The sequence below is a fragment of the Triturus cristatus genome, chromosome 9 (genome assembly GCF_964204655.1).
Source record: "Triturus cristatus chromosome 9, aTriCri1.1, whole genome shotgun sequence".
NCBI lineage: Eukaryota > Metazoa > Chordata > Amphibia > Caudata > Salamandridae > Triturus > Triturus cristatus.
This window is the reverse complement of record NC_140592.1, coordinates 85,678,633-85,789,949: the sequence shown is the minus strand read 5'-3', so window position 1 is coordinate 85,789,949 and position 111,317 is coordinate 85,678,633. Positions and strand designations below refer to the sequence as shown.

At 45.1% G+C, this 111,317-nt stretch overlaps 1 protein-coding gene across 1 annotated transcript; it reads left to right on the top strand.

The window, feature by feature from the left end:
* The first annotated feature begins 48,422 nt into the window (after window positions 1-48,422).
* Window positions 48,423-107,913, top strand: VHL (von Hippel-Lindau tumor suppressor). The gene is made up of 3 exons (XM_085624479.1): window positions 48,423-48,703; window positions 76,557-76,682; window positions 100,696-107,913. The coding sequence occupies exons 1-3, from the start codon at window positions 48,511-48,513 to the stop codon at window positions 100,878-100,880; spliced, it is 504 nt and encodes a 167-aa protein (XP_085480605.1). The 5' UTR covers window positions 48,423-48,510; the 3' UTR covers window positions 100,881-107,913.
* The last annotated feature ends 3,404 nt before the right edge of the window (window positions 107,914-111,317 follow it).

Below are 111,317 nucleotides of genomic sequence, written 5' to 3'. Positions count from 1 at the left end.
GCTGCCCGACAGAGGGTCACGATAATGTACACAAAGGCCGAGTACCCTCCAGGCGCCTCTGTTCCCGCAGCCCTGCTTCCCGCGGCCCTGTTTCCGTGTGTACAGCACCAGGGCACAAGCGCAGAGTCACAACAGACGCACATGCGGGGTGCACAAAAGGCATTTGTGTTCTCTAAGCGGTGAGTGTCCCACTTGGGCTCATTGCATCCTTGCTGTGCAAGATCTAAGATGACGCTGCACTCCCTGTGTGACGAGAGCCCACGTTTCTTCCAAGGCCTGGCTAACTACCCCGAAGACCACTGGGTTCATGTCCGCAAACCAGAACATGTATTACAAATATACATTGTATCCTTAACTAGGACCATTCAAACATACCTCTGTAGTCCAACCCCACCTCACACAAAATATACTCGCCAGCTCATCATAATGCGCAAATGAATGCATGAATAGATTGCTTTAAAAAGCTAAACACCAGAGAGATAACATGCGTTGATGATGCAGCAGAATTCCACATTTTGCTAGGGTGGGGGGCTGAAGCAGGAGAGGCTGTCAGCGGCCATTACAAGAGTGTGGACGGCGCTGCAAATGAGAAAAAAAGTGCTTCGAGTTCTTTAACCCCTTGCATGCCCGCCCCTTTCCCCGCCCAGTGCCGCGCTTAACATTAGCGGGCGGAGTTCATGACGAGCTGGACTCGTCATGGGCACAGCGCCACCGCAGCCCATGACGAGTCCAGCTCGTCATGGGCACTGAAGGGGTTAAAGGAAAGAGTGTAAATTCGCCCGTAAACGATCCAATCCCGGTGGGCGTGGATAAAAGGAGACAGGGTGGCAACAAGCAGCGATTGACATGCCTTGCATGCAATCATTGCACTGCCTTCGGCATAATTTGTGACGCCAAACGACGCGCACAAATCAAAACTGAAGGCGGAGCTGGGACGAAGCTTCTGGAATCGTATCGATTCCAAGAAGCTTCGTAAGACGAGAGCAGCGCATGCGCTGTTTACGTCACGAGATCTAAAAACCTTCAAGAGGTCCCATTCTGCCTAAAGGCCAATAAATAAACAAGACATATTAGTGACTCGGGCCCCATTTATTACACTCTGCATCATTTTGCTTCATGCACTGTCTGCATCAGTGGCGGCCCTGCGGCCCTAAACAGGTGCAGCTCAGAGGCCGGGAAGGCGCAGCGAATGACGCGTGGGCATTCAAAGCATTTCTTAAGAGGTTGACACCTGTGTGTGTGTGTGCATGTCAATGACATGTTACTTAGGCTGTGCCTGGGATGCTCTTCATAACAAGGACCGCCTGTGGAAAAGCCCTTTTTCAATACTTGGAAAACAAAAGAATGAACACAAACTCCATTAACTTCTAAATTTCCCCAAACTTTCATTTTCCACCAGTTTCCAAAATATCCATGTTTCATCTTGCACTCATCACTGCATTGATTTAAGTCTACAATCCCACATGAGGCGTCCTCTTCAGACCTCATTAGGGCCTCTAGGTAGATGCTGCCGAACTGTGAAACAGTTTTATTTTGATCCCCATAATTTTCAACAAGTATTGGCACAGCCAATAGGTCTCGCCTTTGTTACCTTATAAGTGTCAGCTGCTGATCACGCGCTTCCTCTAAAAAGCAATTATGTAACACAAACACTCGGGTGCACTGCAGCGGCGCAAGCACTAGTGACTCGTAGCTGCCAAGGTTTCCGATTGCCATGTGTCACATTTTCATAATTTCAGTGTAAATATGTGTGATATTCCAATGACTATGAGTAAAACATTTGCCTAAAGAATGCTCCTAGTGCAGTGAAGAGGCAGTTCATACACTTCCAAAAGCAGTGCATTGTTCTAGGGAGCAGTAGCTGTGGTGAGAGCTGAGGGGCACTGCAGCTGCAGTTTCCTGTTCTGCACCCTGTGGTTCCAGTCGGCTGTCTGCTGACAGGAATGGTGGTTTGGGTGTCACTGTGGCAGTGGAGGGCGCAGTATGGGCTGTGAATCATCTTTGAGACTGTGAACAGTGCTGGGTAATATCCATTAGATTTCTTGTATGCACTCACCTTGGGCTCGTAAGTTGTGTGAGGGCTAGAGGAGTGAACGCTTTAAAGAAAAGTGTGCTCAGGAAAGACAAAAGCCTGGCTGCCATCTAACGCTTGACTCCAACCTCCATCCCTGTTCCCCAATTGCAATTGTGAACAGCTGGTGTTTTATAAGGTGTAATGTGCTCTTTTTTGGTTCCTTCATTGTATTCGTAAAGGGAGAGCCTTAAGTGACATTGTATTGAATTTAAAGGGCTGGCAATTTTAAACTAGACTTAAAAACAAAGGCTAGGAGGGTTGGGGATGAAGCCACTTGTATGGTAATGATATTGTTTTTTAAAAACAGTGCCTCTGATTGGTAGTCAGGCCTGTGGATGAAGAAAGCACTTGACATAGAAGAAACCACTGCTTCTCAAAGGCCAGTAGGGCTGGGGAAGGGAGAAATGCAGCGTCTCGCAAGGGCTGGTAAAGCGAGTCAAAGTCAGTGAATTGTAGGCGGAATACTGCTTCTGGCAGTCGCGTATAAGAACACACTGCTTCTGAACGGCTGGTAGGGCTGGAAATGTGAGACATGCCGTGCCTCGCAAGGGCCGGTAAAGCGTGTGAAATGCAATCAATGGTAAGCTGAATGCTTCTTCTGATGGCCCAATAAGGCGGGTCAGACTGTGCAAAGAAACAATCAAGCACATAAATTATAGAAAGCCCATTTAAATGCGATGCTTATAACATTGAGGCATAACACAAGAGCCAGCAATTCTATCTTTTTTTTTACTAAAAGCTTAAAAAGTATCCCAGACAAATCTCAAACCCAAACAAGAAGCGCGAGCAACAAGCCCGGGAGATGTGTGCGTGCGCACGCGCAAAATAAAACAAGCAAGAGGAAAGACAGATGGCGCTGAAGGCTGGCGGATCCTCGTGCACGCTCGCGTGAACGCAAGCACTAGGCCAGCCAGCAGCATTTTGAAAACTCACCTACTAAATGTCTCTCCGAGCAGCGCATGCGCGCTGACTCAGCGAGACCTAAAAATGAATAGTCAACATTGGAACTGGTGATAGGGAACATACAAAGACAGCCCTCCTCCAGGGTAGAATTTGTGTGAGGGAGAGAGCTAAAAAGTAAAAGTGTTTATGAGAAACAGGAGAAGGAAAAAATGACATGAGCATAAAAATGTTGTGTAAGGGAGGTTACGTTTTTGAGAAGGGCAAGTACGTGGGTTTTGCAGGGAAAAGGAGGATTTGAAAGGAAAGAAGGGATGGCATATGCGCATGCGTTTGTGACAGGAACATTCCATTGTGAAGTGAGGGTTCGAGTGCATGTGAATTAAAATGGGATTGTAAGAGGACTGTGTGGAACAGAAAGGAGGGGCATTGAGAGAAGGGTGTGAGAGTGTGTGAGGAGAATAAATTAGATTATTTATGGAAGTAAGATTTTAGAAAGGAGTGTATGAGAAAAGACAGTGAGATGATGTAAGGAAAGGTTGTGTGGTGAGCTTGAGTGGAGTGAGAGTATAGAAAGAGCAGGGGGTCAGTGGAGAAATGTGTATGCAATGAAAAGAGTGAGAGAGGACGCAATGTGAGAGGTGGAGGGCTGAGAAGAGTAAGTGTGTTGGGCCCATGCACTTAAAAAAAGAAGATAAAACATAAATGGTTCAAGAGAGCAGCTGTAAGCAGAGAGGACAGTCTGAGACAAATGAGAGCGGGGCAATTTTAGAGAAAACGAATACTAGGTGGATGCCTCGGCGCCACTTTTAGGGGGTGTCATATTTCCAGTACAAGCAGCAAATGTGGCACTATTGCTGAAATGGGTGGCGTAAAAAAATGTACCTTGAACTAGGGATCATGCAGATCCGTCTCCTGGCCCTAGGTGGAGCACATTGAGCTAGAAGTAGTAGAGGCACGTAAGAAAAAGATGTTTTGTGGGAGACAGGGGCTGAGGCTGCCAGTCTGTCTTCAGATCATGCTGCTGCACAGAGACTGCTACCTTACACATTGTGCAGAGTGCCTTCCGGGCCAAAAATGAAGCTGATCACCGCCTCTTGATGTTGTTGGTCCTCTCAGCTGCCTTCAACACTGTCAATCATCCCACCCTCATACACAACCAGGCCTCTCAAATGAGATTTAAAAAATATAGATATATCTTATTTTGTAGAGTTTTATATAGCGGGAACTAGACCCGAGAAATCGGGTATCAGAGCGCTTTACATGAGCACCAGTTTCAATACAGATGGACACATTCATTTTTGTTAGGCACGGGGAGACTAAGTGATTTGCCCAGAATCACAGGATGTTGAGCGTCGTTGCCGAGACTCGAACCCGGTTCTCCAGCTTCGAGGTCGACTGCTCTAGCCATAAGGCTACATCCTCTCCCCTAATTCACAGGCAATGTCCTTCACTGGTTTTCCTCCTACCTTTAAACCAACACCACTTTGTTCACATGGCCCCCTCTAGGTCCCAAAATTTCTCTATCTCATGCGGAGACCCCCAAGGTTTCATACAGCCCTGTCATTTCACCCTCACCATGGAGCCGCTTGGTACTCAACTCACAGGTAACAGCATCAAGGTTCACCAATATGCTGAGGATGCACAGCTCCTCTGCTTCATACCTCCAAGGCTTCACACACTGCCTGCACATCATCCAGACATGGATGTTCAGAGCCTACCTGAAGCTCAACCCAATGAAGACAGAATTCCTGTTATTTGCCAAGAACAAACAACAAGAAACAATACTAAGCAGGCTCAATGACACAAACCCTCATGGCTTCGAAACCCAGCATTCACTGAATGCCAAGCCACTTGGACACACCCTAGAAACCAACCTCACCCCCAAGAATTATTCTGCCAATAAAACTAAGATGGCCTGCTCTCTCTTCCAAAGAAAATGAAACTGCTTCTGCTGGAGCAGAGTTTTCAGTTTGAAAATTCAGTGGCTTTTGAAGCTCTGGCATGTCTATTTGTTGTACTAATTTATTAATAATTAATAATTAATTATTTGTCTTGTGCAAGTGCGTTTATATTAATCAATCCGTTTGTCCTAACAAGAGAGAGTTACACGTGGGTGTGCATAAATGTGCTGTTTTAAAAAAGAACGTGCGTGTTTTCATGTTTAAACGTTGCTATGTGCTGTTTATTTTTGAGCACAAAATGCTTTCCGAATTAATGCTTTTCTATGTTGCAAGTGCTAGATAGATGCATACACATAAGGGTATTAGTGGGGTTAACACTGTTTAATCACTATGCTGTGGTAACGTTGTTTTTGTTTCTTTTAATTAAGATGGTCTATTGAGGCCTATGATGGCCTAGAAAAGATGGCCGATTTGTAAGCCTGGCTGTGATTTATAATATGAAAACTGTGACGAGGGAGACCCCTGCTGGAAATGGTCCTGAAGCTAACTGACCATGGTCCTTGCTTGCTTGTTTGAAAACTTTCCATGGGGACAGCAGCAGTTTTGGGAGATCTCCAAGTGAAATGAAAATGTCCTTGGCAGCCTTGGGAAACAAAGGAGCCTTAGAGAAAAACTCTGAACTGTGGCTCGATTGCCGAGGAGAAGTAGAACTAATATGATACATGTTTTATTTCTTGGTTCCTGTTCTGTAGTCTTTATTATGTGAACTTTTCCTGAGCGGAGATTTTCAAATGTAGCGATGTTACATCCTTTCCTTCTCGCTCTGCTCAGCAGGTCCGGCGGACATTACAGTTTTTTCTATGTTTCCAATGTATCTTTCCATTGTTTTAGAAACTATAAGAAATGTTAGCCTAGAGAGGGTTTTTCGCCACTTGCCATTTTGCCTTTGCCGCATACCGAATCTGCGTTGCTGAGGATTGATGCTGAAGGGACTTCGTCTTGAGAGACATTTACCGAGAGACTTGTCCTGACCCGTTCTGACATTTAGCTAGAATAGGTAACTATGAGAAATGATTTACTCTAATTGATTTTCTTTGACTAATTTTAGATAAAGCAATATAATTTTAAACATGGTGTTGGATATTCTTTCTTGTCAATTATTGGGTTTACATTTTTGATTATTGCTGTATATGTTGTATAGATTATGTTTAAGGACAGTCACAAAAACCAGGTCTTATCGACCTCGATATAGATGCAGGGTGATTAGGAGTTTTTTCTTTCCACAGGTTTATTGCTGGTAGAATATTTGAGCGTATGTTAGTGTAGTGAAATGGGCCCTAGCGTATGATGTATGCATGTGCGTGTAACTGTGAGATTACTCTATCCGTGGTAGTGGGAATATTATACACACCCTGATCTCTATCAATTTCCTGGTAGCAGAGTTTGATGGTTTTTGATGATTGTCTTGATCTGATAAGATTGCTTGTACATTAGTTTATTGATTATTGATTATTGGTTCATGTTGGTATATGTACTAATACTATATGTTGGAGTCGTAATGTTGAGTTATATGTAGTGCTTCTGGAACTTGGAAGCTGTAGCAGTTCCGTAGTAGGGCAGAGGGAAGTATATGCTGCTCTCGGGAAAGACGGAATTGTGAGGAATAACGTGTGACAATTGAAGTTGCGCGTCACATTGTCTGGGTTCGGAATCAGTGACATCGTCGTATGTTACTATTAGATATTTCTGGTATATAAGGAGTGTGTATGATAGTGAAGGTTATCTGTGAAACTCTGGTCTTAAGTCCCAGGGATCCGTAAGGATTTCCGTTAAAGCTTATCGCGGGAGGAGTAATAGGTATTCTCTAAGCTTGTTTGAAGAACTGGGCAAAGAAAGCTTGCTTAGTTGGTGTATGTTATAATTCTGTAGTGGAGCAGATTGTCTGTTCTCGGGAAGCAGGATTCTGTGCGTATGTACTATATTTCCTTGTATGAATGTGCGTGAATGTTTGTACATTTAGTTGATTGTAAGACTCTTTGGACAAGTCCTAGAGGAAACAGTTAATGAATGTATGTTAGTAGGGCAGAGTAGAGGAAGTGCTACTGTGTCAATGAAAAGTCTCTTATGAAATAGACTCTCTTTTACTATTCTGTGGTTAGCGAAGCAGACAATGGAGATGTTTTTATGTTGTAACTAATAGATTTTGTAGAAATTTTGACACGAAGTCTACTGAAAAGATTTTGTAAAGGAGGGGTAGACGAGTGACAGAAAACAGGAGACAAGCGACTGCAGCGACTGTTGACGTCAGAAAGACCGCGCTCTGATTGGATGGTAGATCAGAATAGTGCTCGCGCTAGGATTGGTGCGTTAGTGTGAGCCGCGCAAGGATTGGAAGGGCTATTTAGTGACGTAGACGTTCCAGGATTGGTGCGTTAGTGTGAATCGCGCTGCAATTGGTTGAAAAATTCGTATTGTATATTTATAATACGAGAAAGAGTAGAAAGTTTTGGTAAACGCTAAAATGTATTACCAAGAAGAGAAAAAGAAGAAAACATTTTTTGGTAAAATTAAAAAGTGGTTTAGCAAGGATAAAGATGTTAAAACAAGAGAGGGCGAGTTGTTACCTCCACCGAAAACACCTGCATCCTTCATGGCTGCAAGACATGGGTTTCATACCTGTATATGGTTGGAGAATTGGGTTAGGTATACTAAAGAAGATGGTGTTCTAGCATTTCCAGAACATGGTTCATTTAATCTAGCCGTGTTGAGAAATTTACGGGAAAAGATGCTATGTCTAGACCCGAAACCGAGACCTACACAGTTCGAGGCTTTAGTGGAATGGGAAGAGGAAGTACATGAGAGAGAAAAACAGAGATCTGGAGGGTACTATAGGTATATGTTTGGGAGGAGACATGATCGTGAGACTCATCATGATCGAATGAAAAGGTGGCGAGATGTTAGTATGTCAGAGGGATTATATCCGATGAGAACAGTTGAAGGAGAAGCAGAAAGGGTTCCTGAGTCAGAAATGAGAAAATATGGAGTTAATGAGTATGAGGATGAGGTCTTGAATGACATGATTTACAAGAGACCACCTCCATATAGACCAGAACCGGATAAAAGTACACCAGTTGTTTCTCCGATAAGAGATACAGTTTGTGTTAGTGAGACGGAAAATGAGACACCTGAGGTAAGAAGTGATCATTACCTTGATGAGAATGCCAGACAATTAGCCAGAACTACAACAGAGTTGACAGAGAAGATTAGGGAGTTAACGAAGAATCTAGAAGCTGTTACGGTGCCTGTAACAATAGGTCCGGTTATGCCTGTGTTTGACAAACAGAGGACAGGTGAGAATGGACTGGTGATTCCATATGTTGGGAATAATCTGACAAATTCAGTTGGTCCTTCAGGAGATTCAGGCAAAAGAGCAGAAAGAAGTGACCTGAGACAATCAAGACATGACACATGTAGTGAAATATTGGATGCTAGTGAAGCTAGTTGTTCAGGGATGCCAATTTTAGAACCGCAAAAGAGAGTGGTTCCAGTGAGAAAAACTGCTGAAATAACAGTTGATGATTTGAATGATTGGATGAAGGTTCTACAGAAAAAGGATAAAGATTCGCAAGTAATTGATGTAGCTAGGTTACGTGTAGAACTAGAAGAGCTGGTTACAGGAACAGTTCCAACAGAAATTTTGAAGAGTCATCATGATGGTGAACTAATGTTTATGTGCAAGAATATTACCTGGAGAGCAAGGAATACACATGACAGGCTAAGAGCAATAGCGAATGAGCAGGGAGTTGACATTGATAAAGTGAAAGCTTTACAAAGAACTTACAGGATGGATTTTACAGAGAAGGATATTGAGAATTTGAATGCTACTGGTAGAACAGGACAGATTAAGGAAATGGTAGCATTATTGCGAAGATAGGGTGATGTAGAAAAGTGGAAGGATAGGTGGTACAAGAAAAGAGATGAGGCTGAAGATAGAACAACTTATTCAGCATTTCCAGTGAGAGAAAAGGAGAAACCAGTGGATAATTATCCTATGAGAGAAATACCTGGAGGAGGATATGTACATGTTCCATGGACCAGACAGGATATTTTATCATTCACGAATGATTTCCCTCGATTGAGAGAAAAGCCCGTCGAGTGGTATAGGCAGGTAGATAGGTTTGTGAAATTGTCAAAAGTGCTGTGGGTTGACCTGAATAGTCTGTTTGATATAATTGTTCCAGCAGACTTGTGGACTGAGTGTAAAATAGTTGTGAGTTGGCCTACTGAGGAATATCCAAGAGACCCAAGAACAGGGGCACCAGATCCAGAGGTAATGAGAAAGTATGATCAGGTGATGGTATACCTGAAGAGTAAAGTTCCTGCAAAAGAGACAGACTGGGTAAAGATAGATCGAACACAACAGGAAGCGAAAGAATCAGTTCATGCTTTTTACGAAAGGTTGATACTGGCATTTAAACAATTCAGTGGAGATGAACACCTGGGTGACAAAGATTTGAGTCATTTTGTATACAGATTTGTATATGGCCTTAGACCTGAAATTGGTGAGAGAATTCGTGAGCACACAGTGGATTGGCAGAGTAAGAAAGTAGATGAGATCCTGAGACATGCAAAATACTTCAGTGATGAAATTGAAGCAAAACAAAGAAAGCTGAAAGAGAAAGCAATGTGGGCACAAGTGAAAGTTGCGGAAAGACAGGAAGCACAGTTAGTGGAACAAGCGAATAATCCAGGAAACAATGCAGGGAATAGACCTAGATATGCAGGGAAAGGAAAAGGAAGTCTTGAGGAAGCGAAGAAAAAGTTTCCTTGTCACAACTGTGGCCAATTGGGGCATTGGAGATCGGAGTGTCCTAATCCACCATTAGTAAGTAATGAGAATAAATCCTTAAATCAACAGGTGCAGAACGAAGGAAATAATCAACAGCAGCAACAACAGAAAGTTGTGAGACAGCAGAGTCAAGAGCCAAAACCGCCCTTGCCGCAGAATAGAGGGTTACAAAAGTATAATCAGGATTCAGGATTCTACAATGATGAGCAGGTAAACAAACCAAGACGTTCTAACAAAGTACAACAGTACTTGTTAAAGAGTGAAGGGAGTGAGTCTGAGGGTGATTATTGACGGTGCCGAGGAGAGGAAGAAGAGTGCATACTTGGTGCAACTCTAGAAATAGACCAGGCAGGACCATTTGTGGATGGGAAAATAAATGAGGAGAGTGTTACTTTTTTGGTAGACACAGGTGCGACAAGATCAACTGTCAGGTCAACAGATATTAGAAATCTTCCTCTCTCGGATGAAGCAATCCAAGTAGTTGGTGTAGCCAATACGCAAATCAGAACACGTCTTACTGAACCTGTAAGAGTACAGATAGGGAAATTTTCAGACATGCACAGATTCATTGTCTGTGACACGAGTCCAGTGAACCTATTGGGTAGGGACTTGTTGTGCAAAATGAACTGTACAATTTTTTGTACACCGGATGGAATAGCCTTTGAGACACCAGATGAAGATGTTTTGTACCGAGTGACTCTAGAGAATAGAGAAAGTGAGTTAATTGGTGCATTTGCTGTGTTTAATCCGGAGGATTTGCCTCGAGAGCTGAGAGACACAGTGAAAAGGACAGTTTGGGATTTTACTGGAGAGGATGTGGGATTGATGAATAATGTAGATCCAGTGAAAATTGCAGTAAAAGAGGGAATCACATATCCTAACATTCCTCAATACAAAATGACACCAGAAATAATTGAAGGGATAACTCCTATGATTGAGAAAATGATTCAGCAAGGAGTCCTGAGAGAACTACTGAGTAGTCCGTGTAATTCACCGATAATGGGACTAAAAAAGCCCAATGGGAAATTTAGGATCGTACAGGATTTGAGAAAAGTTAATCAAATTGTGGTGGCATGTTGTCCTATTGTGCCAAATCCATCAGTGATCCTGTATCAAATTCCACATGATGCTGAGTGGTATACAGTGATTGATTTGTGTCATGCGTTCTTTTCAATTCCATTGCATCATGATAGCCAGCCGATTTTTGCATTTAGGTTTGGCCAGCGTATCTTAGCATGGTGTCGAATCCCACAGGGGTATACGGAGAGTCCTTCGATATTCAATCAGTTATTGAAGAAATCGTTGGAAAGTTTGATCATGCCCGAGAGTTCAGTGCTAGTGCAGTATATTGATGACCTACTGGTGGCATCAAAGACACGTGAAGCTTGTGAAGTAGATACCATAGCTTTACTGAATCATCTGGCAGATGGAGGGTTAAAGGTATCTCCAGCCAAATTACAATTTTGCAAGAAAGAGGTGCATTATCTTGGACACAATATTGAAAAGGGTCTAAGAAAAGTGACTGTTGACAGGATCAGAATAATCAGAGAAATGAAAGCTCCAAAAACCCAGAGAGAAGTGGGAATGTTCCTGGGTATGGTGGGTTATTGTCGTCAGTGGATAATTAATTTTTCCTTGATAGCAAAGCCACTGATTAAACTGACAAAAAGTGAGATGACAGATCCATTGGATCTAGATGCAGAACAAATGGCAGCATTTGAAGAGCTCAAAAGTAAAATGTGTGAGGCTCCAGCTTTGGGTATGCCTGACTACGAAAAGGAATTTGAGCTGTACTGCAGTGAGAGAAATGGATGTGCACTTTCAGTGTTAATTCAGAAGCATGGATTACTGAGAAGGCCTATTGCGTACTTCTCATCGACACTTGACCCTGTAGCTGTGGGTTTACCAGGTTGTCTGAAATCTGTGGCAGCAACATGCAGAAGCCTGGAACAGAGTGAGGGAATCATAATGGGATATCCTGTAAGGGTATTCGTACCTCACAATGTGGCAATTCTTTTGACAAGAAGCAGAACTCAGTACATGTCACATAGTCGGTTGACTAAATATGAAAAAGTGATTCTGGGAGCATCAAATGTGACTCTCGAGAGATGTGTAAATGTGAATCCAGCGACACTTTTGCCAGATATTGAAAATGTGGGCGTGAAGATGGAAGATGATCATGATTGTTTGGATGTGCTTGAATACTGTACAAAACCGAGACCAGACATAAGGGATCTACCCTTGAATGAGAGTGATCATGTGTTGTTTGTGGATGGATCATGCCTGAGAAATGATGATGGTGTGCTATGTGCAGCATATGCGGTATGCAAAGTTTCAGAGGTCATGGAAGCATCACCATTGAAAGGAGTGAAATCTGCGCAAGTTGCTGAATTGGTGGCATTGACAAAAGCTTGCGAAATTGGGAAAGATTTGAGGACAACTGTAATGACTGATAGTCAGTATGGATTTGGAGTGGTGCATGATTTTGGCCAGCTTTGGCTACAAAGAGGTTTCTTGACATCGAGTGGAACTCCGATAAAGAATGCTGAAATGATTGGTAAATTGCTTGAGGCGATACAGCTGCCTAAGGAGTTAGCAGTTGTAAAATGTGCTACCCATGGACTAGGGGAGGATTTTATAACGGTCGGAAACCGTTATGCCAACGATGTTGCGCAAAACTGTGCCAAAACAAATCAGTCCATTAATCGGGACAGAGAGGGGGAAATGTCTTTTCTCACTGTGATGTTTACTAATGTCTTAGAAACCTGGGATGAAGTGAAACAGTTGCAAGATGAGGCAGGAGAGGAAGAGAAAAAAGATTGGATTAAGGCAGGATGTGCTCCAAGAGAAACAGACCATGTTTGGGTCTACAGAGATGGCAGACCAGTAATGCCCAACTCCATCTTGTCGTCAATGGCAAGGATGTATCATGGCCAGGGACATTTGGGGAGGGATGCGATGGTTAGGTCGTTCAAGCAGACCTGGTACAATGCAAAGTTCAGGACAATTGCAGAAAGCATCTGTCAGAGGTGTTTAGTTTGTCAGCAATTTAACACTGGGAAAAAGACAGTGGTGAGTCTGGGGACAATAGGCAGAGAAGGAGGTCATTTTACAAGAATGCAGATTGATTTCATTGAAATGCCCCAAGTAAACAGACTGAGGTATGTTTTAGTGGTAGTCTGTTTGTTTTCAAGGTGGGTGGAAGCTTACCCGACTAGAAGAAATGATGGATTAACAGTGGCAAAGTTACTGTTAAGGGAGTTGATTCCTAGGTACGGGTTTCCAGTAACAGTTGAGTCTGATAGAGGTGGACACTTTCAAAATGAGCTTATGGGTTTGATTTGTGAAGCATTGAAAATACAGCAGAAGCTACATTGTGCATACCGACCAGAGGCTTCTGGTGTGGTTGAGCAGATTAATGGCACAATCAAGAATAGGATTGGAAAAATGTGCTTAGCCACTGGCATGAAATGGCCAGACGTTTTGCCTCTAGTTCTGATGACTATGAGATCTACTCCAGATAGAACTACTGGTTTGAGTCCGCACGAAATAATCATGGGACGTGCAATGCGCCATGCATTCGTGCCTGTCAATAAGTAGGTGACAATAACTGATGACATGATTTTGGATTACTGTAAAGGCCTGGCTGACGCAGTTCATTCTGTGTTTCACCAGGTTGGAGAAGAAGCTACCACACTTGAGAAGAAGCAAGCCCATGATCTGAGTCCAGGAGACTGGGTGAGGATAAAAGTTCACAGAAGAAGAAATTGCTTGATTCCAAGGTGGGGAAGGCCAAGACAAGTTATTCTGACTACGACGACTGCAGTAAAGTGTGCTGGAGTGAAGCACTGGGTACATGCAAGTCATACTCTGAGTTCCAAACCCAAAAGAAGGGACTGGTAAAGAGTATTTTGAAGAGTCAGATTCCAGTGATGATGAAGATACAGAATCAGTGGGGAAAGAAGTAGGAAAAGCTTTGAATGAACCACTGCGAGTATCAGAGAAGAGATCAGATTCTGTAAGAGAGCCTGAAGTTTCAAACAGCAGTGAAGGAAAAAGAAAAGAAAAGAGAAATCACACAGAGACTACTCCTGAATCAGAAGAGGAGGAGATTGAAGAACCACTTGAGATTATACTTGAAGAAGTAGGGTCAGAAGAAGATAGAGAGGGACAGATTGCGGAAGACCCCCGAGGAGGTGTAGGGAACATTCTTGATGAGCCAGGTGAAGGGACAAGTAGACAGCAAGAAGATTGCGTGTCGGAGACCCGAGGAGGGACAGGAGTAGGGAAGTCTCAAACAGTGGTGAAAAAATCTGTGGAAAAGAAGAAAGCTACTGGAAAACGGAAACAAGAGGCACTTGAAACAGATGATGAGAATGAACAAACAGAGGGCCGAGTTCTGAGAAAGAGAACTTGGATTGGAGAAAGAAGTAATAAAGAAATAAAGCCGAAAAAGGTGTTAAGAGGAGATCGTTGGCCTAACAACAGAGTTCAGAGGCTGAGATACAAAATAATAAGAGCAAGTACATCGAAAGCTGAACAAGTGAATGAAGTTTCGAGTCAAAGTTCAAAAGCTGAAGGAGAAGAATCAAAGGAGTCAAACGAACCAGTAGAAATAAAAAGAGTAAGAAGACCCAACCAAAAGTACAGATCACCGGAATGGTCTTATGTGGCACTGTCTGAAGGAGGAAAAGAAGAAACAGTGACTCGAGATAATCCGGAAGAGATCTTGAGAGAAGTGGTTGAGGAAGATACTGGTGAAATTCTGAAAGTACTCTTGACTGACATTGGAGAAGAGTCGAGTACTGAGGATTTTGATGTCGGAGATCTAATACAATTTGATGTTGAAGAAATTGAAGTGAAGAATGACAAGTATCCAAACTGAATAAAGGAAGGATTCACTTGGATTAAGTGAACGAAAAGATCATTTGGAAAAACTGAAAGCTGAAGAATTGCTGAAGAATTGAAGAAGTTCCAACAGTAGTGGAGTAGTAGAGGCTAAACTAAAGTAGTAAAATGGCTAACATAGAGGATAATAGAAATAGATGTGCCTTCTTTAAAAGGTGGTGTAGGATGTGCTGCTGCTGTACTGGATTATTAATGCTTCTATGGGGTGTTTTAGTTTTATTAGTTACTTTTAAAGTAGAGTTTGAGACGCATACAGAGAATGTGACAAATGTAGAAAAGAATTCGCAAAAAGTAGTTCCAATTAGAATTAGTAATACTTACATACACAAAGATAGGTCAATTAATAACTTTTCTAGTAATGTTTTTTCAAAACTGTTATATGAATATGTGAAAACAATGGAAGTAAGGGATTGCTACGTCTGTATGCAATTACCTGCATCCGTTTCAGAGGGTGTTACTTATCATCATTTACCAGCTACATATGGTATTTCCTGTAGTATTTTAAGTAGTGTTTTTTATTTGTTAGGGAAAGTAGATTATAAGATGTCTAACAGAGATAGGATTTTTGGACATTTGCCAATGAACAAAGAGCTGAATCCAGCTAAAGAAGCTAACACTTTTGGTGAGATTTTTATTGAAGAAAAAGGATTAACATTAGATTACATTTTTAAGAATAATTTAACTTGCAGTTTGAAAGGAGAGGAGAAAGCTTTCCTGGATATGGTAGAAGAAAGGAGATTGAACATGCATGAGAAAGCAGGAAAATATAAAGTGAGTGAGACAATTTGGGACATTGAGATGGGAAAAGAGTTGAAGAATGGGGCTAGTCCAACTTTAGCTTTAGATGCACCACAGAAGGGTAAACTTTGTATTACAAGAAGAAAATCCCAATATGATACATATTTTGTTGGGACTAGTGAGTGCCATGATACATACTTCATTGCAACAGGTTGGGGTTTCAGAGGTGGAGAAGATACAATTTTTCCAGGAGTATATTATGTTTGTGGGAATAAGGCTTATTACAAGTTGCCTGGCCATTGGTATGGCACGTGTTATGTGGGTCTGGTTTTTCCAAAGATTTTCCATATAGATAAAATAACAGATGTAGAACATATTAATTTACTAATGCGTTTTAAGAGAGAAACTTGGTCTGAAATAGTGGGTGATATTTTTGGGGTTTTGACTCCAGCAGTGGGAATTTCTTTGAATGCTTATGGAATTCGGAAACTGTCCACAGTGGTTGATCGCTTATCGACAAATACCGCTGGAGGGTTTCTTTTGGTGAATACGGAATTAAGTGCCGTACGTGCCATGTCTATGCAAAATCGACTTGCCCTTGATATTCTATTGGCCAAGGAGGGTGGAGTCTGTGGAATGCTGAAAGTTCAACATTGTTGCATTTACATTCCAGACGAAAGCAAAGACCTGAAGGTCTATATCAAAAATATTACTGATTTGCATGAAAAATTAGTACCACTTGAAGCTGAGAATTTATGGACTAAAATAGCTAATAAAATGATAGCTGTTAAGGATTTTATTGCAAAAATAGGTAGTACTATTATAGGTAGAATATTGTTTCCCTTAACTTGTATAATTGCTGCTTTATTGATAATAAGATTGGTGTGTGTGTGTTGTAAAAACAGGGGAGGGTGGAAGAAATTGAATAAAGAAAAGAGAAACAAGAGGTTGAAAAGAGAACTTCAAGAAATTGAATTAGAAGAATTGAGGGAGAGTGTTTACTTAGAGACAAAAAGGGATGATGAAAGAGTGACTGGTGTGTAATGTTGTGTAAGGGGGAAAAGACATTTCCGATTTCTCCTAAAATGGGACTAAATTTTCACGAATTTTTTTTTTTGGGTTTATTTGGTGATAAAATCACCAAAGGGGGGATTGCTGGAGCAGAGTTTTCAGTTTGAAAATTCAGTGGCTTTTGAAGCTCTGGCATGCCTATTCGTTGTACTAATTTATTAATAATTAATTATTTGTCTTGTGCAAGTGCGTTTATATTAATCAATCCGTTTGTCCTAACAAGAGAGAGTTACACGTGGGTGTGCATAAATGTGCTGTTTTAAAAAATAACGTGCGTGTTTTCATGTTTAAACGTTGCTATGTGCTGTTTATTTTTGAGCACAAAATGCTTTCCGAATTAATGCTTTTCTATGTTGCAAGTGCTAGATAGATGCATACACATAAGGGTATTAGTGGGGTTAACACTGTTTAATCACTATGCTGTGGTAACGTTGTTTTTGTTTCTTTTAATTAAGATGGTCTATTGAGGCCTATGATGGCCTAGAAAAGATGGCCGATTTGTAAGCCTGGCTGTGATTTATAATATGAAAACTGTGACGAGGGAGACCCCTGTTGGAAATGGTCCTGAAGCTAACTGACCATGGTCCTTGCTTGCTTGTTTGAAAACTTTCCATGGGGACAGCAGCAGTTTTGGGAGATCTCCAAGTGAAATGAAAATGTCCTTGGCAGCCTTGGGAAACAAAGGAGCCTTAGAGAAAAACTCTGAACTGTGGCTCGATTGCCGAGGAGAAGTAGAACTAATATGATACATGTTTTATTTCTTGGTTCCTGTTCCGTAGTCTTTATTATGTGAACTTTTCCTGAGCGGAGATTTTCAAATGTAGCGATGTTACATCCTTTCCTTCTCGCTCTGCTCAGCAGGTCCGGCGGACATTACAGTTTTTTCTATGTTTCCAATGTATCTTTCCATTGTTTTAGAAACTATAAGAAATGTTAGCCTAGAGAGGGTTTTTCGCCACTTGCCATTTTGCCTTTGCCGCGTACCGAATCTGCGTTGCTGAGGATTGATGCTGAAGGGACTTCGTCTTGAGAGACATTTACTGAGAGACTTGTCCTGACCCGTTCTGACATTTAGCTAGAATAGGTAACTATGAGAAATGATTTACTCTAATTGATTTTCTTTGACTAATTTTAGATAAAGCAATATAATTTTAAACATGGTGTTGGATATTCTTTCTTGTCAATTATTGGGTTTACATTTTTGATTATTGCTGTATATGTTGTATAGATTATGTTTAAGGACAGTCACAAAAACCAGGTCTTATCGACCTCGATATAGATGCAGGGTGATTAGGAGTTTTTTCTTTCCACAGGTTTATTGCTGGTAGAATATTTGAGCGTATGTTAGTGTAGTGAAATGGGCCCTAGCGTATGATGTATGCATGTGCGTGTAACTGTGAGATTACTCTATCCGTGGTAGTGGGAATATTATACACACCCTGATCTCTATCACTTCTTCCAGAAAGTGACTTCAAAACTGATGTTCAAGCTCTGACACTCTTGAATCTGGATGGTGGTAACATCCTCCTTCATGGCCTCACAGACTCTACACGGGCGCAGCTTAAAAGCATCCTACACACTGCAGCTCATCTCATCCAAGGCTTGAAGAAACATGATCATATCACCTGCATCCTGCTAGAGCTCCACTGGCTCCCCTGGCCGGCTAGTACTGTCTTCAAAATCAGCTTAATCAGTTACAAAGCCATCACAGCCAGCAACACACACAGCTTTCAGCCATGCTCACTATCTCTGGTGCTTCTCGGCACACTGAGCTATACCCAACTGATGCGCTCTAATAAGGGTGAAATCGGTCCTGGGTTGCTTGTGCTCAGGTTCAGAAAGGACCTGGCCCAGCAGTTTGGTTTGCATTGTTCCCATTGGAGCAGAGTCAAGACTGATTTGCATATGGCTTAGTCCAAATAGGGGTGGCATGGTCTGCAAAATAACGATGGACAGGGATGCGGCCCAAGTAATTACTAGTGGCTGAGATTAATTTAAGCATTCCATCCATCACTTTTTTTTGTATATTTCATTGTGTCACCCTAGGTGGAACCCATCCACACTGTGCCACTGGAACCAAGCTATAACCCGACTGATGAGCTCGAAAAACGGCAAAACCAGCCCTGGGTTGTTTTTGGTCATTTCAGAGAGGAGTTGCGCCAGCATTTTGGGCTGGTCTGTTCTCATCGGAGTGGATTTGCACATGGCTGGGTCCAGACTGTGGTTACCTGCCATGACGTCATCAAACCCACACTTTAGCAGCTTGAGCAGGGGGGAGGCTGTGGAGCTCACTTTACTTTGACCAGGGACTGCTAATCTCGGAACTGAAGCCCATAAATACCACTGTAGGGGAGTAGTATGAAGGCGGTGTGGGCTAGAGGAACAAATGGCACAGGAGAGCCTGGAGGAGGAGGAAGAGTAGGAACAATGAGAGAAGGATGGATGGATGGAAGTATGGATGCAGAAATGAGTGGAGAGGTGGATGTGTGGGGAAAAGGAAGGCTGATCGATGGGGGATAAATGGACAGAAGCAGAGAAAAGTGGATGGAAGTAGAAGATGATAAATGGATGAAAAGATAGGTGGAAGGATTCAAAGAAGGACGGAGGGATGGATGGAGAGAAGCAAGGGCAGAAGCATGAATGTATTTATAGATAGGTAGAGCAAGGAAAAAAACACGAATGGAAAGAATGAAGGGTGGATAGTTGAATGAAGGAAAGCAACAACAGAGGAAGGATGGAAAAATGACAAGGAATATGGTAAAAAGAGGATGGAAAAAGACAGCATTGAGGACTAAGAGACAGAGAGCAGGAAAGGAGTCAAAAGGCTGAAGAATGATGGGGGAGGAAAGGAAATTCCAGAATTCCCTGGGGGAAGGACGGTACTCTCCATGAAAGTCTATTGGGCTTGGTGACGTCATTCGCTTATTGCCAATTTGGATTCAGCTCAAGTTGAGGGTATTTTGTTGTTCTAGCTACTCTCTTGGTGGCATGATGCGCAAAATAGCAATGGCCTGGGATGCGGCCCGAGTAAATACCAGTGGCTGAGATTAATTCAAGCATTCCACCCATCACTTTTTATATACTACAGTATTTTGAAAGTGATGCTCACTTCACTGCCTCCAATGGCTGCTACGTTGAATACTTTGGTGTACAATGCAATAATTCAGGATATTGTGCAGGAATCGCTAGCTTGGAAGAGGTGCTGCAAGCAGGGAAGTCTTGCATAAACTAGATCAGCCAGAACAATAAAGCAGAGAGAGAAGGTATACTTTAGGGGTTAAATGCAGTTATCACAAGTAAATGGAAGTGCTTCAGGGCATCAGTTGCATCACTGTGACCTTGTAGGTGATGAATGCGGAAGCTGCTAAGGTCAGGCTAATGGGGAGCTCAGATCTAGGCAGCTTGCACAAAACTATATACTAATGGTAAGCCTCAGTACTTGTGTTCTCTCTGGTGGCACAATCACAGGGCATCCAGTGATCAGAAAATCCCAAGGTTCACTGTCAAAGACACTACCTAAACGGCGCACAATTCAGTGACCGATGCTCCGCTCCAGTCAGTTCCTCTCTCTCTCCCCCTTCCCAGTCACCTTTGTCACATACCACAACTCCTATATGTGCCAAGACACCTCTGCTGACCTCTTTTACCTACAGGCCATGCCATAACTGCTAACAAACCCTAGCTCACCTCTGTGATGTACAGCCAACCCATACCTTCAAACAATCCCTAGCCCACCTCTTTTTTGCACAACCAACTCATACCGGCCTATAGACCCTAGCTCACACTACCAGGTCCGGCTTTGGGGCAGTGCGACTGTTACGGCAGCACTGGGCGCCGACCTGTGGAGGGGGCGCCATCCTGGGGGGGGGGGGGGCGCTGTGTTTAGCATTACGCGATATAGGGCCCTTTTACATGGTGGTAGTGAGAGAATCCGAGGAGGCGGTCAAAGGATGCCGGGGCACCAAAAAGGATTGTTGCACCGGGCGCCTCCAATACTAAAGCCGGCCCTGCACACTACCACCATCACAGAACTGCTAATAGTCCAGAGCGAACCAGTGAAATGTATCATCAGCCAACGCTTTAAATGGGCAAATATTTTTAATGTTCTCTCTCATTAGAAATGTCCATCTGTTTAAAGTACTGCTGCCAGCCCAGTGTCTACCAGAAGACCCCACCTCACCACTATGATGCACCAAGAGCCATACACCTGCCAATTGAACAAGCTAACCCATGTGAAATACACAATCCCCTTACCTGCCAACCATCTGGGCTGTATCATGATGGGATTTTCTCAGTCGCGCAGACCTGAGCGCTTGTTTTTTGTGCTTGCAGGGAGTAAAGTTTATTCATTTAACCAAATAGTTCTCTGAGTTAGCGCTTTATTTTCAGCTAGTACAGCTCGGAAACAGTGAGTAAGGGTTTCCTCTTTCTATTTCTGAGTTGTGCTGTCTGAATATAAAGCATTAGCTCTGAGAACTATGGGGTAAAATACATATGCTTTATGCACTGCAGTCGCATAAAACAAGTGCTTGGGTCTGCGTTGCCTCTGAAAAGTCCATTACGATATGACACCAGGTCACTCCTGTGATATGGGCTAGTCGTTTACCTGCCAACAAACCCCATCTCTACTATGCGATGTATTTGCCGCCATGCCTATCAACAAACCGCAGAACACCTCTGGCCAGCTCCAGATGCAGAAAAAGTTGTACATTCAGCTATTGATACAAAGGACTGATTGACTTCACATAACAAATGTAAATAATGCAGTGTTTTTAAAATGTCATTTAAACTAAGTTTTATATAAGTGAAGTATAAAGAGTTGTTCATCATAGTATAATACATGAGTACTCATACTTATTTTCCTAGGGGTGAAAAACTATGGTCTCTGGTGTAAACAAAGGCCGACTAATGCCAGAAGGGTGATGAGGTGTGAGGGGTGTTGGGTGGACACAGGGGAAGCAAGGCATGTACAAAGTGCGGGCAGTGAGCTGTGGGGTTATTTTGAGGGTTTCATTCTATACTGTCCTCTTAATTAGGCCCCTTGTCTCTAGAAGACTCATAGATTTAAGAATACTGTGTTATGCTATATCTGAACCGATATCCCTCTACCACTCCCTGGTTTAAGCCTTCTTTGCTTGCTTTTTTTTACCCTTGGCAAGTCAAGTGTACAAAGAAAGTAACTTAATTATTTAACTGGAATGTAAAAGAATCCTAGGGCTCACAATTCCCATATGCCTTTATGGTCTTATCTGTAAACATCAGGGGTGCTTAGAAACAACCTCTGTTAAGATACAGAGTTCTAAAAACAATCCTTGACAAAACCCCCACAGCAAAGTGTGCAATTCACTGAGGTGGGCAGACACAACAAACATCCAACCTCCACCGCTAGACGTCTGACAGTGGGAACGCTTTAGCCATGGAACTATTAAACTAGACGTTTAAATCTGGCTTTACCACTCTGCAAAGATATGCTGGTTGTGAACACTGCATTCAAACTATGGGCAATTTCCACCGCACAGTGTCATTCCGTTGGTGAGAGCACCCCTCGATCATCACCATTGAAAACTCTCACACCCCAGGTGTTGTGTAATGAACAAGATGGAGATGATGGAACTAGAAGGCCTATTTTTCATTAATCTTGACCTCCCGTTGACACGTTTTGTGGTCTTGGTCAATGCCTTCTGGCAATAGTTCTCTGCTCCTTTTCTTTTAACAGAGATGTTTAAAATTAAATAAAACGAAATACTGGTGGAAGGATGTGATAAGAAAACAGGACTGTAATTCCACAATCATTTGATTTTACCCCTGGTGGAGAATACACCCAGTCTCATAGTCCACTCACTAACCAATGGTACAGTGAGAAAGTTATGAGTCTTGAAATCATAAGACCTTAACTTTGCTGCTAGCACTCCTACTTCACCAAATAGTTTGTTGATAATCCTATGCCTTTGTCCCCTTAACTGCCATTATGTGATAGAGGTTGGTGAGCCACGGTGGCTCGAGCCATGGCTGGCTCTGGCTCGGCTCGAGGTTCTCTTAGATCTTCGAACCGAAAACTAGCAGATTGTTCGTGTAGCCACTGTCTGTGACCAATAGCCTGACCTCGTGCACCAAGAATTAAAGACAAAGCATTAACTTTTGATGTAAAACAAGAGAGGGAAAGAGATACCTTTGTAGTGCCTGAATTGCCCAATGTTAATCCAGAACACCAGGGATCAATCCCGGCTACCCCACTTGACCAAAGTTTGTGATTCTAGACAAAAGTCTTATTTGTCTTTGCCACCTCCTTCTTCATTATCATGGATGAAAGCAGCTTGAAATTCATAAGTTCTAGATATGTGCAGTACAAAACCTTCTCTTGTGCGTGATGTAATAAACTATGTTATTCCATCTATAACAATAACTTAGGCCATCCAGAGGGTACACATGATAGCTGATTTCTCTCTTGGTTCACTAATGGCACTGTTGTCAGGGCACGGAGAGGCATGAAACGTTTCTAACTTTATGTTTGAAAACTTTCGCTTCTAATAAATGCCTCTCATTGCAGTGATAGAATCTTTTAGGCCCAGGTGAAATGCTTCTTCATGTTAATGAAATACACTTTTATGGAATTATGAAGAGACTTTATAATACTTTTACATGTTTACTGCACAATGTCTTTAAAAGTGAAGGTGTTCCTAAAGCTAAAGCATGGGACACCTTTGCATCAGGGACCGAAGATAAGGCCTCCGATAAAGTACAGATTGATGAGGAATCGGTGCACAAGGTAGTGGAATCAATACAGTTGCGGGGCAAGAAAAATGATGTTTATGTAAGTCTGTCAGGACAGGAAGAGCAGGCTACCAGCTCAGAGTTAACTTTCCTGGTGGCCCGCAGCGTGACCACCTGCCTCAAAGTCTTTGAGGGTTTGGAGCAGAGCCTGGTATAGCTGTAATTCCTCTGGCACCAAGGCAATAAGATTTGTAAATATTCTCCCCAATGCCACATGATTTCTCACTCCAATGTCAGTTCTAAATATATTACGGAAATTCAGCTGTTTTTTATTAATTTAAATACCAGCTTATAAATTCTGAACCCAAACACATTTTCGTCTCTAATGTTCACAGTCAGTTTTGAAATACCGATATTAATTCACTCAAGCACAAGCTTCTAATGTAGTAGGCTGGGCTGCACACAGGAGAGCTACTCCTATGTATCTGGAGGGCTACCAGTAACTCACAAGCTACTGTTGGAGAAGTCTGAGAGGAACACTTTTTTAGGCAAGGTGCAAGTCACATTTTGATCTGAAGCCGTAATTTCATGTCATTTCTTGGAATTTGCAAAATTTTGAGAAAATAATTAAACTTCGCACTCTCTTAACAAAAGAACCTGCATTGGGTTTGTCAACTCCGCTCGCCTGGTGCAAATGGAGTTTGCCTTGTCCATCACACATGTCAATGTTTACCGACTACCACAGGTCAGGTGGCAGGAGGCAACTAATGACCCAAACTGAGGCATGACATCGAGAATGGGGAACAACACCAGCAATTTCTTTATACCTGTTTATCGCTACTACTGCATTTCATTTTTTCTATTCCACGCCCTGTGTTTTGTCATAATGCTGGTGTTAACTGCGAGGGCAACATTTGAGAGACATCTGTCCTTAGGTCAAAACTGACGTTGTTGCAAAAAAGCATGCAGGTGGCGAACCTAACCGAGGCCAACACGCACTCGGCACAGTAGGGACTCTTGCAAGTCACCGGCAGTTTTTTCGAGATCAGACAATGGCACCTGCATATATAGGTGCACAAACTTATCAAACTCTTGATTACAGCACGACCTGTCAAGGCAGTATCCCGTTGGTAAACGTGTCGGCTCTGACTCCTTGCAGAGTTGCAGACCTTCATAAGAACTAGTTTTAAATACTGTTGCACCGCCTACTGGTGTATTTGAGAATTCTCGGCGTTCGTACAGTACCATCATCATCACAGCAAGGCCGCAAAAGACAGCATTTCCGCATTTCTCCGGGAGCCCTCCTGAGGCATAGCTTCTGAGTGGAGAAATCACGTATCTCCAATGGAATACGAGGATCTATGGGACGCAGATCACTTTTCTTATATTTGCGGTGGGTTCTATCACCAAAGCAAAGTGCCTACAGACGGAAAATGAGACACGAGGCAACATGACAGTAATTCATATTCGAAAAGGAACAATAGGCCAGTAATTGTATTTGCAGCATTTTTGTTGCGCTTCATGCCCCATTGCAAGGTGTCGCAGCACATTGTCGGACAGGTAGCGCGCTGCACCATTGAGGAATGGTGTTGTACTTGCGAGGAGGCACGGGGGCGAGGTTGTGATGGAGTGCATGAGTGATTCTCATATCTTAACTTGCGTCCCAGCACATGACAGTGTTGTAAAGTAGGAGTAGGCCTTTGAGAAAAGAGCCAATGACTGGCTGTCATTTGACCCCATTAAGATGGTGAGCACTTCCGGCGAGGAGGTAGGGTAAGCAGGGGCAGCAGAAAGGAAAGGGAAACTCACAGAGGCAGCTCAGAGCTGGGGATGCATTGGCGGGGGTTAGCCTAGTTGGCTGCTATTGTTACTCTGTAGTCGATCCAATATGGACCTTTGTTTACTGAATAATCTTCAACCTATGATGGCTGCAGCAATTAAGGCAGCCATTCTGTAACTCTTGTAGGGTCTGTGGAGGAGAGAAAGGACAGAAACCCCACTGAATGGTCTGCATTAGAGTTATCACTTGGGCAAGTGGTTGTTGTACAGAATATGTAATAATGATTCTTCAGAGCTGGCTTCTCCAACGAGCAGCTTGTGAGCGTCTGGTATCTCCCCACTTCCTGTGAGTAGCTCTCCTGTGTGCAGCTCAGCCTACTAAACGAGAAACCTTTTCTTGGGTGAATTAATAAATGTATACCAAACTTCAGAGTGTGTAATTGAGAGGAAAATGTGTGTATGTTCAGAACTTATTACTGCCGTCAACCCTGTTTGATGTACTGAGGTGATCACTGCTGGTAATCTTGCATATGGTGGCCATTAATGTAATCTTGTCTGGTGTGGTCACCATTACATCACTTGGAATGTTAGTAGCTCAAGATGATTTCCATTGAACATATGTAGTTTTTGTTACAGAAAATATTGGAAACCCATGCATTCGATTGTTCAACCTAGAAACCGGTGAGGAACAAGAATGGAGTATGTTACTGTAATTCACGGTACAGCTGTCATATAGCAGATCTGTTTCCTCATTCAGTGTGTCCCCTCATTCGTATTACAAGGTTTCGTTTAGGACTGTCTTATAGGTTTTCTATTGCAGACTGCCTGATATGGTTGTCGTCCACTTTGTTCGGGCTAGAGGCAGCATGGAGAGAATGTTTTTTCAGGATTATTGATAGGTGTATGAGTGGTCTATGTGGCCAGTACTGATCACGCCCATCCATGGTAGTGACCTATTGTGGCTATTCCTGTGACTTTTTGTAGCAGATATGGACAAAGTGTTATTTTCTTTCCTCAAATATTGGTTTTGCATCTTTAGTTCACTAAAAGCCAGGGCGTTATTTCTTCTTTAACTTCTGATGGTCTTACAAACTGTGGGCCTCTCTCTGGAAATCCTTTGTGGGGGAGTTAAAGTGCCTTAAAGGCTGAACATTTGGCTATCTGTAAGCAGTGTGACACATGAAGTACTGGAGTCATGTGTTCACAGTAATCTACGCACCATATCATGAGAGTGATAATGACCCCTACTTTCTGAGGGTACACCAGGTGAGGGGAGCTGAGGGGAGGCATGTTGCTGTCTCCGCATTTTGCAGAATGCCTTTCTTGTGTCTTCATCAATAAGTGGCATCAGAAATAATAGGGTACATGGTCACTCTGAGATTTCTTACTTTTTACTTCACTTGATGTTGCTGGTGGAGTCTCCAAGGTAACCTACCAGAATGTCAAGTTTGAAATATCTTTCTGCTAAATATTTTAAACTGAATACTGAAGATAAGATAACTATATATTGGTAAGTACAGGTCCACTTATGTGCATATATATATATATATATATATATATATATATATATATATATATATATATATATATATATATATATATATATATACATAGATAGATAGATAGATAGAAAGATAAATATATAGATATATACATACATATAACCTACTGGCGGTCGCCAGTAGGTAGTTATAGTTAGAACCTAGTTTCCATAGGAAAAGCATTTTTTGATTTGCTAATCACTTTGGCGTCATCTGACGAATGTTTGCGAAATTCTCCCCAAAAAAGGTCTATCCAGGTCAGCTCCTATCCTGAAAGTTTGGGGGTGATTCGTCAAGCGGGGGCTGAAAAAAAAGGGGGTCCAAAAAAGTGTTTTCTCCATGTTACTTTCCATAGGAAATTTTATTACAGGCTACAGCCCGAACTGCTGAATGGAATTACACCAAATTTGGCAAAAAGGTAGAGCTTGGTTTCGAAAGAGACCTTTTTTTAAATGGTGTAAATCTGTTGAGTAGTTGCTGAGAAATTCAAAAAATAAAAGTCAAAAATCTATTTCCCATAGGAAACTTTAGCCAAGGCTACAGCCTGAACTGCTGAACGGAATTACACCAAATTTGGCAAAAATGTAGTGCTTGATTCAGAAAGTGACTTTTTTTAAAAAATGGTGTAAATACGTTCAGTAGTTGCTGAGAGATTAAAAAAATAAAAGTTTCGATATCTGGGGCAGCGGTGGGTTCGCACACACTCCCGACCACGCGCTTCACTGTAATTGGCTGCCACGACCACAAGCTTCACTGTGATTGTCTGCCAACACTCCAAACGAGGAAGTGTTGGCAGCCAACTTGTGACTCGGTAGAACCGAGTCACAAGAAAACAGTCGAAAAAAGATTAAGAAAGAAGAAAAGGGGACAGGGTAGAAATACCCTGACCCCCTAGGCCTGCTCAGGGGGTCCCACAAGGAGCCCCAGGCACAATGTTTGTATTTTTTTTTAAACTTCAGAATGCGTGCTGGGTGTGTGAATCCAGATGATTTTTTGATTTTTTTTAAATGAGGCGGAGGCTCCCCCACTTCATTTAGATGAGCCCCTGGGTGGGCTAGGTTCCGGGGGCAATCCTATAATTATATTGTGGGATTGCTTTTGGGCAAGGGGAGCTGTATGTTAGCAGCTCCTCGTGCCCAAAAGCAATGCCGGCTCCAGCAGGAGGCGGGGAGCCGGCTGGGACCATGGGGGCATTGGGGTTCACCCCACGTTCCCCAACGAAGAGGCCAGGCCCCGAGGGATGGGGTCCCCGAGGCCAGAAGTGGACAAGGTAAGGGGGACCATGCGGTCTAATGATGAATTAGTGCCCCTGCATCTCCACTCTGCCTATGACTGGAAGAATTAGCCCCCCCCCGACATTTTTATCAGCCTCCCCCGAAATTTGGCTCTAGTTGCGCCCCTGCCTGGCGTACGCCGGCTCTGCCCACCCCGCTTGCGCTTACAGAATTCCGTAGATTCTATCTGCCGTATGTCAATGATCCAGCTGTGGGGCTCGGAATATCTTGCAGACAGGATTCTGGGCCTTTCCTGAAGCTTGGTTTGCAATCCTGACGCTCTGCCGGGGTTGCCACTGGTTGGCAGCCAATTAGAGCCAAGCTCGTGCTCGGGGGTTAGGCTCTGCCAACATATGTCCTTGTCCAATCACTCCGCCAATCCCCAAGCACTTATAAATTCACTATACACTCTCCTTGCAGTACTCTAATCATCCAGTCTCTACCCATGTACTCATAGAATGACCCAGACAAAGTTACATAACCAAGGTCTTCCCCACTGCCAGAAGTAACATGGTTGCGTGCGCAGTCAACAGCACAATGTAATGTGGTAGGGACCAGAGCCATCATGCATACATAATGAACACACGGACACAGTTAGCTAGATAGTGGAACTGGCTACGGGCACATGTGCTCGGCCCCTTTTTATTACCAGGGTCACATGTCCAGTGAAGTCTGTGCTGGATGCGTGTGGGGTGAGTGTAAGCCAGCCCTCAGGGAATGGTTGGTGCTGGCAACAACTACAACAGTGATAATCGGATCACACACAGAGATTCAATCATAAAGGGTCCATGACTTGTGATGCACTAAGGTAGGGGTACCAGATCTTAAATCACACAGAAAAGATTGTATCTTAAAGGGTCCATGACTTGTGGTGCACTGAGGTAGGGGCACCAGAGATGAGCGTGCTGATGTGAAGAAATTGTTAATGTACCTTTGGGATATTCCTGCTGCATGAGGTGACATTGTTGCGTCTGGTGTCTACAGCACGAAAGTCAATCATAAAGGGTCCATGAGTTGTGATGCACAGAGTTAGTGGCACCTGAAGAGCTCAGCGTGTGCACAGCCAGCGATGATGGCGTGTCCTTGCAGGACAGGATTGGATTGGATATGTGTGAGACCTGCTGACCGTAGTGTAGGCCGGAGGCAGCATTCAGCAAGGGCCTACAACCACATGGTGTTGACTTGTGGGGCACTGATTTAGTGACAACAGTGGCGGTCAGCGTGTGCGCAGCCAGCGATGATACTTAGTTCAGGCGGGCCGCACTGGGAGCAATGTCTTTTGCCTAATGAATTCTGCGTCAATAAGGCCACGTGGCGGTGACTTGTGGTGCACTGAGTTAGTGGCATCAGAAGCATTCAGCGTGTGCGCAGCCAGCAATGATGCGTGGTGCGGGCGGGCCGCACTGGGAGCAATGTCTGTTGCCTACTGGACTGCGTCATCTGCAATCGCAACTCGATCTGAATTGTGAGCCCTGCTGTCCGCTGTGTAGATGGAAGGTAGTAGTCAGCACAGACATCGAGGAATGCTTTTTGTCACTTCCTCTTGACAAAATCCGAGGACATTGAGTACAATTTTCTCTGCAATTAATAAATCAAGACTCAATTCAAATTGTGAGCTCTGCTGACCGCAGTGTAGGAGTATGGAACAAAAGATGAAATTTGTATGGAATACATTGTCGAAATGTGTAGGTTTCAGGGACGTTATAGTTAGTTGCCAACTGGACTCTGAAATTAATTAATCAAGACTGAATTTGAATTGTGAGCCCTGCTGACTGCAGTGTAGGCCGGAGGCAGTAGTCAGCAAGGGCCCACAGGCACGTGGCATAGAGTTGAGCTGCACAGTTAGTGGCACATAAAGCACTCAATGTGTGCACAGCCAGAGATGATGCGTGGTCCGGCCGGGCCGCATTGTGAGCAATGTCTGTTACCTACTGGTCTCTGCAATTAATGAATCAAGACTCAATTTTAATTGTGAGCCCTGCTGACCACAGTGTAGGTCAGAGGCAGCGATCAGCAAGGGCCCACAGCCACGTGACGTTGACATGAGCTGCACAGATTGGGAGCATTTGGTTTTCTTAACCATTTATACTCTCTTACACAGTTTTCATTGCCACTAATCTTGAATTGTGAGCCCGCTGAGCGCTGTGTAGGCCAGAGGCAGCGATCAGTAAGGGCCCACAGCCATGTGACGTTGACTTGAGCTACACAGAGTTAGTGGTACCTGAAGCACTCAGCGTGTGCGCAGCCAGCGATGATGCGTGGTCCAGGCGTGCCGCACTGGATGCAATGTCTGTTGCCTACTGGACTGTGTCATCCGCAATCGCGACTCTATCTGAATTGTCAGCCCTGCTAACAGCAGGGTAGGCCGGAGGCAGCGGTCAGCAAGGGCCAACAGCCACGTGGCGTTCACTTGAGCTGCACAGAGCTAGTGGTACCTGAAGCGCTCAGCGTGTGCGCAGCCAGCGATGATACGTGGTCCGGGCTGGCCGCACTGGTAGCAATGTCTTTTGCCTAATGAATTCTGACTTAATAAGGCAACGTGGCGATGACTTATGGTGTAGTGAGATAGTGGCACCTGAAGCACTCTGCCTGTGCGCAGCCAGCGATGATGCGTGGTCCGGGCGGGCCGCACTGGTAGCAATGTCTTCTGTCTAATGAATTCTGCCTTGATAAGGCTACGTGGCAATGACTTGTGGTGCACTGAGTTAGTGGCACCTGAAGCACTCAGCGTATGTGCAGCCTGCGATGATGCGTGGTCCGGGCGGGCCACACTGGGAGCAATGTCTTTTGCCTAATGAATTCTGCCTTAATAAGGCTACATGGCGATGACTTGTGGTGCACTGAGTTAGTGGCACCTGAAGCACTCAGCATGTGCGCAGCCTGCGATGATGCGTGGTCCAGGCGGGCCGCACTGGGAGCAATGTCTCTTGCCTACTGGACTGTGTCATCTGCAATCGCGACTCGATCTGAATTGTGAGCCCTGCTGTCCGCAGTGTACATCGAAGGCAGTAGTCAGTACAGACAATAACTCTGCGGTGCTGTGCTGCTGGGTTCGCAGGGGGCCTGTGTCGAGGAGGCCGGCGGTCACGGCGGTGGCCTCGTGGCAGGGTGAGGGCGGCCTCTCTAGCAGACGCGTTAGCCTTCCCAGAAGTGAACCACGCCCAGAGCCCCGGCCTATTTAGTCACACTTCTACGCTGGAGTGGCGTACGTTGGACCAGCCCACTCCGCTTCCGGTTCCGCTTACAGGGGAGATGACACAGCTACATGACCGGGATCTTCCCCACTGCCTTAGGTAACATGGTTGCGTCCACTGTCCACAACAGTACAAGCACCAGCAGTATATGTACACATGGAGAGGTCTGTGCTCTGCATAGTGAGTTCTGTTCAGCACGTTACCGCTACACTTGGCATTGTGTGCATTGTTATTGATGGGTGACTTGCCTCCTTCACACATACTTGGTTCCCACGTTTCCCAACATTCAGCTGTTGTGTGGCTGAGGGGCCATGCCGTTTTGGGAAGGTCCACTGTTCTGTTCTGCGCTGCCTCAGTGGCAGTAGGAGGGGGGGTGGTCCAAGGGGGAGGTCCTGGGTGGGGTGGAAGTGGGTGTTGTGGCCTTCTTGGGTGTCCCCAGTCTCTCAGACCTGCCGCTCCCATAAATGTTTCCTGAGGCAAGCATGTATCCCGGAATGAGACAGCATGACCCAGTGTGTAGTAATTGTATAGCTCTTCCATCCCTGGTGGCACAGCACCCAGGATAATCTGCTGCATGGCTAAACACTTATAAGGTCCCAAAGGAGAGACCTATTGGCTATGCCAATGCTTGTTACCTCTTCCCGCTCAGCGCCATTGTTGCAATAAAAGGTAAAGACCCTCAGCAAGTAGTAAAGGTATAGGTTTGTTAAGAAAGTACCAGGAGAAGAGTGGTGCTCCCTCCGCCTCCACTTACACCCACCAACTGTTCACCAACTGTCATTCCCCTGAACTCCCTTTCCCTACCATTACAATTCGATGCTGGCACATGCCAGTTCCCCAAAGTTCCACATTCTTGCATAGCGATGACACAACAAGTCCCAGAATTCAAAGACAAGCATTTACAATGCAATGGTCTCGGCATTGTTAAAGTTAGAGCTATTGGCATTGCTCATGACATTATTTTTGTTTATGTTTTTGTTTTTAAAACATTTAAAGAAACGACATTGTTATTTACAATGCCAATAGCTTAATCTCTCTCAAATTCGAGACCTATTGCATTTGCACCCACACACAGAGCCACACACACAAAGCCACCCACACACACAGAGCCACCCACACAGAGCCACCTACACAGAGCTATTCACATAGAGCAACTGCTGCAGATCAGGGCATACAAATTCTCCCTACTTCCACGGATAGAGTAATTTCACAGATACACGCACATGCACTCATCACACGCTTGGGCCCATTCCACTAACATACGCTCGATTACTCTATCAGTGCTAAACATGGAGAGAGAAAACTCCTAAACACCCTGTATCTACAGTGAGGTCAATGCGATCAGATTGATATTGTCCTGAGTCATGATATAAACAACAGTAATCACATTAGAGTATTCAATAAACGACAAGAAATAACCACCAACACCGTAATTCATAAATGATGTTTTATCTAAAATTAGTTCAAATGAAAGTCAATCAATAGTAAAATTATTATTCTCATAGTTACCTAGTCTAGCTAAATGTCATAAATGGGTCAGGACAGGTCTCTCAGTAAAGTCTCCTGAGTCGCCGTCCTCACAGCATCGATCCTCACCAACGCAGGTTTGGGAAGAAGTGGCCTTAGACCCTCTTTAGTCTAACAATATTTATAATAGAACTTACAAAATAAAGCAACATAAAAAATTCTAAATGTTCATTGAGTCACCAAGCGAAATGAGCAGGAAAGGATGTTGCGTTGCAACATTTGTAAGAACCTCCGCTCAGAAAAAATCACAAAAATAAAAAGACGGAAGAAGGAAACTCGAGTTTTGCAAAAGATACTTTCATGAACGCATTTCCTCGGAACCATAGCGAAGCCACCGCTGTAATCACAAAGTTCATTGTGGCTTTCTTTTCCTCCAAGGTTATTTGGACGCATGCCTGGAGTCACTGTCATCACGGAAACTTTCAAAACTCCAGCAGAAGCCATGGTCAGGTGACTGTTCAACAAGGCCTCTCGTCATATCATATTCACTCGAGCACAGGCTGTAAACGGCAGCCATCTTGTTTTAGGCCAAAACGAACCATCTTAATTGAAAGAAACACAAACAACGTTACTACATCATTGCAATGATTAAACAGTGTTAATTCCCACTAATACCCTTATGTGTATGTAATTAACTAGCCATCTGCGACATAAATAAGCATTAGCACACGTTATTATTTAAAAGCATCAACACAAAACAAATAGCACACTTATATTAAATAACCGCACATATTATTAAGCAACATATATGCATTCCCACGTGTAGTTTCTCTTGTTAATATTATTGATTAGTCAAAGTCTCTCACAAAACCAATAATTATCGATTATAGATTAGTGATTTTAGTTATGACTTATAGACAAAACCGGAGCTTAAAACCCGATAAATTTTCAACAGAAAACCCTGCTCCAGCAATCCCCCCTTTGGTGATATCATCACCAAATAAAACAACCCAAAAAAATAAAACATTTTAGTCCCATTTTAGGAGAAATTGAAAATGTCTTTTTCTTTTTCACAACACTACACACCAGACTCCCTTTCATCATCCCTCTTCGTCTCTAAGTAAACACTCTCCCTCAATTCTTCTAATTCTGTTTCTTGTGGATCTCTTTTTGAACTCTTATGTTTCTTTTCAATATTTCTTTTGATTAATTTCTTTTTCCCTCCCCTGTTTTTACAACATAAACACACCAATCTTAGTATCAATAAAGCAACAATCACACATGTCAAAGGAAACAATATCTTACCTATAATAGTACTACCTATCTTAGCAATAAAACTCTTAACAGCAACTATCTTATTAGCTATTTTGGTCCAGATACTTTCAGCTTCCAGTGGTACTAATTCTTCATGCAAATCAGTAATATTTTTGATATAGACCTTCAGATCTTTGCTTTCGTCAGGAATGTAAGTGCAACAATGTTGAACTTTCAGCATCCCACAAACTCCACCCTCCTTGGCCAATAGAATATCAAGGGCAAGTCGATTTTGCATAGACATGGCACGCACGGCAATCATCTCCGTATTTACCAAAAGAAACCCTCCAGCGGTACTTGTCGATAAGCGATCCACCACTGTTGACAGTTTCCGAATCCCATATGCATTCAAAGAAATTCCCACTGCTGGAATTAAAGCTCCAAAGATATCACCAACTATTTCTGACCAAGTTTCTCTCCTAAATCGTGTTAGTAAATTAATATGTTCTACATCTTCTATTCTATCTATATGAAAAATCTTTGGAAAAACCAGGCCCACATAACATGTGCCATACCAATGGTCAGGCAACCTGTAATAAGCCTTGTTCCCACAAACATAGTACACTCCTGGGAAAACTGGATCTTCTCCTCCCTTGAAACCCCATCCTGTTGCAATGAAGTATGTATCATGACACTCACTAGTCCCAACAAAATATGTATCATATTGGGATTTCTTCCTAGTAATGCATAGTTTACCCTTCTGTGGTGCATCTAGAGCTAGAGTTGGACTAGCCCCACTCCTCAACTCTTTCCCCATCTCAATGTCCCAAATTGTCTCACTCACTTTATATTTCCCTGCCTTTTCATGCATGCTCATTCTCCTTTCCTCTACCATGTTTAGGAAAGCTTTCTCCTCTTCTTTCAAACTGCAAGTTAAATTGTTCTTAAAAATGTAATCTAATGTTAATTCTTCTTTCTCAATAAAAATCTCACCAAAAATGTTAGCTTCTTTAGCTGGATTCAGCCTTTTGTTCATAGGTAATTGCCCAAAAATGTTATCTTTGTTAGACATAACATAATCTATTTTCCCTAACAAATAAAAAACACTACTCAACACACTACATGAAATTCCATACGTGGCTGGTAAATGATGATAAGTAACACCCTCTGAAACGGATGCAGGTAATTGCATACATACGTAGCAATCCCTAACTTCCATTGTCTTCACGTATTCATATAACAATTTTGAAAAAACATTGCTAGAAAAATCATTAATTGACCTATCTTTATGTATGTAAGTGTTACTAATTCTAATCGGAATTACTTTCTGCAAATTCTTCTCTACATTAGTCACATTCTCAGTGTGTATTTCAAATGTACCTATTGTAACTCTAAAAGTAACTAATAAAGCTAGTACACCCCATAATAGCATTAATAATCCAGTACAGCAGCAGCACATTCTACACCATCTTTTCAAAAAGGCACATCTACTTTGATTATTTTCTATGTTAGCCATTTTACTACTTTGACCGTGTCCTTTGACTCAGCCTCTACTACTCCACTACTGTAATTTCTAGAACTCTGGATTACTTCAAACAGCTAAATTTCAGACTTTTTTCTTTTCACTTTTCTCCAAGTGATTTCTTCAGTTCACTCAATTTGGATATTCATCACTCTTCACTTCAACTTCTTCAACATCAAATTGTATTAGATCTCCAACAACATCCTCAGTATCCGACTTTTCTCCAATGTCAGTCAAGATTACTTTCAGGATTTCACCTGTATCTTCCTCAACCACTTCACGTAAGGTCTCCTCTGGATTTCCCTGACTTTCTGCCTCTTCACCTTCAGACAGTGCCACGTACGTCCATTCCGGTGACCTATACTTCTGGTTAGGTTTTCTTATTCTTTTGATCTCCTCTGGTTCTTTCGACTCTTTTCGCTTTTCACCTTTTGCTGGATTTTGACTCGACACTTCGTTCACTTGTTCAGCTTTCGATGTATTTGCTCGTGTCAGTCTATATCTCAGTCTCTTTATCCTATTGTTAGGCCAAAGATCTCCTTTTACAACCTTTTTCGGTCTTACTTCTTTATTATTTCTTTCTCCAATCCAAGTCCTCTTTCTCAGAACTCGACCTTCTGATTTCTCATTCTCACTTTCATCTGATTCTGTCTCATTTGCCTCTTGTTCTTCAGCAGTTTTCTTTTGCTCCACAGTCTTTACCACCACTGATTGAGATTTCCCTAATTCTGTCCCTCCTCGAATCTCCGACACGCAATCTTCTTGCTGTCTACTTGTCCCTTCACCTAGCTTATCAGGAATGTTCCCTACACCTCCTCGGGGGTCTTCCGCAATCTGTCCCTCTCTAACTTCTTCTGACCCTGCTTCTTCAGGTGTAATCTCAAGTTGATTCTCAACTTCTTCATCTGATTCAGATGTAGTCACTGTGGAATTGCTCTTTTCTTTTCTGTTTTCTCCACTGCTCGTTGGAACTACAGGCACTCTTACAGAATCTGATCTCACTTCTGAGACTCTCAATGTTTCTCTTGAAGCCTCCTCTGGAAAGAAAGAATCACCTGACTCTCTTTCTCCTTCACCTCTTCCAGAATTCCAATTACTTCTCACTGGTTCAGCTTCTTCATCATCACTGGAATATGACTCTTCAAAATACTCCTTACCAGTCCCTTCCTTTGGATTTGGAACTCTCAGAGTATGACTTGCATGCACCCAGTTTTTCACACCAGCACACTTTACTGCAGTCGTTGTAGTCAGAATAACTTGTCTTGGCCTTCCCCACCTTGGAACCAAGCAATTTCTTCTTCTGTGCACTTTAATCCTCACCCAGTCCCCTGGACTCAGATCATGGGCTTGCTTCTTCTCAAGTGTGGTAGCGTCTCCTCCAACCTGGTGAAACACAGAATGAACTGCGTCAGCCAGGCCTTTACAGTAATCCAAAATCATGTCATCAGTAATTGTCATCAACTTATTGACAGGCACAAATGCATGATGCATTGCACGTCCCATCAAAATCTCATGTGGACTCAAACCAGTAGTTCTATCTGGAGTAGATCTTATAGTCATTAGCACTAGAGGCAAGACATCAGGCCATTTCATTCCAGTGGCTAAACACATCTTACCAATTCGGTTTTTGATTGTGCCATTCATCTGCTCTACAACACCAGAAGCCTCTGGTCTGTAAGCACAATGTAGCTTCTGCTGTATGCTCAATGCTTCACAAATTAAACTCATGAGCTCATTATAGAAGTGTCCACCTCTATCAGACTCAATCGTTACTGGAAACCCGTACCTAGGAATCAATAATCTTAACAGCAACTTTGCCACTGTTATTCCATCATTCCTCCTAGTCGGATAGGCCTCCACCCATCTCGAGAACAAACAGACCACCACTAGAACATAGCTCAATCTGTTCACTTGAGGCATTTCAATGAAGTCAATCTGCATTCTCGTAAAAGGACCACCTTCTCTGCCTATCGTTCCCAGACTCACCACTGTCTTTTTCCCAGTGTTAAATTGCTGGCAAATCAAACATCTTTGACAAATGCTTTCTGCAATCAGCCTGAACTTTGCATTATACCAAGTCTGCTTAAAAGACCTGATCATCGCATCCCTTCCCAAATGTCCCTGGCCATGATACATTCTTGCCATTGTCGACAGCATCGAGTTGGGCATGACTGGTCTACCATCTCTATAGATCCAGACATGATCTGTCTCTCTTGGGGCACAACCTGCCTTGATCCAATCTTTCTTTTCTTCATTTCCTGCCTCATCCTGCAACTGTTTCACTTCATCCCACGTTTCTAGGACATTAGTAAACATCACAGAACAAAAAGACATTTCCTTTTCTCGTTCCCTATTAATCGAGTGATTATTTTTAGCACAATATTGTGCAATGTCGTTTGCAAAACGATTACCAAGGGTAACAAAATCATCTCCTTGTCCATGAGCAGCACATTTTACAACTGCTAATTCTTTAGGCAGCTGTATCGCCTTAAGCAATTTCCCAATCACTTCAGCATTCTTTATTGGAGTCCCACTCGACGTCAAGAAACCTCTCTGTAGCCAAAGCTGGCCAAAATCATGCACGACTCCAAATCCGTACTGACTATCAGTCATTACAGTCACTCTTAGATTCTTCCCAATCTTGCAAGCTTTTGTCAATGCCACCAATTCAGCAACTTGAGCAGACTTCACTCCTTTCAATGGTGAAGCTTCCATAACTTCTGAAACTTTGCACACTGCATATGCTGCACTCAGTACACCATCATCATTTCTCAGACATGATCCATCCACAAACAGCACATGGTCACTTTCAGGCAATGGAAGATCTCTTATGTCTGGTCTCGGCTTGGTACAGTAATCAAGCACATCCAAACAATTATGATCAAATTCATCCTTCACACCCACATTTTCAGTATCAGGCAATAATGTTGCTGGATTCACATTCACACATCTCTCAAGAGTCACATTTGATGCTCCCAGAATGATTTTCTCATATTTAGTCAGCCGACTATGTGACATATATTGAGTCCTGCTTCTTGTCAAAAGAATTGCCACATTATGAGGTACGAATACCCTTACAGGATATCCCATTATTATACCCTCACTCTGTTCCAAGCTTCTGCATGTAGCAGCTACTGATTTCAGACAACCTGGTAAACCCACAGCTACAGGGTCAAGTGTCGATGAGAAGTACGCAATAGGCCTTCTCAGTTGTCCATGCTTCTGGATTAACACTGAAAGTGCACATCCATTTCTCTCACTGCAGTACAACTCAAACTCTTTTTCATAGTCTGGCATTCCCAAAGCAGGGGCTTCACACATTCTGTTCTTTAACTCTTCAAATGCTGCCATTTGTTCTCCATCTAGTTCCAATGGGTCTTTCACCTCACTTTTTGTCAGCTTAATCAGTGGCCTTGCTATCAGAGAGAAATTACTAATCCACTGACGACAATAACCCCCCATCCCCAGAAACATCCTCACTTCTCTCTGGGTCCTTGGGGCTCTCATTCCCCTGATAATTTTGATCCTGTCATCAGTCACCTTTCTCAGACCCTTTTCAATATTGTGTCCAAGATAATGCACCTCTTTCTTGCAAAATTGCAATTTGGCTGGAGATACCTTTAACCCTCCATCTGCCAGATGATTCAGTAAAGCTATGGTATCTACTTCACAAGCTTCACGTGTCTTTGATGCCACAAGTAGGTCATCAATATATTGCACTAGTACTGAGCTTTCAGGCATGATCAGACTCTCCAATGATTTTTTCAATAACTGATTGAATATTGAAGGACTCTCTGTGTACCCCTGTGGGATTCGACACCATGCTAAAATACGCTGGCCAAACCGAAATGCAAAAATCGGCTGGCTGTCATGATGCAATGGTATCGAGAAGAAAGCATGACACAAATCAATCACTGTGTACCACTCAGCATCATGAGGAATCTGATACAAAATCACTGACGGATTTGGCACAATAGGACAACATGCCACCACAATTTTGTTAACCTTTCTCAAATCTTGTACAATTCTGAACTTCCCATTAGGCTTCTTTAGCCCCATTATCGGTGAATTACACGGGCTACTCAGTAGTTCTCTCAAATCTCCTTGCTGAATCATTTTCTCAATAATAGGAGTTATTCCTTCAATTATTTCTGGTGTCATCTTGTACTGAGGAATATTAGGATAAGTAATTCCCTCTTTCACTGAGATTTTAACAGGATCTACATTATTCATCAATCCCACATCTTCTCCAGTAAAATCCCAAACTGTCGTTTTCACTGTGTCTCTCAGCTCTTGAGGCAAATCCTCTGGATTAAACACAGCATATGTACCAACCATCTCACTCTCTCTATTATCTAGAGTCATTCTGTACAAAACATCCTCATCTGGTGTTTCAAAAGCTATTCCATCCGGAGTACAGAAAATTGTACAATTCATCTTGCACAACAGATCCCTACCTAACAAATTCACTGGACTAGTGTCACAGACCACAAATCTGTGCATGTCTGAAAATGTCCCTATTCTTACCCTTACTGGTTCAGTAAGACGTGTCTTGATTTGTGTATTAGCTACACCAACTACTTGGATTGCTTCATCCGAGAGAGGAAGATTTCTAATATCTGCTGACCTGACAGTTGATCTTGTCGCTCCTGTGTCTACCAAAAAAGTAACACTTTCTTCATTTATTTTCCCATCTACAAATGGTCCTGCCTGGTCTATTTCTAGAGTTGCACCAAGTATGCACACTTCCTCCTCTCTTCGGCACCGTCAATAATCACCTTCGGACTCACTCACTTCATTCTTTAACCAATACTGTTGTACCGGGTTTGAACGTCTCGGTTTGTTTACCTGCTCATCATTGTAGAATCCCGAATCCTGATTGTACTTTTGGGACCCTCTATTCTGCGGTAAGGGCGGTTTGGGCTCTTGGCTCTGCTGTCTCACAACCTTCTGTTGTTGCTGCTGTTGATTACTCCCCTCGTTCTGCACCTGTTGATTCAATGATTTATTCTCATTACTCACTAATGGTGGATTGGTACACTCGGATCTCCAATGTCCCAGTTGACCACAGTTGTGGCACGGGAATTTTTTCTTCGCCTCCTCTAAATTCCCCTTTCCTTTCCCCACATATCTGGGCCTATTCCCTGGATTATTTGCCTGTTCCACCAACTGTGCTTCTTGTCTCTCCGCAACTTTCACTTGTGCCCACATTGCCTTTTCTTTCAGCTTTCTCTGTTTTGCTTCAATTTCATCACTGAAGTACTTTGCATGTCTCAGGATCTCATCTATTTTCTTACTCTGCCAGTCCACTGTATGCTCACGAATTCTCTCACTAATCTCAGGTCTCAGGCCATGTACAAATCTGTATACAAAATGACTCAAATCCTTGTCACCCAGGTGTTCATCCCCACTGAATTGTTTAAAAGCCAGTATCAACCTCTCATAAAAAGCATGAACAGATTATTTTGCTTCCTGATGTGTTCGATCTATCTTAACCCAGTCTGTCTCTTTTGGAGGTACCTTATTTTTCAGGAATACAATCACCTGATCGTATTTTTTCATTACCTCTGGATCTGGTGCTCCTGTTTTCTGATCTCCTGGATATTCCTCAGTAGGCCAACTTACAACTATTTTACACTCAGCCCATAAGTCTGCTGGAACAATTATATCAAACAGACTATTCAGATCAATCCACAGCACTTTCGACAATTTCACAAATCTGTCTACCTGCCTATACCACTCGACGGGCTTTTCTCTCAGTCGAGGGAAATCATTCGTAAATGATAAAATATCCTGTCTGGTCCATGGAACATGTACATATCCTCCTCCAGGTATCTCTCTCATAGGATAATTATCCACTGTTTTTTCTTTTTCTCTCACAGGAAAAGCTGAATAAGTCCTGTCCACTGATTCTTCCCTTTTCTTGTACCACCTATCCTTCCACTTTTCTACATCTTCCCATTTTCGCAATAAGGCAATCATTTCCTTAATCTGTCCTGTTCTACCAGCACCATTCAGATTCTCAATATCTTTGTCCGTAAAATCCATCCTGTAAGACTTCTGCAAAGCTTTCACCTTATCAATGTCAACTCCTTGTTCACTCGCTATTGCTCTTAACCTGTCATGTGTACGTTTAGCCCTCCAGGTAATGCTTTTGCACATAAATAATAATTCTCCATCATGATGGTTTTTGAGTATGTCTGTAGGAATTGTCCCTGCAATAAGCTCCTCTAATTCTATGCGCAACCTGGCTACATCAATTGCCTGTGAATCTTTATCCTTCTTTTGAAGAACTTTCAACCAATCATTCAAATCTTCAGCTGTTATTTCAGTAGATTTTTTCACTGCAACCACTTTCTCTGGCATCCTTTGTGGTTCTAAAATCGGCATCCCTGAACAACTAGTATCACTAGTATCCAATGATGATAAATGATGTTTTATCTAAAATTAGTTCAAATGAAAATCAATCAATAGTAAAATCATTATTCTCATAGTTACCTATTCTAGCTAAATGTCATAAATGGGTCAGGACAGGTCTCTCAGTAAAGTCTCCTGAGTCGCCGTCCTCACAGCATCGATCCTCACCAACGCAGGTTTGGGAAGAAGTGGCCTTAGACCCTCTCTAGTCTAACAATATTTATAATAGAACTTACAAAATAAAGCAACATAAAAAATTCTAAATGTTCATTGAGTCACCAAGCGAAATGAGCAGGAAAGGATGTTGCGTTGCAACATTTGTAAGAACCTCCGCTCAGAAAAAATCGCAAAAATAAAAAGACGGAAGAAGGAAACTCGAGTTTTGCAAAAGATACTTTCATGAACGCATTTCCTCGGAACCATAGCGAAGCCACCGCTGTAATCACAAAGTTCATTGTGGCTTTCTTTTCCTCCAAGGTTATTTGGACGCATGCCTGGAGTCACTGTCATCACGGAAACTTTCAAAACTCCAGCAGAAGCCATGGTCAGGTGACTGTTCAACAAGGCCTCTCGTCATATCATATTCACTCGAGCACAGGCTGTAAACGGCAGCCATCTTGTTTTAGGCCAAAACGAACCATCTTAATTGAAAGAAACACAAACAACGTTACTACATCATTGCAATGATTAAACAGTGTTAATTCCCACTAATACCCTTATGTGTATGTAATTAACTAGCCATCTGCAACATAAATAAGCATTAGCACACCTTAATTTTTTAAAAGCATCAACACAAAACAAATAGCACACTTATATTAAATAACCGCACATATTATTAAGCAACATATATGCATTCCCACGTGTAGTTTCTCTTGTTAATATTATTGATTAGTCAAAGTCTCTCACAAAACCAATAATTATCGATTATAGATTAGTGATTTTAGTTATGACTTATAGACAAAACCGGAGCTTAAAACCCGATAAATTTTCAACAGAAAACCCTGCTCCAGTACAACCCACACACAAATAGAGCTACCCACACAGAGCCACCTACACACACAGAGAGAACTGCAGTTACACGCAAATAACGTTTTCATTTTTTTTAGCCAATGGATTAATTCCTTAGAAATTATACTGTGACCAGATATCTGAGATCTGCCGGGGGTGTTCCAGTTTTTCAATTTCTAACCTGCAAATTTTAGTAAAAGTGCCTAAAGTCCTGGTTTTTAAAGAGAATTTACGAAGCACAACCCGAAACTAGTTTTCATAGGCACCTGTGCAGGATTAGCTAGCTGCACTGACCAAGAAGCAATTTAAGTCACGCGAAGACTGACTGGCAAAATTGCATTTCATACTCCATGTTATTACCACAAATGACCAGTCATGGCAACTTAGTACCTTTCAGTCGTGAGTGTTCTGTGCAGAACAAATCTCTTTAGCTCAGGTGGAATCAGTGGCATACATTACTTATACAGTAGTCCTACTTCTATATCAGTGGTGTGTGTCGGTTTTTGGCTTTCAAAATCTGGTAACGCGTACGGGGACAGAAAGCTTACCCATGCAGGTTATAAAATATTTGATAAGCAGGAGCATCAACCACATAATTTACGTTACAGGATTGAAATCCGTAGCCCGCAGATATTCACAAATCTTTGGAACAAGTGCATTGAGCACAAGAACAACTGAGCTGTTCTACTTTGACTGATACCAGTGACACAGAGATCTCTACAGAAGATGATAGAAACGCACACATGCCAACCCTCCCAATTCAGGAGGGAGACTACCGATTTCAAGGCTAGTCTCAAATTGTATGATCCTAGGCAAATATTTTATTGTATAGAACCACCTTTTTCTTCATTATTGCATATGTAAGCCCCTTCAAATAGACAAGTTCTAATGCTGTCATCATGGTATCATTCCACTTTGACACTTGTAACATGGCTACAGTAATAGAGGGACCTCGTGACACCAGTTTTCCAGTTCTTTATTTAACGTACAAATCGACAAAAGGGAATACCATGACTGGAAAACTGGTGTCCCGTTGCCACGGTGTCATCTCGACACCCAGCGGGGTGACCCAGTCCAGACATTTCAGTTTGTTGCTGTAACTGACGCGTTGGTCCACCTGCGCCTTCAGCATTCCATAGTATAAGCGTTCCTCGCATACCCAGCATGTCCAAGACTTACCTGTTCTGCAGCCCAGAGCGCGCGGGGAGCGAAAACCTTTTGCCCTGTCTGGATCGAAGACCTTAGAGCCGAGGATTGCACCAAGTGTGTCACATGGGATTTTACAAAATGCAGCCTCAGCAGAAGGGGCAATGACAATTGAAATGGTGATACCAAGACTCAGAACCGGGCCAATAATGACGACATTCACAGGGGGATCTTGCAATGCACAGCAAGCTCAACTACCCTACCTCTCTGCAAGCAGCTGTCTTCAGGCTAGAGCGGCGTCACGTGCAGTACTCCAGGCATCGACGAGAAGAAAAGCCCAACCGCCGTTAGAAATACGCCCGAGAGAACCCGAGATTATCAATGAACGTGGATAGAACTCCGAGTGATATTTCCCAAGAAATAGGTACCGCGGGCGTTCATATGTGCAGGGTATGTATTGAGAGTGGTGCAAAGCGGGGAAAATACTAAACACTGAAAATCCTAAAATGTAAAACACTGGTTACATTTAATACTTATAGAATGCTTATCGTTTAACGTCATCAATGTGAGAATCAAACACATGAATCTGTTTGAGTTAATGTGTGTATGTTTGCTGCAGAGCAGGAAAGTGTTTTACCACAATTACAAGTGACTTAATTGTATTCATGACTTGCTCGCCAACCAGTTAATGGGTAGTAACTCCATTCAAAGATGGCCCCCGCTTACTGCAGGAGAGTGGCGGCCTCATCCTAATGATTTACAAACGTTCTCTCGCAGAAATGCTAGGCGGTGGTTTTCAGGGAATGATGCAGCCGCCCGTAGGGCTGTGGGTGGTCTAGTAAGACGCAATATAACACCCGAAAATTAGGACTTCAGTGCCTACTTGCTTTTCTGTTGGTCGGCCGGTTTGATGGAATGCTTAAACAAACGTTGGCAAAGGAAACAGGTCTCGCATAGAGTGGGTGACCCGTCTTTCTCCGAGTTCAAGCAGAAATGCCTCGGAGAAACGCAGTGGCATTTTCAGATTCGGGGGCGTGTTTTTCTTTCTCTCCTCTTGCCATTGGCTGGAATGTTTACATTCTAGAGGAGAGAAAGAAAATAAAAAACACGCCCCGAATCCGAAAAAGATGGGCTTAAACGGACAGACGCCCCTCTCCTCCAATGGCTGGCCTCCGTTTAGGAAGCCAGCCAATGGAGAAGAGGGGCGGGTTCAAGCCCCGTACTAAAAAACATTAAAGCTCGCGAGCGAGACCTAAACAAGCATTTACAATGCAATGGTCTCGGCATTGGTAAAGTTAGAGCTATTGGCATTGCTCATGACATTATTTTTGTTTATGTTTTTTGTTTTTAAAACATTTAAAGAAACGGCATTGTCATGAGCAATGCCAATAGCTCTAACTTTAACAATGCCGAGACCGTTGCATTGTAAATGCTTGTTTCATTCTTTCTTCATCCCTGGCACCCTTCTACCCAACTCTTGCCTCCCGAACTCCTACAACCTCGTGTAATTTCCTTGTGCACAGAAGTGATCTGGTCTCGCCCGTGTTAGAGGGTTTTTCGCGTAGAAATCGACTGAAAGCCCAGTGTCATTCACAATCACGTGTCAGACTTCAGTGCCTGGAGGCGTTTCATATGTAGGCGCTATAGCAATGTGTTCAGACGATGCTTTATTTCTGCAGTGTTTGTTTATAAAGTGTTAAATGTAGAGGCCAACTCATTTTCTCAGGAGCTGGGGAATTCCCAGCCCGACTGAACTGCTTCCTTCCCGTGGCTATAATATACTCACTATCCGATTTGACCGCCAGCTCTTTTGGACAGTTAGGTGCTGTATGTACGAGCTGTCACAAGGGCCTCTGGAAAGAATTATGCGGCAATGAACGACCAAAATAAGCCTTACGGCTAACTCAATCAATTAGCAGACTCCTGCAGCACATCATGTGACAATATACACTTGCTATTTTGTCATTGAATTAAAGATGCAGATTACACAGTAGATTATAGACAACGAGGCAATGCAGTAAATTCACAACTATACGGTAAACACCGCAGATTCAAAATCGCATAATTCCAGTGGCCCTGACTATAGCACGACTTGCAGGAATTGGTAGCTCTGATAGCAGGAGGATAATGGATGTCTGCACTCGTAAGAAAGTACGTCTTGTCTTTTATTAAATAAAATAACACATTTATGAGAGACATGACATGCTCAAAACCTTTTCTTATTGGATATAATTTCTCCCGCCCCCTTTCTTTTTATCTTAAATCATCTCCCGCTTTCCCTTGCTTTCGCTCCCTATGCCCCTCTCCCCCCCCCTTCTCTGTTTCTCCTCCCCTCTTTCTTACTCCTATAGATCCGGTTGTCATCCCTCTTGCACCCAGTTCTTTCTTTCTGCCTCCCTTCCCTCTGTGCGCTATCACACCATCCTCCAAGCCCCTGGGTGCCCGTGTCACACAGGCTTTTTGCATCTTGATTGTGAAAGCAGAGGCGGACACCGAGAAGCCCCTAAACCGGAACACCCAGAGAGGCCCGGAGAATGAGGTGAAAGGGCAAGCATGGATGCAGGAGGTAGAATCCACAGCTTCTGGGCTCGGCTCTCTTAGGCTCGAGGCACTAAGGGGAGCTCAGGCCGAGTCAGTGGTGGACATCTGACTGGAACCATGCTCAAGCCGTCATTGGCTCGCGCACCACTACCCCCAGAGAGGGGAAGGCCTTGGTTGAGAGATGGAATCTGAGAAGTGCAGAATACACGTGGGTCAGCTTCGGATCAGCCAGCCAGGCTAGGTAGTGGTTAAGTCTGCGTGACAAATTCACAAACACGTTTTGTCCATAAAGATAAGACACATTATTCAGAAAAGGATACTTACCTGGTGTAATCTATTTACACCTACACAATTGTACGCTAAGAGTTTGTCCAATTACACAGGAGTAACTTTACGCTAGGGTCTGGACGTAGGCTTTTCAAAGTGTGGTTAAGTACAGGCTGCAAAGAACTGGAGCTCTAGTCACTGACGAGGGAACACAAAGGAGCACGCTGGGTGGGCGTGGCCCCGGCTGCGTTCAGTCAGTGGGGGTGGAATGTGGTGGTGGTGGGTTACGGTCTGGTGGCCACTTTAATGACTGCGGAGCATTAAAACGTGGTTTCAAATCCCATCTTCTTCCCCTGACCACATTGTGTGATCCGGGCCAATCGTGGTTCAGTTTGGAAGCGTTTAGAAACAGGATAAATGACGCCCAGCGCTACAAATTCCTGCGACTTACAGTTGAAGCTGGACGCTGGAGGGGCGTGGCGACTTTCTCCTCCGCTGAAAGCGCTGGAGCAACATCCTTTGTGGATTCGTTTGTTGTTTCTTATTTTGCCCTCATAAACCCCTCACCTGTAGAAAGGGTTTTAAAAAGGACCCGCCCGTTTCTACCTTTGAATGTGCCGAAGGGCATTGCGTAAAAGGCTTTTATTTCCGGGGCATGTTAAATGGAATGTTTTTAACACCCCACACGATAGCAAAGCACACGTGAGCGGACCTCTTTCCTCAGACCCCAGGAGGCAGCACCCCCAAAATAGTATTCCTTACCCCCGGCACCACCACCTAAGCGTCAGAGTCGGAGTCGGTAAATGTGCACCGCGCAGGTAACTTGACGCCTCTGTTTGACTAGAAATGCTCGATTTATCACGTGAATAGAATTTCCTGCTCTGTCAGCTCGCTGTATTTGTCTTTCAGTTTTACATACTGAGGACATAGGCAGGGAAAACGGGTGCATAAGGTCGCCCAAAAAGAGTGGAAACCATTGTTGAGAAATCCGTTTTTTTTTTACTTTGCGTTTTGATGACCAAGAATTAATGCTGTCCCCTGGTAACCACGGAGGCCGGCTGGCGTGTCTAAAGCGAAACTGGAGTCTCCGAGTCGGACGTCCTTGCACAGTAAACAAGGAGGAAGCTGCGAGCTGCACGAACCTGATGCTGGACACCACCGCCTTTCTCCGAGGCAGAGCAGAAATGCCTCGGAGAAAGGCAGCGTCCTTTTCGGATTCGGGGGCGTGTTTTGCTGTTGTCTCCTCCTTGAGACTTCTTGCAAAAAACACGCCCCCCGATCCGAAAAGGACGGGGCCTGATCTGAATGACTGACCTCTTCTCCAGTGGCTGGCCAGCATTCAAGAGGCCAGCCAATGGAAAACAGGGGAGAAGAGGGGTTGGTTCAAGCCCCTCTTCTCCAAGTCATTAAATCTCTCGACTTCCGGTTCTGCCTTCGGCAGACCGGATGGTCCCGAGACCTAAAAACGAGACCTAGAGCAGCACATTACTCATGGACCTGGGAAACTTGGCACGCCTGCCAATAGGCTTGGCTTATTTTGTGTCCATATCTGTTACTGTATAAGTTGTGTCGATGTAATAATAGAAAGCTCAAAGTAAGGTACTAAAATGCCAGTCAACTGATAGGCTATGAGAAGCACAGGACTTTATTGGTCAAAGCCATGCCCTGAATTATGTAAATCACGCCTCTTGGAAAGGATTCCTAGTTCTTATATACCACTTTTTTTCATGCCACTTAAAGCCGTGGTTGTGATTAAAAAGAGAAACAAATACACTAGATTATAAATATAGTGATTTTGTGAGGGGCTCTGCTCCTTTCCAAGATGGCCGCCGAGCGCGACACTGGACGGAGCGTATTCACTTCCTAGGCCAGGATCAAAAAATGAACTTGGCGGTGTTTCCGGGACTCTCGCAGCGGGACCTAGTTGAAGCCGACCTGTGGGACGATGCCCGAGCCAGCCTCGGATTCGGGGGTGCCGCCCCTGCTCCGCTCCATCAACACCCGCCATCCGGTGCAGGTTACTTTTTGCAACCTCTCGCCGCGTAAGGTCGTGCCCGTCTGGATCAATTTCAACGGCGAGCGGACGGACTACAGGGTGATCCCTCCCGGGAGGGGACTGCACATTGACACCTACCTGCGTGAGTCCATGGGTTGGGGTCTCCCGTGGTTCATCTCTGCAGGGCAGAGTGTTCATGGACTCATGCAGACTGCGAGTCCATACACTTTCCAAACCGCAGAGTTCTCTACACGTTCTTGGACGTGCATGGGTACAGCATAATTTCCTGTGTTATTTCCATTATTTCTTTGATCTATTGTGTAGAGTCACAATGGAAAAGCAAAACTTCGGATTTTAAGCCTGCAAACAAACACAGAGTAATAATGCTACCCAAAGGGTAACGGCTACGTATTTTTTAAATTGAACACTTGATTTAGCGCTTTTATGCATATCGCTTTACTTAGACTATTTTGATGCAGCTATAAATGTACCCAGTCTAACCTGGGATTTGGGTGGAGTGTAAGCCAGCCCTCGGGGAGTAGTTGGCACAACATATACTGTGATTCTGGGCAAATCACTTCATCTCCCCGTGCCTAACAAAAAAAAATGAATGTGTGTCCTCATATAACATAACTGCTGCTATGTAAAGCGTTCTGATACCTGATTGGATTCGGGTCAAGTTCGCGCTATATAAAACTCAGCAAATTCTGCACAAAAAAAAATACACTAGAACAGTGACCGGCCGGTCACTACAGGAGGGATGGATTGATAACATGTTATGTAACGGGAGACTACCAGGTAAACACACAGATCTTAACAGCGTGTGCTCTGTCAACTGAGCATTAATGATAAAAGTTGCGTTTCAATGATGCGATATGACCAGAAATAAAAAAGAAAAAAAAATTCTGTCTAGGTAACTGAACAAAATACTTTATAAGTACATGTAATATCAAACTTCTCCACGCAGGAAATTGAAAACACTTCCATACAAGTCAAAAGTAAAACATGCTTGTGATGACACCATAAATAACATTGTGTATTCTAATTTGATGTTTACCTATTTCTTAAGGACGCAATATAGACACCGAATTAATTTTCTTCTGACCTAAACCCCTGTGTAACATGCACAGCCGTTAGGTTAACATTATCGCCCACAGACCCTTGACTGTAAGCTTGCGTATAGCTCTTTCTCAACTGGAGGTGCAGTTCACTTCGAGGCAAGAATGTGTTGGGACCGGAATGTCTCTTTAATGGCGTACAGTCATTTTCCCCTGCCCTTAGTATACTCTGTATCCTTGTTTTAAATTTTGGCCCTAGTGTCACACTAACCTAGCGCGTGTGCAGAGGCCTAGGCCTGTTCTTGCCATGAGTGAGGACTTGGATTTTTCCTGTGACATAGAGGGTTGGACCAATTTTTGCACTCCTAGACTTACAGTGGACTACTGTCCCTTTCATGGGTTAAGTACGTAGAGCAATGCTGGCAGCATACCATGTTTTATGAACTCCCAGGTGTGATCAGAACTTTATAGTTAATATCACTGGAATGGAGGCTTACTGGCCCATTCATGTACAGTTAAGCTTCTATACAATTTCCCATTTCCTAATGCTGACATCCTGCATGTATGTGCGTAGGATGCATGGTGTAGGTGAGTGACCCACAGTAATGGAGGCATGTTGGATCTATTTTGGATACACCCTGGCCTAGCCTTTGCATAAGATGGAGGCTAGGTTGTTTTCTCAGACAGCCAAAGAGAATTCCTGATATTCCTGAGGGGGAAGGGAAGAGACCTAGACACAAGTGAGGGGAGTGGACATAGAGCTTTTTTAGAAATCTGCTCAGAGTAACTGGCCTGTGAGTGGCCCCCTATGTCCAGAAGTAACTAGCCTGTGTGTGGCTACATCTACCCAGAAGTAACTGGTTGTGCTTGGCGGCGTCTGCCTAGAAGAGACTGGTATGTGCTTGACGGCATTTGCCTAGAAGTAACCGGTCTGTAAGTGGCCACATCTGCCAAGAAAAAATAAATCTGTGTGAGGCTGTGTCTGCCCAGAGTAACTGACCAGGGCATGGCTAAATATGGGCTGTCTGCCCATGCTCCTCTACATCTTCCTGCATCATGAACAGCCGGAAGAGACTGCACCTATGACCATCACCAAAGCTTTGGACTGCTGCGAAATCCATCAGAGGTCCAATCAAGACTAAGACGACCAAGGACAGCCACCTTCACACCTGCTGAGCGCACTGCCAGAGTGTGGTCCCAGCAGACTTAGCAGGATGTATGAGCAAAGCTGGTATGCCACCACTTAGGAGAGAGAATACAATTGCGGAAGAGAGAACATGCCAGTTGCACTGATTCAAAAAGGACTGATCCACCATGTGTGGTAAGACTGAAAAGGCTGAGGGTGTGCAGTAAATACTGAGCACAGTCACTATTGGTGCGACTATAGGTGCCTGAGCCATATTCACGCTAATACCTCTGACCCCAAAAGAAGGGGGGCCCACCTAAACCCAAAGGAAAACCAAGCCTGGATCGAAGCAGATGATTGGTGAAGAGCTGACAGAGATGCAACACTGTCTGATAGTGCCCAAGATGCTAAACTTCATTTTTACATAATAGTGTGTAGTTATTCATTCTAGTGTGCATTAAAGTACGGATCCATTTTAAAACAAGCATTTGCAATGCAATAGGTTTTGCAAGTACACGATTTTGAGCTATTGCCATCGTAAATGGCAATGCCTTTTATTTATGTTTTGGTTTTTAAAAACAAATAAAAAGCACTGTCATTTACAATACCAATAGCTCAAATTTGCGTAAATGTGAGGCCTATTGCATTGAAAATGCTTGTTTTCTTAGAAAACACTTTGGTGTAACGAGGCTTTATCGCGCTGTACCACTGATTTAACGCCTTCTGCTCAGAACCTGCTAAATTATGCCCAATGAGCAATCCGAACTGGGAGCACACACTCTGCGAGGCATGAGAGCGAGGGGACTCAAATGCTAGGTTAACCTGTTTAAAATCTAGCAGAGCAGTATCATTACAATCGCAATTAACTCTAGCTCCCTGAAGTAAAGGCGATTGAAGGCTCTGTAAATTCATGTACACATTGCAGCAGTTTCTAGGACAGAACTACGAAATCCAGAGACCCAAAGAATAATGTTTTACATAGGGAGATCCCAAAAGAGCAGATATACAGGCACACGCAAAATCCTTCGTATCAACCGGAGAGCACAAAATGTGAGTGTGCCAACACAGAGCATGTATAATATTATCAGGCGTCTTCGTGCCCCTGAGGCACCACACTGCCAAGTGATGCAAACCAATGGCTTCTGGTACCTAAATCCAACAAATAACGGGTAGTACAAGGACTACAGCTCCCAGAATGACTTAGTAGGTAAAAAGGCGTACAGGACTGGAGCCATGGTGCCACAGAGCTATGTGATAACACCAGCACGAGTGTAAAATGGCAAGTGTCTAATTTCAGAGGAAATTACATATATAGTTTTGACCTGAAGTGCTCGCTTTCCGTCGAAGCGGTGTAATATCGTCAAATGAGTTTGTTTAGTATTTATATAAAAAAAAGCTTGTTGCAAAAACAAAGTCTGAAATGGAAAGTTAGGTAAACACCGTGTGCATTTTTCGGGGTGCGGTGTGGTCCAGCTCCCTGGCGCTGGACCCCTCCGTTGGCATGCAGGCTGGCACGATCTCGCGGCGAGTGCCGAGGAACGGTGGTGGGTGCAAGAAACGCAATGGTCCGGCTGCCTGAACTTTCCAGCCTCCAACAGACCACACAGCAGCGCCTCTGCGCCTCGCTTCTAACAAAGGCCACCTCTCTTAAACTTCACTCTCCTCCTGAGGACCCCTCTGGGTCCTCGTGTGAGCTAAGACAAACCACTCCGGCTGCAAACGTACGGTGCTCGCCTCCCATCTGGGCGGTTGTGGAAGAGACCAAAACAACAACTCCAGGAGGATGACACAACACAAATAGCGCCAAACTCTGGGTGCACAGGGGGTGCTTCTCGACAGGCAGGTCCTTTAAAAGAGCTATGTGGCTCGGTGCACAATGGTGGCCGGAGAGAGCTGCAGACAGGAGTTGTGTGTCCACCCCTGCTGGCAGGCAGAGCACGCATACACAGACAGACACACACACCGGTGCAGCCCTGCTAGCACAGCAGCGTGCTCGTGCAGTCGGTGGTGTTGTGCTTGGACTGTCTGCACAAACACAAGGGCACATGAAATTTAAAAAAAGTACTGACTGTCTTCAACACTGCGTCCTGGTGGCCATGGGCTGTGCTGGTGACTCCGCAGGGGTCGCATCTGCAGGGGACTGCACACTGCTGCATGCAGCCACTGCCTCTCCCTCCCGCAGCGCCGGCGATACGACCAGATGCGCGGCAGCCATCCCATGCTGAGAGTGTGAGTCCCTCGATGCTTGCTACCCCTCCGGCCCGGGTCCAACCACCCCCGCCAACGCCGATTTTATGCGCAGGCTCCACTCCCTGAATTAACAACCGGCTAATAGAGGACATGTTGCACTTAGAAAGTTTGAAGCTTTCTCACAGTTGCGAGATGAATACCGCGGCAGTGAAATGCGAGTGGCAAACTCTCATTGACACTGGAGTCCACAAACATGCCTCGCAGAACAGCGCATGTCTCAACTTAAAAAAACAAGCACGGTCCGCTTTCACTTTCGTCCGTTGTGAAAGCTTTCTTGTCTTTATGGGACCATGTGTTTGAAACACATGGCCCCATAAAGATAAGAAATCTTTCACGACGCACGGAAGGCAGACAAGCCCGTCCAAATGGGACGGCTCAAAAAGCCGAACAAAAACATCACAAACAGCTCTTTTCCAATGGCTGGCCACCGTTTAGCATAAACGGTGACGCCAGCCAATGGAAAAGAGGGGCGGGGCTTAATGCCCTTTACAGAAATACCCGAAATCATTAAATCTTGCCAGCAAGACTGCGCATGTGCGCAGCCTACGCCAGGCAAGACCTAAAAAAGTAGCACTGGGATGGACATTCATTTATTGTGTTGTGTGATTGTTGATCTGTGAGCTCGTCCGTAACCACACTACCTCCCTGAGTATCCTGTTACTGCTCGTTTTTGCAACTGTTAAGGTGGCTGCACTTTGACCAGTATGCAGAGCCGTAGTATGATGGGCTCCGCCACTACAGAGGCGAAGGGCCTCAGACCCCCAGGTTGAGGCCCACTAGCCCCAGCAATGTTTGGTTAAGAATGTTTTCCTGTCAATGTTATGCACCTTCCAAGAGTTTCTGGCATGTCCGTGTCAAGCTGTATTATTTTATTTTTGTTCTTATTTTTTTTTACTATTACTACAAGCCATTGTTCGCAGCAGCCAATGGAAAAAAAGTTGACAAAGCCAATAGATGTCGCATAGGCGAAACCTATTGGTTTTTGCTAATGTTTATTTTTTTAACAGAGAGGGGACTGCATTCATTTCATCAGTGGCTGTGTCTTTGTAAGATGCTTGTGACACTTCTATTGTCCAGTGCTTGTATGTAAGCACTAGAATAATCACCACTGATGCATCTGCTGTTGTGTGCTAAGGATGATGTCTAGACCAGGTTTCTTCAATGATTAGTTCGAGGTACTGGTAGTTCTCCAGTGACTTTTATAACTGGCTCTCCTGGGTGCAGCCCCTTCTACATAATTTGAAGCTTTTACTGAGTTGAACTTATGTATGCCAGAGCCCAAAACAGGTATTTTCTTTTTTTTTTTTCTCTCATCGCGGTCTTGTGGGAGCCAGCGCATCCCCAGGTGGTCACATAGGACTCTCATTGGACTAAAAAAGAAAAACACAAATGTGGAGAGTTGGCCTCCCACGGGGATTTGGGTACAGGGCCTGGTCTGCGTGGGGCAGGGATTTGGCTGCAAGCATGTCATAATAAGATATCACTTCATGTTAAAAAACAAAAAAACATAGACCATCATTGACAAACAACAAAGGTTAAGCTAAAGTTATCGGTGAAGAATATAGTAAGATTTTAACATGCGTTTAAAAAAAACCTTGGAAATTGACTGAAAGAGCACTACAGTTTCAAAATAAAATACTAGAATTCATCATTTATCTATAACTGACGTTAGTATAAATTGCACTGCTTAAAACTTCACATTAAATCATGGATATAATCAGAAATCTGTGGTGGTGCAGGTAATACTTATGTCGGTTATGTATAACTGGTAAATTTCAGTGTGTTTATTATTTATTATTCTTACTGTAGTGCTTTTTCAGTAAATATATACACATACAGACCTACAGTCTTTGACAAAGTTTATGTTTTTGTGGGTCGAGAGCTTTCTAACACATTTCTTGTCACCTGAAAGGTAGAACTAGAACCCATAAGCCTGCTTTTTAGGTCGAAGCCTACTGAGCACAGTTGTCTGGCTGCAAAATGACTTCTCATGAGCATTCTGAAAGCTTCCTTGGAAATGCATTCCACTCATTGCTTACCATTGCCTTTGTGGTTTGTAACTTACATTTTAGGGCTTTTGATTTGCTGGCATTATTTGTTTTAGGCTGACCAGCATATCTTCGTCCCTCCCTTAGAGTAAAGCTTGTTTACCATTTTTTTCTCGTATCTACCACGAGTCCTCGCTTTCTGTAAACCGGCCTTTAAATGTTGTTCATATTTTGTCGTATTTGCTGTGTGTTCAAAGACCGAGGTTAAATGTCAGGCTGTTTCTTCCAAAGGAGTTTGGTGTTTACTTTTCTTTCTCCGACTTCAAAGTTCGAGGGTTTATGTGACAATGTTGCCTGGTACAGGGAAAGAAAGTTTATTTTTTTATTCTTAGCAATCAACAAAATGTAAATGAACGGTGCACATCTTTCAGAATATATCAGAATTAGAAAAGCACAAATGAAGCACATTTTTTTGTAATTTGGTAGTGTGGTAGAAACAAGTATTTTAATACAATCAAAACAAATCAGTACACTAGGTGATGCCATTTCTACACTTCGTTTGTGCACTGTCAGTAAAACTGTATGTTCAGATGTAATGGTCATTTCAATTGTCTGTAATGGCAGTCCACTAACAATACATGCATGCTACACTGTACTCCACCACACTCCACTCTCCGACACTTTACTCCTTTCTACACCACTCCACTTGAACTCTCCACCCCTCAAACTCTAGGCCACTCCACTCTACTTCACAACACTCCAGTCTAACACGCTGGTGTACAGCATGGCTAAAACACATTGGCAAAGCGAATAGCCCTTACATAGGTGAGACTTATTGGCTTTGCCAGTGCTTGTTCCACAGCATGTATTTGTGAAAGCTGTGTTTTTCAAAGGAGAGGATGGGCAGCTAATGGCAATATAGCACACCGCTTTCTCATACTGTCACCAGTGAGTCCCCAAGAGCACGTATAATTAACCATGTGGTGCTGTCTCGTTTAACTTTTGGCACTTTATAGTATCCGTTGTGTATGTGCATTTATACTGTAATTAGAGAAGTACATAGCGTATGTTCATGCACCCGTCCAGAGAGTTGATATATAGGTATCTGTGGCTGTTCAACAGCTAACTGTTCATTCTTGTGGGAGGGTACAATGGAATTGTGTGCTTATTCAGCCCATAAATTGAACACTGATGAATGTGCATTTTAACGAGGCTGTGTACATATTCTCAGATTTCAGCATAAGTCAATAAGGGTGTGTGCTGGCTTCTGCTTGTGTAACATTAAATGATGTGTATTCATGCTGCTTTGAAGGCTGTAAATACACACCTAACTGAGACTGTAAATGTATCAATGTATGTGTAGCCAGCTGTCCTGATGGCTAGATTAGAGGTTTTAATGGAAGACCGCATGAATCGTCATTTAGCCTTTCCAATTAGGGAGTGTGAATGAGATGTCAATTCAGTTGGTTTGATTATGTTCAACATTTGCTCTTGCTGATGGGTATAAAATATGGTCAAATGAGATGAATTCTTCCTTTTTTGTTGCAGCCTTGGTAGGTCCAGAATAGATTGTAGGAAAAGGGCCACTGCCCTGCCCCCCTTCCCTCCCGATCCACAATCCCATCAGATGAAGCTTGGAGTTCCCTTCAATGTCTTTTATTTTATTTCTACCTATGCCTACTGAATCTGCATTCGGGATCTGAGGCACATCTTGCATGGTATTATTCTAACACTTGCAAGTTGAGGGTGTAGTTTACATCACAACAAGCATGATGAGTGCAGCTTTAAGATATGTACCTCTCCTCTGTGAAATACAGCAATACAAGAGAATTTATCTATACAGCCTAATTTTTTTGTTTAAATGTGTTTTAATTGATTCTCAGAAAAAAGGTTATAAGATTCCATCGTAATACAGGTGTTACAATCACACAGTGTTCGCATTACAATTTAGTTATGGCGCATGGGCCAAGGTATCCAGGAAGACATCTCTAAATTAAACTTCAATGCTTAACCATTGAAACAGTGTTTTCAGTATATAGTCATAAACCTGATAAGTATAGGATGAGGCTGCTTGTAACACAACATTGATATAACAGAAAACATATCACATTAGCCCCTACATTTGGACTTACAACATTAAATCACAGCAACAAAATGCACTACCGATGTCTGTTAGCTGCAGAAGTTTGTTTACACAACCGCGCCCAGATAGTCTAATCGCTCTGTTCCCCAGCACCCAAGGTTTGCCACATTATGTTAGTCTTGACGCCTACTCTGATAGCTGGTGTAGTCAGTGGTCAGACGGTGACCAATCCCCATCCCTCTAAGCACGCTTTAGGCGCAGACGATGGTACAGGTCCTAGGACCCATCAGTGTTCCCTCAAAACTAGTTCGCATATAGCACAGGAGGGCTCCCCAGTCTGAGCCCGCCAGGTTGCGTGGAAATCCGACGGGATTGCATCCCAGTTGGTCGCGAGGTTATTTACGAATGCCCACTCCATCCTCCCGACGCAGTGCCACACTCTCCGCCTGCGCCCAGCAGAGAAGCGATTGGAACCAGGCATTCACCGCGGGGGGGGGGGGGTCAGGAAATTTCCAGCGCCGTGTAATCAAAAGCTTGGCAACTAGGAGTCCCAGATCTATATATCGAGATGTCACTTTATGTTTCGGGGATCTGCTATGTAGTCCCAATATACAAACTTCCCAAGACCAGTTCAGTACTCGTTCCGTGCACTGCGCCAGGGTCGTGGTGACAGTTGCCCAGTAGGATATTATAGCAGGGCAGGACCAAAGCATATGGAGTAAATCAGCTCCCGACATCGCGGACAGTCAGCGTCAGTACGATTAAAATATTTGTTTATTTTGGCTGGTGTTAGGTAGGCTCTATGCATTATGTAATATTGAATAAGACGGAATCTTGCATTGCGTGGGATACGGGCGGGACCCTCAAGTGAGGTCAACCATTCACGATCGGCGAATGGACGCCGTAAATCAGCCTCCCAATGAGCGCGCAGAGCGCTCACCTGCAGTGCCGTATGCGTCCTCAGCGTCGCAGCGAGCCACTTAGCGAGATGTCGGCCTGTACCCAGTTCATGCTAATATTGCACCACTAGGTACAGGGGTGGTTCCTGCTCTTTGTTGCCCCATGTCGTCCGCAGCGCGCCTATAATTGCTGCGTGCAGCAAAAATTGTCCCCGTGGCAGGTCCGAGTCGTCTGTCAACGTCCCGAAAGGCAACAGCTGTCCCTCGCTGTATAAATCCCCGATCGTCGTAATGCCTGCCTCCTTCCACTGCACCATCTCCGCTCCCGTTACAGCACAGTGTCTCATAGGTGTGCCCCACCAAAGGTAGTGACGGCGTATACCGGATCACGCTGCGCGTGACTTGCAGGCCGCGGTGGTAACAGTAGTAGGCCACATCCAGCAGCAGCTGGGCCAGTGGCCTGCCTTTCCTACTGGGGCGGAACAGCTCGATCACTTGCGAATGTGTAAGAGCAGGTGCCTGGGTCGCCAGATCCTCCAGGTGCTGTGTTCTCAACCACCTTGCCACCCATTGGAGTTGAGCAGCAAGGTAGTACTGCTCCATATGCGGCAGTGCAAGACCACCGCTAGCTATCGGGGGATACATTTTGGATATGGCTACTCTACTCCGCGATGTGCCCCAGGTAAACTTTCTTATGTCTACTTCAAAGTTCATAAACAGTGTCAGCTTAAGGCGGGACGTAGATTTACAAAATAGTACAATAGGCGTGGGAGCACCACCATTTTAACTAAAGCGATTCGGTCCATGACCGTCAGCGGCAGTGTGCCCCAGAAAGACATCTGAGCACGCACTGCAGTAATGGCAAGCAACACATTGCCGTCCTGCAAATCTGTTGGATCTCTGTATATGCGTATGCCCAGGTATCGAAATGGAGAAAGCTGCCAGTGCACCTGTCTGTTGGCTATGGTTAAGTGCGGGTTCGGGACAGTGTCCGAAAACGGGTACAGGCACGACTTGTCCCAGTTAACATGTAGTCCTGAGACAGCAGCAACTCCAGCAGTGAGCGCTCCACCACTGCACAGGGCAGTCTGACGTCTACAACATATATCATCAAGTCGTCTGCATATAATGACACGCGTTGACCGTCTCCTAGAGAGATCCCCCATTCTGTTTGTGACCCGCGCAACAATGTAGCTAGGGGCTCGATTGCCAGCGCGAAGAGATGTGGCGACAATGGACAGCCCTGCCTGGTGCCCCGTTCAATTGGAATCTGTTCAGACAAGTATGGGCCTGTTTTGACTGTGGCTACCGGCTGTGTATAAAGTAGTTGAACAAGACTCAAGAAGTCATCGCCTAAATCATACTTGCGCAGCGCGGCAAATAATCTCATTCTAGGGTGTCAAACGCCTTTTCTAGGTCTAACACGAGGCCCCAATGAATACTCCCAGGTAAGTCTGGAATAATGTGCCACTCTAAAGAAATGTCGTAGATTCAGCTTCGTGTGGGCACAAAGCCATTTTGGTCTGGATTAAGCCTGGGCAAAGCACTACGGTACGCTCGCGTAGTTTGCGCTACTTCACACTACACGAATTGCACGTAGCACAGTGCAAGCACGCGTAGCAGTCATTTTTTGCTTGTTCGCGGTCCTCAACATCAAGTTGGCGACCGCGAGCAAGCAAAATGACATCCCAGCGAGACTTTTTCCTCATTCGCGATCAGCAACATCAAGTTGCCAATCGCGAGCGTGGAAAATAAACCTCCCGGCGAGCTTCTCAACGCGGGGAGGTCAGATTTCTCATTGCGAGTGGTCGCGTATGCTCGCGATGAGAAACTACCAGTCCGTGTTGAGAAAGCTGCCGCTCGAGTAGAAATCTACTAGAGCGGCAGAAAACGACCACTTGCACTGTGCAAGATGCAGTTTGCACTGATTGCACAGTGTGGACAAGTATCCGGCACAGTGCAATCAGTGCGAACAGCATCTTTCACAGTGCACTACGCAGTTTGCGAAGCTACGCGTAGCGCACTTCGAGTAGCTACGTGTAGCGCTACTTCGCAAACTACGCCCAGGGTTAGTCTGGATGGACCAAGGACGGGACCAGTGAGGTCAGCCTACTTGCCAACAATTTTGCTAATTCTTTATAATCGGTATTCAAGAGTGCCAGGGGGCGATAAGAGCCAAGAAGCTCCGCATATCGATTGGGTTTCGTCAGTCATATCAGGAGTGGCTCCCGCAGCGTGCCAGGTAGAGTCCCCGTCTCCTGAAACATATTAAAAAGCTTCAGCGCCAGGTCTTGCTGGTAAGCTTTATAATATTCGGTCGGGAATCCGTTCCGACCCGGCGATTTGCCCATGGCCAGGGAGCGTATTGCCCCGTGAATCTCCAGCAGAGAGAGCGGCTCATTCATTTCATCTAGTTGTTCGGATGTGATCTGCGGCATTGTCAGCGGTGAAAAGGAAGGAGTCCAGATCTGGGGGGCACTCCTTATGCACTGAACGGTATACCTTGGTGTAGTGCGTTGTGAACTCTATGTGCATATCATATTGCTTAGTGAGAATGTGTCCACCTGCTGACTGTAAGCGTAGCATGGGTGATGCCGCCTGCTCTTGTTTAATCATTTGCGCCAGCAATCTGCCCGCCATGTCCGCTGCCGCATGTGCGCGCGCTGAGTACGATGCATAATTTAAACAACGCAGCCTTTCCAAAACCTCCGCATGCTTCTGCTCCTCTATTGCGTATTGTGTGTTTCTGCCGCGTGCTAGGTCAGCCTCCAAGCTCGTCAGTGTATTCTCAGTATGTGTTATCTCGCTATCCAGTTGTTTGCGAACACATCAATTCTAGCCCATGCACCGGCCCCGGATCGTCTCCTTGCCCGCATCCCACAGTAGGCCCGCGTCTGACACTGAACCTGTGTGTCTGTAAAATATGTAGTAATAGCTGTTCCAACCGCCTCTCTAAATGGGGGATCTTCTAGCGCTAGAGGCTACAGCCTCCATACACGCATGATGGGCCCTACCTCATCTCCACGCAGCCTCACTATGTGAGGGTTATGGTCCGAATTAACTTTACTTAAGTAATCTGCACTGTCGCATTGGGTCAACACCAGTTCGATGGCAATGAAGCGATCGATCCGGACATGAACGCCATGTGGGTGGGAATAGTGAGAGTATAAACGTGTCTGTGGATTAAGAGATCACCATACATCCAGCAAACCCCAGCGGAGCATCCAATCACCCAGGTCATGCACTTTAGATGTCACAGGCATCTGCAAAAGTGGCGGGAACGATCTATCCAGCGTGGTGTCAAGTACAGCATTAAAGTCCCCTCCCAACAACCAGGGAACGTTGCACCAGCGCAAGAGTTGGCCCGACAATGTCCGCCAAAACGCGGTTTGGTTAGCGTTTGGGGCATAGATGGAACCCAGCCCCAGCAACTTCCCAATCAAGCGCCCTTTAGATAGTGCATACCTGCCGTGAGGATCAATTATAGTTTCCTCTAGTGTAAACTGTATCCCAGGTCTGATCCATATCGGAGCCCCCCTCGCAAAGGATGAATAGCCTGTGGCAAATATCTGCCCTTTCCAGGGCTGCTGCTGCTTACTTATTTCTGGCTTAGCGATACGTGTCTCCTGCAAGAGCGCTTTTTGGGCATTATGCTGTTTGAGATAAGCATAGGTTTCAAATCTTCGGGCCAGTGTATGCAACCCCCTGACGTTCCAAGTGATTATACTAATGTGCGGCATGTGGTATGTGTATGAAATGGCACTGCGCGCTCCGAACAGCATCCCAAGCCGTGAACACGCAGGCAGCGTGTCCACAGAGAGTAACCGTCGTGTCTCTAGTGCATGAATGTGTGCAAGTTCATCATGTTGGGGAGCTGTGAAAACGAAAACCCATGTGTGGCTAAACTGAAACAGAGCAGAGGGACAACTTGTATCTGCCCAAACGGTTAACAATGCCATGCGGCAACCAACGGCTTCGTTCGCCATGTTAAACATGCTGGGGGAAAAGGTCGTGGGTCAGTACAAGGAACGCGGTATGCGCGATGCTATTGTTGTGGGCCCATGTTGTAAGAGTAGAAGCGCACGCCCCATCTTGATACTTCTAAGGAGTCTGCTAGCACGGAGCTTGCCGCAAAGGATGAATGACTGTCGGCAAGCGCGGCACGCATCCACGCCAATCAAAGCAGCCACCGCACCGCGCTTCCATCACCGCGCCGCAGTGGCACATGCAGTTATAGTTACATGCATATAGGATGGCAAATGTCCAGGCAGTTCATCAATTCATATCATCGGCGGTCCGCGGTGTCACCACAGGGAGCAACTGCGAGTCCTCTCCCACCGGCCACATCACCAAGGAACTGCTCTCGCTGGATGAGTGCTCCGGGGAGGCATCAGTGTCCCTACTGGGACGTTGATCCCGCATACCTGCCACTGCTGTCCATATGCCCTGTCTCTGCTGTAGTGACTGTTCGGGATCAGAAGCAGACATTAGTTGGTGTGGTACTTCTACAGTGGACAGGCTGCGCCTCCTGCGACGACCCCTACAAGCTCTTGGGTGTAATTGCACGCCTTTGCCTCGCTGGCTCGGGGAGGTGTGATGCCCAAGAGACTCAAGCCAGTCCCATGCCTCATTGGTTTCATAAAAAAGTGAGTAGTGCCGGCAGCGACCACCCGCAAGTGAGCTGGGTAGATAAGGGAGTATTTGATATCGAGATCCCCCATACGCCTCTCTTAACTGCGAGAAATGAGTTGCGCTGTTTCTGCACCCCTGAGGCGTAGTCCGGAAAGAACAGAACTTGGGAGTTGTCTACGTTAATCGTCTCCATCTTTCTGGTTTCACAAAGGATTATGTCTGTCTTTGTAGTTAAGGAGTCATTGAAGACAAGGGCGGGCGGGTGCCAATCGCCCCAATGGCACTATATGTGCTCGCTCCACTGCAAAATATGGGGAAAGGGAATCTGCCGGCAACAGAGACCTCAACCAGGCTTCCGTGTATGCAGTCTCAGCCCTCAAAGCCCTCCGGTAGGCCCAACACTCTAATGCGGGAACGACCTTCGGCATCATCTGCTCTGCGTTCCAGGGAGTATAAATGCATTTTGAGTTCTTTGACTTTCATGGACATCTCCTTGGCAATCAGGGTGACCGCTGCAGTCTCCGCTGCCAGCTCACCCACTCTCCCTGCCAGTTTCTTGTGACCTGCATGGAGTAGTGTAAAATCAGGCGTGACCTTGTTGATGCGGTTCTCCAGTGACGCCCTAGTCTGCGCAAGCATTTCGCTTATGTTAGTCACTGCCTGTAGGACTGAGTCAATTTTAGATTCCAGCTTTGAGGGCCCGGCTATCTCCTAGTCCATGGGTAACTGGGCCGACTTCACTGGATCTGGCACCGGTTGCGTGCGGGTGACGCTTGACCCTGCCCTGGGCTTACCCATTTAGGCTTGACTGTCGGACGAGATCAACAACCGGGCCAATGGATTGATGAAGGGCCAGGTAAATCTGCTGCAACAAGGCGTTCCGAGTTCTTTGTGTGTCGCCACAATCTGGCTCCTACTCAGCGTGTCTGGAAAGGGGCAGGATACCTGTCTTCAGTGCTGTGGGACTCCGTGCCGCCCACCGCTGCACAATAGTTTATGCGTTGCTGATGACGGAGCCCCTACAAGTGCGCCGCCAGTAGTTCAATCAATGCTGCTATAACCAATTGATGTCCGCTTCTGAGCAGCATGGTGAGAACGGCAGGTGACACGGTAGCGGACCGCCTGCTTCTGGCATCTCGACATGGCCACTAAGAACAGTCCATGACACCATCCGGCATCCGTGTCTCGGCCAGCACTTATCAATACAACCTCATAATAGAATTTCCTTCCCCCACGTTGTTTAGGGGAGAGCCTTGGGTGACAGTATGTGCCAGCATAGCATCAAAATGTGGCAGAAGGAGAATGGAAGACAATAAAAATGTCTTCCTGGAACATTTTTATCCTCTCAGTCCTGTCCTTCACCAGATCTCTCAACTCTGCCCTTCTTGGCATCAACTAATCACACTGGGACTTTCCGCCCCCAGGCCAATTACTCTCCTTGAATTTATCCAATTGTAGATGACCAGACTCATTCTACATCAATTCCGATCAGTTCACCATGTCCTTCCTGTTAGAAATGGGATTTCTGGTTGGCTAAGGCTTGCGCCAAAGTCAGGCAGAAACCACCACTCTAGTCAGGGCAAGGAAGTTACACGCCAAAGATAACCCCTGCTCACCCCCTTGGTAGCTTGGCCCGAGCAGACAGGCTTATCCCTGAGGCAATGTGTAAAGCGTTTGCGCGCGCACCCAGCAACAACACCCAAGGCCCACCACAAAGGAAACTCCACACAAGGTATTATATAAAAATAGCCTTTGTATTATACCAAACACATTAGATAAAAACACACACTTTACAATGTGCCAACAGGCACGGGCAGAATTTACAAGGGATTATATGTACAGGAGACCGGGTCACATGGACCACTGTCAGGAATTAGCACTTTGTAGAAATTAGCACATAGGATATAAAATACTGTAGTAAAAAAATAGCAAATGTAGCACACAACCAGTACTACTGGTATCGGGTAAGTACCACCTACGCAACCCTAACCACCCTAGGAAAACATCACGCAGGGAAACATGAACACACTAGCATAACCACTATTAGTAAAACAATCTCCAATGCATAAACACAGTTTAGGAAGGAAAATATCATGAAGACATTGCGCAGGCGCAAAAGTACATATATGAAAATCACCAGGTACCCTAGGGGAGGGCACAACACAGCAGAAACTGTCCCCAGGCCAACTGGCCTCTCAGGGGTGCAGAAATGGCCAATATCCAACTGTCAGGGCGCGACTGCGCAGGCTGCGCAAGCCAGGCGCACAATGCACAGGGGCACAACCTAAACGATGCAGCTGCCCACTAAGTGCTGGGCAGCTGGAGAAAATGAGCGTGGGCACTACGGTGCCTTTAAGACAAATCTGGCATATGTAGGAGCCTCTCCGGGCTTTGTGAAAGTAATGAGGCCAAACTTTGGAGCCTCACAGGGCTCTGAATATCAATCCTGGCCGGCGTTGGAGTCCCTCTGGACTCTAAATATGATACTGGCCGTTGCTGGAGTCCCTCTGGACTCTAAATACGATACTGGCCGGTGTTGGAGTCCCTCTGGGACTCTGTACGACAGGAAGGAACTGCCACAATGTTGCAGCGGCCCGCAACTGCGGCGCCGCTGTGAAACTAAAGCAAGGAGGGGGACATTAGGCCTCAAGGATCTCTGCCCTAGCGCGGGACGCTAGAGATCACTCTTCGGAAGGGAGGCGCGGCCAGCCACAGCCCATCCGGACACCCCGCTCCCCCTCCCAGCACCAGTACCTTCTGTTGCGTGGGGCAGGGGAGGCCTCCAACTTGTCTTCGATTCCGGGCGACGCAGCCTGACGCAGCCTCACCTCTGGTAAGCTCCCCGGGCTCGAGGTGCAGGGTCGGTGGCCAGCCAATGGCAGCACGGCCCTTGTGACGAGCCTCCAGGCTCAGGGGGTGCCTAGCCAATGGCAGCGCGGCCCTGGTGACGAGCCTCCAGGCTCAGGGGGCGCATCAACCAATGGCAGCGCGTCACTCTCACGGAAGCCCCCGGGCCGGCAGCGGTGATTCTTTCGGGACCCAGGCTTCCGTTACCACTGCATAAAGTCCCTGGCGGGGTGGGCACCCGCTAGGGATTTGAAAACGGCACGAAGTCCCCGGCAGGGTGGGCACCTGCGAGGGATATGACAACAAAAGCGGCAAAGTCCCTGGCGGGGTGGGCACCCGCTAGGGATAGTAATTCCTTAATAACGCGGGGTAGGCACCCGCGATGGTACCAGTACGCGGGGTGGGCTCCCGCCTTTAAACCACGGCAAATAAGCAGGGTGGGCACCTGCGACAGCACCAGTATGCGGGGTAGGCACCCGCTATCAGAAATAAAGCGCTCCTGGCGCTAAGGGCAAAGGTGGAAGCGCTTTCTGCGCTAAAGGAGAGTCCAGCGCTCTCAGGCGCTGGAGGCTTCAGCAAAAGTCCCAAATCAAGCGCTCCTAGCGCTGAAAGTCAAAATGAAAGCGCTTCCAGGCGCTTTGGGGGGAATAAAAGAAAAAGAGAAGGTCCAGCAAAGTTTTAGGAAGGGGGCAAGGCTGGGCCAGGGGCCAGCTCACTGGGGCCTCCAGGGCAGGGAGGCAGTCCCAAGTGGCGGTTCCTCCTAGCCTCCAGCAGCAGCAGCCCCCTCCTGTCAGGATCCAAAAAGCAGAACCAATTGTAAGGGGACACAGCCCCTTTTTTATACAGTAAAAGTCTTTGTTCTTGGTTCAGGGTGAGGGGGAAAACCAGTCGCAGCTGGTTGGGGAGCACCCTTGATGTGCTCAGCCCCTCACCCTATTCACTGGCAGGGCTAGGGTCGTCAGTCGCACCACAGGGGGCGGAGCCAGCATTGTGTGCGGAAAACCCTGCCCTATTCAGGACCCAGGTGTACTCCTCCCACCCATCTAGCTGCTGATCTCCCCATTCACCACTGGGTGACTCATCCTGACTCTGGGGAATCCCTAGCCCGTCACATGACATGACCAGCCAATCACGCGACAGACACACTGCACACAGAAGTGCCTACTTCTAGAAGTGGCACTTCCACACGAGGTACATGCACGCCGCACACATCATCGCGCAGCATTCACTCCCACGAGTCCGCACATACCAAACTCGGGCCTGCACACCCCACGCATCAGGAACTACTAGGGACACATACATCCCCCATGCATTCCTATGGGAGGGCAGGCCTATCTCACCACATGCACTCAGAGCACGCACGCACTTTACCCTGGGACACAGGGAAAGTGCGCAGAAGCCAAACAATCACCACACCAAGTCACCAGTAAAAAGCAAAAAAGTTCAGGGGTGAACCTGCCAGAAGGGCCAAGTCCAACACAACCCCCTTCCAGCCAAAACGCAGGGCAGCCCAATCACCACCGTGATGGACTTCTCTGCTTGGGGCGATAGAACACGGACGCGGGCCCGCAACTGCAGGGACACCCTCCGGTTCTACGCCACGGTGAACCCATGGAATTCTTTCTAACACCACTGTCTGGACCAACTGGGCTACCCCACTGGTACTCCCAAGCTGTCCGCTGCCAAGACCAGGCCCTAGGCCACCCAGGTGCCACCGGTCTTTGCCTAATCACAGAGTGGGGGGTAGTAACCCCTGGCACATAGCGGCCATTCTCCACTCTTCCTCTCTGAAAGACAGGACTAGACTGCCACTGGTTCTCCAGCCTAGGGTCTACACCCTCAGGCGGACCAGGAGTCTCAGGGAAGGCTCTCCTCCCCCTACCTCTTCTCCTAGGGTTCCTCCTCCTCTGGTGAGGGGTACACCTAGGACGCCATTCCAACCCAGGGTTTAACCCCTCAGGTTGTACCGGGGGCAGAGGTGGGCTCTCCCACCCTCTGCACCCCCTTCCAGAGCCCTGCTCCCTACCAACTGGGGCGGTACCTCTGGAAGAAGAACTGGTCGGGACGCTGATTACAGACGTCCCACCCTTCAGGTCAGGCTGATCCCGAACCTGGCCTTCCAACCTCCGGCCTAGAACGTTTGGTGGAATAATCGCCTGGCACTCCAGGACTTTGGGGGACTTACACTCCCTCCCCCTGAGGCTATCAAATGACACATATGTCGAGCGACTCTCTGACTGGCGCTGATCTCCCGTCCCCTGTCCACCTGACAGTGCGCGGAGATCCCCCAGAACAGAAGTGGTGTCACCCTGGTCACTACACGGGATCCTAGCCCAACTGGGAAGTCCCTGACCCACCGGCTCTTCCACTGGGGAACTCATCCCCCAATCACTCATGCTGGACTCCTGTACCCTCCCTACCGGAGCGGTACTGCCAGACTCCAGAACCACAGGAGCCCTGTTTACAGGTGCTCCAGGTCCTCTACTCACTAAGAGATCTTCCTCAAGTGGACTAACAGGACAGCCTAGGTCCCCAACTTGGTGTTCCCTCCTGAAACCATCCAAGTCCTGAGGCAGGGTTTCGGGCGTCTGGGGACCCTCGGTCACCCCCTCACTCCTGCTCCACTGAGACAGGCAGTGAGCCCCTACACCCTCCTCGCTATCCTGGGACCTAGCTGGGCTACACTGAGCCTCCTCCACCACGCTGGGCTGGAGGATCTCTGACCCACTATTGTTGGAATCACTCACTAATGACACTAGAGAACCTCTGGCCCTTTCCCAGCGGTCTGCTTCCTCTGCAAGTTCAAATGGACAAACAGAGTTATAGCTTAACAGGTGTTGGCGCAACCCTGGAGAACAACTACTGAGCATCTGCTCTTTGATAATCAGACTATACAGTCCTTTAAAATCCTGTTTCGTGTTTACCCTTACCCAATCATACAGTGCATCATCACATTCCCCCAAAAACTCCTCCCAAGAATGGTGGGACAGCTTCCTACTGGCCCTGAACGTCAACCTATATTCCTCCTCCTCTCGGGAACAAGGTACCACTCGGGGAACTGGGAATGGGACTCTCTGTACTGCACTCTATAACGCTGCCACCACTGGACTCCACCCTCACTGGGGAATCCAGAAAACTACCACTATGCTCAGGGGACAGGGAAAGGGATGAGGCGCTATCTCCTACGCTGGACCCAGCAAGGGACTCCCTACCTACGGGGTCCTCACTCTCTACTGGCGTCCAGGTACTGTCATTTTCTTCTGAATCTTCAGGGCTCCCCACAGACCCACCACCCTCCAGGTGTGAGGCCCGGGCCCTTTCTTCCTCACTGCGCTCACGTTCCCATTCACCTGCTTGCCATCCAATCATGTGGTTCCTCAGTTCGTACACAGTGTCTGACTCTCTCACCCCTATGTTTCTTTCTCTACAGAACCTTTCCAACTCCTGCATACTGTAATAAACTAGATCACTGAGATCAAAAGCAGGCTCCATTCTGGCAGACGTTCTAGAGAAAAGATCACACAGGGAACCTAGAGGTCTGAGTTTAACACAGGAGTACACAATTCACAAAGGATTCAGCAAGCTCTCTATCCCAGAGAACTCACACTCATTTGCCTAGTGCCACACACCATTCATCCACACACACAACCCTCCCCTCGGACTGGTAAGGCAGTTTCTACCACCCCTGATTCCTCAACCTGACCACCACGTGACACAGGTACCAACTCTGGGCGCAGGGCGGGGGACAAATGTACTGGACACTATTACACTGCCACCACTGGATCCCACCCTCTGGTGAATCCAGAAAACACAATGCACTTGGGGGGGATGATCTACCCTCCCGAGCTAGGGACACCTAACTCACAGTGCACAAAAACACATTTCCAAAGAAATGACAATTAAAAACAAACTTAGAACAATAATCCCTATACCATGTGATTTATCTAAATGCAGAGTTTTGTAGTGCGGCCAGTTGCTGCTGCGGTACAGCGCAAACGCAAGTCCAAATCCCACCGCTGATCACCAATGTTAGAAATGGGATTTCTGGTTGGCTAAGGCTTGCGCCAAAGTCAGGCAGAAACCACCACTCTAGTCAGGGCAAGGAAGTTACACGCCAAAGATAACCCCTGCTCACCCCCTTGGTAGCTTGGCCCGAGCAGACAGGCTTATCCCTGAGGCAATGTGTAAAGCGTTTGCGCGCGCACCCAGCAACAACACCCAAGGCCCACCACAAAGGAAACTCCACACAAGGTATTATATAAAAATAGCCTTTGTATTATACCAAACACATTAGATAAAAACACACACTTTACAATGTGCCAACAGGCACGGGCAGAATTTACAAGGGATTATATGTACAGGAGACAGGGTCACATGGACCACTGTCAGGAATTAGCATTTTGTAGAAATTAGCACATAGGATATAAAATACTGTAGTAAAAAAATAGCAAATGTAGCACACAACCAGTACTACTGGTATCAGGTAAGTACCACCTACGCAACCCTAACCACCCTAGGAAAACATCACGCAGGGAAACATGAACACACTAGCATAACCACTATTAGTAAAACAATCTCCAATGCATAAACACAGTTTAGGAAGGAAAATATCATGAAGACATTGCGCAGGCGCAAAAATACATATATGAAAATCACCAGGTACCCTAGGGGAGGGCACAACACAGCAGAAACTGTCCCCAGGCCAACTGGCCTCTCAGGGGTGCAGAAATGGCCAATATCCAACTGTCAGGGCGCGACTGCGCAGGCTGCGCAAGCCAGGCGCACAGGGGCACAACCTAAACGATGCAGCTGCCCACTAAGTGCTGGGCAGCTGGAGAAAATGAGCGTGGGCACTACGGTGCCTTTAAGACAAATCTGGCATATGTAGGAGCCTCTCCGGGCTTTGTGAAAGTAATGGGGCCAAACTTTGGAGCCTCACAGGGCTCTGAATATCAATCCTGGCCGGCGTTGGAGTCCCTCTGGACTCTAAATATGATACTGGCCGTTGCTGGAGTCCCTCTGGACTCTAAATACGATACTGGCCGGTGTTGGAGTCCCTCTGGGACTCTGTACGACAGGAAGGAACTGCCACAATGTTGCAGCGGCCCGCAACTGCGGCGCCGCTGTGAAACTAAAGCAAGGAGGGGGACATTAGGCCTCAAGGATCTCTGCCCTAGCGCGGGACGCTAGAGATCACTCTTCGGAAGGGAGGCGCGGCCAGCCACAGCCCATCCGGACACCCCGCTCCCCCTCCCAGCACCAGTACCTTCTGTTGCGTGGGGCAGGGGAGGCCTCCAACTTGTCTTCGATTCCGGGCGACGCAGCCTGACGCAGCCTCACCTCTGGTAAGCTCCCCGGGCTCGAGGTGCAGGGTCGGTGGCCAGCCAATGGCAGCGCGGCCCTTGTGACGAGCCTCCAGGCTCAGGGGGTGCCTAGCCAATGGCAGCGCGGCCCTGGTGACGAGCCTCCAGGCTCAGGGGGCGCTTCAACCAATGGCAGCGCGTCACTCTCACGGAAGCCCCCGGGCCGGCAGCGGTGATTCTTTCGGGACCCAGGCTTCCGTTACCACTGCATAAAGTCCCTGGCGGGGTGGGCACCCGCTAGGGATTTGAAAACGGCACGAAGTCCCCGGCAGGGTGGGCACCTGCGAGGGATATGACAACAAAAGCGGCAAAGTCCCTGGCGGGGTGGGAACCCGCTAGGGATAGTAATTCCTTAATAACGCGGGGTAGGCACCCGCGATGGTACCAGTACGCGGGGTGGGCTCCCGCCTTTAAACCACGGCAAATAAGCAGGGTGGGCACCTGCGACAGCACCAGTATGCGGGGTAGGCACCCGCTATCAGAAATAAAGCGCTCCTGGCGCTAAGGGCAAAGGTGGAAGCGCTTTCTGCGCTAAAGGAGAGTCCAGCGCTCTCAGGCGCTGGAGGCTTCAGCAAAAGTCCCAAATCAAGCGCTCCTAGCGCTGAAAGTCAAAATGAAAGCGCTTCCAGACGCTTTGGGGGGAATAAAAGAAAAAGAGAAGGTCCAGCAAAGTTTTAGGAAGGGGGCAAGGCTGGGCCAGGGGCCAGCTCACTGGGGCCTCCAGGGCAGGGAGGCAGTCCCAAGTGGCGGTTCCTCCTAGCCTCCAGCAGCAGCAGCCCCCTCCTGTCAGGATCCAAAAAGCAGAACCAATTGTAAGGGGACACAGCCCCTTTTTATACAGTAAAAGTCTTTGTTCTTGGTTCAGGGTGAGGGGGAAAACCAGTCGCAGCTGGTTGGGGAGCACCCTTGATGTGCTCAGCCCCTCACCCTATTCACTGGCAGGGCTAGGGTCGTCAGTCGCACCACAGGGGGCGGAGCCAGCATTGTGTGTGGAAAACCCTGCCCTATTCAGGACCCAGGTGTACTCCTCCCACCCATCTAGCTGCTGATCTCCCCATTCACCACTGGGTGACTCATCCTGACTCTGGGGAATCCCTAGCCCGTCACATGACATGACCAGCCAATCACGCGACAGACACACTGCACACAGAAGTGCCCACTTCTAGAAGTGGCACTTCCACACGAGGTACATGCACGCCGCACACATCATCGCGCAGCATTCACTCCCACGAGTCCGCACATACCAAACTCGGGCCTGCACACCCCACGCATCAGGAACTACTAGGGACACATACATCCCCCATGCATTCCTATGGGAGGGCAGGCCTATCTCACCACATGCACTCAGAGCACGCACGCACTTTACCCTGGGACACAGGGAAAGTGCGCAGAAGCCAAAAAATCACCACACCAAGTCACCAGTAAAAAGCAAAAAAGTTCAGGGGTGAACCTGCCAGAAGGGCCAAGTCCAACACTTCCCCTCTAAAGTTTTTCGACCCACAGCTCCATCGACCTATGGGCCGCGGCTCCCCAGTATGTTACATAACAGTTGTTTACTAAAAAAACTTCTGCCAACAAATGGAATTTCGCATACACCCCCCCCCCCCCCCCCCCCCCCCCCCCCTCACTGGGGCAAACAAACCCCAATATTTTAAATCAAGAACAAGAGATGAAGGTAGCGCATACTGCTGCTCTGTGATGAGTATTTCACTTTACCCATGCTATCCTTATAGTGTAGTGTATTGAGCATTTAATCTTATGCTGAGAATACCATTTATGTACTGAAATTAGATTAGGTGATGACATTGTGAATTACCCACAGTTTGGTTAAATCAGCAGGGGTGTGGAATTAAATAAAATATCTACTTGTCCATGGGGCAGGTTGCTTCTTAAATCTACTTGTCCTGTAACAAAATCCACTTGTCCCTTTTGTGCCATGTAATGTGGCGACAAATTACGGCAGCAATCTCATTACGCTAGAGTTCTGACAAAGCCTCTCTAATTATGCCAGGGCTTGTACCATAGTAGGGTTTGAATACTAGCAATTCCCTTAGCTTGCTACGTTTCTGCAGGTCTACATACTGGGGCTGAAGATAGTGGTAAGCAATAGTTCAAGGGTTGGAATGCCCCTTTGAGTCTGTGCAAACCTACTAACTTGCATGTTTTAAGGGTTTTCACCAATTTTTTTCTAATCTTTTCCCATACTGAAAAAGGTTGGAAATTTACTCGTGGCAGACGTAAAACTTCTTCAGGGTTGGGAAACAAGTGGTTGGAGGAAAAGTGAACTTGAAACATTCAGATTTTTACCTGAGCAAATCTACACATGCACATTTGCTCATGCTAAAATGCAGTTCACCAATATTTTCTAGGAACACTATTTCTTGGCCTACTTCTGTAAATTCTTGTGAATTCACGGAGACTGTATATATGCACTTAATGCAAGGATATATACCATGGATGCACTTTTGTGGATAATTGGGCCTCTAATTAGGCCTGGGGTTAACCATGACCTTTTGTGTTTAGTAAAATTATGTCTCTCGCTCTCTCCTTCTCTCGGTCTATAAGCTGGCTTTACTGTGAGTGACCGTATTCTGCTCTATTACAAGGAGCTTATTGGCACACAAAGTAGTTTTGTTCAGTGCCTGGAACTGCTGTGGCAATGTGTGCTTTTTGAGACCAAAACAGTTTTTTGCCAATGCTTGTTAGAATGGCGAGGGCCCTGCAGCTCCCCCACAGATAAGGTTTTACCAAAACCATGCCTAAAAAAGTCACACATTGACAAAACCAAAAGCCTGACCACCAATTTCAGACCTACTGGCTTTGCCAATGCTTGTTTATTTTTGTTTCCCACAATCGTATTTTAACTGGTTACACTGATTTTCCATTATGAATATTTTTGGGAAATACAAGCATACATCAACATGTTACTAAATGATGCTGCAAAGATATGGTACCTAAAATCTTACAGTAGTTTAGCAAAATATTTTTTTCCTACTTGCATTTTTTTGTGAACATTTTATTTTGAAAGCAAAAATCATCACTGTTGCTTTCAAGATTCTGCAAATATTTGCATATAATCAGAGAGCATTCTGGGAGCATTATACATAGCCTCATATTACTAAACTTTGAAACCGTGTGTACACGTTTATACTGGAACCACCGTCCGTAGTGCACGCAGAGCTGACCACATTTACTTTTAGTGCTCACCCTAATAATAAAGGATTTGCATTAATAAAACATAAATACAAGTTTGAACAGTGTTAACACATGGACACACATATTACCTTAACTGTAGACAATGCCCTTCCTTGATCCATAATGTGGTACTGTAAACTTGCAGATAAAGTGTTTGTGCTGTAGGGGGCCTACTTGTCCCAAGGACAAAATAGACATTAAAACTTGTTGCCCTGACCCCAAACAATATGTCCCGGGCGTCGGGCTATAGGAATTCCACATCCCTGAATCAAGAGCTGCGTAAAACATTTTATTAGTTACTATGTTAATAAGAGGGACGTGTTGAGTTTGCTGATCTGTTGCTCCAAAAGCTAAGACCAGGAAAAGTAAGTATTGCATCCAGAATAATATCTGTGGATGAAGATCCTTGCATGCCCTGTGTGTTGACATTTATTATTGGTGAGTGACACTGCGCTCGCTGCAGCTAATGTTGGTCACCGTGTCTCTGTGGGCAAATTCAACATTATTATGTTGATAAGGGAACCCAACCACAACAGCATCAACTAAAGCATCCAACAACAGCAGCAGCCTCACTGCAGGTCTTCACAGTCTTTCCAGTCCTGAACCTGTTGCATACAATTCTTACTTTTAGGTCTGTTAGTCTTGTTAAGTGAACGGAAGGAAAACAAATGACAACAACACCAAGAATGCACTGGGATGAACGTCAGCGACTGGTAACCATGCCCGCGACCATAGCGTGAGGTTTAAGGTTATCCGATCACAAAGGACACAATGCTCCGATACCTGGCTTTTCTTTTGAATCTGTTTTCGGAAGTTAAAGTTTCATTGGCTCGACCACTAGCATGTATTGAGTTGTTAGTGAAAGCTCAGGATCGAAGCGAAACGTCCTTGGTGACATAAAGCCACCTGTTAACCATAGTGTGGTATGAACCCCTTACACGAGGCACCCAATCACCCCATGAGCAAACTGGCATCCAACCAGGGATACGAATACACCCATGTGTAGAGCCACACAACAATTAGCTTGTGGATTATGAACACACTACTGAATCTAACACACTCTGAAGAAAGAATGTGACGTCATGCTTGAAGCTGATGACGTCCGAACTAGGAAATGAAGTTTGAATCTCCGCGTTGGCGCAACATCCTGTAATTCAGGGCAAATCACTTTATCTCCTTGTGCGACCATGTGTAACTGGTGCTCATGTAAAACCGCTCCTATACCTTCCGGTCAAGTTCCCACTATATAGAAGCTGCCAAAAAAGAGGACTCATTCGCAGCTGCTGTCCCAGAACAAGGCTCACCCCTGGAGAAGATTCTAACCCGCCATTCTCAGCATTCCACGGAATCTAGAAGCTTCAGGGTTCACCACAGATGACTGGTGATCATGACAGGCCCACAGTGCTGAGGTAGAACGGAGTTGCTCCACAAGAAAGCATAGTAATAATGTAATTGAGGAGCAGGAACATCCTGTGTGTGCGGTTGCTGTGCAGCTACTGCGTGGGTGAGGAACAAGATGTTTGCCGACTTCTCGGTCTGTGGAGAGCAAATGCGTGCTGCTCGTTGCACAGTTAACGACTTGCGGATTCAGAATCCCTCTAACACCCATTTCCTGGTTCAAGCCTAGTCTTACTCTTAGTAGATGCAGGAGCCTGGGCGAGCCCACACAATACTGCAACAGCAAACCGGAACAAACGTCACAGTGGGCATCATCTCTCTCGACTCTGCAGCTGTGAGTAGAAGGAGCCGCCGGAGAAAACAGAAACCAAAACAGTCCCCGGCCACAAAAAGCATCCTCCACAGCCACCTAATCCTAGTGTATGATGCAGCTCAGAATTGAGGTGCATTGTCAAAGCGTGATCAATATTGCTGTATCTGGCTTGCTGTGTGTTTGGTGTGCATCTGTCCGTTGCACACCTGGCTAGTTTTAACAGCACACCAGGGTATACCAGTGCACTGATTGGGAACCACTTCTCTATTGCACGAATCCACTCCTTTAATGCAGAATTCCAAATGGCCCTCAAGACCTGGCTGTTCGAATAAGCCTCTGGGGCCCGTAAGCGCCAGGATACCCTATCAGGTGATTAGCCTCGCTTTATAAATCCTGTTTGAATGATTGATTGAGTGAATGCACTCAGTGTTTGCTTCCCCCTAGTCACCTAATACTGATGGGATCATTTGTTTCTTGTGGCGATAGGATTCATACTTCTAAAACAGTAAACCAAAAAATCTAAATGCAGTGCATCAGTGCCACTCTCAAGAGCCTTCCAGAAGGTGGTAGAGCTTCTGATGAACAGTGCAGCTAGTGTCCACCAATATTACAATGCTGTTGGAGAGTTTGGAATTCTCACCTTCATCACAGGCTGGCAGACATCCACACAACATATATTTCCAATGTACATTGTTTTTCAGTCGCTTATTTGTCCTTGGTAAGAAGTTTTCTAGAGCCTTGAGTAAGCAAGCAAATTGGCACTAAGTAAGGTATCAACTTGTCTCTATACAATCTATTTATTAAAGGTGAATGTCACAGTTGTTTGTGGTGCTGTCATTTCAGGTCATCTTTGGCTCTTCAGAGATGCACACACAGAAGACGGTCTGCTTGGCAACAAGAAAGAGTGGTTTTTGCTGTTTCAGGCCGATGGGCTGCAACAGCCTTTTCGCGTAGACATCACACTTCCTGGTAAGTAGTGCTCTGGCTTGGACACCCTTGCTAAGTGAGGTGCTCTTTCTGATATCGGGCACTGTCATAATCCACTCTAGAGGGCCACAGGGGGGCAGGGGTTACTGGGCCTAACTGTAGGGATTGTGGCCTTTTACTCCTGCTGTCCCAAGACCCTGCTTACTATGGGCCCGGAGTAACTGGATCAAGTACTACCCCTTCAGCACTTGACTTTCATCTGTGGCCTGGGTTGAACAGTCCAAGGTTCTTTAGATGGAGATAGATATAAGGTATGCATAAGCTCATAACTCAACATGGCCCCTGTGTCCCCAATAGGCTGGTTGTTCAGTTCAATACTGTGCATAATAAAGCAATATTTATTATACATGCAAACACAGCACACTACATAAATCACACAGTAGTTTCTTAAGACTAGCGCTGTAATGGTGAAAGGGGCCGTATACCCCACACACACACCCCTCCTCCCCATTTCTACTATCCCTACCCATTACAAGGGTCCATAAAACCACCATCCCCTAGCTCTTCCAAGTGAAACACTGCTTCCCTGGGTGCATTTAGGGGTGTTGTCCCCAGGTGCAGCCCGTGCTAGAGGTGCACATCAAAGTCTGGCATTGACTTTGAAAGTTCAATTATCTGGGTGATAAATGCCCGATCTCGTGCAATTCACCAAAGGCCTGCAGCCCTGCTTCAGCCTTGCCCAACCGTGGTATTTAGAACGGTTTAGGAGATGGAGTACGTTCCTAGTGGTCCTCTCCTGGCGTCACAGGCTTGGGCAAAGATCCCAACGAGGTCGGATCATCCTGGCAATTGCCCTACAGTCTCAGTGGCAACAGGCCATGGCCCTACAGTCTCAGTGGCAACAGGCCATGGCCTCATCTGGGTCAGTGGCCTCTCTTGGCATTCAGGATCACAAACGCAGGCAATCCCACCAATGGGATCATGACGCTAGCTGACAACCTGTATTTTTATGGTAGCCCCGGTGGGGGTTTCTGACTTTCGTCAGAGAGCAGACTGCTGTCTCGCAACACCCAACTGGACTGGGCTCCGCACACACTGCTCACATGATCCATTTGCCAGGATCCTCGCTTCCTCCAGGGTCTGTCTCCTCACAGGTCATCAGGCTGGTCTTGGCGGGCAGGCAGAAAGATGGTGTTCCAGGCACACAGCAAATATTCTTAGCTCCTGTGTTTCTAGAGTAGGGCCTATTGGCCCCTCAGGTAAAGTTCTGTGGTTGTGTACTTAACTCATCCATGGCCTGCATGGATTGTGTGTAGTGCTGGACAGTGCATGATACTTGCATTTGCGTGTTGGGATGCACCCAGGGACACCTCCTGAAATCCACCGAGGGACGCAGTGTTTAGCTTGGAGGAGGGAGGGGGGTTAAAGACCCTCATTGTGGGGGTGGAGATGGAGGAAGGGGAGAAATCGGGTGGGGGTACATTTCCCTGTTTAGCATTAGAGCACCAGTCTTAAGAGACTTCTGAGTGGTTTATGTAGTGTGTCGTATTTGAGTGTATAATGCATACTGGTTTATGATGCTAAGTACTGGACTGAATAAACTATTGGGTACTATTACAATGAATGTGCTAATGAGGTTCTGTGAAATTTGAATATTCTCTCACAATTCCGATTAAGCGCAGCACATTTATTAAGCAATCTGCTAATACGTTGAGTTTATTTTTTTATTTCTTGCATTACATTTTGAAGTAAAAAATAAAAGGTCATGAGTTATTTTCGACATATTGGGTTCGAATGAACTCTGAGCACTCAAAACCCTAAAAAAAATCTTCAGTAAGCAGCTTATGTTTGGAAGCTTCCTTTTGTTTGTCTGTTCTCATTATTTATAACCTTCTAAGATGGGTACACTGAGGGGGTGCAGTTTTGGGTCTATCAGATGAGACTAGTACAGTTATTGTCTAAGTTCAATATTGAACAGGTCAGTTATTGTGTGTCAGTAATGGACGCTAGGGTTTATTTATTTATGTATTTATTGAGTTTTATATAGCGCTGGCTGGACCCGGCGGTATCAGCGCGCTTTACATCAGGATGTTGGAAAACGAGGCAGCATCCGTGAGGCCTGCACAAATAACATGACTACATTTGTCCTTCACTGGGAACCAAACACCCAATTGTAGCGCCTGACTCTCAGAGGGTAGCATTGTAAAGCAGTCTGAGGCTTACTCAAGGGAGGTGGTGTGGGCTAGTAAACACTAAATAATTGATTGTCCAGTCTGTACTTCGCTTTATAAAAGTAAGAGTACATTTATTAAACACACACACTACTCAATACTATGCACCAATTTAAAAATATACATAAGCTGTTGGAATTACTTTGCGACATTGCATAACATCTCCACCCCTCCCGCAGGGGGGGGTTGGGTCTAGTACCACCACTCCCATGTATGCACATCATCTTGCCCCCAATGCAGTTGGTTGAACATAGCCTGGGGCGAGGACCCGGCGCACTAGCACCATGCCAGTGGCGACCCCCCCCGCCATTATCTCCACAAGCATTTAAAATAGGTAACCCTGCCTTGGTGACATATAACCCTTACTGAGCATGTCCTACTGACCATAAAGTATGCACCTCTATATCTTAAGGGTAGCAGTCTGGGTTCTTTATCTAAGCGCAGCAGCAAGAATACATGTTTAAGCAACACTTTAGAATGACAGTACTCATCACATTTGTGGATCACTAGAATGCATTGCAATTGCAGCCCCTAAAGGCATCACAGATTAAATCATAGGATTACGCATATACAGCCAGACACTCTAGGAGAAATGTCTGGCAACATAACCCCACTTTGCTTATGACATCACCTCACACAAGTACTTCACATTACACGTGACCTTCAGTTCCACTAAAAGAAATAACATTAGTAAAAGCATTTCTCTAGACATCCCCTACTCAGCCCTTCACTCCATTATGCACTTCTCAACCCTCCTCCAGCTGTAGAACGAAAGTTCCAGCCCAAGAGGAGTTATAATGCTGACTGATCACCTTTTCACAAGCGAGGGTGACCCCCCCCCACCCCCTCCTCTAGCGGCCACCAGGCACCAAAACGCTCCTTTCGCCATGCCTTGCAAGGCTTTATGGGGCGCTTCATGCTCCTCTTTATGAATATCGTAGCAGCGACTCTCCCGCTGTGCCGGGGAGAGCCGTGATCTTCGTTCTGGTGCTTCGTGCCATTTCCTGCTCTCGTTGGGGGCCCGGTCCCACCCGGACCCCAACGTGAGTGAAGCAGCGTGGGAGCCTACCCCCTGCTGCTCTGGCCCGTTTTCGGGGGCCCGGGCCCCTGGCGCCGACTCTTCCTTCTGGGGGTCCCGGTCCCACCCGGGACCCCCGCATGCCTTCTCGATGGAAGGCAGCCTGGGGAGCCCACCCCTGCCGGGTCCCCGCCCGGCCAGCACCCTCGCGTGCTGCTGCGGGAGCCGGCACGACACTTCTCGTCGGCCCGCTCCTGGCAGACACGCAGCGTCCGCTCTGGAGCAGGTTCTTCGGGGGGAGTGCAATGGCACTTCCCCCCCACCTCCTCCACACTCGGGGCCCGGGGATGGGGTCCCGGCTCCCCGAACATCTTCGGGGGGGGCACAACGGCGCTCCCCCTCTGTCCGCATCGGCGGGGGCCAGGGTGGGCTCCTGGCGCCCCGCCTAGGGCCACCTTCATGGGGAGCGCGACGGCGCTCCCCGTCTTCAGTTTTCGGTGGGGGCCAGGGTGGGCTCCTGGCACCCCACGGGGGTACCTTCACGGGGTGTGCGACGGCGCACCCCGACTTTCCTTCCTTGGGGGGCAGCCCCCAGGACCTGACCCACCCCGGGGGCAGTTTCAAGACCGCCGTCCTAGCCCCACGTGCTTCGTCGTCGGTCCCATCAAAGGTTGCGTACCTTCTGGGGGGCATATCTCAGCCCCCAGGGGTCCGATCTTCTCCATTTTTGCATCCTTTTGCTCCTGGTGGCGCCCCCCCCCCAGCCACTGGGAGCACTCTCCTTCACCCTATGGGTCTCCAAGAGGGTGCATTCTGCAGGGAGCAGTCTTCACTGGCTCCCTGCGCCAGCCTTTCGCCTGGCTCTCCTCCTGGGCCTCTCTTCTCCCTGCGCAGAGGCCACTGCTTCTGCGCACCAGTCCTAGGCTCTTCTTCTGGTGCTGATAGGGTTCTGGGGGCAGTCAGGGGGTCTCTCCTTCCAACTGCCCATTGCGCCAGGCTCCAGCACCTTCAGCCTCAGCAGACCACACCCCAGAGAGAGCTTCCCTTCCTGTCCAAGCACTTTTTAAAAGTTGAGTACGGGGCTGGCAGGATGTCTCTGTTGGTCCTATCAAACAGCGACACATCACTTCCCTGCCCCTGCTCCCTCCTTCTTGTCCAGCCTCTGGGTTTGTTCAGAATTGCGTTGTCCGGTGTCTCTGGCCACATGGCCTCTGAAACCCAACTCCTTCCCCCCTCACTGCCTTCCCTCCGTGGTGCAGCCTGGTGCCTGGCACCTGGCACCTAGTGATGGATGAGCCTGTAGCCCCACCAATCATCTCTTCCTGGAGAGGAGGCCTTAGCTTGTGGAGAAAGGTTATCAATCCATCCTGCTGTGGTCAGCCCTCAGCCAGGGTCTGGTTATGGCTGGCTCAGAGAAATATGACAGTCCTGTATGACCCAAAAGCAGAACAAATATGACTTTGGACTCTGCAGAATACTTCTTTTCACATCTGCTACAGTGGACTTTAGTGCGTGTTTGGAATCTGTAGGCCTAATGGAAGTTACCCTAGCCCATGGGTTCCACCTCCCCATAAGGGAATAATGAAGTGAAAAACACATTAAACCACACTGACTTTCCCTGGCATGTTTCTTTCCAGTGTATAAAGCCTATTCCATGTCACCACCCAATTCCGCATAAGTCCTGCCACACCATTCACTTTGTAGCTGCTCCTGGACTGCGCACGCTAGGAATGTCCCTTGCGCAGCCCAGCCCGTACACGTGTGCACACGCATGTACATATGTGTCTGCATGTAACCAGCCCAGTGTCCCTTATTCCATCTGCTGCGCAGTGCCCTGGTCAAGCCAGGGTGACACCACCAGTAAAATCCCCATGCAGTCTCTTACATCCAGAGTTCACTGTGGGTGAGTCCCAACTTATGGGGCTCCCCCACAGTAAAAGCTCAACAATTAGGTGCTCAAAAAGCGAAAAATCCAGGTGGCCCATTGTGTCAGAACCACCTTCTAACAAGGAGCAACAGCAAGATACAACAATAATCATTTAAACATTTTCACGGAAATTTCAAAGTGAATGTCAAATCAAAAAGGGTTGGTTTACAAACTGCTTTTTGTTGCCGTTTCCTCACCTTGACAGCAACAACCCTGCGTATCGGTGAACCCTTTTTTAGCTGCAGGGTGAGAGCGGGTGTGGCTGTACTCCCTTCCCAGTCTCAATATCTGCCTCTTCGCTCCTGCCTGAAAGAGTGGGAACACCTACCAGCCCCTTGTCAACTGCAGCCCATCGAATCGCCACCCTCCTATCTAATGATCCACATGCCTTCCATCAATAGAAGGAAGGCTTGTTTGTCTTGCAGTGCTCCAGGCGAGACGGAGTCTTTGCCTGCTGTTAAGCCTAAGTGGACTGATCAACTCTCTGGTCACGGTTCCTCATACGCTCTATTTCCCGGGTTACCCTGCCACGCTTATTCACTTCATATTTGCCCATCTTTCATCATGAGGCCTTTCTCCTGGGCCGGCCCATTATGGGTCTGGTTTCTGGCCCCGCCTTAATGTCCGCCAGACTTCTTTGCATTGTGCACTGTCTCCCCATGGTGGAGTCTCCCTTGCTTGTACTTCTACCCACGCTGCTTCTGCATGGCTGGAGCACATAAAATGATGCAGCTTACAGACACTCCTGAAATTGCACCTTCCCATGACGCCAAAACTGGGATCACAACTCCCAAGCTTAAGTATGTGGCTGGCCGGACATGTTTCTTACCAAGAGGCTAGCTATGTGTGTGCCGCCTCATGCAACTGAGAGCCTCCACAAATGACTACAGACAAGGATTTCATTACAAGACCGGAGGCTACCATTATGCAAAGGCTTTTATTGCCGCTTCCTACTGCAGCCCTTTAAAGCAGGTTCACACATCACAAAGATGAGAATTTTCATGAAAGAGTTCAAGTATCTGGTGTACGATGTCATCTTCCTCTTTTACTAGCTGCTTCCAGCAAGATGAGTATACTCTCTCTTACTTAATTGATCTTTGTCTCTTAGCAAGGAGCTATGTGGTTCTTTATATAATATAGAATGTTGACTATGACTTGGAATGGTTTCGTAGTAACGTTTAGGTTGTTTATTTCGAATGTGTTTATATGTGGCTCATAACCTTTATAATACCACTCTCCGGCCAATTTATGGCTGGTTCAGGTAAGTTCTTAAGGTGGTATATTTGTTCGTCTTGTCCGCGAAGTCATATTTTAAATAAAAAAAAGAGAGAACGAGCGCGTGCATAGTACTACATCTAAATAAAAATGCAGATACTGCAGATTATAGACATTTTATTGTGGGCGTAGTGGCACGAAAGTGCGAGGAGGAGCGAGCTCCCCTTTGCGTGTTTTCAAAACACCCCGGCAAGCAGAGGCCTTACCGTTTTACAAGCATGCCGAGGTGAAGAGCAGTGCATGTCGCGCTGCTGGACACCGGCTCCGCCTTGAGCGTCAACAAGGGAAGGACGGTGACAGTCCATCCTTCTTGTTGACGCCTATTGCGTAACTATAGCAACAGCTCCTCAGCTTTCTGCGAGCTGCAACGGCCGTGTTGAGCGGAAAAAAGCTCACAGAGACACGAATCATTTACATTTATACAAAAATAAACCAATAATCAGTACGCTGTTGCCATCCTGTGGTCAGAACGCGTTAAAACCACCAGAGATAAGTTTTTTATTAACAAAACTTTACGAGTAACAGCGAAAGAAGGCCTGGGTGACTCCTTCACCTTAAAAAATATAAAACAACAAGAACAAAACCGTGAGTAAACTAAAGGGCACACACCTATGTATGTATGTATGTGTATATATAAATATATATATTTAGCATGATAATAATTAAATATAAGGAAAGTGGCATCAAATTATTCGACCGGCAGTCAACAGGCATAACAAGCATTTGCAATGCAATAGGTCTCGCATTTACGCGAGTTTGAGCTATTGACATTGCAAATGACAATGCCTTTCATTTTTGTTTTCATTTTTAAAACATAACTAAAAGGCATTGTCATTTACACGGCCAATAGCTTAAACTCGCGTAAATGCGAGACCTATTGCATTGCAAATGCTTGTTATGCCTGTTGACTGCAGGTCGAAACATTTGATGCCACGGGTAGCTGGAGAAATGGCTGGTCTTCCGCCAACGCGACGTTTGCTTTGGAGACATATTTCAAAAGCCTACACATCTGGCCTTCGAAATGAGGCTTGACGTCCTGTTGATTCTTTCACGTCACAAAGTCAAATCTGACTATTAGCCCCTAACATCCATAATCAGTGATATTGTATTGTTCACTGAAGCGTCTGGGCAAAACGAGAGAACTTGGGGAGAGAGTGGGAATTGGACCCTACAGAGTTTCGTGCTCATCTCTACTATTCCCTCATTTTAAAATCAATGGTTTGTTCTGCGCCGTGAATAGTAGCACTTCATTCACTACTGAGTATCAGTTTGATCATTGTTTAAGCAACACTCAGTCAGAAACTATTGCATATGTTCCTGGTGCGGAGAAAAGAACCACACTAACACAAGATGTGTCACAGGCAGGATTTTTGTGGCGCACGAAAAGGATCCCGGATCACCTGTTCTGGGTGATATAAATCAGTACTTCGGGTACTGAACGCGATGGTTTGCCAGCGCCAATCTTAGCTCGGTTTAACTGCGACGTCTAAGTCTAATATACGCATCATGTAGATCTAGACGGGCATTTTACGCAGGCTCGGAATTGCAGCCCGAATTTCAAGACACCATTATATAAAGTTCACTGTAAAACAAAAGCCTCTCAGGCATCTGCAGGATATCTGCGGAAATAGGAAATGTGGAGAAAAAAAGAGTGGGGGGTGGGGGGCGGCTGAGCCAAATTGAGCTGCCGGTTATCAGGAGGACGCTTGCATGCTTCTAACAAGACAAGCCCGGCGGAGCGTGGCGCGCGCGCTTGGCGGGGGTGGGGGAGCGCATTCCAGGCGGGGGAGCGGACCCTTTGAAGTACAATGCCAAAAGCGGATTGCATGGCGTCACGATGCACGTGATTGTGCGCATGCTCTCCATGCAATCCACTTTTGGGAGCCCCTTACTAGAGTCTCGCTGAGCGATCGCTTACGCGATAGCCAGCGAGACCTAAAAATAAACCAATAATCAGTACGCTGTTGCCATCCTGTGGTCAGAACGCGTAAAAACCACCAGAGATACGTTTTTTATTAACAAAACTTTACGAGTAACAGCGAAAGAAGGCCTGGGTGACTCCTTCACCTTAAAAAATATAAAACAACAAGAACAAAACCGTGAGTAAACTAAAGGGCACACACATATGTATGTATGTATGTATGTGTATATATAAATATAATATATATGTTTGGCATGATAATAATTAAATATAAGGAAAGATGGGACAAAACAGCCCAATAATTCAGAATACCCGGGAACTGATGGGGGATAGCATTAAAAATGTATTTGAAGAGGAGCTTAGATCCTCTGTTAAAGAGGCTGTGAGCGCCGCACTATCTATCCCCTATAGAGAGAAACTATTTCTCTCTTTCAGATGGAGAGTCCCCTACTACCTCTGAGCCCCGAAGAGGGGGAAAGGTTTCTCAAAAGAGGAAACTCATTTGAAAAGGCATCCAACTACGCCTACGGTAGTCCTGGCGCTACAATAGAAATTAGTGCTCGTAGTAGCGCAAGAGAAATTGGCCACCTGGACGGGGCACATGGAAGAGTTGCCCTCAGCGGCACGACAAGAAAGAGTGACCTTCTTGGCACAAAAGATTCTAGAGACCACTTCACATCGGCAGATGTATGATAATCTTACAGGAAAACTCGATAGTACTACACCTAAATGTACACACTCATTTCACAAAGAATTCACATTCTACAACATTAACTGTCGCTCCCTTCCCAAACACCAACCCATATTTTCATTTCTTTGGGATCTCCTGACAGATAATCAACCTGATGCTGTCTTTTTAACAGAAACCTGGCTACAGGAAAGTTCAGCCCCTGATGTGGCTGCAGCTCTTCCGCCTAACTACTCCATTATCAGGAAAGACGGGAGGAGAAAAACCGTGAGCGGCATAGGGATTCTCTATAAAACTTCATTTGAATGCAAAACAGAAGATTGTTGTGTTGAAGCTTTTACGCTGAAAGTAACGCGCCCTCCCCTCCCCCCAGCCAACTCAGTCGATTTGTCTGGCGCCTGAACAGAAGGTGGGCTAAGCTCAATGTCCAGACTTTCAATAAGCTCCTAGTTGACAGTAGACCGGGTTTTAAACACATTTCTATAAAAGATCACGGTCATATCCAAAATTGGAAACTACAAGCTGTAGAAACATGCATTCCTTTGCTACTAAACGTTCTAATAGACATCTGCCAGCAACCCTGGTTCACTGATAGGCTTAAAAGTGAAAAGTCGAAGTGTAAAACGTTATAAAGATGCTGGAGAAACATTACAATGAAGATTCCAAAATAAAATACAAAAAAGCCCTAAGCGAATAATATTATACTCTTTGTAAAGTGGCCCCCGCAGAGTTTTTTTCACACAAAATCCTCCAGGCACAAAACTGTTCTAAAACGCACAACTGGTAAAACAGTTATCTGGCTCAGAGACCCAGACAACTTCCCCTGCTCTTACCCATTGTCAATGTGAAGAACTTGCTCTCTATTTCACGGATAAAGTTGAAAAGATACATTCTGCACTGCTAAGCAAAAACTCTTAAGGTACTCTACCAGAGGCTGAAATCACATACAATGCCATTTTAGACCCTGTGATGACCGATCTTGCCCACAACATTAAATCCTTCTGCAAATCGGAAACCTGGACACCCTTTGAGCCTAGCTCCTTTAATCACCTTTTGACGAACATTAAATCTGGCTCTCCCGTGACTTACTTCCTTGTCATGTGCTTAAACAGCTTGATACTTTCATACTTTAGATAATAATGGAACTCTTAAATGCATCTCTACAGGAGGGTATAGTTCTGCTTGAATGGAAACATGCTATGGTGCTCCCTCTCTTAAAGAAAGCCAATTCCAACCCTGCCACTCTGTCTAACTTTCGCATCATCTCGTTGCTCCCTATCTCTCCAAAAATTCTGGTAAAGCACGTTAATGGTCAGTTGACCTCTTTTATTGAATTTCCAAACTTTCTTCATACTTCTCAATCAGGGTTTAGAGCTGGTTTCTCCACGGAATCCTCTCTCCTAGGGGTAACTGAAATGTTGAGGCACCGGTTAGATGAGGGTGAAACAGCAGCACTCACTTTGCTGGATCTCAGCGCTGCTTTCGACACGGTGTGTCACTACGTTTTGATTAGAGCTTTGCTGTCATTGGGCATGGCGGGAATGGCCTTGGAGTGGTTCTGTTCTTTCTTAAAGAACCTAGGTTTCCAGGTCTTCTCTGCTTCAGCAAGCTCTAACTCCTATCCTTCCCCATATGGAGTTACACAGGGCTCGGTGCTGAGCCCACTACTATTTAATGTGTATATACGTACATTAGCAGAGGTTGCTGAAGAGGCCGGTTTGTCTCTTTTTTTTTTTTCCTGTGCTGACGATACCCAGATCATCTTTTCCCTTTCTTCTTCTAAGGGTTCTAAATCCACAGTCCTTCAGTGAGGATTGAGTAAAGTTGCGTCCTGGTTGCAAAACAACCTGCTCAAATTAAACGGGGACAAGACTGAAGTCATGATCTTAGGTTAAAAAAACAGGACCTTTGGGGACCATAACATTGGCCCTCTGAAATGGGAGCTTTACCCAGGCCGGTGAATTATGTTCGTAATTTGGGTTTCATCGTAGACTAACATCTAGCGATGAAACAACAAGTCGCCAAGGTGTCCTCTACCCGTTTACTGTTCTGAAATGGCTAAAGAAGATTGTATGGATTATTCCTCTCTCAGCACAGAGAACAGTAGTCCATGCCCTAGTTACTTCTAGACAGGACTACGACAATGCTCTTTATCTGGGTTCCAACAAAGCAACGATCCAGAGGCTTCAATTAGTGCAAAACGTCTGCTGCTAGACTACTTTGTCGTGTTCCTAAGTTCTCCTCTGTCTCGGGGTTTTCTTCGTGACCTACACTGGCTGACGGTGGAGAAACTGTTCAAATTTAGCTTTGTGCTATATGTTTAAGGTTAAAACAGGAGTGGCCCCTCAATATCTTAAAGATCTGTTTCAAAATTAATAGCCGTCGCGTCCTCTGCGCTCCGCCCAGCAAACTAGGTTTGTTGTCCCTAAAGTCAGATGTATTGTTATACGAGGTCGGTCCTTCTCCTATTCAGAACCGATCCTATGGAATTCTCTACCTGCTTCCCTACGTGAGGAAACTGTTGGGTGCCTTCCGCAAGGGTTTAAAGACTTGGTTATTTTAACCTTTTATACTTTTCCTTTCTCACTCACTACTTTCCCTTCCCTACCAGCTTGGCGCCGGGAAACCCTCTGGGGTAGCTGTGCGCCATACAAATTCAATTTAATAATAATGGATTAATCCATTTTCGACCCCCAGGACAAATATGACAGTCTAGAGGAGGATGTAGAACAACCTTCTACGTCGCAGGAAATCAAACACCCCTTCGGGGGCAAAATGTTTAACCCTACTAATATAAGACATCTGCGAAGCGCGGAATGGTGGCCAATAAACCTTGTTTTTCCAAGTATCTATCTCATTGGGTAAGAAAGCCTCTGGTCAGGGAGACCCGTAACCTTCTTAGGAACAAATTATCAAGACCCTCTACAGTAGACGAAGTGTGCTACAGACCTAATTTGGATCCAGAATTAATAACCTTTCTGTTTTAAAATTTGGAAAGGAATAGAGAAATGTCTAAAACAATGCAAGGACAAACTCCTGGACATTCTAGGTCCTCTTACTCGTATCATTGACATGGCTGAGGACGTTAGAGGTAACAAGACCCCTATTAATGACGATCTCTTAACCCCTTGCATGCCCTTGACGGAACCACTCCGTCATGAGCCACGGGCGCCGTGTGCTCATGACGGAGTGGCTCCGTCCTGCTGCGGCCGTTGGCGGCCGCTCCTCCCACGCAGCGCTAATTCCCCGCCTGTGCGGGTGATTAGCGCAGTGGGTGGAGTCATGACGGAACCACGCCGTCATGAGCACAGCTCGCCGGTGACTCATGACGGCGTGGTTCCGTCATGAGCATAGCGGTGCCGCAAACCCCCCAAATCCCCCCAGCGCTGCGGCGGAATTCGCGCCGCAGCGAAGGGGTTAAGAGGCTGGGTTCAACGGGCTGTATGCATCCTAGGTAATGCTAATGCAAACCTGATTATGGAAAGACGGAAAGCTGTGTTAATAAGGATGAATCCTAAACTCGCAAACTTATCAGCAAAGGAAAACATGGGTGGCACCAAAGGCCTCCTTTTGGGAGACGACTTTGTAAAACCCTTAGCGAAATATGTGTCCACCTTTACGGCCTTCAGCAAAGCACAAACCAATATGCACAAGGTCTTTGGCTAATGCCCCCTTTTTGGAAGGGCTGACAGGAGTGGACTAGCTGTCAGCTACGGATCATTTAGGTCCCAGTTTTACCCTCAAGAAAACCGAGGCCTCGCCAATTATGAAAGGGGCTACCGACAAAGCACACATTTTTACCCACAAAGAGGGAGAAGCCAGAGAATCCCGTGGGGAAGACCAAGATCCTCAAACCAAGGATATCATGGTGAGCAATACTATTTCTTCCACCAGAAAAGAACAGGGAAGCCTGAGGTTATTTATTCAAAATTGGAAAAGAATAACAAAAGATCCCTGGGTGCTGCAAACTGTTGCAGGTTTCAAAATAGACTTTTGGAAATACCTGTACAATCGATAAAATCCAGGGAATGGACTTTAGACAAAGAAAAGAGGAGTCTAATAGACTTGGAAGTGACCCAGATGTTAGAAGAAGGTGCTTTAATTCGGGTGAAAACAGTACAGGAAAAAATAAGGGGATTTGTAAGTACTATTTTTTGGGTGAAAAAGAGCCTAGGGTTGGTGACCTGTTATAAACCTGAGAGAACTAAACACGTTCTTAGTCTACAGACATTTCAAAATGGAGGGAGATCATTTACAAGCCAAAGACTGGCTGGTAACACTAGACCTCAAAGACTCCTATTTCACAATACCCATAGACGAGGGCAGCCAGAAGTACCAACGGTTTGCATGGAGGGGCGTACTTTACCAATTCCTCTGCCTACCCTTCGGTCTATCCTCGGGCCCATAGTGCTTCACCAAAGTACTTTACCCAGTAGTCCGTTATATCTCATAGAAAAGGGTGGTTCTCCTAATTATATATCTAGACGACAGTCTCATTATGTCACAGGGCAGATCAGAACTTTTAAACCTCTATCATGGGCTACAGAACTCTTGGAGAATCTAGGTTTCATAGTGTATACGGAGAAGTCCGTCATTGTTCCAGCACAGAAGATAGTTTCTGGGCTTTCAATTGAATTCCATTCTATCCCGATTAGTCTTACCACACAAGAAAGTGTTAAAGATAAAAAAGAGGGGAGAACGGTCTTAACCAGAGATTCAGTACCTGTGAGAGAATTCGCAAGAGTCTTGGGACTCCTATCATCTTCTATTCAAGCCATTTCCCCAGGCCTCCTTCACTACAGAGGGCTACAGAGACTGAAAGCATTAGGTCTAAGGAAAGGCCTGTGGTATGGAGATTCTATTACCCTATCTCAAGATGCTCGGGAAGACTTAAACGTGGGCTGAAGAATCTGGAGGCATGGAATGGCAAGGCCATCTTAAGGAATGTCCCAGACTTTGTCCTAGAATCAGACGCAAGCAACAGGGGTTGGGGGAGGCAATCAGGAAATGGGGGGGGGAAGATGGTTCCTAGAGGAACAGTCACTCCACATAAACTGTTTGGAAATGTTGGCTGGACTGAATGCCCTTATGAGTTTCAAGACTTTACTGCAAAATTCCATTACACACGCATTCACTTAGACAGTTTATCGGCTGTATCATATATAAATCGACTGGGGGGGTACAAAATCACAAATGCTTTCGACCTTAACTAAACAAATTTGGTATTTATGCTGGGAACACAAGATAGTGCTAAGAGCAGAATTCATTCTATGGCTTCAGAACACAAGGGCAGACTGGAACTCAAGGTTCCTCAGAGATTCCAGCGATTGGATGTTACATCCGGGTGTTTACGCCCGGATTCAAGATCTATAGGGACCAATTTAAATAGATTTATTTGCAATCCGACTACCCTTACAAGTTCCAACATACTTCAGTTGGAGACCAGACGCAAAGGCAACAGCTGTACAGGCCTTCCTTCAATCATGGGGCAAAAACAAAGGTTATGCCTTTCCCCCTTTCTCCATGGTTCAAATGGTTCTGTGGAAAGTGAGACTAGAGAGCAGCAGTATTATTCTAGTGACCACCTTCTGGAAGTCCCAAGTCTGGTTTCCCGGGTGATGGAACTAGCCATGGATATCCCAAGCCTGGAGCCAGTGTCCTTGGGCCTTTTACAAGGCCCAGACGGCGAGGAACACCCTTTGGTACTAGAGGGGAAACCGGACCTTCTTGTTTGGAAGAATTGAGGAGATTAAAGAGATATTCAAATCTTTCATCAGAAGCTAAAAGCCTTTTGAATGAATCGTTTGGCCCAGAAACAAGAAAAAGACAAACGAGTGTGGAGTAAATGGTGCAGTTGGTGCATGGAAAGGAATTTGGATCCCATGGGAGCCCCTGTACAACTCCTAGCCAAATTCTTAGCGAGTCTTTTTGAATCCGGACTTTCCTATAGATCATCAACTGTTATAGATCTGCTATTTCCTCTGGTCATGCCTTAGTTAATAATTTGGCAATTGGGGGTAATGCATTCATTAAAAGGGTAATGAAAGGCGTGAGACTAAAAAGACCACCAAAGACACGATACGAATCCATATGGAATGTCAACTTGATTTTTAAACTATTTAGTTCTCAGCCGAACAATACCTATCTCTCTCTTAAACAAATGTCTATGAAACTAGCTACCTTACTTTGTTTGATTTCTTTTAAAAGAGTATCTGACATCAAAGCTACAGAGATATCCAACAGACTCTATTCGAGTGAGGGTGTACACTTTGATGTCTGGAAAAGAACCAAGACCACGTCTGATTCTGTTTTTTTACCCTTTTGTAGTGATGAAGCAATCACAGTGGTGACGTTTTCACATCTTTATTCGTAGGATGCTACACGGCAGACAGGGGACATAGGAGGATCTCCATCCAGCTCCAACTGCTCCCCAAACCTTTTTTGAACAGATCAAACCCAGCAACAGGGCAGCTAGGCAACCAAGAACATTCTAATAAACATGACATAGTCATCAGAACATTGAGCTGCAACAAAGGGCTGCAGCACCATGAGAGGTAATACAGAGAATACAACATATCTTCCTTTCTCTATCAAAAAAAAATAAACAATATAAAAATGACAAGAACAAAAAAGATTCTAAACACGGTATCTGCTGGGAATAGTTCTAGATCTCATGCTTCTCATAGCCGGACCCTCAGGAGAGACACAAGCATCATTACTTACAGAAGAGAAGGAAACATCACATGGTACGTTCTTGACTTTAACAATCTTACCTACATTCCACCACTTTCGTCCCTCAACTTGAACTGCATTCCTGCCCACCCTGGTGACAGAGATGGGTGCTCCAAATTTACTGCGTCCCTTTTTAACATGTATGGGTGATTTTACACGCACTAAATCTCCAACAAGAACAGTCTTAACAGCTTTATTCTTGTCATACCATGACTTTTCTTTGGATTGTGAAATTGAAACATTTTCTCTGACCAAATCCATGAGAGATTCAACATCGGATATGCTCTTAACCCATTTATTCATCCAAGCAGGTTTAAAGCTAGTGTTGGCCCTTCTTTCCCCTTAAAAGTTCAAAAGGAGATATTTTGGTTGTAGAATGTGGAGTCGTCCTATAAAACTAGAGCATGCTATCCAAACACTTCACCACATCACAATTACTAGACTTGGCCCATTTCATACAGTCACCCACCACTCTGTTCATGCGCTCAACGAGGCAGTTGGACTGGGGGTGATCAAGAGAACTCCTTACATGTTAAATGTTGCATGACTGTAGAAAAGACTGAAAAACGCCACTCAGAAATTGTGTCCCGTTGTCCGTGACCATGGTCTCTTGGAAACCTTCCCTCATAAATACCTCCCTAAGGAAAATATGACATCAGCAGAGGGATCCTTGACTAGTCTGATTTCTGGCCATTTTGACCTATAATCAACCAGCACCAGAATAAAACGAGAACCACCAGACACATTTTCAAAAGGACCCATTATGTCCAACCCGACTTTAGTCCAAGGTCCTGATGGACAGTCGATAGGAAGGAGAGGGGGGGGTCGTCACTTTCAATCCTTTGTCAGCAGTACGGCACACAACACACATCACCTACATCATTTATTTTTTTGTGTTTTATAGAGCGCAAACTTGACCCGTTAGGGTATCTGAGCGCTTTACAGGATTAACAAGTTGTATACTAAAGACTTTTACATGAGGATCAGCGAGTTACAGGTTACATTGTTACATTAATTACATAATTACATCAAAGTCATGGAGGGAGGAGGGTAGGGAGGCAAGGTAACACAACGGGGAAACAAGGAAAAACCATGTCAGATGACCGGCTGGGTAGGTGACGGCCGAGGGGGTGAAACCAGGACCAGGCTCCTCTCTAGCTGCATATGACCGCTCCACCAGGCATCGGCCAAGATTGCCAATATGTTCTTTGGTTTGACGACAGGGGACCGTGGTTGGAAACAGAATATTTAATTGTCTATATTTCAGATGGGTGGGATTTGGATCATGTCCTACATTGTCATAAACTGCTCAAAATAAATATATATACGCAACGTAACTAATGCTGCAAGAGCTGCATAAAAAACATTTTCTTACTTCAAGCTAATCGTGACATCTCTATTTGCCTGTGAGAATAAACATATGTATTGCAGTTTAGTTATGACCTCTTAGTACCTCTCCCAAGGTCAACAGATAGAGTGTAAGGCAAGTCATTGATCAGAATTATTACGTTTTAAACAATGAACAGTACAACTAACTTGTCCACGCTTTCTTCTATGCTTAAGGCAGTATGTTTATTGCAGTGATGGCGTTCATTACAGGAAAGCAGACCTATATCTGCTTTTTACCAGACATCCTGAACTACAGCTGCTTTTACAGGTGACTTATTAATAGACTTACATTATGCATAATTTGCAACCAATTGTACTATACAGATACAGGTCTTCTACATGTCTTCTATATAGTGGCTCCTTTAGAAGTATGAGCAGGATGTAGCTGAATGGTAATCAGCAGAAGAGGTCCACATGAAGCTTGGCAGGCGGGATGAAAATGTGGAGGAGGATATCCTTGCGTGGCGGGAGCTCGGGGACGGGCTCTTGTTCCCTGGTCTGCACTGAGCAGTAAGGACAGTGATGGCCCCAAAAAATGGCTCATCTTTGGATCGGATCATTTATTTCAGAATCCATTGATGGCCACCAGAAAACCTCATGAATACATCACTTAGTAAGAGTAGAGCCCAAATGGCCATCATGTGCTTTCACAATAATGCCTTTTCTAAGGCTCTGCGAGGGAATAAGCTTGTCTGCGTGTATTAAAACCCCACCTTCCAGAGAGATTTCTGATTCAACTTTCCAAAAAGGTTGAAGAACTGTAGAGACAAATTCACACACTTGCTGCAAAACTTTGTTATCCTTAAGAGCACTCAACCAGTTTTCCTCAGTGCCAAGATCATGTTCTTGTAGATCAAGTGCAGCTACGAAACAGTCATCGGAGTCATCTTCACAAGAATAAAAAAAAATCATGTTCTCCATCATCCTCATTTACAGGAAAATGTGATTAAAAAAATCAGCCCTAATGTCCCTACCACCAGAAACATGTACAACATTGAATTGATACAGCATAAGGCGAGACACCATCCTGAGAATCCTAGAACGACATATACTTGTGCCAGCACCAAGTATATTAACCAGAGGTTTATGGTCAGTCCTCAATAGGAAACGCCTGCCCCAAACATATGGACAAAACTTTTCAATGACCCACAAACAAGATAAGTTATTTTTCAATAACCGAATATTGAAGCTCACCATCTCTTAAAATTCTAGAGGCAAAAGCAATAGTATTCTCATTATTGCAACAGTCCTGAGTTAAAACAGCACCTAAACCAATATGACTTGTGTCACTAGTTATGCAAGATGGTAAATCAGGATTATATGGTTTAAGTGCACCACTGTTTTTGAGAGCTTCTTTCACACATTGAAGAGCAGACGCACACTCGTTAGACCATGTAAACTTAATACCTTTTCTCAGAAGAGAACTGATGGGACAAACAATATTGGCATAATTGGAAATAAATTTAGAATAATACTAATAAACCAAGTAAAGATTTGACGCCAGTCTAATCCACTGGAGCAGAAGCATGAGTAATAGCATCTAGCAACTCCTTCCTAGGTCTAGTACCCTCACCAGAAACAAGATGGCCAAGGTATTCAATCTCTAAACTGAGAAATTTACACTTCTCAAATTTGACCACAACACCATTTTCTCAAAAAATACTCAAAACTTTGCTCGGTAAGAGATCATGTGACAGAACATCTTTAGAGTGAATCAACACGTCATCTTGAAATACTAAGTCTCCGTTAATTCCACCAACCAGATTTTGCATGACACGTTGAAAGACAGAGGCAGCTGAAACTAGCCGAAAGGCATGCGCTTGTATTGAAACGTACCCATGGGCGACACAAATGCAGTGTGTGGACGTGATTCAGAATGTAATTCAACTTGATGATACGCACAAGCGAGATCTAACTTTGAAAAATATCTTGATCCCCTGACACACACAAAAAGTTCAGAAGTCTTGGGTAAGGGGTGTGAATCGACCCAAGTTTCTTTATTTAACAATCTCAAGTTCACACAAGCACGCAATATCCCACACTGAAAGCCAGAGAGAAGACTCTGTAAGCTCAATGATGCCTTGATCACACAAAGATTTTAGTTCCTTTTCAAGGTCATCCCTGACACTGAAAGGCACACCCCTCAACTTATGCTGAACAGGCATGGCTCCATCTTTCACGATAATCTTGTGTTTGAAACCTCTTATCAATCCCAAATTATCGCTGAAAACAGATGGAAATCTTTCTTTCCACTTGCATTGCTGATGTTCTTCTGAGACTATGAGAACTTGTTCTTTCCTACCTGGCTTGAGCATCATGCCAAATAACCCTTGATGGTACCACCCTAAAATGTTCAATCCTTTGAGGGCAACGTAGATCTTCCCCTTAATTTTCCTTCGCTTAAAGACTAAAACATCTTCTATGTACCCCAAGAGTCTAATTTTACGTCCCTCATATGAAACGGGGGAGCGATCAGGAGGTTCAAGAGGTCTTTCTTCCCATGTTTCATTGAATAGTTTCTGTCTTATCATTGTGATTCTGGCACCTGAATCAACCAGTAAATGTAAAGATTTATCACCAACACCTATCTCGACAATGGGATCAACACAGTTACTAGGGTCACCATCAACGGGTTCAGGAGACTGAACATCATTAACAACAGAGACCATATCTGAATCTGATTCTTGATCAGATTCTAACTCTCAATCGTTTTCTTTTGATTCTTCAATTTTAAACATACTTTTGCAACATGGCCTACTTTTTTGCAATAATTACAAACAACATTTGCACCAGGACACTTCCCACCTTTCTGGTGAGGTGGATTACCACAACGATAACACATTTGTTTTGTGTTTGAAATATTTGTCCCATTTCTGCTCACGGAAGAATTTTGACTAATACTATTTCTTGGAGAAGAATAACAAAAGTCAACTGGTTTAACCTTTGCATTACCTATAACAACATTTACAGATTCAAGGGCTTTGTTTTCAAGTTCCTTCTGTGAAATCTGTGACGTTTCAATGCTTTTCGCTATTTTGATTGTCTCATCAGGAGTGGGATTGCTTAGAGACAATCATTTTTGTTGAATTTGTTTATCCTTGCATTTACATCCGAATTGATCTCTAATCAACTGATCTGTAAAGCTTTCAAATTGACAAACAGAGGCAAGGCTGCGCAGAACAGAAATGTCAGAGTCAACGTCTTCTCCTTCACTTTGACATCTTTAAAAAATGTATGCCGTAAGACCATCAAACTTGGTTGTTTATCGAACCTTGTTTTGAGTTTAAAAATGGTGTCTTGATATACATCAACATCATTATCAGGAAGATGATGTATTTCAGAAAGGTGCTTAAAAATCGACCTACCCTCGAATCCCAAAGAATGGAGTAGAAGACATTTCTTCTGTTCGCTGTTGAATCTTGAAGCACCAATTGCACCAAGATAGGTGTTGAATGCATAACCTAAATCTCCCATCGAACGGGAGGTTCTCCAGGATTCTAAGAAAGAAGGAGGTGGAACGACAGATTGCATAGTGTGTGTTAGAATGCAAGAAATACAGTGAAAAATAAAACCGAGATGGAAAAAAAACAAAAGAAAAAATGCCACTTAAAAGATAAAAAAAGAAGAAGAAGAAAGAAAACAAAGTACCAAGAGGATACAAACGAATAGAGGAAGAGCTGGTAGAATTACAGAAAACAAGCGAAGAAAACAGAAAAATATTGGTGTGCGAATCACCGTGTGTGGATTCGCTTTTTCCTATTTAGAGTGAAGATTTCAGTTATGCACATATGGCAAATGTGCAACTCGAGAAGAAAACCATCACTGTAAACCTTTGTATATTTTGAATTGTAAATAAAGAATTACTGATGAGATGGTAACAAAATCTCAAATGAAGAAGGTGTGTTGATCACCGTGATCAATTTGCTTATATCGTGAGACGGAGCTGGAGTCTGGGGGGAAAAAAATGAATCCAACTACTGTATTGATGTGCGGATCACCGTGAAGGTATCCTCAATATTTATTGAACTGTAAATGAATAACATCGATGTACTGTGTTGTATACAGTGGTAGTGAGCGAAGAAAAGAGGTGTGCCCGTCACCAGGTTCAGGCTAGTGTGGCAAAGAAAGATAGTGCGTTGCTAGACAACCGAACGGGTTGCCGTCTGCTAGCAAAATCCTCACTGTGACGTTTTAAAGATGGCCGCCCAAAAAAACGTGAAAGGTCATAGGCGCAAAGACGGGCAGAGTCAGGCATGAAGAAAGGCCTGTTGGTTGACGTAAAGGTCAGGCAAAACGGACGTTCGGCCCGCCCAATGCGCGAAGTCAATGCGCATAAACAGCACGGCGATCCTTATCAAAGATCGGCGAGCAATCAGTTCAAATGCGGGCACTGAATGGAAGCATAATCCAGTTTGAGACAAATTGAAAAATTTCTTTAAAGCGGAACAACCACCTAATCCCTCAGCCTCCTTTGATTGTAGAGACGATGCGGTCGTCGTGATAACGATCGGGATGACCCAGAACCTCAGCCAAAGAAAGTCTTACCAGCAAAGAAGGTAGGAACCTTACTGTATTTTCAGTAGAACCTTGAAATTCTGGATGCACGCATAGGGTCCATCATGTTGCCGTGTAGCCAGCTCGTCGCCACAAATTGGCAGTGATGGAGCAGGCACAGTGGTGACGTTTTCACATCTTTATTCGTAGGATGCTACACGGCAGACAGGAGACATAGGAGGATCTCCATCCAGCTCCAACTGCTCACCAAACCTTTTTTGAACAGATCAAACCCAGCAACAGGGAAGCTAGGCAACCAAGAACATTCTAATAAACATGACATAGGCATCAGAACATTGATCTGCAACAAAGGGCTGCAGCACCATGAGAGGTAATACAGAGAATACAGCACCTTTCTTTCATGATAGCCAAAAAGTATGCGTGGTAAGATGTGTGAAAGAATATGAGAGTAAGATTTTAGAATTCAGAGCGCATGAAGTTGACCAACGTCTTTTGTCTTATGTGAAACCTCAGAAACCAGTTCCCACAGCACCACTAGCCAGATGGATACGTATGATTGAGTGAGGAGGGTGTTGACCTTTCAATGTTTAGAGCTCATTCTTATAGAGAAGCAATGTCTAGTAAGGTATTTTGGTTAGGTGGATCTTTACCGGAGATTCTCAAAACAGCTGATTAGTCAAAGGCAAATAAGTTTGTAGTAATGTAGCCTTAAGGGGCTTTAAACATGCATAATGATAGCCTCCGGTCTTGTAATGAAATGTCGACTATCCAATTGATATGCAGAGATCATCTTGATTCCATTAAAGACAACGGAGGCTAACATTATCCCACCCTCCTCTCCCTTGAGGAGTGGTATACATATATATGTTGACATTTACCTTAAACTACAAATTTAAAACTTAAATAAATTGTCTTAACGAAACGTTTAAGATTTCAAATTATGTTGATTACATTTACTTTGTGACTTTTTTTTCCTTTTTGTAGGAGGATACTAGATATTTCAAGATGGATTGTCGTCTTCTTGTGTTAGCAGCTGAAAGAGGAAAATGACATCGTGCACCAGATACGTGTACTCTTTCATGAACATTCTTATCTTTGTGATGTGTTAACGTTCTTTAAAGGCCTGCAGTTGGAAGCAGCAATAAAAGCCTTTGCATAATGTTAGCCTCCGTTGTCTTTAATGAAATCAAGATTCTCTCTGCATATCAGTTGGAGAATTGACATTCTCCCCCAACTGTCTTGCAACCCATTGCATGCCCTATAATCAAACATAAAATGTGTTTTAGTTGATTTGCAAAGCAGTCTTCAATATGGCTGTGTTAACATCCTGAAGAAGGGAGGCAAGGATCAGGTGCTGCATAAGTAAATGTAAACTGGTTTATAGGTGCGTTTGAATTTACTGAAAATTTGAATACGTAGGTTGCAGGTCCTGACGATCTACCAGCTGCCTTAAAAACAAACCCAAATTGGTGGGCTAGGTTTGTTTCAAGAGTTGTTCTCTTAATCACTGAAACTGTTCAATTTCCAGACATTTGGAAATGTGCAGTTCTGAAGCCGATCCATAAGAAAAATTATCCCACTTAGTCTAAAAATGACCAACTAATTAGCTGACAGGTGTGTGGCCAAAATGTATCCCAAAGCTATTCTTCTGTATCTGAAAGAAAGAATGGAAAGCAATTACCAAATTCCAATTGAATAAGGTGTTTTTTTTGGGTAAGGGCATTCCATGATTGGTGACTAGCCTTTGGGCAATGGGGTAGAAAGGTCTAACATCTTTGGAGCATTTATTTTGCTGTATTGAGTTTTACTCTGCATTTGACCTGGCAAATCCCACTATTCTGTGGCATAAAATAAGGCCCATGAATATATCTAGCTTTTCTTTTGGTAACGATTGAAGAGCTTCATAGAGAGAATTGGGCTACATTTCATACTATGAACAATGTAAGCCGCAACTCCTCGGATACTTCCTGGTTTCCTAAAGATGACCCTCTACTCTGACAACCTGCAGTAGAGATAAGACCTTTGTTACCTGTTGCATGGCAGCATAAAGAATTGGCAAGAGATGTACAGCTATGTTATGTGACCTATAAAGCTATGTTTTGCTGCTCGTAACCACAGTTCGTACAGGCCTGTTACCTGTTGTCCATAATAGAGCTTATTTTCACTGGGCTAGTGGTGTCCCTGACACACCAACCAGTCCTAAAGATCCCAATAAGGACATCAATAATGCATGTGTCTTTCAATTCCAATGGAATTCCCTTTTAGGATAACTATGCATTTATCCGGAGCAGATTACATAAATAAAATTTGAATTATTGTTTTGCCAGAAAAATAACTAGCAGCTGTATTTTGTTCACAGTGTACACTCTGAAGGAAAGGTGCCTACAAGTTGTGCGAAGGCTTGTCAAACCTGAAGATTACAGCAAGTTGGAGATCGCTCGGTCATTATGTGTAGACCTGGAGGACCATCCGAGTATTGTGAAAGATCTCAGACGACTTGCTCGTGATTACAGGAATGAGATAATAGGAGAAAATCCCACATAATGAACGACCTTGTCTGATCCTTATGGACCCTGCTACGAAGACTGTATGTCATGTTACTTCCCACTGATAGCTGGGAGAGCCATTGTTCTAAAGCAACTGGGATTCTTTTCTTTGGTCTGAGAGATCAGGAAGGAGGAGGCGTGCGAGGAATTGTGGGGAAAAACTAACGAGAGAAGACTTTATAGTCAAAGATGGAATTAAAAACTGAGGACCTTTTTGATATATACCCTTAGAAACATTGGTAACTGCAATTCATTTTTAGGAACTCTTTTTCATCATAGACATGCAATGTCTGTTTACTGTCCAGGTCTACATTACATTATATCACTGTGTTTGCACTAGGCCAGGAACTGCTGGCGATGCATCAAAAGTTAACTTCTAACTAAAGTACAATTCCAAATCCCATGATGCTATGGAATAAAATTAAGCTTTTTTTTTATTTGAGGGTGATTAATTGGAATTCATGAATGGTCTGCTCTGGAAATCACAACTTTCATATTTTGCACATTCTGGGATATTTTATAAATTTGTATCTATGCTTGCAGTATTTTTGTACACAAATACATTAGTTGGTGAATAGGTTTTTGACATTGTCTTGACTTGTGAAAAGAAGCAGTTGTGAAAAGAAGCAGTTCCACATCAAAATTATGTTTAGAACTTCACTTGGTATCTGTACAACCTGTTTGTTTCTTAGTCATTAATTTGTTTTACGGGGGTAGGGGAGGGGTAGAGAATCGTATTGAACATATCAAATGGCGCACTTTTCTGGGCTGAAATGAAGAATGTTGCTTCTTTTTGTCTATTAGATTTTTAAGCACTTTGACTTTTTCTAAAACTTGCCCAACATCCTCTCGGGTGGTTACCAAGTGTCACGTTATCACCTATAGCCTTACGGGTATATTATATGCCCACAAACGTATATGAGCCTTCTGTTTGTGGTTAAACCCACAGGTAAATTACTTAAATTACTCTTTTGAAAGGGTCTCATGTCAGAGTAGATAAGAAAAGATAATCTTGACCTCAAAAAGAAAGAAAATGTAAAGAAGATAAATTAAAACGAGACCAAAACTGATCACAGAATATTGTACTGCAACAAAGGACCAACATGGAAAGCCTACAAATTGATGCTATGTAATGCAATCTTTGTCAATTTGGGAACTCAAAACTATGTCTGTATAATTATTTTTTTTAAGCTGTGCCCGAAAATCCTTAAAATGTACCACCTGGAAGAAGCTGTAGGCCACTAGTAAGGATTTATAATGTTCAGTATATATATCGCCATCATCCTGCAAATGATCATGCCTATTGTCTATCAGATATTTTGCTAGATGTTCTATGTCAAGGCAGGAGAGCTTGAAAATGCTCTTTTGAGAATCAGTTGTTGCTTGCCTTTAAAAAATGGCTTTCTGAACTATCACTGATGCTTTTTTCTGTTATCTTCCCATCGTTCAGAGCAGTGAATAGCTATGATTCTATAGCTGTGTTTAGCTATTGGCATCCTACTGAAGCTTTACACATTAATATATGCTTGTATTGTGACAGTGTTTGTCAAGGTTGTAGAACTGTTTGATGCTGTATTTTCTATGTTTATGCATGTCTTGGCTTACAGTTGAGGGCTCTGTATTTTATATACATTTGGGACATTTGCTTGTTACCACAGGGGCCTTATTCAATTGCTTACAGCAAACAACAAATTGTGACTTGTTTGCGGGTCGTGTTTTCAAAGAATTGCCCAATTGCTTACAGCAGACAACTAATTGTGGCTTGTTTGCGTGTTACGTTCTCAAATATTTTCCCATTCCTTCCCCAGCTACTTACCATCATGCTTGCTGTGATGTTTTGTTGAAGATATCCAAACATTTGAGGCTTCATGAAATGCTTATTTTTAGTGGCAGTGCTTTGATTAGTAGATATAGATGTATTTTGAGCCTTTGGTTTTAAAACCAGGAAAGACTCTTCTCCTCCAGGGATGCACCTTTGGAAACCTCTTTTAAGACTGATTTTGTATGTCCAAAAATGGAAAAATGTGGTGCGTGTCCTCACCTAGGACACTGGTGAGCAGACAGAGGCTGGTATTGCGGGATGGTAAATACATATAGGCAGCAGAGGGAACCCTCTAAGATTCCAGACTTCTTCATCTACCCGGTGTGCCATGAGATGTTGGTAGGCTTGTGTTCCTGACTCTAGAGAGGGATGCTTAGTGATTTCAAACACTTCATTGATACAAGCTAATATGGCAATGCTTGGGATAGCTACCAGTTTGTGTTGAAGAAAACAAAACACAATCACCTCAGCTGTATCCCTTCTGGGGGAGATTATCGCTACTAGGGAAGCTAATACCCAAGAAACAACTGAGGGCCTCAGCGAAAGTACGAAAGAAGACGGCAGCTAAGAAATGGTGCTGGAGGGTGCGATAGTCCAGGGATGCTTAAAATCCTTTGCACTGTTGTTGCTCAATGGCTTAAGCATGCAGGGGCGGGGTGCGACAGACACTCCGCCACAGGGGGTGTTATCAGGGTTACCCTGGCACCTAGTGGATCTAGGTTGCACGCAGCAGGAACGTTTGCAGGGGCAACAGACCGGGCTGGCCAGTGGGGCAGGTGCCATAACTGCATGGGGAAGTGCAGACCTACAGAGCATCCCAACAAGATCTTGCCAAGCCCCAGAGACATATGCAAGACCATCACCGGGCCCCGCACCAATGACAATGAGGGCTACTGGGTTGGCAAGCCTCATCCCTTCAACGGTAAAGGAAAGGATATGGAGGAAAGAATTAATTGACATTTTCTCATTATTAGAGATACAGCTGGATGGTTTGGACCTGACCTTATGTGATAAAAAATAGGAAGCTAGGAGGGAAAGGAGGAGAGAGAGAAAAAAGAAAGGAATTTTGATAACTGGTTAGATGCATTCAGGATTATGGCCTGCATTATTGTTGAGAAATGTCCACACAGTGCAGCGGACCTCTGGCTATATCAAGCCAACATAGACGTGGCACATAGACAATTCCCTGGGGAGGCATGGCTGGAATATGATAAAGGTTTCAGACCCACCCCGAAATATATCAGAAAGAAGAGGATGTTTCTGGTTTAATCCACAAAATGTTGGTAGCAAAGGAGGTTAGGACATGTCCAGGGAAAAACGAGCAGCCCCTTCGGGGGCTATTCTTACGAGGGGAAGGGCAAGCCATTTCATAGACCAAAAACACACAGCGGCTGGAAACCGTCACCCACAAGTGTGCGGGTGGCCATCTGCTGGAAGTACAAATCCAACAAGGGAAGTCTGGACATTCCTGCGACCGAGCCTAGCTCGGTCCCCAAGAATGTGAGTTTGGTTGAGGGACCTACTGTTTTCTCTACTGCCAATGGTACCCCCAAGCCCCCAGCTAACTCTTGGATTGCAGCCAGTGTGTTACCACACTCCGCTGACCTGGCAGAACCCACAAAAAGGAAGTCATCCAGGTAGTGCAGCTTTCCTCGTGCAGGGTGCTGGTCATGCAAGGCCCACTCCAAGAAGGTGCTAAATTGCTCAAAGTACACGCATATTTGTTGACAAGCCTCCTAAGCTGGTGTGTGTTGATGGGGAACTCGGCTAACCGGCAACTGCTCCCTTCTTTCTGTCCCCCCACACCCCCAACTCAGTGCTAGTGTTTCCTCTTTCTTTTCCCCTAATTGCTTGTTGCGTGTGCACCTTGATGCTGGGTGTTCCCCCGCAAATGGAACATATGTGTTGTAATTTGAAAGAGGCCCCACACGTGCACTTCTTGGGATTTATACTTCCAGCAGATGGCCCCCGGCACGCTGTTGGTACTAGTGAACCAGGCTCGTACGCCGGGGCAGTAATGCAGATAGGTGAACTTCATACTCTGGGGGATGCAGAGGAGACAGCAAAGTCGTGGAGCGGTTCATACAATGGACATTCACAAGCAAGAGGTAAAATTCCTGGGCACAGGCCCTCCTATCCGGCGGTAGGACGCTACTCTTAAGATACTCACAGGGCAGGACCCCACCGCCTCTCACTACATGAGATCAGCAATGAAGGAGTGGAAGGGCACTGAGGGAGGGCAACTGGACACCCGGCGACCTATAGACTTTACAAGGTTGACCATGCTCATGGACACACTACAAGGAATAGCAAGGGACAAATTCAAGCTTACACTGTTCAGGGCGGCCTTCTCAACCTCATTCTTTGGGGCATTTAGGGCCAGATGTATGCATTACCAATTTGCGACCCGCAAATTGCATCGCATTTGCAACTCGCAAATTGGGATGTGCAACAGTGTCTCAAACCCTGTTTGCGAATCCTAATAGGGTCGCAAATTGCATGCCTCATTAATATTAATGAGGCAGGTGCAATTTGGGACCCCATTAGGAATGGCTAGCACTCACAGGGATAGTGGCCCCCCCGGGACAGCAGACCACTATGTCTGTTGCTGCTTTTAAAAGAAGCAGTTTTTTTTAATGCAGCCCGTTTTCCTTAAAGGAAAACAAGATGCATTTAAAAAAAGAAAAATGGAACAGTTTCATTTTTTAAGGGCAGGCAGTGGTCCCTAGGACCACTGCCTGCCCTTAAAAATTATTTTTTGACCCATTCACAAAGGGGAAGGGGTCCCCTTCCCATTAGCGAATGGTTCAGGAAGGTGGTAAATTGCAAGTATTTTGCAACCGTAATTGCAGTCGAAAAACATTCATACAATCAAATGCAAGTCGCTATTAGGAAGGGATGCCCTTGGCACGCCCCTTCCTAATAGCGTGTCGCCAACCTCATTTTGCGAATCGGCAACATTTACTGATTTGCAAAATGAGGTTTGTACATGGCCATTCCCTAAATTGCAGCCACAAATGGGCCGATTGGCCGTTTTCGACCGCAATGTAGGGTCGTACATCTGGCCCTTACACTCAACGAGCTCATGGCCCCAGCAAAAAATGGCCCAACCAGGCGATGCCTACAGACAGCCGACGTCAAACCTGGCGCAGCAGAGGTAGAACTGCTCTTGAGACGGTCAAAAACAGACCAGGCCAGCAGAGGTGCACTGGTACAGCTGCATTTCATCAAGGGCACCAGATACTGCGCAGTCTGCTGCCTCCTAGAGTACATGGTGATACGACCCACACACTTTTCACACTTTTCAAACATAGCAATGGGAACCTCTTAAGTAAATTTCAGTTCACAGCGGTCATGCGACAAGTCCTGAGCAGGGCGGTACTCCCGGCAGCCGCCTTAGGCTCACATTCATTTAGGATCGGGGCTGCGACCTTGGCAGCTCAGCCCAGCATGGCATGAATGAGGCAGGGATCAAGGCCATATGCAGGTGACGATCCAAGTCATACAGGACATACGTGAGACCCCAGCTACTGTAGAAAGACCTAGGGACAGATGACGTGGGGCGCACAGCCGAAGAAGCGGCAGGCTGCCTGAAATTGTGATTGTTGCCTCAGCAGGACGGTGCCCGCGGCTAGTAGGCCACTCATTTATCTCCCGGATGCATACATGGTGGCAGCGCAGAGGCCACAAACAGAATGGTGGGCTGGTCGATAAATGCGTCCGATGGTGGAGTCGCCCAGGGATGAGATGGAACCAGCTGCCAGCGACACTCGGGGAATTGCAGGCAGAGGCGGCATGGCATCCTGATGTCTTGATAAAACATCTTGGGGGTAACGACTTAGCCCAGCTGGGCAGGAAAACGCTCCTCCAGGCATCCAGACTGATCTAACTGAGGCGGCCCGGTTCTGCGGTAGCACCACCATCATATGGTCAGAGTTGATCAGCAGGCGGGTGTGGCGGGGGGCTGAGACATATAAGGCGGTCAGAATCTCAAGGAGGAAGCTGAACATCACTGTAAGCAAATTTTGTATCAATGGCCTACAGAGCATCAGGCATGGCCTCATCAACCCAGGACGCCTGAAGCTTTATGGGCACGATGAGGTTCACCTATCGGAAAAAGGAATGCAAGTGTTTTGGGCCAACTTGTGGGGCGTGATGGCAGTGACAGGCTGCGCTTGAATAGCTAAAAATATATATTTTTTTAAAACACTGACATGGCAGGGAGGAGCTGCCGGAAGACGTTATCCTTCCTGATGGCGTGGCGGATAAGAGGGGTACAATCGTTGGTTAGGGAGGCACAACGGCAGGGTGGTGTGTAGGAGGAGGGCCACTCACTTTGGTATGCCTTATGGCAGAGTGAGTAGGCCTGGAAAAGGAGTAGCAAACAGAGACGGCAGTCGCAGCCCAGACCCGCCAGGTGGCAGGGCACAAAAAAGGGACAAACAAGGTAGCGAGTTGGGGCCTAACTCCCAGGAGATGCTACAACCCACAGGCAAGGGGCATGGAAACCAACAGAACAATTTTATGACCCCAAAAGCGGGAAGAAAAGTTATGCCTGCAAAAGAACAGAACAACGAACTGTCAGGGTTGGAACCTAAGATTTGGCAAGGATTTATGATGAGCAATGTATGACAGTCGGTGATGATGATTTATGGCCAAGGGTCGTAAAAGTATGACCAGGGCGTCGTAAGGCAAGAGATAATTGTACATGTTATGCGAATAAAACTGCGGCCAACATCGACCACAACAAGTGTTGGCTGTTTTATTGAATGTACACATGTGAGAAAGTTGCACACCATTTTTGGTGTGGGCACAGTGCAGGGGTTATAGACACAACACGGTAACACAGCTGCTTCTTCCCAACACAGTAGTTCTTATATAAACGGTGACTCGCCCCCTTCCTTGGAAAGCAAAGAGGAACAGGCACACCAGCCTTGCGTAAACTGAGTTTTCACTTATGATACGGACCACCTAACTACAAAGACCAGTTATGGGGTCTGGTAGTAATCTCAGAGATCACTGATAGATCCCTGTGCTTACATAGTGAGGGTAGGCATAGACAGATACATCATTTGCCATGGTAGGGCTATTCATTGTATACAGTTTGCTAGTAATGTTGATTACTCTGCTTAGTTGTATATGTTTTTTAATCCTAGCACAACTGCTTCATAATAGACTACGATTGTTCCAATAAATATTGTTTACTTTCCTTGTGTCTTTATTTTGTTTATTATGGACATGCATGAGTGAGAAACACAATGTGATCATCTGTTTCCACGGTTCTCTTGGGGTCTAGAGTGGAATATAGGTGTTTACATCGCATGCGTTTACAATGCTTGTGATTACAGCACGGTCATTACAACGCAAGTCGTTACAACGACTTGCTGTAGGGGGAGTGCTGGACTTAGGAAAAGTATAATTTACTATTCCAACTCCAGTGAGTGCAACAGTAGGGAAGGTGTTGGAATAGTAAATTATACTATTCCGTAGTTTAGAGCGCCCCCTCCAGCAAGTATTTGTAACGACTTGCGTTGTAATGGTACTGCGATGTAACAACGCAGTCGTTGTAACGACCGCGTTGTAACGCAAGCGATATGATGGCTGTTACCCCTAGAGTGTCACATTCTAGGTTTGCCAAATAACCTGTTACTCTGTGAAGGTTAGGAGTTCAGGTGAGCCCCTCTGAGCTAGTCCAATTTTAACCTACAGGTACTGACTGCTGACTTTTTTTAATTGATTCTGCTGCAGCGTGATGCCCGAATACCGGACGGGTATGCTTTAAGATGAGGAGGACTGCTCCACAATTCTAATGCTGTTTGGCCCGTACTTCAGCCAGAACAGGTTCTCCGCCTGTACATTTGTATTACTGCAGCATTATCGCGGGGTTCCTTTATTGGAAATACACCCACCAATAGGATTGTCTTGCCAAAATTGGCTTACATTAAGGATTTCTCCTGGCACATACAGTGAAGTTGTTCGTTCTCCCCCGCTACCTGTACGGAAATAGAACTTGTATCTCCAGAAGAGCATTTCTTCTTTCTGGATGCCCTGAAGAAGCCCGCTACGGGTGAAATGCGTTGGCTGCATTGGCTTTGCTCATTTACATTTGAAATAAAGGATGAAAAAACTCTAAGACTTCCTCTCGTCTTAAGTGCTTGCATTTGGCATTTATACTGTTCACACTTTGTTTGTTTGTTTATGTTTCCTCTTGGAGTTTTTGTTTAAGGTACTGACTGATGACCTGTTATCCCGGGGTTCAGTTCTGTTTCCAAACAGAATTCTTGCAACACTTCGATCTCTTGTTGCTCAAACTGAAGTGTTACTGTTGGGAGTGTCAGAACATGGTTTTTCTTCCTAAGTGCATGGAGGACAAAACTGAGTGGCCCAATAAAAGTTTCAAAAAACAAGGTTCCATGTGGTTGTAGCCCTTTCTGTTTGTATAAAGTTTGCTCCATGTTACTCTGATTTCACATGATCAACGGGATGTAGCCAGCAAAGCTTTAAATCTGCGAAGAGCAAGTGAATCACCACCCGGATGTTTCAAATCTTGCCTATGTTAGGGGATAATGAGGGTTCAAGCTGACCGTGCAGAAAATTATTTACCCTATTCAGTATAAGTGCCACTAGCAGGTCTCAGCAGACAAAAGACTCTAGGATAAGCAATTTAGGATTGTGATTTGGTACTGTAGCCAAAATAAAATGTATTTTCATTAAAGTCTTTTTTTCTGTAGGATTGTTTTGTGACATATGTTAAGGGCCGATGAGAGCTTAAAGACGTAGGGGGTCAGTAGGCATATGCTTAGGCAATTGACACCAGATCAGCTGCCATTCAATGAGACAAAAAAAATCACTAAACCTCAACCATATGAAATTTTGAGTGTATCTCTAAGGTTGTATATTTTGTCATCAACAGTTCTCGTTGACAGTTGTGATTGCCAAAAATCTCCACCCATGTGCAGGATCCCAGAGGGCTTTTACCAAAAGATATGTTTTTTGTAATAACACATATTTTTATATAAATCTGTCTTTGTGTAGGCTACATTAACGGAATTATGTTAGTAAATGAGAAATAGTTTGGCATTGTATCAGTTTGAATACTTGTGAAATAGTACTCCTTCTCAAAAGGAAAATACAAAAATGAGATGAAACGGGCCAGATAGCAGCTTTCTTGAGTCGAAAATGTAATTGAGCCTTTAAGGCAAGGGGCAGTCCTTGTCAGGTCAAAATGTGCACCAGTGGACCACAGTACAACCTTGGTATTTAAATGAAGAAGGATGTTATGAGCTATATATATATATATCTATCAGACTCAATCCTCAATTTCAAATACTTCACCAAAGAAGTAGGCACGGACTCCTTCCAAGTGCGAAAGTACTTTTATTTAGTTAATCCATATAAATAAGTGAAATGCTTTGTCCATGACGCGTTTCGACCGCAACCATTCGGTCTTATATGTTATGAGCCCCAATGTACCCCACTATAGGCTTAGGTAACTGCACTACCTTTTACCTACATTTGTCCTACCTTGCTCTACATAACGGCTCTGGCGCTTTACCTTTTGCCTAGTTATGTGCCAAATAAATGTCATGTGGTTTTCTTCAAAAACTAGCCTCAGCAGGATTACCATCTTTTGTATAATAACTCTACAAAAGTCACCACTATCATCAACCTCAAGGCCCACAGAACCATTACACATCTATGTAGACCCCCTGAGAGTACCTTTTGGGTATATAAGCACCACATCTTCGGTGGGCAAACCAGAGGAAAAGCTTCCATGCTGACATGAGACGCTGAAGTCCCTGCATGCAGAAACTCTAGCACGCAGTGGTCTGACATCCCTTGCAGGGTGTCCAACTCAAGACCAAGATGGGGTCCTTTGTTCTTTCCCATCAGGTAATGGGGTTGGCTCTTTACTAGGGGGATTCTTGGCTTCACACCTACATGCATGCTAGGTACACTTATCTAGGCTTCGCATCTTAGGAGTATGCTTGATTTCTGCTATGTATCTATATGCCTGCATATATTAATTGTTTTAGCACCATTGTAGAATTCTACCTTTTATTTACTCTGTCTTTGCTTGCAATTGTATATATCTGTTTCTGTCTAATGGTTGTTGCAGCATGTATTTTATACTAGAATGACCCGGGTTCAATAAATGCCTATTGAAAACATCCCCATTGTTTATTCTGTATATCTCTCCGAGAAGAAGTGAGCACGAGTGACTGAACGAAAAGTACTGGACTGTTTCCACGATCCCTGAAGGAGCAAGGGTTGTCATGTTCGATAGTTGCCAGAAACGATTCATTCCTTGGTAAGGTTAGGGGGATGATAGTGGCACTGTGAGCTAGCTGGTCTAAAGGCTAACATATCATCTGGGGGTTTCTGGAATCAGTCTGGACAACAATCCCTTAGTTTATGTTGTCTAAACCCACAGATCTCATGTATTATTAGGAACTACACAACATGTCACCGCCAATGTTGCTTTGTTTTTTATTTAACGGTTAAATCTGAGTAGTTCAGCTGTGCTTTTTTTTAGAGATCCCTACTCACACATACCAAGTGACGTCTGGAGTGGCGAGGGATAATCCGCCACAGCTGAGTAGGTATACCCTA

What these genes read in the sequence shown, in the direction of transcription:
- VHL (XM_085624479.1), top strand. Translation starts at nt 48,511, where the DNA reads ATGCCCGAGCCAGCCTCGGATTCGGGGGTGCCGCCCCTGCTCCGCTCC. An exon ending in GCACATTGACACCTACCTGC is followed by an intron (nt 48,704 to 76,556) that starts GTGAGTCCATGG and finishes CTGTCATTTCAG; the next exon opens with GTCATCTTTGGCTCTTCAGA. An exon ending in CGTAGACATCACACTTCCTG is followed by an intron (nt 76,683 to 100,695) that starts GTAAGTAGTGCT and finishes TTTTGTTCACAG; the next exon opens with TGTACACTCTGAAGGAAAGG.